The 144,179-nt window shown below is 40.3% G+C and overlaps 4 protein-coding genes and 2 pseudogenes across 4 annotated transcripts in view; 3 read left to right on the plus strand and 3 right to left on the minus strand.

The window, feature by feature from the left end:
- Positions 1-15,309: 15,309 nt before the first annotated feature.
- On the minus strand, positions 15,310-38,855 carry MS4A14 (membrane spanning 4-domains A14). Its single transcript, XM_028117997.2, has 6 exons — positions 38,718-38,855; positions 36,525-36,653; positions 33,898-33,948; positions 30,930-31,079; positions 27,924-28,022; positions 15,310-17,364 (listed from the first exon to the last, which is right to left on the minus strand). Exons 1-6 carry the CDS (start codon positions 38,853-38,855, stop codon positions 15,310-15,312), a joined length of 2,622 nt encoding a protein of 873 aa, XP_027973798.2.
- A 1,953-nt stretch (positions 38,856-40,808) lies between these two features.
- LOC114220163 (nucleolar and spindle-associated protein 1 pseudogene) lies at positions 40,809-42,142 on the plus strand (annotated as a pseudogene).
- A 3,259-nt stretch (positions 42,143-45,401) lies between these two features.
- MS4A7 (membrane spanning 4-domains A7) lies at positions 45,402-73,245 on the minus strand. Its single transcript, XM_088017697.1, has 7 exons — positions 73,152-73,245; positions 65,306-65,506; positions 60,409-60,543; positions 58,860-58,916; positions 56,892-57,098; positions 47,507-47,608; positions 45,402-46,484 (listed from the first exon to the last, which is right to left on the minus strand). Exons 2-7 carry the CDS (start codon positions 65,450-65,452, stop codon positions 46,359-46,361), a joined length of 774 nt encoding a protein of 257 aa, XP_087873823.1. The 5' UTR covers positions 65,453-65,506; positions 73,152-73,245; the 3' UTR covers positions 45,402-46,358.
- A 26,650-nt stretch (positions 73,246-99,895) lies between these two features.
- On the plus strand, positions 99,896-110,913 carry MS4A4A (membrane spanning 4-domains A4A). Its single transcript, XM_088017471.1, is given in 6 exon segments — positions 99,896-100,052; positions 101,043-101,171; positions 103,208-103,261; positions 104,416-104,574; positions 108,016-108,117; positions 110,794-110,913. Coding segments are annotated over 6 exon segments (705 nt in total). The 5' UTR covers positions 99,896-99,911.
- An 11,911-nt stretch (positions 110,914-122,824) lies between these two features.
- Positions 122,825-122,957, minus strand: LOC114220569 (U4 spliceosomal RNA; annotated as a pseudogene).
- A 15,616-nt stretch (positions 122,958-138,573) lies between these two features.
- Positions 138,574-144,179, plus strand: part of LOC114220276 (membrane-spanning 4-domains subfamily A member 6A-like) — an 8,950-nt gene continuing 3,344 nt past the window's right edge. The window contains 3 exon segments of the mRNA XM_088017472.1: positions 138,574-138,708; positions 140,685-140,819; positions 141,890-141,946. Of these exon segments, the coding sequence (XP_087873598.1) occupies positions 138,577-138,708; positions 140,685-140,819; positions 141,890-141,946 (324 nt within the window). The 5' untranslated portion in view covers positions 138,574-138,576.

Genomic DNA, 144,179 nt, shown 5'->3' on the forward strand with positions numbered 1-144,179 from the left:
TAACGGTGGACTAAAGGGGAAATAAAATCATCTCCCAGAATATCACATAGGTAAAAACATTGTTACAATATATCAGAACCTAAAAATAAATTAAAGCCCTTAATTAGAAAGATATGAAGGATACTGAAATGTAGGGTTTCTTAAATCAATGACATAGTAAGTTTATCTAACAGAGAAGCCCACAGATGGCAAACACTGTGTGCTCCAACCTTCCAATAAAATTTTCTTATATTTCCCTCTATCATGTGGACAACCAAAAATTATTAGAAATGTGAGGAAACATGAAATATAGAAACAGAAATTTAAAAAGTCAGCGACTATATAAGAGAAAAAAACTTGACCAAAAATCCACTAATACACTCAGAAGTGTAGGAAGAAATATTGCATCCATGAAATGAGAACACCCTAAAATGGAAACAGAGGACAAGTAGATCTCTTGAAAATGAAAATGATAGCCAAAAAGAAAATCTCAGTAGAAGTGTTGGGATGTTAAATAGAGAAAATTAACGAGAAGGTAGAAAAAAAGAGCAAGGTAATAGAAAATAGAAGAGAAAATATGAAGTAATAATAATGATTATAAAATGGCTAATTCAGGAGATTCAACAGCAGTTACAGAAAAAAGAGAAAGAACAGAGGGGGAGAAAATAATTTAAAAATTTATATTTAAATACTCAGAGGAATTGATGAAAATAGACCCACATGAATAAATTTTAGAGCAGTTGGTACAAACAAAACATCCTTTAGGATTCCAAGAGCAAAAAAATTGAGTCACACATAAAGGACTAGAAATCAGAATGGCTTTGGACTTTTCAACATCAATACTAGAATTGAGAAGACAGCCTTAAACATTCAGAAGAAAAAGTTCTAATCTAGAATTTTATAGCCAAGACAAACCATCAAACTTTTGAAGATATATGAATTAACATAGTTTCAGACATACACAATTTCCAAATTTTATCTTCTATGTGCTTTTTCTCAAAAGGCTACTGGAAACATAAAAGGATGTTCAAACTCATTAGTCATTAAGGAAAATGTAAATCAAAGCTGCAATTATATATCTCTACAAACTTATTAAAGCAGTTGAAATAAAAAAGTGATAACACCAAATGCTAGTGTGGGTGTGGAGAAATTGGATCTCTTTCATACATTGCTGATGGGAATGTAAAAATGGTAAAGTCCCTTTGGAAAATAGTCTGGCAGGCTCTTATAACTTAGCAGTTGCACTCTTAGACATTTATCCCAGAGTAATGAAATTTTACATTTACACAAAAACCTGTATGTGAATGTTTCTAACAGCTTTATTCATAATGGAAAAATACATGAAGCAACCATCTAATGTCCTTCAGTAGATGAATGCTTAAACAAAATCTGGTACAACCAACAATGGAATACTACTCAGCAATTTTAAAAAAATGGACAATTGATATACACAACAACATGAATGGGCCTCAATAGAATTATGCTTAGTGAAAAAAAAATCTCAAGAGCTTAAGTATAGTATGATTTTACTTATGGGACATTCTTGAAATTACAAAGCAGTGGAAAGGGAGAATAGTGATTGCCAGGAGACAGAGATAGGTTTGGTGGTGAGGTGTTAAAACAAGGAGGTACCAAGAAGGAGTTGTTTTGTGGATATAAAACAGTTCTGTATCTTAATTGTTGTGATAGTTACAGAAATATATACCCAGGATAAAATTGTATAGAACTAAACACAACTAAACACACAAGCACATACACACACAAATGTAGGACAAAAAATGTCAAAAACCAGATAAGGTTTGTAGTTTAATTGACTGTAAATGTATCAGTGTCAGTTTCCTCGTTTTGATATTGTGTTACAGCTGTATAAGATGTAGCCGTTGGGGGATGTTAGATGAAGGATAAATTAGACACTTAACCTTTGCAGCTTCAAAGAATTTTGAGTAAGTCTAAAAATACCTCAAAATGTAAAGTTAAAAAAAAAAACCTTATAGAGCTTGAAAAGTAAAAACACTGAAGTATGAAACAAAAAAAAAGTATATATGTGTATTCATTTTTTATTTTTATGTTAGAAAATTATCCAGAAAACAGTTGTTAGGAACATTAAAATCAATAAATGTGTTTCCATATTTTGGCTATTGTGAATAATGCTTCAGTAAACATAGGGGTGCATCTGTCTTTTCGAATTAATGTTTTTCTTTTCTTTGGGTAAATAACAGTTGAATTATTGGATCATATGGTATTTCTATTTTTATTTGTTTTGAGGGACATCCATTGTGTTTTCCACAGGGACTGCACCAATTTACATTCCCACCAAGAGTGCAAAGGGTTCCTTTTTCTCCACATCCTTGCCAAAACTTGTTGTTTCTCACTTTTTTTATTTTACCCATTCTGACAGGTGTAAGGTGATATCTAATTGTGGTTTTGATTTTCATTTTCCTGGTGATTAGTGATGTTGAGGATCTTCTAATGTGTCTGTTGGCCATATGTATGTCTTCTTGGGGAAATGTCTATTTGAGGTCCTTGGCCCATTTTTTAATCAGATTGTTTGGGGCTTTTTTGGTGTTGACTTGTATAAATTCTTTATTCCAGATATTAACACCTTATAGGGAATATCATTTGCAAATATCTTCTCCCATCCAGCCAGTTGCCTTTTTGCCTTTTTTGCTGTGCAAAAGCTTTTTATTTTGAGGTAGTCCCAATAGTCTATTTTTGTTTTTGTTTCCCTTGCCTTAGGAGACATATCTAGAAAAATGTTTCTATGGCCAATGTCAAAGAAATTACTGCCTGTGTTCTCTTCTAGAATTTTTATGGCTTCAGGTCTCAAACATTTAGGTGTTTAATCCGTTTTGAGTTTATTTTTGTGTATGGTGTTAGAGAAGGTCACCAGTGGTCTAGTTTCATTTTTTTACAGGTAGCTATCCAGTTTTCCCAGCATCATTTATTGAAGAGACTATATTTTCCCCATTTGTATATTCTTACATCCTTTGTCATGGAATAATTGACCATATAAGTATGGGTTTCTTTCTGGGCTCTCTATTCTGTTCTGTTGATCTATGTGTCTTATTTTTGTGTCAGTACCATACTGTCTTTTTTTTTAAATTTTTTATTGTTATGTTAATCACCATATATTACATCATTTGTTTTTGATGTAGTGTTCCATGATTCATTGTTTGTTCATAACACCCAGTGCTCCATGCAGAATGTGCCCTCGTTAATACCCATCACCAGGCTAACCCATCCCCCTACCCTCCTCCCCTCTAGAACCCTCAGTTTGTTTCTCAGAGTCCATCGTCTCTCATGGTTCGTCTCCCCTCTGACTTACTCCCCTTCATTCTTCCTCTCCTGCTACATTCTTCTTTTTCTTTTTTCTTAAAATATGTTGCATTATTTGTTTCAGAAGTACAGATCTGTGATTCAACAGTCTTGCACAATTCACAGCGCTCACCGTAGCACATACCCTCCCCAATGTCTATCACCCAGCCACCCCATCCCTCCCACCCCCAACCACTCCAGTAACACTCAGTTTGTTCCTGAGATTAAGAATTCCTCATATCAGTGAGGTCATATGATACATGTCTTTCTCTGATTGACTTATTTCACTCAGCATAACACCCTCCAGTTCCATCCACGTCGTTGCAAATGGCAAGATCTCATTCCTTTTGATGGCTGCATAATATTCCATTGTGTATGTATACCACTTCTTCTTTATCCATTCATCTGTCGATGGACATCTTGGCTCTTTCCACAGTTTGGCTATTGTGGACATTGCTGCTATAAACATTGGGGTGCACGTACCCCTTCGGGTCGCTACCTTTGTATCTTTGGGGTAAATACCCAGTAGTGCAATTGCTGGATCGAATGGTAGCTCTAATTTCAACTGTTTGAGGAACCTCCATACTGTTTTCCAGAGGGGTTGCACCAGCTTGCATTCCCACCAACAGTGTAGGAGGGTTCCCCTTTCTCCGCATCCCCGCCAACATCTGTCGTTTCCTGACTTGTTAATTTTAGCCATTCTGACTGGTGTGAGGTGGTATCTCATTGAGGTTTTGATTTGGATTTCCCTGATGCCGAGCGATGTTGAGCACTTTTTCATGTGCCTGTTGGCCATTTGGATGTCTTCTTTGGAAAAATGTCTGTTCATGTCTTCTGCCCATTTCTTGATTGGATTATTTGTTCTTTGGGTGTTGAGTTTGATAAGTTATTTATAGATTTTGGATACTAGCCCTTTATCTGATATGTCATTTGCAAATATTTTCTCCCATTCTGTCGGTTGTCTTTTGGTTTTGTGGACTGTTTCTTTTGCCGTGCAAAAGCTTTTTATCTTGATGAAATCCCAATAGTTCATTTTTGCCCTAGCTTCCCATGCCTTTGGCGATGTTTCTAGGAAGAAGTTGCTGCAGCTGAGGTCAAAGAGGTTGCTACCTGTGTTCTCCTTTAGGATTTGATGGACTCCTGTCTCACGTTTAGGTCTTTCAACCATTTGGAGTCTGTTTTTGTGTGTGGTGTAAGGAAATGGTCCAGTTTCATTCCTCTGCATGTGGCTGTCCAATTTTCCCAACACCATTTGTTGAAGAGACTGTCTTTTTTCCATTGGACATTCTTTCCTGCTTTGTCCAAGATAAGTTGACCATAGAGTTGAGGGTCCATTTCTGGGCTCTCGATTCTGTTCCATTGATCTCTGTGTCTGTTTTTGTGCCAGTACCATACTGTCTTGATGATGACAGCTTTGTAATAGAGCTGGAAGTCCGGAATTGTGATGCCGCCAGCTTTGCTTTTCTTTTTCAATATTCCTCTGGCTATTCGGGGTCTCTTCTGGTTCCATACAAATTTTAGGATTATTTGTTCCATTTCTTTGAAAAAAGTAGATGGTATTTTGATGGGGATTGCATTGAATGTGTAGATTGCTCTAGGTAGCATTGACATCTTCACAATGTTGGTTCTCCCAATCCATGAGCATGGAACGTTTTTCCATTTCTTTGTGTCTTCTTCAATTTCTTGCCTGAGTATTTTATAGTTTTCTGAGTACAGATCCTTTGACTCTTTGGTTAAATTTATTCCTAGGTATCTTATGGTTTTGGGTGCAATTGTGAATGGGATCGACTCCTTGATTTGTCTCTCTTCTGTCTTGTTGTTGGTGTATAGGAATGCCACTGATTTCTGTGCATTGATTTTATAGCCTGCTACTTGACTGAATTCCTGTATGAGTTCTAGCAGTTTTGGAGTGGAGTCTGTTGTGTTTTCCACATACAGTATCATATCATCTGCAAAGAGTGAGAGTTTGACTTCCTCTTTGCCGATTTGGATGCCTTTGATTTCTTTTTGTTGTCTGATTGCTGTGGCTAGGACTTCTAATACGATGTTGAATAGCAGTGGTGAGAGTGGACATCCCTGCCGCGTTCCTGACCTTAGGGGAAAATCTCTCAGCTTTTCCCCATTGAGAATGATATTCGCTGTAGGTTTTTCGTAGATGGCTTTTATGATATTGAGGTATGTACCCTCTATCCCTATACTCTGAAGAGTTTTGATCAAGAAAGGATGCTGTACGTTGTCAAATGCTTTTTCTGCATCTATTGAGAGGATCATACGATTCTTGTTCTTTCTTTTGTTAATGTATTGTATCATGTTGATTGATTTGCGGATGTTGAACCAGCCTTGCAGCCCAGGGATAAATCCCACTTGGTCGTGGTGAATAATCCTTTTAATGTACTGTTGGATCCTATTGGCTAGTATTTTGGTGAGAATTTTTGCATCCATGTTCATCAAGCATATTGGTCTGTAATTCTCCTTTTTGATGGGGTCTTTGACTGGTTTTGGGATTAAGGTAATGGTGGCCTCATAAAATGAATTTGGAAGTTTTCCTTCCATTTCTATTTTTTGGAACAGTTTCAGGAGAATAGGTATTAATTCTTCTTGAAATGTCTGATAGAATTCCCCTGGGAAGCCATCTGGCCCTGGGCTTTTGTTTCTTGGGAGATTTTTGATGACTGCTTCAATTTCCTTAGTGGTTATAGGTCCGTTCAGGTTTTCTATTTCTTCCTGGTTCAATTTCGGTAGTTGATACATCTCTAGGAATGCATCCATTTCTTCCAGGTTATCTAATTTGCTGGCATAGAGTTGCTCATAATATGTTCTTATAATTGTATTTCTTTGGTGTTGGTTGTGATCTCTCCTCTTTCATTCATGATTTTGTTGATTTGGGTCATTTCTCTTTTCTTTTTGATCAGTCTGGCCAGGGGTTTATCAATCTTGTTAATTCTTTCAAAGAACCAGCTCCTAGTTTCGTTGATCTGTTCTACTGTTCTTTTGCTTTCTATTTCATTGATTTCTGCTCTGATCTTTATTATTTCTCTTCTCCTGCTGGGTTTAGGCTTTATTTGCTGTGATTTCTCCAGCTCCTTTAGGTGTAGGGTTAGGTTGTGTATTTGAGACCTTTCTTGTTTCTTGAGAAAGGCTTTTATTGCTCTATACTTTCCTCTCACGACTGCCTTTGCTGTATCCCAAAGATTTTGGACAGTTGTGTTGTCATTTTCATTGGTTTCCATGAATTTTTTTAATTCTTCTTTAATTTCCTGGTTGACCCATTCATTCTTTAGTAGCATGCTCTTTAGCCTCCACGTATTTGAGTTCTTTCCAATTTTCCTCTTGTGATTGAGTTCTAGTTTCAAAGCATTGTGGTCTGAAAATATGCAGGGAATGATCCCAATCTTTTGGTACCGGTTGAGACCTGATTTGTGACCTAGGATGTGATCTATTCTGGAGAATGTTCCATGGGCACTAGAGAAGAATGTGTATTCCGTTGCTTTGGGATGGAATGTTCTGAATATGTCTGTGAAGTCCATTTGGTCCAGTGTGTCATTTAAAGTCTTTATTTCCTTGCTGATCTTTTGCTTAGATGATCTGTCCATTTCAGTGAGGGGGGTGTTAAAGTCCCCCACTATTATTGTATTGTCAATGTGTTTCTTTGCTTTTGTTATTAATTGCCTTATATAATTGGCTGCTCCCATGTTGGGGCATAGATATTTACAATTGTTAGATCATCTTGTTGGATAGAACCTTTAAGTAGGATATAGTGTCCTTCCTCATCTCTTATTACAGTCTGTGTTTTAAAATCTAGTTTGTCTGATATAAGGATTGCAACCCCAGCTTTCTTTTGGTGTCCATTAGCATGGTAAATGGTTTTCCACCCCCTCACTTTCAATCTGGGGGTGTCTTTGGGTCTAAAATGAGTCTCTTGCAGACAGCATATGGATGGGTCTTGTTTTTTAATCCAATCTGATAGCCTGTGTCTTTTGATTGGGGCATTGAGCCCATTTACATTCAGGGTAACTATTGAAAGGTATGAATTTAGTGCCATTGTATTGCCTGTAAGGTGACTGTTACTGTATATTGTCTGCGTTCCTTTCTGGTCTATGCTGCTTTTAGGCTCTCTCTTTGCTTAGAGGACCCCTTTCAATATTTCTTGGAGGGCTGGTTTCGTGTTTGCAAATTCCTTTAGTTTTTGTTTGTTCTGGAAGCTTTTTATCTCTCCTTCTATTTTCAATGACAGCCTAGCTGGATATAGTATTCTTGGCTGCATATTTTTCTCGTTTAGTGCTCTGGAGATATCTTGCCAGTCCTTTCTGGCCTGCCAGGTCTCTGTGGATAGGTCTGTTGCCAATCTAATATTTTTACCATTGTAGATTACATATCTCTTCTCCCGAGCTGCTTTCAGGATTTTCCCTTTGTCTCTGAGACTCGTAAGTTTTACTATTAGATGTCGGGGTGTTGACCTATTTTTATTGATTTTGAGAGGGGTTTTCTGTGCCTCCTGGATTTTGATGCCTGTTTCCTTCCTCACATTAGGGAAGTTCTCTGCTATTATTTGCTCCAATATACCTTCTGCCCCTCTCTCTCTTTCTTCTTCTTCTGGGATCCCAATTATTCTAATGTTGTTTCGTCTTATCGTATCACTTATCTCTTGAATTCTGCCCTCATGAGCCTGTAGTTGTTTCTCTGTCTTTTTCTCAGCCTCTTTATTTTCCATCATTTGGTCTTCTATATCACTGATTGTCTCTTCTGCCTCATTTATCCTAGGAGTTAGTACCCCCATTTTTGATTGCACCTCATCAATAGCCTTTTTGATTTCGACTTGGTTAGATTTTAGTTTTTTTATTTCTCCAGAAAGGGTTTCTCTAATAACTTCCATGCTTTTTTCAAGCCCAGCTAGTATCTTTAAAGTCATGATTCTGAACTCTAGGTCCGACATCGTACTAATGTCCGTATTGAGTAGGTCCCTGGCTGAGGGTACTACCTCTTTTTCTTTTTGCTGAGGTGATTTTTTTCATCTTGTCATTTTGTCCAGAGGAGAATAGATGAATGAGAGAACAAAATGCTAACAGGTTTACAACGTCCCAGCAAATATACGGTATACAAATCAGAAAAGACCTGAAACCAGGGGAAAAGAAAGGGAAAGAAAGAAAAAAGAAAGAGAAAAAAAAAAAGAAAAAAGATAAAAACAAAAACAGAACAATACAAAAACAGAATATGATCAAATATGATCAGGCTAGTGCATAGATCAGTGCCACACACTAGATTTTGGGCGTATTTTGGTCTGTTAGAAAAAAGTGCCTCCTAAAATTTTAAAGGAAGAAAGACATATATGTACAAAATAAGGGTTGATACAATGAAGGGATAGAAGATGACTGTAAATATGAAAATTATAAAAAATTTTATAAAAGGACTTGATAAGATAAGAAGTTGTTTGAAAAAAGAAAGAAGAAGATTTAAGAAAAAGAAGAAAAAAATAAAAAAGAAAAAAGGGAGAGAATGTGATCAGGCAGGAGACTAGAACAGAGCCATACACTAGTGATTTAGGGTATATTTTGATCTGTTAGAAGAAACTGTATCTCAAAATTTTAAAGAGAGAACAACTTATATATATATATATGCCAAAAATAAGGGTAACTACTATGAAGGGATAAAATATGACTCTAAAAATGAAAAATAAAAAATGTTTTTTTTTTTAAAAAAGAGATTGATAAGATGTTGGTTGAAAAAGGGAAAAAGAAAAATAAAAAAAACAGTTAACAAAAATTAACTTTGATGAACTAATGAATCATGGTAAAAAAAAAGCCATGAATTCTATGTGCAGTATTCCGCTAGCGCTGGAGTTCTCCCGTTCTCCTTGATCGGTAAACTTGGTCTTGGCTTGCCGACTGTTCGTGCTGATCTTCTGGGGGAGGGGCCTGTTGCTGTGGTTCCAAATGTCTTTGCCGGAGGCTGAATTGCCCCGCCCTTGTGAGTCGGGGCTAAGCAAGCTGCTCGGGTTTGATCTCAGGAGCTTTTGTTCCCTGCAAGCTCTCCGTACAGCCTTGGAGGACCAGGGCAAAAATGGTGGCCTCCCAATCTCCACCCGGAGGAGCTGAGAACTCGGGGCCTTGCTACTCAGTGCGCCCACAGAGAAAAGCGGTCACTCCCTTGTCCCCGGTCTCCGGCCGCTCTCCGCGCTCACCCGGCCCGTGACCGAGCGTTGCTATCTCTGGCACCCGACCCCGTGTGGAGTCTCCAAACCCAGCAGATCCCTGCGGTGCGCTCCCGCGCCGCTCCTCCCCGAGAAGGAAGGGGAGTCTCCCTGGATCTGCCGCCTCTTGGGTCCCTGCTGGAGAAGCAGTGGCCCGACTGTGCCGCGGATCACAGTTTATGGCAACCCCGAGCTGAGAGCCCACGCCTCGGCTCCGTCTCTGCAGCCGGCTTCCCCGCTCCGATACCTGGGAGCTCTGGCGCACTCAGGCACCCCCGGTCTTTCTGTGACCCCAAGGGTCCTGAGACCACACTGTCCCGGGAGGATTCCACCCCCTGCTTAGCCACTGCAGCGACGTCCCTCAGCGGAGCCGACTTCTAACAGTTCCGATTTTGTGCCCCGCGGCTCCATCCCTCACCAGAAGCGGCCGACAGAGGCCCCTCCCCCGCCGTCTATCCTCCCGAATATCGCCTCGGATTCACTTCTCCGCACGTCCTACCTTCCAGTAAGTGGTCGCTTCTCTGTTCAGAGAGTTGTTGCTACTCTCCTCTTCGATCTCCTGTTGAGTTCGTAGGTGTTCAGAATGGTTTGATCCCTATTCAGCTGAATTCCTGAGACCAGACGAAATCTAGGCTCCTACTCCTCCACCATCTTGCTCCCATTCCCATACTGTCTTGATTATTACAGCTTTGTAGTATATTTTGAAATCTGGAACTGTGATACCTCCAGCTTCGTTCTTCATTCTCAGGATTGCTTTGGCTATTCAGGGTCTTTTGTGGTTCCATATAAATTTTAGGGTTATTTGTTCTATTTCTGTGAAAAATGTTTTTGGTATTTTGATGGAGATTGCATTGAGCCAAGATATGGGAGCAGCCTAAAGGTCCATAGATAGATGGATAGATAAAGAAAATATGGTATGTATGTGTATACATACACACACACACACACAGGAATATAAAGCTGTAAAAAATGAGATGCAATCTTGCCATTTGCAACAACATGGATGGACCTAGAGGGTATTATACTAAGTGAAATAAGAATGAGAAAGAAAAATACCATATGATTTCACTCATATATAGAATCTAAAAAACAAGACAAATGAATAAACACAAAGCAGAATCAGACCTATAAATACAGAGAACAAAGTGATGGTTGCCAGAAGAAAGGGGGTGGAGGGTTGGGAAATGGGTGAAAGAGAGTGATAGATATAGGCTTACATTATGGAATGAATAAGTCATGGGAATATAAGCCACAGCACAGGGAATATAGTCAATGATATTTTAATAGTGTTGTATGATAGCTGATGGTAACTGCCCTTGTGGGGAGCATAGCATAATGTATAGAGAAGTTGAATCACTATGTTGTTTGCCTGAAACTAATGTAACATTGTGTATCAACTATATTCAAAAAGTCTTTAAAAATCAATAAATGTGTTATACCCCTGTATGGCAAAAGGGAAAAAGTCTGCAGAAGTATTTTGTTTTGTTTTTGTTTTGCTTTGCTTTGTTTTTCATAACAAGGGAGGATAGCAAGAGAGAGAAATAAAGGAGCTATGAAGTAAAGGAGAAGCTTTGGGGAAATACCAGGGAAGGATGATGGGAAAGAGATTTGGGGATGACAGCTGTGTACCAGCAATGGAGGGTGAGTAGGCTGGGTTTCTGGAGTAGAAACTCCTTCAAAATGATAAAATTGATATTATTTATAACATGAATCAGTGTGTTAAGAGATTTAGAAAACTGGGAGAGGTTTGGGGTTGAAAAGGAAGTGAAAAAGAAAGAGAAAAAGCAAGAAAGCAGGCAACCAAGAAAGAAAAGAACACCATGCCAGAGGGGGGAGAAAACACTGCAGGAGAAAGAATAATAATTTAAGTGGCTCAGTTCTGATGGCATATATGGTCATAAAGAGGTAAATAACACAAGTCTCTGCCCAAATTATGGGCTTTATAGAAAGGGTGGGGATGGGGAACATTTATGTGTGTCATCATGGTTGAAGAGAGGAAAGAGTTAAATTTTGATCTTCCACAATAAGAAGATCAGTGCTTCTCAACTTACATCACATAAAGGTATTCATAGAAAATGATATTTGTCTGGTGCATGTCTGAGTTAGAGGTATTTAGAGTTCCAAATGGAGCTACTTGTTACTCAAGATAATTTTCCATGACTAGTTTATTTTTAAAACCATGTGAATATGTAACTGTGATTATTGGAACCCCAGAAAATGACTACTTTGGTTGAATGTGTGACAAAGTAAGTTAATATGTCAAAAGGAAAAATAATACATCAAAATATACTGAATCCTTTTTTCTCTTCCTTTATTACACATCAGGGATGAGATTGAAGGAATTATGGCACCCAAGAAAATTTCATGCCCTAATTCCCAGGAGCATGAATATGATAAGATATCACACCCATGAATAGGTTACCTTGAGCTTTACTAAGTTTACCTCTAAGTAGGGAGATCATCCTGGATTATTTGAGTGGGCCCAGTGTAATCATGGGACCCCTTAGAACTAGAAGCAGGCGAAGTGTGAGAAGGGCAAATCATCATTGTGTTGGGAGATGAAAAGAAATGGAGCAGAGAGCAGCCCCAGCAAGGAAACAGGTTCCTCTAACCTCAACTGCAAGGAACTGGGTTCTTCCAACACTGAATGATCTTGGAAGAGGATGCCAAGCCACAGAAGCACTGACCTGGCTAGTACTCTGATTTTAGCTAAGTGAGGTTCTGAGCAACTAATCTAACCAAGCTATTTAGGCCTTCTGATGTACAGAAACTGAGAATAAATTCCTGCTGTTTTAAGAAGCTACATTTGTGGTAATTTGTTACACAACAGTAGCTAATACAAGGGGTTAAAGGTAAGGTTCTTACCATTTTGAACAAGATTTTTTTGCCTATTACTCAGAGTAGGCTAACTTCGGTGACAAAAAATTCCATGCTTTCCTTGGCCTAGTACCATAAAAGTTTTCTCTTTTAGGTCACAATCCAACTGAATGTTCAGCAATGGATTTAATCTATGCAGTTATTAATGGGTCAGGTACAATTCTCCACACATCTGAGCATCTTCTGGGTCCTGGCCAGTATAGAGGGAACAGAGATTATGAGAAAAATGCAGGGGATTTAAGGGGCCAAGCCTGGAAGTGTGGTAAGCATCACCTCACCAACATTCCATGGGTAGTCACCTCACCTACTCTGATCCCCCTCATCTACTATAATCCTTAAGTGGGAGATTTAATCTAGCAGATGAAGGTGTACTTGTGAGCAGTCAGCTCGTTTTTTCCCACAGGATCTTGGGAACTGTAGGTATAAGGTAGCATCTTGAAAAATCAACTCTTCCCAGTTTTACCAAAACAAACTTAACCTAAGTTAGGAGTAAGATAGTTTAAGAAAAAAAAAAAGGTTCTCCTTAAGTAAACCATAAATTCTCCGGCTCCCTATCGTGATTTCCACTTTGTTTTATAAACGGCTACTTCACACATTTACATTCCGTTATTGGCTCCTAAACACATTTGATTTTGTCAGCTCTAGACCCAAATTATATTGATGGGACAGTACAAGGTATCTCAAAAAGAAGAGGTAAGGGGAGGGGGACTGCCTTTGAAAAGCAGAGAAAGGTGGAATTCTTGCAGATTGGAAAGTTGCCTGTGGGTCCAGGAGGCATTAGGGGCTTCTGACTTGCTCCTTAGCGTTCTCAGTGGAATGGAAAAACCTCAGAGAGGATGGTTTTTAACTTTCTTACATTTTCACATTGTAAGTCCAGCTCCTAAGCACTGTATTTTTGCAATTTTGGAAAAAAATCCTGTATGCCAAGTGTGGTGCAGAAATGTCACAGGACACTTAGGGTCTAATAGGAACTGAGATAATGAGTTTCTCAGTGGTAAGTGGTGTGGACTAGCCACTAATGGCAGGAATCCCCTCTCCAATGACTTCCACTGTTTTAAGACAAGACCCTGTGCACGGGTGCATCTGTGTGTGTGTGTGTGTGTGTGTGTGTGTGTGTGTGTGTGTGTGTGTTGGTTTGTTGGATGGGTATGGAGAAAAATGGGCAGAACTGACTGCATGGGTTGGATTCTCAAAGAATATGATTAAGAGTTGCAAATCTCGATTTCCTGAACAGCTGCATTTGTGGACTGAAAGTTAAACATATAAGCACCACATGAATATGTGCTAATCTAGCTGAAGCAAAAGGGGAAATTATTAGTATTATTCAGAGTGAGTTGAATACAAAGTGGCAACCATGTAGGAACTGGAGGCCAGGTCAGGTAAGGACCCTACCAAGGTTGAATCACCTTGGGAAGTTCAGGCGGCTCATCCTCACTACAGAGGCAAAGGCAACAAGGAACAGGTTGCCAGTCTCTCCAGCTCCATGCCTCATTATTCTACCACACATAAGTTCACTCACCTCGAGGTGGAGAATTTATGTTTTTAAAAATGACTGAACGCCCACTCAAAGCAAGCCTTTGTGTGGAATTCTGCTGCAGAAACAGGTATGACACGGTCTGGGGTTATTCACGAGAACATGAGAGAACTATGAGAGTGTATGTGATTTCAAAAAAGGGGGAAGATGGAGAGAGATCCCTGCAAACACTTTAGACTTTTTGAAATGGGAAGAAAAATGCAGAATCCAACAAGAGTGATGAAGATTGCAGAGAGAAGGGATGGTTAACAACTCCAAATGTATTTAAGAAATTGAGGAGAAAGAGGATCGAAACAATGTTATTAGCCTTGGAGGATGCAGGGTAACTGATGGCTTTTGACCCCAAAACTGACTACCAAAGGTCAATTTCCTTTGACCATTGAGGTCTTAAGGTTTGATAAATTTGAAGTGAGTGCAGGCTTACGGAAGTGAGTAGAACTTCGATATATCAGTTTGTCGTACTTCGTTACATCTGCATCTCTGCCATTCCCTGCCTCCTACTTTCCTGTCCCTTAGGTATGTTTTACTCTCTCCCCATACACTGCAGTCTACCCATTGCCACTTTATATCTCATTAATAACAGAACAAACTTAGGGTATATATCCTCAACATAGATTTGTGGAGGAAGGAGTAAATTGGGTGATTGGAAACAGCAAAGCAGGGCATGGTGGGATTGATTTTTATTTCTCACTGACTCTTGGTTCTTGAGCCCTTTGAGAGCCTGCATAGACTTCTTCCTGGTTGACTTACTGAGCCCCTATAATACACAGAGGAGGAGGCAAGGAATTTTAGCACCATAGAAAAGCAGGTCCATTAAATATTATACTGTAAAACAGAAATTGACTCATAAATAGAGAACAAACTGGTTGGTTTGTGGGGGTGGGTGAAATGTGAAATAGGTGAAGGGGATTAAGAGGTACAAACTTCTAGTTTTAAAATAAATCATGGGGACAAAAAGTACAGCATTGGGAGTGTAGTCAATAATATTGTAATAACTTTGTATGGTGACAGATGGTAACTACACTTACTGCGGTGAGCATTTCATAATGTATATAATTGTCAGATATATTGTACTGTATACCTGCAACTAATATTGTATGTCAACTATACTTCAATAAAAAATGTATTCAGCTGTGAAGTGAATTGGTGATCATAAGTTGAAACACTCACACTGGTAACAGAGTTTAAATGTGAATTACTCCTTCAAACCCAGAAAATTCTGATATAGCATTAATATTTGTTGCCATTTTATTTTAATTAAGGACGGATTCTTTGAGTGTTATGCATGCCCTTTGTTTTCTGCTGAGTGAATAAGGTAGCAACTATACTTGAGAACATAGGTTGGAGGAGACTATATTGTTTTTCTTTATTTTGGTTCCATAATCAGGAGCAGTGTGGCATTTGGATAGGTTTTGTGTTAGTCAGAGTCTTCAGATTGCTGTTGGTCTTTTGGGGAACATGAGGTAGAAGTTAAAGTAGTATCTTCTTGGTATGAAGTTGAGCAAATTGAAATGTTTTTCTGCATATCTTGTTCTGAATTTATATCAGACGTAGAAGTGAAATGTGTGTCTTGTATTGAGCCTTCGCGGGAAGAACAATTAAAATCTGGCTTTTTGTCTTCCGACTGCAGGTTGTATAGGTCTTGGCTCTCAAGTTTCATGTTTTTTGGTTTGTTGTCTCTTGTTTGCATGGTGTCTATTTGCATATCTTCTTTTTGGATATCTGTGGATTTAAGGTCTTGTTGGTTCTTATCTTGATACTGACTGTCTTGAAATGGAATGCTTTGTAATTGCTGACGTCGAGTTATGGCATGCACAGTTTGGGCTTCTTGTTGTAGAGCTGTCTGCTTTAGGGATTCTTTCTCTAATAGATCTTGGGTTTGCAGGATTTGAGAGTCCCACTTTAGGGAATGTGGCATATCTACTTGCATTCCCTGCACTTTCCAATCTTTGCTTCTCCAGCTTTGAACTCTCCAATCTTGGGATTGTTGGCCTGAAAATTGCCAGCCTTGGTATTCCTGGATTTGGAATTGCCCATCTTGATGTAGCTGCTCTTGGACTTGCAGGTCTTCAGCTTGCTGGGTGTGTTTCATGAGGGATTGCCCCTTATAAACCTGCAGAGCTCTATCTTGCCTATCTTTGTGTTGTTTCTTTGAGGATTGCTTCTCTTTGTCCTGTTGATCTTCACCTTGTACATATGGGGTTTGTTCCCTTTTGGATTGTTCCCATTGAGCCAGCTGGCCTTCAGCTTGCTGATCTGGGTGTTGCTGTCTGTCTTGCTTAACTTGGATTTGCTTATCTATGGAGTGCCTCTTCGGGGATAGCCAGTCCTTGATGTGCTCGTCAAGGGATTTCCTTTTTGGAGATTGCTGGCCTTGAATTTGCAGATCTGGGGATTTCTGTTTTGGATATTGCAAGACTTTGTTTTGCTGCTCTAAATTATGTGACTTTAGAGATGGACAATTTTTGTTTTGCCAGTCTAGGGATTGCCACTTTGAGGATTTCCTGCTGTGGAATTCCTTCTTAGATTTCCATTCTTGGGTCAGTAACTTGACTTCTGATTGCATGTCTTGATATGCCACTTGCATAAATTGCTGGTTTTGTTGTTGAAGGGACTGCTGATCTAGGCGTTTTATATTAGAGGACTGTGCAGCATGGAATGTTGGAGCTTCAAATAGCACGACTTGTGCTGGCAGAGCTGGTACTTGAGAAAGCAGATCTTGGTTAGTTATGCCTTGGGATGGTGGATATGGGGATATCATGTCTTGGGATGTCATGTTTTTAGATGGCATGTCTTGGTATGGTGTATTCTGGTATGACATGTATTGGTATGGTATATTTTGAGATGGAATGTCTAGGGATTGTGTGTCTTGGGATGATACGTCTTGATATGGCATGTCTTCCGATGTCTGGCCACGAGGCTGTGTGACATAGGGTGTTGGGGCTTGTACTGGCAGAGCTTGGGACAGCAAGTGTTTGGTTGGTAACACTTGGAGTTTTTCTGTGGAATAGGATGGAAAAACTTGGAGTGGTGGAGCTAGGGACTGCACCATTTGGGTTTGCTTTCTTGGGGGTTGTGTGATAGCAGATTTTAGGTCTTCATCTTTCAGTTGTTCAGTGTATGGAGTGTTTTCTGTGGGCTTTTTCTCTGGTGTGGGAGACAAAGATTTCAGCTTAGTTTGTTCTTCATGATGTTGTGAAGGTGGAGGGATATTTTTATGTTCATCTAGCACAGATGCAGAAGATGTATAGTAAATATTGCTGCCTCTCTTCCTTGAATGTTGAAAGGCTAAAGGATTTCTTGAGATTCTTAACTTGAAGAAAGTATAGCCTCCAATGAAAACATGTTGCTTGTTTGTCGTTGAATCATCAGTGGAAGACTGTTCTTGAAGCTCAAATTGTATTGCAGCATTTTCTTCAGGGGCAGATAGTTCACTATCTTGAGTAACATTCGAAGGCAAGAAAAATACAATCTATAAAACCAAGGGGTAGGGAAAACATTAATGTAACAACCAACTTTTGATGTTCTTTTCTTGTATTCCCAAATGATTTTTCATCTCTGCCTTACACAAGGAGTCAGAAAACAGATACCATTATTAGCACTGCTTTTGCCATCAACTCTTTGGTTTTATTTTGGACAAGTCATCACCCACTATTATCTCAAATATTGAAAAGAAGCATTTGATTAAGATTATCTGAGATATTCTTTCCATACTTAATATTATAAAGCATCTCAGAAATTAAAAATAATCCACTCGGTATTCATATATTCAGTTTTTTTTGCTTTTTAAAAAAGATTTATTTATTTCAGTGAGAGAAAGAGAGAGCAGTAGGGAGGGGCAGAGGAAGAAGGAGAGAGAAACTCAAGCAGACTCCATGTGGAGCCCAACGTGGGGCCCAGTCTCACGACCCTGAGATCAGGCCCAAGCTGAAACCAAGAGTCCAACACCTAACTGAATGTGCCACCCAGGTGTCCCCATATATTCAGTTTTATAATGGTTTACTGTTCACCTACTGGATGAACTAGATACTGGAGATAAAAAATAATTTGATGTAGGTTTCATCTATAAGGTGTTCACAATGGTAAGTATACCAAGATATAAATAGATAGCAATACAATTTAGCAAATCCTATTATAGAAATAGATTCTAAGTGCTTTATGGGAATGTAAAAGATGACCGAATTTTGAGTGCCAGGAAATGCTTCATTGAGGAGTGCTATTTGATCCATGTCTTGATGGATGAGTAGGAATTCCTTAGGCAAAAAGATCAGATGAAGTAAGATAAGAGTTGAAATCCAGGTAGAAAAAAACAGTGGGTACCAAAACACCAGGTTATGTTGCAGCATTGTGTGATGGCAGATGGTAAGCAGTTAGATATTGTTAGGTATTATGCTAGGTGCTATAAATTGAATCTTTGTGTCCCTCCAGATTTATATGTTGAACCCTAATCTCCAATGTGATGGTATTTAGAGGTAGACTCTTTGGGAGGGAGATTAGATTATGGGGCTGTGGGGCCCTTGTAAATGGAATTAGTGCCCTTATAAAAGGACCCCAAAGAGCTCCCTTGCCCCTTACTCCATTCAAGGACACAGTGAAATTACCAGCTATGAACCAGGACTCTGAATATGCCAGGACCTTGATCTTGGACTTCCCAGTTTTCAGAACTATGAGTAATAAATATTTGTTGTTTAAGCCACTTTGTCTTTGGTATAGCAGCCCAAATGGACTAAGACATAAATAGATACCAAGAAGTGGGAGTGCTGCTGTAACAAATATCTAAAAATGTAGGAGCAGATTTGGAACTGGGTAATGTTTGGAGACTGGAGAAGGTTGGAGGTGCATACTAGATAAAGCTTATATTGCTGTGAATGGACTATTGAGGGCAGTTGTGGCGAGGGCCCAGGAAGAAAAAAGGAGAGCCATAGATAAAGCCTCAGTCTTCTTAGAGAATACCTAAGTAATTCTGAATGAAATGTTGGTGGAAATATGAAAGATAAAGGTCATTCTGATGAGGTCTCAAACAGAAATGAGGAATATGGTATTGGAAACTAGAAGAAAAGTGATCGTGGCTATAAAGTGGCAAAGAACTTGGCCAAATTGTATTTGTGTTCTAGTGTTTTATGGACGGTAGAACTTGCAATAGTGAATGAAATGATGAAATTTTGTGTAGTAAATATTATTATTAATAATTAATAATAAGTATTTTATGAAATAAATAATAAAATTTAGCTGAAGCTATTTCTAAACAGTGTTGAAAGTGAGGCTTGGCTCCTTCAGACAGCTAGTAGTAAAATGTGAGAAGAGAGAGATTATTTAAACATGGAATTGTGAAGCAAAAATGAAGCAGGACTTAATGGTTTGGAAGATTCCCAGTCTAACCATATTGCAAAAAATGAGAACACTGGGAGCATGACCAAGCGACTTGTTTGATGAAGAAATTGGTATAGGTCGGCCATCTCAACAATAGCCAGAACCTATTCTCCAAAACAGTGGAAGAATGACACCAAAGGTGATTCAGAGAGCATCAGGGCTGCCACTCCTATCATGGGCCCAGAGTAAAAGGCCCTGGGAGAAGAATGGTTTCAAAGGATAGGACCACCTCTCTGGTTTCAAGCTGAGCCAGAATGCCCCCTTTCAGTGTCTCAGAGGCGGGCCACTGCAGAGAGCTGCTGCATGGGCTGCGACCAGCTGAGCCATGGGATCATGACCACCTCCACTGAGATTTCAAAAGATAGTGCTGCCTGACAGAGACATGGGCTTGGGACCCCAACCCAGAAGAGCCATAGACATAGGACTCCAGCCCAGAAGAGCCAGAGGACCCAGGAAGAGAGCTGCTGCAGGGGCAGAACTCAGGTGATGAGTTACCATGGGGCCTTCCTGCTGAGCCATAGGGGTGATGTCACCCCCACAGTGAGCTTGGAAGTGAGAGCACTGAGCCAAAGAGGATTGTTTGTGAGCCTTAAGGTTTGTTTTGCCCTGTTAGGTTTCAGGCTTAATCGGGACTTAAGCTTTTTTTTTTTTTTTTCCCTATTTCTCCTTTTTGGAAGAATACACCATTGTATTTTGGAATTTTGGTATCATAACATGTTTGGTTTCATAGGTTCACAACTGGAGGGGAATTTGCCTCAGGATGGATCATATCAACGTTGAGTCTTACCCCTATCTGATTTAGATGATATTTAGATAAGACTTTGGACTTGACTTTAAAGTTAATGCTGAAACAAGATAAAACTTTTGGAGCTATTGGGATGGAAATGATATATTTTTCATATGAAAAGGACATGAATTTGGAGAGCGGGAAGGGATGGAATACTACAGAATGAATGTGTTCCCCCTAAATTCATAAGTTGAACTCAATCCCCACGTGATAGTATTTGGAGGTGGGGCTTTTGGGAGGTGATTAGATCATGAGGGTGAAGCCCTTATGAATGGAATTAGTACTTTTATAAAAAGAAACCCAGACAACGCCTTTTCCCTTCCCTCCTTGTGAAGGCACAATGAGAAGACAGCATCTATGAACCAAGAAGTGGGCACCCACCAGGCTCTGAATTGACTAGCACTCTGACCTTGGACTTCCAGCCTCCAGAACTCTGAGAAATTTTTGTTATTCAAGCCACCCAGTCCATGGTATTTTTGTTATAGCAGCATGAATGTACCAAGACACTAGGCCAGGAAATTTGAGCTTGAGCTTAAAAAGTTTTTTAAACAACTAAATGACAGCAACTGATACCACCTTTAGCCAATGCTTCCCATTCTTCACAATTTTTCTTTCTTTTTTTTTTTTTTTTTTTTGAGAGGGGTTGTCATTACAGACCAATCTACTGAGTCTTGTCAGCCTGTGTCCTTTCTAAGGTCATCCACAGAGTCAGAGTAGACTACTTGTTCTATTTGATGAAGTGATTGGAACTCTGAGTGATTAAATGACCTAATTATGTTTACCTATTTGATTGATGGCTGGCCTAAAATGAGTCTTCATGTTCTGTTATACTACACATTGTCATTCCCCACCTAATTGGTTTTCACATCTATATTTTATCGCCATTGGAAGGCTATCTATGTGAGGATTAATAGCACTTTAAGGGACATTTCTGCATTTTTACTCTCAAAATTTGTTTCATTTGAATAGTAATTATTAAATTACTGTTAAAAGATTTGGAACCATGAATTATAATTTCTTTAACTTTATTCAAGATTTTAAGTGTACTCATCAGTGATTACCAGGTGCTAGACAAGGTTCCAAAGTCATCTCAAGTAATAGTTATTGTATTCCTATGAGGTTATTTGAAAGAACTGAAGTTCCAGCCAATGTCACAGAGCTATTAACTTGTGAAGCTAGGAGTCATATACTGCAGTTGAATTCTAGGTCCTGTGCTTTTTTTCTCTCCATCTAATCTATGCTAATTTCTAATACATGCTTCTTTATAATAACCACTTAAGTTACACCTTACTCCGGGTGGCTATGACTGAAGACTATATAAAATAATGCTTTGGGCATGGTGATTGGCACAGAGAAGTTGATCTGTAAATATTAAGAGTTCCCTTTCCCTTTCTTCTTGAGATCAGGGTGCATATTACATAGTACCTTTGCATTCTCTGTTGTACTTTGCACATTGCTATGCCATTAAAAAGCCCTTTTGGTGGAATTAAATTGATTAGTTATTCAGTGTGAGTAATTTGTTTTAATATTGCTCCTAAAAAGTTTCATACTCTTCTGTGGTTGTATCAAGAAAAGAACAATACATCAAATACCTGGGCTCAGATAATATAATAAAAAAATGCAAGCTTGAAATAAAAAATTATAAAAGTTGATACTCATTCATGATAAAATGTTCTCTATAAATGAGGATAAGTTTAGTCTATGAAAACCCTATAGGTAACATCATACTTAAGGGTAAAATGTAGAACTTTTCAATCTGTGGTTTGAAACAAGAAAAGATTGGGTATACTCAGCATTAAAAAAAAAAAAAAAACAGCATATTCCTGGAGGCTCTACACAGTACAATAAGTCAAGAAAAATAAAGAATAAGATTTGCAGATAAAAATGTTTTCATTTACTGGTATAACCATTGTCTACTTAGAAAATTCTAGGAAATCTATACAGAAGCTACAAAATTAATAAGTTCATTTAAGTCTTAGTATACCAGTATATAAAAATAAATTACATTTCTATATGTAGGAATGGATGTTAGGAAAATAAAGTTTTAAAATATATGTATGATAGCAAGAAAAAACATGAAATAGGGATAAATTTAACAAAATATGCAAAAGACTTATACACTGAAAACTATAAAATATTGCTGAGACAAATGAAAGGAGATGTAAGAAAATGTAGATGTATTCTATGACGTGGGCAAGCAGACTAAATATTACTAATAAGTAAATTTTTCCTAAATCATTTATAAGTTTAGTGAAACTCCAATCAAAATCCTAGTAACATTTTTTAAGAATTGATAAACTAATTCTAAAACATATATGGAAATGTATAGGATGTAGGACAGCCAGAAATTATTTTGGAAACAACAAAGTTAGAAGATTTACACTATCCAATTTTAAGAATTATTCTAGGGGAACATCAGAGAAGGAAGCAGAATAAGAAGCTCCTGGAATCTCTGTTCATCTAGACAACAATTGTACTGGCAGAAACACTCTGAAATAAACTACTTTGCAATTCTGGAGTCTATGCGAACACTTGCAGCTTCCAGAGGAAAGGTTGGCTGGTAAATTCATGGGTTATGTCAGTCAATTTAAGCCTTCAGCATGGTAGTGACTACTTATCTCCCACTCCAAGCCCCTGACAGGCAGCTGGGAGATGGCAACCCATGTTGCTGGAGCCAGGGTGGGCAATTAGGATCATGTCTTCCAAGTATCAGGTTCCTTTTTTTTTTTTAAGATTTTTTATTTATTTATTTGACACAGAGAGACACAGAGAGAGAGAACACAAGCAGGGGGAGTGGGAGAGGGAGAAGCAGGCTTCCTGCGGAGCAGGGAGCCCAATGCGGGGCTCGATCCCAGGACCCTGGGATCATGACCTGAGCCGAAGGCAGACATTTAACGACTGAGCCACCCAGGCACCCCTCAAATATCAGGTTTCTGTATTCTTATTGCAGATTGCTGTTTCTGATCACTGATGTGTAGGCACAGAGGCTAGATGCCATTATTTCAACCCGTGCTGGCTGAAACCACTTCTAGAGAAAATTATTCAACTTCCAACTATTTTTGTTTTTTGGGTTTTTTGGTTTATTTTGTTTTCTTGATATTTAAAAACAATGGTATTTATGGGAGAATGTAGAAACCCACCATGCATGAAATGTTTCCCCCTGAGATCAAGAATCAGATAAGAATGCCGGCTTTCACCACTGCTACACAATATTGTAGTGGAAGCTCTAGACAGTACTGTTAAACAAGAAAAAAAGTAGAAGTCATCCAAATTGGAAATGATATTTCTTTTCACAGATGCCATAATCCTATATAGGGAACATGACAAGGAAACCCAGGAAAGTTATTAGCACTAATAAACAAATTCAGCAAAGTACAACATACAAGACCAACACACAACCATCAGTTGTGTTCCTGTATACCAGCCATAAGCATTCTGAAAAGAAAATTCAGAAAGCAATTCTATTTATAGTTCCATCTAAAATAATTAAATACTGAGGAATAAATATCATCAAGGAGATGAAAGATTTCTGTGCTAAAAGCTGCAAAATATTGCTGAAATTAATTAAAGTATGTCTAAATAAATGGAAGGGCATCCCGTGTTCATCATAGGAACAGTTGACATTGTTAAGATGCCAATACTATCCAAAGCTATCTGCAGCTTACATGCAATTCCTATCAAAATTCCAACAGCCTTTTTCTCAAAAAGGGCAAAATCATTTCTCAAATTCATATGGAATTCCAGGGGACCGAAATGGTCAAAAAACATCTTGAAAAAGAATATGTTGAAAGAATCACACTTCCCAACTTTGAACCTTAATACAAAACTACAGTAATTAAGACAGTATGGTACTGGCATAAAGGCAGACATACAGACTAATGGAGTCGAATACAGTCAAGAAATAAACCCTCACATGTATGGTAGATTGATTTTTTTTTAAGATTTGTTTATTTGAGAGCGAGAGTGCGTGGGAAGGGGCAGAGGGAGAGGGAGAGAGAATCCCAAGCAGACTCTGCCCTGACCATGGAGCCTGACACAGAGCTCAGTCCCACCACCCCGAGATCATGACCTGACTGAAACCAAGAGTCAGATGGTCAACCAGCTGCGCCACCTAAGCACCCTCATAGATTGATTTTTTTTTAAGACTTTATTTATTTGACAGAGAGATAGAGAGCACAAGTAGGCAGAGCAGCAGGCAGAGGGAGAGGGAGAAGCAGGCTCTCCGAGGAACAGGGAGCCCGACGTGGGGCTTGATCCCAGGACTCTGGGATCATGACCCAAGCTGAAGGCAGCCGCTCAACCGACTGAGCCACCCAGATGCCCCATCATAGATTGATTTTTGACAAGACTGCCAAGACCGTTCAGTGGGGGAAATGATAGTCTCAACAAATAGTGCTAGAAAACTGGATATCCACATGCAAAAAATGAATTTGGAGCCCTGCCTTACACCATATATGAAATTGAACTCAAAATGGATCAAAGGTCTTATGCTAAAAGTAGCCAAAGCTATAAAACTCAGAAAATATTGAGGGAATTCTTCATGACATTGGATCTGGCAGTGATTTCATGGATATGACACTAAAAGCACAGACAACAAAAGAAACAAGTAGTAATTGAACCTCATCAAAATTAAGAACTGTCATGCATTGAAAAATACTGCCAGAACATGAAAAGACCACCTACAAAATGACAGAAAATATTTGCAAATCATATATATACTAAGGGCTAATATCTAGAATGTATAAAGAACTCCTATAATTCAACAACAACAACGAAAACAACCCAATTAAAAATGGGCAAAGGACTATATAGATATTTCTCCAAAGAAGATATATAATCAATAGGTGCATGAACAGCTACTCAACATCACTAATTCTAGGAAATTCAAATCAAAATCACGATGAGATATCTACCACTGCATACCCATTAGGGTGGTTATTATAATGAAAGGAAAGGAAATAACAAATGTTGGCGAAGATGTGAAGAAATTGAAACCCTTGTGCACTGCTGATGGGAAGGTAAAATGATGCAGCCATTGTCAAAACATTTTTACAGTTTCTCAAAAGGTTAAATACAGAATTACCATATGACCCAAGGAATCACACTCTTAGATATATATATATATATATCCAAAAAGAATTGACTAGAACATATTTGTATACCAATGTGCCTAGCAGCATTATTCACAATAGCCAAATGGTGCAAAAAAACTGTGTCCATCAACAGATGAATGGCTAGATAAAATGTGGAATATACACAAAAATGGACTACTGTTCATCTATAAAAGGAATGAAATTTTTATAGGTGAATATGAATGAACCTGGAAAACATTATGTTTAGTCAAGTAAAGCAAATACAGAAGGATAAGTATTATATGATTTCACTTTTATGAATTATCTAGAATAATCAGTAGATAATGGAAAGTAGGTGTAGAGACATAAAATAGACTAGACTTTACCAGGGACTGGAAGGAGAAGGAAAGGGGAGTTATGTTTATGGTACAGAGTTTGTATTGGGATGATGAAAAAGTTTGGGGCATAGATAATGGTGATGGTTACACATCATTCTGAATATATTTAATGCCACTAGATTGTATACTTAACAAATGGCTAAAATGATAAATCGTATGTTATGTATATTTTCCCACAATAAAAAAGGTTACTATACTAAAGCTGCAGAAATTAAGACAGTGTGGAATATGTGGAAGGATAGACATACAGATCAATGGGACAAAATAGTGTCCAAAAGAGACCTATAAATAAGAGGTCAATTGATTTTCAACCAAGGTGCCAAGGGAGTGGGGGAAAACAATGCATCTTCAACAAATAGCATTGGCATAGCTGAATATCTCCATGGTGGAGGGTGTATGAACGTCTTACCTCACAGCTATATAATATGTAAAAGTTAGCTTGAAATCTGTTAACAGACCTAAACACAAAAGCTAAAACTATAAGACTTCTACAAGAAAATAGAGAAGAAAATCTTTACAATCTTGGTATAGGCTAAGCTTTGTTAGAACACGAAAAGGACTAACTATAAAAGAAAATATACCGTAAGTTGGACTTCAACAAGTTTGTTATTTGAAAGAAACTATTAAGAAAATGAAAAGGCAAGCCAAAGCTGGGAAGAATATTAGCAATACACATATCTCAGAAAGGGACTTGTATTAAGAATCATTTAAGTTTTTATAACTCAATAAGATAATGCAATAAAAGTTGGCTAACAATTTGAACAGACACATCTCCAAAAAAAAAAAAAAGATGTACAAATGGACAATAAACACACAAAAAAACTCATCATCATTTGTCATCAGGGAAATGTAAATTAAAACTACAATGAAATTCCACTTTTTCCCCACTAGAAGAGCAAAATTATTAATACAACTGGCAATTCCAAGTGTTGGTGATTATATAGAGCAACCTGGCAGGGAGAGAAGGAGCTATGTCTGAACAGAGACGACTGGATAGCAGAAAGGACAGGAAAAAGAAGTATAGTTATCTCAAAGGGTGGAGTGAACCGTCAATGTTATATACCTCTCATATATTGCTGATAAGAATGCAAAATGATATACCACTTTGGAGAACTGTTTGATATTTTCTTACAAAGTTAAACATCCACTTGCCATCTGACCTAGCAACCGAATCCTAGATACGATGCTCCAAGAGAAATGAAACCATATGTCTACACAAAGACATGAACTCAGATGTTCATGGCAACCAAATGCCCATCAGGAAGTACATGGGTAGACAAATTGTGGCGTACCCTCACATAAACCCTCACATAAAAAGAACATAGTATTGAGACATGCAACATCATGGATGAAGCTCATGAATATGTTGCTCGGTGGAAGAAGCCTAGACACAAAAGTACTATTTATGATCCATGTATATGAAGTTTGTAAAAGTAAAAACTATCAAGACAGAGATAGTGACTGTGAAGAGGTTCCAGAGAATCTTTTGGGATGATAGGAATTCACTATATATATTTTTTAAGATTTTATTTATTTATTTGAGGAGAGAGAGAGAGAGAGAGCACAAGCAAGGGGAACAACAGAGAGGGAGAGGGAGAAGCAGGCTCCCTGCTGAGCAGAGAGCCCGATGTCAGGCTAGATCCCAGGACCCTGGGTTCATGACCCAAGCTGAAGGCAGACCCTTAACCAACTGAGCCATCCAGGCGCCCCAGGAATTCACTATATCTTGATTATGATGGTAGCTAAACAGGGGTTTACAATTTGTCTAAACTCCTTGAATTAGGTACACTTAAAATGGGTGCATTTTACTGTTAGTAAATTATACTTCTATAAAATTGATGTAAAAAAGAAAAAACTCCACCTAACACAGGGCATGGAACTGTTTTTTGGGATTTAGAGAGCAGGTTCTAGAGCCTCATTATTTTAGTCAGAACTATGATGTTGTATGACACTGGAGAGGGTACTCTTTGTGCTTTAGTTCTTTCATAGGTAAAATAAGGGAGTGTTGATAGTTTTGATGAGTATCGCTGTTAAGTATTTTTCTTCCCTGCTTCCCCTCTGGTGAGGGGATTGTCTCACACATCCTTATGGCCGAGGTATAAGCTCCCCATGACATAGTAATATGGGTTCCCATTAAGTCTGCTTCTCCTCATATATTTTGTCAGGGAGATAAGGAGCTATGTCTGAACAGAGTCTACTGGATACCGTCGAGGGCAGGAAAAAGAAGCATAGTTATCTCAAAGTGTGGAGTGAGCCATCAATGTTAAGCTTATCTCTCCTTGACCCTCTTCACCTTAGAAGTTTTAGTTCAGCATCTGAGAATACTGCTCTGGCAACTAATAGACCAGAGGTCATCCTGCAGTGTCCCAGTGGGAACCCGTTCTTAAAACAACACTGAACGCACCTCATCGGAGTTTGTCCAGCACTTGCTTCTGAAGGAGGCGATAGTCACAGCAATGCTGAGCTCTGCTATGCTGATGATCAGTAAGACTGACAAAATTCCCTGCAGATGAGGATAAATATATGGCATTTGGAATGAAGGCTGTATCATATTAAAGATATAAGCCAAGAACTACTTAACACTGTATGACCAACTAGGGGAAAATCCACATTTTAGATGCTTCTATAGCCATCAGTGAATCAGTGAGTGAACAATTTTCATCTTACGTCTTTTTGATAAGCAGAGAAAACAAACTCCAATGCTTATAGGGGCTAGGCAACCATCCCAAATGAGTAGAACAGTTAGGAGGGGAGACAGTAGAGAATAAGGGTATTCCTAGAATGTGTCCATTAATCAGTTCTGAACAATAGTTACCACGTGGGAACATGGGCCCATGATGTTTTTTTTTTTTCTTTCCTAAGGAAGCTGGATATGCATGTTTTTTAAAAGATTTTATTTATTTATTTGACAGATAGCAAGAGAGGGAACACAACCAGGGGAAGTGGGAGAGGGAGAAGCAGGCTTCCCACTGAGCAGGGAGCCTGATGCAGGGCTCGATCCCAGGACTCCCAGGATCATGACCTGAGCCGAAGGCGGTCGCTTTATGACTGAGCCACCCAGGCGCTCCTGGATATGCATATTTTTGTGAAATTTTCCAGCTATTCATTCACTTGTGTGAACCAAATAGAACATATCTGCAGGCTGGATATAGCCCACAGATTGCTGTTTTGCACACTGCTTTAAGGTGATAGACCAAAAAAGCAGGGTAAGAAATAGCATGGTGTCCAGAAAGCTTGGGCTGGGGAGACTGGAAGAGCTGGGTGTGGTCAGGCCACACTTAACCTGGCCAAGCAACTGAGTCTGTCTGAACCTTGGTTTCCCTGCAACAAATTCAGAAGCTTGGGTATTCCCCCATTTATTGGTAAAACTGAAATGTATGAGGTGTCTACCGTAAATTTGCTGTTGGACAAGATAGACATGCTCCTGGTCATTGTGGAACTTATATCATAATAAGGGAGGCAAACAGTGGCATTAGACATAATTAGACAATTATTTACTTAACTAAGTTAGAATAAGTGCCATGAAAAAGTATTGGGAGCTATGTACTACTGTAATGGGAGATCCAAACAGGCTGGCACTGAGAAGGGTAGAGGTGCAATCAGGAAGGACTCCTCAATGAAGCTTAGTTTAAACTGAGGTTCAAGAACGAGGAGGAGTTTTAACTGGGGAGGTGGAAAAGGGTAGGCACCAGGCTGGGAAACATTGGAAGCAAGAGAAAGCTGGTCTTATGGTCCTGGGGCAGTGGGTATTTAACACATTAAGGAATTTGAGGAAGTCCCGGATGTGTGGAGTAAGAAGGATAAAGACCTGGAACGATGTTGGAAATGTAGGCAAGGTAGGTGTTGTAGAGTCTTGTAAGCCTTTTAAGATTTGTGTCTTAATTCTGTGTTCCACAAGAAGCCATTGTGTAATGTGCTCAGATTTGCATTTTTAAATGATGGCTCTGGCCATAGTGCAGACAGTGGATTGATTTTTTGAGACAGAGGTCCATTCAGCAGATGTCTAGAGCCCACTGTTCTGCTTTTTTTTTTTTAAACTTATTTATGACATTTAAATTACACCAAGGAATTGTGGAGTCAGACACGTGAGATCTTGGAACAGATTCTCCCTGATTCTGTATATAGAAACTAATCCTGCAGTTGCCATCCATGCACAGTCAAAAATCTTTCAGTATACAGTTTCTTCCTGATACATACTAACATAATGTACAGTAGTGGTCTCCAATCCACTAGAAAAAAGAGTAATGGATTATAATTGTATGTCTCGGCCCAATTAGGACAGGGTTGTATTCCTCATACAGTTTTCTGGCTTTCCTTAGTAACTTTTTTTTAGTCTAATTCTGGAGTTTATCTCAGAACATATGAGAGTGTTCTTAGGCTTGCTTTTATGGGTGATTGTGAGGATTAAATAAAATCTCATATCCAGGAACTGATAGCTCTTTTCTCTTTACTTCTTTATTGGGGGAGACATGATTCTTTTTCACTTCCATCCAAACAGGTCAAACCTCATTAACGTTCTAGGACCAAAGCCTTCAAGATGTGGCTGACAGAAATAAAATGAAAGCCCAGGATTTACTTGGGGAAGTAAAGGGCAAGGCTTTTTGGAGTCATTGACATGCATAAAAATGATGTCATTGAATGCTTATTAGATATATACTGAAAATTACACCTGCAGTTGTATTTCCTGGCAATGATACATCTCATCTGCTGTAATGAATAAAATTGCTACATTTGTGTATAATGACTTATGTTCTAAAATTGTTAAAATACTTTATTAAGTGGCTCAAACATCTGCTCCCACATTTTTTTTTAGTATTAATTGGGTAAACTTTATTTTTTTAAAGATTTTATTCATTTATTTATTTGAGAGAGATGGCGAGAGAAACCGCACAGGCTAGGGGAGGGGCAGAGGGAGAGGGAGAAGCTGATTTCCCACTGAGCAGAGAGACTGATGCAATGCCAGCCTTGATCCCAGTACACGGGGATCATGACCTGAGCCAAAGGCAGCCGTTTAACCAAATGAGCCACCCAGGTGCCGCGATTTAGGTCATTTTGTTCCTCACTAATTCTTTAAAGGTAAAATTTAATCCAATCCTTGTCAGTACCAATAGTAATAGCCAAAACCTGTTGACTGTTTACACTGTAGCGGGCAGTGTTCTAATTTAAGTGATGCTCATGACAACCCAATGGAGGATGTATTCTTATCATCTTCATTTTCCACACACAGAAAACTGGGGCTCAGAGAACTTACAAAACCAGGATTCAGATCCTGAATCACAATATACTTCTCAACAGTCAGCTCAAATGCTAACTCAACTTCCATTATTGGAATCAAAATTAATGAATTGATGCATCATTAACATAGTCCAAGTAAGATTGTAGATTCACCATACAGAGTAGGACCACTTACATTGAAAAGAATTCTACCTATAACACATATTCCTTCGAGGGAAGGCATCTGGCAGTACTTGTGCTGGTATCTGTAGCTGATAATGGTTAGAGTAATCCCAGCCACTGCAACGAAGGAGCTGATAACGTTCATGGCCGTGACACCTCGTCTCTGAAAAATAGTTTTTAAAATAATATTAAAATAAATAAAAACCAAACCGAACCAAAAATACCTTGTAAGACATTCTTAGTGCCTTTGTCTTTCCAGATACCCCCCAGGGATGAATTGCTCCGTCAGGTCAGTATGTCTGAAAGGCATAAGTTAAATCCTGATTCATTCAAGTCAAAAGACAAACTAAATTTTAGAATGAGCCAGGAAGCCAAGAAAGAGAACAGGTAGAGAAGAAGGAGTGCTCTATGGTTAATGCTAAAGAAAACATTCATTTTCTCCTAATGCATGGTCTTTCGTAATCTACAAGCAAAACGGTGTGTTAGGAAATATCTTCGCCTTGTAATTAGACCTGATTTTGAGTCCTGGAACTAGGACCTTGTGCAAGGTAACTTAATCTCTTGGAACTCTCAATTTTTACCTCCAAAAATGAGAATAACGTCATTTTAGGGCAGTATCCAATTATTCATTTATTTTAACAAGTGTTTAGTGTGCCCCAACTATGTGTCCAAGCACTGCATTAGGCCCATAAGACACAAAGATCGACACAGTAGATGAGGTCCTCCCTTTGTGAGGCTTACATTCATTCCCCCAGGGATTCAAACAGTAACCAACCAAATCACTAAAATATTTACTGATGGCAACAAATTTAGGCTGGGGTCTTAATGATTTCCATTCTTGACTTCAGTGTCTCAACATGGAAGTTATAAAAAGTCCAGATTGCCCCACCAAATTCCCTTCACTCACTCTTTAAGGAAAGGAAAACGCCAGGAAGGGGGAACTGTCTTATTCATACCTACTCCCAGCACTGCTATTGCTTTTTTAGATGAAAAACAAAGAAAAGCCTCATATCTCAATTCAGTAGATGCTTACTATATCTTGATTGTGTATGCCTGTTGTGATACGTAAAGCAGTGGTGCATTTACACAGCCTGTCCTATCCAGGAGCAGCTGTGGCTTAGTGTGGCAGGACTTGGAAGTATACCTATGACAAATGCTCACCCCAAGCACAGGTCTTTACTACAGACAGGCATTTTGGTAGAAAATGCACAGGGACATACAGATATTCTATCTCTGTCCTCAGTCCTTTGCTCTTTCTGGGCTCTGTTCTGGCTCCCGTAGGACATTTAATGGACTAAGATTTCTAAGTAAGCAATCCCCCATATGTATTGGGCTTCATGGTTTACAAAGAATATACCCAGGCTTTGTCTTATCTGATCCTCGTTACGGTTTTGTGATGTAGGCAGATCAGTTGTTATCCCCACATTACAGCTGAATAAGGTTCAGGGACTAAGTGATTGTGAGTAATCCTGCAGTTGGTGGAAGAGCTGGGATGGAAAGCCACACCTTCCGATGCCCAATTCAGTGTCCTGCCTCCGTGGTGTCTTGCCTGCCTTTGTCTGTGTAGAGCTCAGTGAGTCAGGGGTCAGTCTGCCTATCCTTAGTTTATTCCTCAGCTCTGAAGGGAATCGATATGGAGAGAAGAACAGCATTTAGGCTTTATCTGCATTGTCTGTATTTATTTCTACAGGTAGAGAAAGATGGTAGCTTTCATCCTCTCAGAGCTTTCCTATGGTCTATAGCTATCCCTAGAGGAAAACGGCAAAGGACCATAAAAACACAGTTAAAATGGCTTTAAGAGAACCCTTTTATCTCCAGAGCCTTAAAAAAAAAAAAATAAGTTGTTAGAAGGGAGTACAAACTTTTAAGTATCTTTTATACATAATATCTTTTTTTAAAAGATTTTATTTATTTATTTGAGAGAGAGAACAGAGCAAGAGAGAGCACAAGCAGGGGCGAGAGGCAGAGGGAGAGGGATAAGCAGACTCCCCGCTGAGCAGGGAGCCCGATGTGGGGTTTGATCCCAGGACCCTGGGATCATGACCTGAGCCGCCCAACTGAGCCACCCAGGCGCCCCTATACCTAATATCTTACTAAATTCTCGGAATAACCCTTTGAAGTAGGTACTTTTCCCTTCAGGTTGACACAGCAATGAGTGATAGCCTTGGCCTCATCCCAGAATGTTCTGGCATCAGTATCAGACTCTTCCCTTTAGACTTTGAGCAGGTCCCAAAGAAAAGCTTCTGTTGGCAGCGGTGAGGGGCAGGGAGATTACAGGGATTTGGTTTTGGTTAGAGCAGGGTTCCTCAAACTTTGCACTACAGACATTTTGGGCTAGATCATTTATTTTTTGTTATGGTAGACTTTTCCGTGCATTTTAGGATGTTTAGACACATTCCTGACTTCTACCTGTAGGTAACAATAGTACCCTGCAACCCAGTTGTGACAACTAAAAATGTCTTCAGATACTGTCAGATATTTTGGGGGGAGGAGGCAAAATTATTCCCAGTTAAGAACCACTGAGTTAGAAGAATGTAGAATGGTTTCCAACAAGTAACTCTTTCAGATTACTTCACCAGGGAAATGGAAACTAGTAGAAGGGTGAAGGCTAATGGTGACATTGGCAAATAGGAATGCTTTAAACTGCAAATTTGATGTCTAAAGATTTTCTTGGGAGATCCTTTATTTTATTTTATTTTATTTTATTTTATTTTTTTAAAGATTTTATTTATTTTACAGGGAGAGACATAGCGAGAGAGGGAAGTGGGAGAGGGAGAAGCAGGCTCCCCACTGAGCAGGGAGCCCGATGTGGGGCTTGATCCCAGGACCATGGGATCATGACCTGAGCCGAAGGCAGATGCTTAATGACTCAGCCACCCAGGCACCCTGGGAGATCCTTTATTACTAAAGGCTTTACATACAAGATGATGTAAAACAAGTAGAAGGTCATAAATTACATAGAAGTCACAAAAGCAACTTACCAGACGTTTTTCCTTGTCATTGATTCCTGTGAGGTATCCTGTAATAACATACTGTTAAGAAGAAAAGAAATAAAAGTTAACAGGAGATGTGTTTGATTCCCTTGTAATATAATCTCCAAAGTAAATTATATTGCAATATTATATATTATAATTTCCTTTGGAGATTATATTGTAGTCGATATGTCTGTGACTATCCTTGACCATATAGTCTTTCCATCTAAGCATCAAGAAGGAAGAGTAGGCACTGATGTAAGATGAAATATTGTGTTGGGCATACTTAGCACTGAACAACACCCCTTTGGCCAGGGTCATCTGGAAGAGGCAGGCCCCTCCTTAAGGTCCCAAACATACCACCCAGATGTTTTGCCCAGCTGGGCTCTAAATAGAAAGATAATTCTGGGCTCTGGGCCTGCTGGAGGGAAGGGACAGGTGAGCTGTGTCTGCTGTAGCTGATGGAAGGAGACTTTCTCATGGCAGAACTCTCTAAAGGCTGATATGGGGGCTTGAATCTAGTATAGTTATCTCAGCTACTTCTTTATCTGGAACATAAAGAGTCTACCTACCTATCTATGGACCCTTAGGTTGCTCCCATGTCTTGGCTCAATGTAATCCCTATCAAAAGACCAATGGCATTTTTCACAGAACTAGAACAAATAATACAAAAGTACTAAATTTGTATGGAACCACAAAATTCCCTGAATAGCCAAAGCAATCTTGAGAAAGAAAAACAAACTGGAGGTATCACAGTTCCAGATTTCAAGATATATTACAAACTTGCAGTAATCAAAACAGTATGGTACTGGCACAAAAATAGTTTTATAGATTAATAGAAGAGAATAAAGAGCCCAGAAAGAAACCCATGATTATATGTTCGATTAACTGTGACAAAGGAGGTAAGAATAAACAATGGGGAAAAGACAGTTTCTTCAATGAATGATGCTGGGAAAACTAGACAGCTACATGTAAAAAAAAAAAACAAACAAACTAGACAGCTACATGAAACTGGACCACTTTCTCTAACACCGTACACAAAAATAAACTCAAAATGGATTAAACACCTAAACCTGAAACTATAAAAGTCCTAGAAGGGAACATAGGCAGTAATTCCTCTGACATTGGCCATAGAAACATTTTTCTGGACATGTCTCCTAAGGCAGAGGTTTCACAAAAGCAAAAATAAAATTATTGGGACTACCTCAAAATAAAAGCTTTTGCACAGTGAAGGAAACAATCAATAAAATTTTAAACGATAACCTACCGGATAGGAGAAGATTTTTGCAAATGATATATCCAATAACAGGTTACTATCCAAAATATATAAAGAACTTATACAGCTCAACACCAAAAAAAGCAAACAGTCTGATTAAAAACTGGGCAGAGGACCTGAATAGACATTTTTCCCAAAGAAGACATACACCTGGCCAACAGACACATGAAAAGATGCTCAATGTTATTAATCAATGCAAATCAAAACCATAATTGAGATATCACCTTACACCTGTTAAAATGACTAAAATCAAAAAGACAAGAAATAACAAGTGTGTTGATGATGATGTGGAGAAAAAGGAACTCTCACGCAATGTTAATGGGAATGTAAATTAGTATAACCACTGTGGAAAATAGTATGGAGGTTCTTCAAAAAATTAAAAATAGAAATGCCATATGAACTAGTAATTCCGCTACTGATTATTTATCCAAAGAAAACAAAAACCCCACTAATTCAAAAAGATACATGCACCCCTCTGTTTATTGCAGTATTATTTACAATAACCAAGATATGGAAGCAACCTAAGTGTCCCTTGATAGACAAATAGATAAGGAAGATGTGATATATACAGTGGAATATTACACAGGTATAAAAAAGGATGAGATTGTGCCATTTGAGACAACATGGATGGAACTAGAAGGTATTATGCTCAGTGAAATAAGTCAAACTGAAAAAGACAGATACCATGTGATTTCACTCATATGCGAATCTAAAAAGAATGAATGAACAAACAAAAAGCAGATTCAGACCTATAAATACAGAGAACAAACTAACAGTTGCCAGAAGGGAGGGGGGAGGGGGATGGAGAAAATGGGTGAAGGGGAGAGGGACAAACAGGCTTCCAGTTATGGAATAAGGAAGCCATGGGAATAAATGGCGTGGCATAATGCATACCGTCAGCAATACTGTAGTAGAGATGCATGGTGACAGATGGTAGCTACAATTGTGGTGAACTAGCATAATGTATGAACTTGTCAAATAACTATATTGTACACCTGAAACTAAGGTAACATTGTGAGTCAACTACACTCAAAAATTATCTACTCTCAAACTCCATTTCTGTATTTGCAAAGGAGAAGGTAGGGTATTTGCCCATCTGATCTCCCATTGGTAGTAAGGAGCAAATGACTTGTTCTACACACAGGGCTTTGGAAACTTTTAAACACTGTACACCTAAGAGCATTATTGCTGCGATGATGGTGATACAATGACCAAACGGGGTTACTTCTCTTGCCACAGAAGGGACTGGTTATCTGGTCTCCTTGGGGACCATATTCATGGGATTCATTATTCTAGAACCTGAGGCAGTTCAAACCAGTTGACTGTAATTTGTCAAAAGCTCCTAACTGACAGTACTCACAATAAGTGCTCCCCAGAATGGATATCCTGTGAAGAAAACGAGGGGAAATTTCTGGGAGAAATTGATGTAATTAAATGCAAATATAGTTCCGACACCCCCGGTGATCAGTGCCAGCAGGATCTGGATAGCCTGTGAGGGAAGAAATGGGTCCATGAGATCACAAGTGCCCCAGCCTCTTTGGACTCTTCCAGATCCCCGGGGCATCCCGCTATGCTTGTGTCACACCTCCCTCCACGTGAATGCCTTCCTCTTCCGTGTGCCAACTGCCTTTAGATTTGCAGAAAGTCCACTGTCTCTTTCCTCATCACACTTACATGGGTCCTTCAAGTTCACATTCGTCACTGTCATCTTTCACTACCTATTATATCCCCTGTATTACCAATTTACCTTGCACCAGACAGATTTAACTATAGACTTGCAAGCTTCTTGAGGACAGAGACTGCAAACTATTCACCCTTACCTTTTTTTCCTTCTGTAGCTGCAGCATCCTACTTTTATCTCCACCCCCAGCGCACACATTTGCCACATCCAATATATGCTTCTGGAGTTACGGCTCAGCCCACTTCTCTAAAAGTGTGAAGTTTGCTGATCTAGAGTGGAGAAGCTGGGGTGAGTTCTATGTCTCATCTGCTCTTCAGGCAAGGGCCTGCCTAGAGCTGAGAGTAATCCAGTGGCTTCATCAGCCTGTTAGGAGTCTGCACCATGGTGGTCTTGGGGTTGGCAGCTCTTCTCAGGACAGAGCTTCTCCTCAAGCATTCCGGGTTTTTCCCCAGGCCACAACTCTATAGCTCTGCACCACAAGTGGTGATTTTCCTCTTGTACCAGGGATGAAAACTGTGTGTATAGCCCTCCTTTAGGTACATTTATGATTGAAAAATTTTTTGTCTACCTTGTGGCTCACTATGGAGCTTTGAATATAATTTTCAAAGAAGTCTCAATGCCTATAACAGCACAAAAGGGAAGTTTAACCTCTCCGTGAATGGCTTTTAGCTCCAAGGGAGGTGCCACCACACCCTGAAGTCACCTCCTCAATAAAATATTTGGAAAAATTACACCAGTTTCAGGCATCCTCTCTGTTAGGATTCAGAGAGCAGTACTAACTCCTCATGAAGTAGCCTGAGGATTTCCTTATTGTTAGAAAGTTATAGCCAAACTGTGGAAAGAGCCTCGATGTCTATCAACAAATGAATGGGTAAAGAAGATGTGATCTATATCTACAATAGAATATTACTCAGCCATCAAAAAGGATGAAATCTTACCATTTACACTGACGTGGGTGGAACTGGAGGGGATTATGCTAAGTGAAATATGTCAAACAGAGGAAGACAGTTAGCATACGGTTTCACTCATGTGGAATTTAAGAAACAGCGTGGAGGATCATAGGGGAAGGGAGGGAAAAGTGAATGGGAAGAAATCAGAGAGGGAGACAAACCATGAGAGACTCTTAACAATAGGAAATAAAGTGAGGGTTCCTGGAGGGGAGGTGGGTGGGGGGTTGGGGTAACTGGGTGATGGGCATTAAGGAGGGCAGGTGATGTGATGTGCAACTGATGAACTGAACTCTACATATGAAACTAGTGATGTACTATATGTTGGCTAATTGAATTTAAATAAAAAAAGAAAGATGCTTTCTAAATAAATACATAGGGGCACCTGGGTGGCTCAGATGGTTAAGCGTCTGCCTTCAGCTCAGGTCATGATCTCCAGGTCCTGGGATCGAGCCCCATGCCGGGCTCCCAGCTCAGCGAGGAGTCTGATTCTCCCTCTCCCCCTGCCTCTCCCCCTGCTTATACTCTCCCTCTAAATAAATACATAAACAAACAAACAAACACTCTATTTCCCAGAGTTAAATAATCCCCCAGAAGCATTTCTAAGACATGCTTATAAATAAGACATTTCTAAGGCACACTGTGTGCATTTCTAAGCAGAACTTTTATTTCTCTTGTTTATCAAAATCTAAGGAAATGGTATTATTGGCTACATATTGGCTCTTCTACTGATGATCAAATTATTTGTACAAGCAAGTGACTTAGAGGTTTTTATGATTAATCAAGATGGAAACACTATAGACAAAAGGTAAGAGAAAAGAAGGGGAATCAAATCCCTTCCTGAAAAAGTACCCACGCAGACACACCTGGAAAAATATCTTCTTTTCTCCCTTCCAGGAAAACCCATGGATGGGAGAGGACTTACCCCTAAGACTTTTGGTTCTCCCTTCAGGAAATCCAACAGAGAGGTATGAGGTTCATAGGGAAATGCAGTCAGTACTGTATCATTTGGTTGTATAGTGATGACTTGGGTCGATCTTTTGACCTCGGATGATGACTCCATGATTCAATGGTAGAACTCTGTTAGAAGAGTGAGTGCTTGAACATTGCAGCTAAAATCATGGTCTTCCATCAGTTTCACATGGAGTCCTTAGCAATGAGTCTTAGTGATTGCTCTCCTCACTCCTAGAACCACAGAATCACAGTCATTGAGTCATAGAGTCTTAGAATTCTAGGGCATATCCAGGCCCTGGATCCTGGTAAAGGATCAGTCTGGTTTTCCAGAAGACCTACTTTCTTGTCAATTTGATTAGAAGCAGTTGGTAAACACAAAATAAATAGATGATGTACTTGAAAACAAATCCCAGTACCTATGTTCATGAGATATAAAGGAACTGAAACTTATGGAATATCCATTATGTTCTAGGTACTGTAGAGAGTGTTTTGTTTTGATATCTATTAACCCTGTTAACAATTCTGTAGTGTCAAAACTGAGGTACGGAAAGACTACGTTGCCCACGGTAACATACTAAGGGATTGGGAAAGGAAGCAAACTCCACCTGTCTCTAAAATCTGTGTTTCTTCCACCCTCTTTCGAAAGGAGTTTCCCACTTGTTGATGAATTGTCTCACTTGCTGTTTAATCCTATTCCCTTGTAGTGTCAAAATCCATATTTAAGGAGGTATAGGACCAGATGTAGTTGCCACTTTAACAGAGAATATTTTAGCTTTCAGAAAGACAGGTAAAGCTAATGCTGCTGAAAGCCCTCCTGATTTAAACTACGCAAGTACAATGAAAAGAACAGAAAGTGCCTTTTGGAATTTTGCTTCCCACATTTAATCCTTTATGATCCTGTATTTGTTATGATTTTAACTCTCAAACCACAAAGGTAAATGGTTTCACAAATCCAAAAAAATTATATGTACACATGTTATCTTGAGTATTTCCTAGTTTGTGGCAACCATGGCTAGCAGCGTTTCTCAACCTCAGCCCTGCTGGCATTTGGGGTCTGCTAATTCTTTGCTGTCAGGAGTTGTTTTGTGCATTGTAGGATATTTGGCAGTGTCTCTGGCCTCTACTCATTAGATGCTACTACCACATCCCCAGTTGTGACAGCCAAAATTGTCTCCAAACATTGCCAAATGTCCCTTGGGGGTGGGGAGCAAAATCATTTCAGGTTGAGAACCCCTGATGTAGAGAAATAATTGCAGACAGTGTTCTCGTTAATTTTTTTTTTCTGATAGAATGACTCTTTGTTTTCACATCCAGACTTCAGAGAGGGTACATATTTCTCAATACAACATTTTTCTACCAACATTTATTCAAGTAAATTTTAATTTAGGTACCCAAAGTGTAAGGCAGCATTTTATTTTTTTAATTTTTTTTAAAGATTTTATTTATTTATTCATGAGAGACACAGAGAGAGAGAGAGGCAGAGGGAGAAGCAGGTTCCCAAGGAGCAGGGAGCCCGATGCGGGACTCGATCCCAGGACCCTGGGATCATGACCTGAGCCGAAGGCAGACGCTTAACCATCTGAGCCACCCAGGCACCCTGAAGGCAGCATTTTAAACAAAACAAAGTGTGGGACAAGTCTGTATTTAAATTGTAAGCAGAATTGATAGATCATCAGAATCATGTGGAGAAGTTTTGAAAAGCATGCTGTGTCAATAAAGGGGTAGTGTCCCCAGGATGGTACTGACTCAAACTGCAGCCATGCACTGCAAAAAAAAAAGCATCAGTTTGTTACCAACCATTGTGATTATTTGGTGATCAAGGAATTATAGTACTTTAAGCATTTTTATAACCTGATGTGTTAATTTACTATTAAATATTACTATTTAATATTTATTATGACTAGATATTTTACTGCCTCTTACTTACACTTTGGGACATTGGATGGGAGTTTGGGTTGACTAATAGCATATGGTTTTTCCTTTAAAATGGTGGGAAAGAGGCACCAGAGTTTTGAACTGCACTGCCGAGGCTGGAGTAGGCGTCCTCTGCGTGGTCGCCTGGATGCAGCTCGCCGTGGCCGGACCCTCCCTTGAGGAGCTGGACTCCTTCAAGTACAGCCACCTGCAGAACTTGGCCAAGAATCTGGGCCTCTGGGCTAACCTGAGGGCACACAAGTTGTTAAAAGCCTTGAAAGCCCGCCTTAAACACGAGGTAAAAAAAGAAAATGATAATCGGGATGGAAGTCAAACTTCCGCATCGTCTTGTGACCAGGCTGAGATGCAGAGCGGCAGCCAGGAACAAGCTGAGAGGGAGCCGGTTGGCCATGGCACCAAAACCAGGAGAAGGTGCAGGACGGTCCACAGGAACCCGGACTCCCAGCAGCATGATTCAGAGATCAAAATAAGTGATCACGCTGAATTGCAGAATCAAGAGAAGCAGGAAAACCAGAATCTCAGAACAGTTGCAGAAGTTCCTCCACCACCAAGGAGAGCCAAGGAGAGGAGAATGCTGTTTCCTCAGGAAAAAGAAGAATAAATGGTAATGAAGATTCAAAGGTACCTTCAGAAAGAAAGAAGCCTCTCTACACAGATGGGTTTTCGAAACCTGGAAAAAGCAAAAGAAATATAAGCACTACTCCAAACTTTAAGAAGCTTCATGAGGGTCGTTTTAAGGAAATGGAGTCCATTGATCAATACATTGAGAGAAAAAAGAAACATTTTGAAGAACACAGTTCATTTAATGAACTGAAGAAGCAGCCGGTCACCGAGGGGGCAGTGGTGACTCCAGTTCCTCCCTGGGGAAGGCTCCCCGCGGCTTGTACCAGGGCCGGCCCCTAGCCGCTGCAGGTTGGAGCACCTTGTGTGGGAAGGGCTCCGCCAAGCAATCCCTTCTCTCAGCGACTAAAATGAACGTCAGGTTTTCAGCTGCTACCAAAGATAATGAGCATAAGTGTTCACTGACCAAGACTCCAGCCAGAAAGTCTCCACATGTGACCATACCTTTGGGAGTACTCCAAAAGGCCAGGCTGCGCTCGGGACGTACAAATTAAAGACCACAAATGGAAATTTTGCTTCTGTTGTTAGCCCATTAAAATTGACAACTCAGGCAGCACAGACTCCGGTCTCCAGCAAGAAGCCAGTGTTTGATCTCAAAGCAAGTCTGTCTCGCCCCCTCAACTATGAGCCACACAAAGGCAAGCTGAAACCATGGGGTCAGTCTAAAGAAAATAATTCTCTGAGGGCGCATGTAAACAGAGTTACCTTCCACAAGAAAACTTAAGAACAGCCTCCTCTACAGACTAGGGAGGAACAACGAAACAATATGAGCAAAGACAAAAGGAGAAGAAAGCAAAGGTTTTAGGAGCTCAGAGAGGCCTCATTATGGCTGAAGATTAATTTTTTAACATCCTGTAAAAAGTATTTTATTCTGAACCCATTCTTTATTGTAAATATTTTTCTACCGTCTTCCCCATTTTAGTCAAAAGACTTTTTTCTGCTCTTTGTTCACTATCTACGTAGCGTTGGTGGTTCTTTTCACATACTACATCCCTGAAAAGATGTTATTGACCTTAAAGCTCACGAATTCTTTGAAATGGTGTTTACCTAAGTCTCTGTACATTTCAGTTTTCTAATGAGACTCATCCTATAGATTCTTGACCTAGATTTTTAATGTCAAGTTCCCTCTGCTGACAGAACTGGAATCCTCTTCTAGACAGAAGCATTTACCTGAGGGTAGGTAGTTCTACCACAAGCTTTAGTAGAACCTAAACCACTAACAAGCTGAGAAAGTCACCTCATCCTCCTCCAGAGAATCGAGTTGTCTTAATGAAACAGGGAACCAAATGGGTTGGTAATGGCATAAATATTCTACCTATGTGAAGTGTTTTGTTACCTATGCACATTTGTTCCAATCACTTGATGGAATTGCCCTCTGTCACTCAATATATTCTTAAAAACTCTATTGCTCATTCTAGCCTTAAAAATACACAGGGCCATACTGAAATCTGAGGATTGCTGCTTCAAGGATCAATGTACTCTGTCAGAGTTACATCTTACTCACTATGGAAAAGACTAGAGTTGCTTAGTCTCATAGCCATGTTTGTTGCACCTAAGTGGAGCTTCAGAGCTTTGTGCTGTTTAAGATTTTCATAAATGTTTTCTCATGGTGGTAGATTCTTTGTAAATAAATTTATTTCATGATTGAGTTGAAAAAAAAATAAAAATAAAATGGTGGGAAAGAACTGTCTTCGTGCAGAATACCTGATTTTTAGGAAAGAATAAGTGATATTAAGCAGGAGACACTTAAGATTTCATCTGCCTTGGTTATTTCAAAAATGCATCTCATTTTATTATTTCAACTAGGTTATAGTTGTCAGCCTCAGCCCTTTGCCCCTGCTTCTGACTTTCAAGCTTCTTAAAGATGGGTCCGCTAATATCAGTCCACAGACTCAAACCAGAAGGCAGGAACTAGGCTATTCCATGGAGAGGTGAAATGACAGGATCTCTGTGGGACAGCTGCAAGCTGGGTGATACTCTTTGGGTGGAAATGGCATTCCCTCTTGCTTTCCACCGGCAGAAGACCACACTTAGCATTTGACAGGTAACACCTAGCATGTGCCGATGCTGCTTTAAATAAAATGAGGTATTTACTCCCTCACTAAACTCCTTCTGCATATACTGTCACATCCATTTTAAAGAAGAGGAAACTGAGGTCCACCGTTACTGCTGGTAAGGGTTGAAGCCAAAACTGAGCGTGGCCTACCCCCTTTCATTTTCCATGCAACAATCTAGTGTGTGTTAGTTTTTGTTCGTTTGTTTGCTATTAATTACCACAAATTTAGTGGCTCAAAACAACATGTATTTATTATCTTATGATTTTCATGGATCAGGAGTTGAGGCATGGCCTAGCTGGGTCCCTCTGTTCAGGGTCTCACAGGGATGTCTAAAATCAATGTGTCAGACAGCCTGTATCTTCATTTAGAGGCTCAAGTGGGGAAGATCCACCTCCAAGCACAGTGAGGTTATTGACAGAATTCATTTCCTTGTCCTTGTATGACTCAGGGCCCTGGGTTTTGCCAGTTGAATGCCCTGTTCCTTGCTTTCTCAACATGACTGCTTATATCAGGCCAGCAGGGAGAATCTTTCACCCCCTATTCATTAAGATGGGAGGAAGGACAGAGAGTTTGTGATAAGGATTTGGGTATGTGCGGCTCAGCCACTAATTTTGAGTTGCCTTTTGGGGAACCTGCAATTTTTTTCTAAAACATTGAGAGTACACAGAATTCTAGTATGTATGTTCAGTATCTGCAGTGTCTGCTTGGACTTGGGTGAAACTCTTCATTCCTTTTCTTGCCATGAATTTATTCACCTTTCTTGTCAGTGGTTGTTGCCTAATTGGGTCCCCAAAGGGAATATGGTAGTGAGGCAAAAGGCGGAGTCAAAAATGGCTCCCAAATTTCTGACTTTAGAAATTGAGTCGATGGACATACCATTTATGAAAGACAGCCAGGCTGGGGGAGTGTAGGGATGTTGCAAATGAAATATTCGTTGTCCTTACTGCACCTACTATCAGTTTGGAATATTATTCCAGATAATTCTGAATATATTCCAGATAGTATTACTTGAAGTATTATTCCAGATAATTCTAAATATAATTCTTCAGATATTCTGAAGAGCCTTCCTATTAACAGAGAAACAAACAAGAAATAGGTCCTGGATTAAATATTTTATTGCATTGCTTGGCTTACAGAATGAGGAGGAATCTCCAAGGCCCTCCACCCCCAGTGTAAGATACTAATACACACACACACACACACACACACACACACACACACACACACATTTGAAAACACATAAACAGGAGCTGAAAACCTCAGTGGAGAGTAGTAAGTGAGTGTCCTAGCTTACAGACTAGTGGGGGTAGGCATACGATTAACAAACAAAGAAAATACATAGTATGTCAGATGGTAGTGAGTGCTTTGGGGAAAAAATAAGCAAGTGACTGGGAGAGAGGCCCATAATTTTATGTAGGTGGGTGGGGGAAATTTTACTGCAATTAAGAGATTTGAAGAAAGACTTGAAAGAAGTGAGAAATAAAGCAATAGAAGTAATTGCAGGAAAAGTACTCCAGGTAGAGAGCCCGCCAGGGTAAAATTTCTAAAGAAATGTGTCAAGTGACAGCAAAAGGCCCATGTGACTGGGACTGGAGTAGAGGGAGCAAGGGGGAGTAGTCAGAAGGTCAGAGCAGATACGAGAGTTCAGATCCTGTAAGGACATTTAGGGACTCTAGCTTTTATTTGGAATGGAATGGAATGGGTTTGAGCAGAGGAATGACATTGTCTGATTTTAGATGGGGAAAAAAAAAATCTGCTGTCTGCTATACAGAGAACAAACCGAGTGGTGTGGGTGCCCAGCTGGTCGCCTGTTGCAATAATGCCAATGGGAGACAAATGAGCCAGAGTACTCGTGAGATGGTGAGAAGTAATCAGACTCAGTATTTTTTGATGTTTTAATGATAGACTGGATAATGGTGTGTGAAAAATATAGAAGAGCCAAAGATGACTCCAAGGTTTTTGGAAGATGATGTTTCAAAGGAAATTGACTATGGAGAAGTGAGGGATGGCTTAATAACTAGATAGACCAAGGGGGTCAAAAGTAACTTTTACAAAAACATTTTTATTCAGTTATAACATAGAAGCAAGTGAACACAAGTCATATATGTATGACACCAGCATCCAGATCAAGGAAAAGAACATTTCTGCAAGCCCATAGACCCTCTGGGTTCCCTTCCAGTAACTACCTACCCCCCCAAGGGTAACCACTATCCTGCTTCTAACACTATCTACTAGTTTAGCTTGTGTTTAAACCTTATACACATAGAATCACATACAGGATATACTCTTTTATACATGACCTTTTCTCCCCTGAACATCATGTTTGTGGGATTTATCTATATGGCTGCTGCACCCTCCCCTTGGGATAAGGACTCAAGGCCTAGACCCAGGGGACAATATTGGGACCCTTTTTATTGGGTAGGTCATGTTGTTTATTCCAATACAGTAATAAAGTAGATATTATTTCTATATGGCTAATTACTTATTTGGTCTAGAACTTAGGTGGGGAAGAGCATTATGATAAATAATAATCTTTGAAGCCAGATTAAAGTCATTAAATGAGACAGAATATTGAGCCACATTCAGTTGACAGAAATTCACTTCATTCAATTGGCAGAAATGGAGCCATGTATGTTTAAAGTACTTTTAAAAGTTTTTGCAATCTCTAATATCCAATGTTTAAGCAATATAAGTGTGAAAATACTACAGGAGTGGGGCGTGCATAGCCACGAGACTCAGCCAGTTCACACTAGCACAAGAGTGCACATTTTCTTTTCTTATTCATGGGTAGATGAATTGCTTTCTGTTCAGTTTACCCACCTGGGCTTTTGAGAGATTGTTTTCAAGAGCGATGAAATTACTAAGAGTGAGCTAGTGCAAAACAAAGGCTGTTTTCTGAAAGTTTCTTTCAGTGTGTAAAGTAGCTGAAATTTCAGGAAAGTCTAATCACACTTTGCCAGGAGCACTGCATTTCTCCTTTTTCTTCTGAGGCGTTACTTCTATCCATGACCTTGAAGAGCTTTTTGACGTGTTGGATATGACCTTGAAGAGCTTTTTGACGTGTTGGATATGACCTTGAAGAGCTTTTTGACGTGTTGGATATAACCTTGGCAAGGAAATTCACTCTAGAAAAGAGAAAGTGTATTAGCAGATATTAAAAGTCTGATTTTGGAGGCTTTCTTTGATCCATATTTAGAATGCATTCCCCCCACATGTTGTACAGTAGTGGCCTTTCCAACTTTACCAAAATATATGATTGCATCAATATTAGTTTCAAACAAATTTCATTCTTCGATCTGTTAATCATGTTACCATTTACTAATAAGACCATAATTGAATCATTAGTCTGTCCCTTTAAATAATTTCTTTTTTTAAAAACATTATGGCTTTTAGAGGAAAGGCAAGGATTTTTAAATTGTGATGACATGCCCTAAGAGGGTTTACGAAAGAACACAGAAAAGCATAAACAGAACAGAGATGCCCTAGTAAGATCTCATCACATTAACAAAGGAATGGGGCCATGGAGACTCTAGGGAGGCAGGTGGCTGTGTCCATGACAAGAAGGAGGAGATGCAAGCTTTCATTCTCAGCCTGTTGGTCTGTATCACTCAATCTCCAAGTGATTTTATCCAAGCCTCAGTTCTTTCTTTCATAAGAGATTGGGGCAGGTGATTTCTTTTTTTTTTTAAGATTTTATTTATTCATTTGAGAGAGAGAAAGAGAGCACAAGTGGGGGCAGGCACAGGAGGGGCAGAGGGAGTGGGAGAAGCAGACTTCCTGCTGAGCAGGAAACCCGAATCAGGGGTTGATCCCAGGACCCCGAGATCATGACCTGAACCAAAGGCAAATACTTAACCAACTGAACCACACACCCATCTGGGGCAGGCAATTTCTAAAGCCATTCCAGCTTCATATTAAGCAGTTCTCTAACTGGCTTGCTGGCCAGAAGGCACCCACTAATAATCTCAGATACCAGGGTCATCATGAAGGAACCCATTCATAGAACTCTCTCCTCACTATGAAAGTCACCTACATGAACCACATGATCAATAACTGACTCCTCTTTCTGACACTTTTTCTCAACCTGGATCATCACAGCTCACATATTGGGACCCAATAGGTGTCATGTGACATGTCGAATACTCACCCCAGGATTGTTGGAGTACACTTGTTTCCACCAAAGGATGGAAGCATATGCAGCCAATAAGAGCTCCAGCACAGTGAAGACCAGCATCACCACCAGCACCCCCTGTGAATCAAACCAGGGATGGTTGGTGTCTGACTAGAGCAAGGAGACTTGGGGGGTGAGAGCTCTAGCAGTGGACAGAAGCAGGGAAATACGCAGCAACAGATAAAAGAAGTAAACCCTGTTGTTTTTATTGTTATGATGTTTCTAGTGTGGATTTGTTTTTATTTATCCAGGAACAGTCTCCGTTCATACCTTCCATCTGAAATCTCATGTCTTTAATTATGAAAATTTGCTGGTTATTTCTCTTTGCGTATTTCCTCTCTCCCTGGCCATCCTCCTGGAGTTCATGTTAGATGTGTATTGACCTTTTTTGCTTCACTCTGTCCTCCCTCTCTGTTAACCAGTCACTCATATTTGTCAGATTTCTACTATAATGTGTTGTGCTCTTGTGTTATTTAATCAGACCTAAATTTCATCTCACTGTTTTTTTAATTTTATTGTATTATGTTAGTCACCATACAATATAACATTAATTTTTGATGTAGTGATCCATGATTCGTTGTTTTCATATAACACCCAGTGCTCCATGCAGTACGTGCCCTCCTTAATACCCATCACCGGGCTAACCCATCCCCCCACCCCCCCTCCCCTCTAAAACCCTCAGATTGTTTCCTGGAGTCCATAGTCTCTCATGGTTCATCTCTCCCTCCAGTTCCCCCCTCCCATTTTTCCCTTCCTTCTCCTAGCGTCCTCCCTGCTATTCCTTATGTTCCACAAACAAGTGAAACCATATGATAATTGACTTTCTCTGCTTGACTTATTTCACTTAGCATAAGCTCCTCCAGTCCCATCCATGTTGATGTAGAAGTTGGGTATTCATCCTTTCTGATGGCTGAGTAATATTCCATTGTCTATATGGACCACATCTTTATCCATTCATCTGTTGAAGGGCATCTCGGCTCTTTCCACAGTTTGGCTATTGCGGACATTGCTGCTATGAACATTGGGGTGCATGTGGCCCTTCTTGTCACTACATCTGTGTCTTTGAGTGCAATTGTTGGGTCATAAGGTAGCTCTATTTTTAATTTTTTGAGGCACCTCCACACTGTTTTCCAAAGTGGCTGTACCAACTTGCATTCCCACCAACAGTGTAAGAGGGTTCCCCTTTCTCCACAACCTCTCCAACATTTGTTGTTTCTTGCCTTGTCCATTTTTGCCATTCTAACTGGTGTAAGGTGTATCTCAATGTGGTTTTGATTTGATTTTCCCTGATGGCTAATGATGATGAACATTTTTTCATGTGTCTGTTAGCCATTTGTATGTCTTCTTCAGAGAAGTGTCTTTTCATGTCTTCTGCCCATTTTTTTTTGACTTGATTATTTGTTTTTTGGGTGTTGAGTTTGAGAATTTCCTTATGGATCTTGGATAACAGCCCTTTATCTGTAGTGTCATTTGCAAATATCTTCTCCCATCCTGTGGGTTGCCTCTTTGTTTTGTTGACTCTTTCCTTTGCTGTGCAGAAGCTTTTTATCTTGTCGAAGTCCCAAAAGTTCATTTTTGCTTTTGTTTCACTAGCCTTTGGAGATGTATCTTGAAAGAAGTTGCTCTGGCTGATGTCAAAGAGGTTACTGCCTATGTTCTCCTCTAGGATTTTGATGGATTCCTGTCTCACATTGAGGTCTTTCATCCATTTTGAGTTTATCTTTGTGTATGGTGTTACAGAATGGTCGAGTTTCATTCTTTTGCATGTGGCTGTCCCAATTTTCCCAGCACCATTTATTGAAGAGACTGTCTTTTCCATTGCATATTTTTTCCTGCTTTGTCAAAGATTATTTGACCACAGAGTTGAGGGTCCATACCTGGGCTCTTTATTCTGTTCCATTGGTCTATATGTCTGTTTTTGTGCCAGTACCATGCTATCTTGGTGATCACTGCTTTGTAATATAGCTTGAAATTGGGCAACGTGATGACCCCAGCTTTGTTTTTCTTTTTCAATGTTTCCTTGGCGATTCGGGGTCTTTTCTGATTCCATACAAATTTTAGGATTGTTTGTTCCAGCACTTTGAAAAAATGTCATTGGAATTTTGATCGGGATGGCACTGAAGGTATAGATTGCTCTGGGTAGCATAGACATTTTAACAATGTTTATTCTTCCAATCCATGAGCATGGAATATTTTTCCATCTTTTTGTGTCTTTTTCAATTTCTTTCATGAGTGTTCTGTAGTTCCTAGAGTATAGATCCTTTAGCTCTTTGGTTAGGTTTATTCTCGAGGTATCTTATGGTTTTTGGTGCTATTGTAAATGGAATTGTTTCTCTAATTTCTCTTTCTATAGTTGCATTGTTAGTGTATAAGAAAGCAACTGATTTCTGTGCATTGATTTTGTATCCTGGCACATTACTGAATTGCTGTATGAGTTCTAGTAATTTAGGGGTGGAGTCTTTTGGGTTTTCCACATAAAGTATCATGTCATCTGGGAAAAGAGAAAGTTTGACTTCTTCTTTGCCAATTTGAATACATTTTATTTCTTTTTGTTGTCTGATTGCTGTTGTTAGGACTTCTAGTACTATGTTGAACAATAGTGGTGAGAGTGGGCATCCTTGATGTGTTCCTGGTCTTAAGGGAAAGGCTCTCAGCTTTTCCCTGTTGAGGATGATATTCGTTGTGGGTTTTTCATAGATGGATTTTATGAACTTGAGGAATGTTCCCTTTATCCCTATACTCTGAAGAGTTTTAATCAGGAAAGGATGTTGTATTTTGTCAAATGCTTTTTCTGCATCAATTGAGAGGACCATATGGTTTTTCTCTCTCTTCTTATTAATGTGTTCTATCACATTGATTGATTTGCGAATGTTGAACCACGCTTGCATCCTGGGGACAAATCCCACTTGGTCGTGGTGGACGATCCTTTTAATGTATTGTTGGATCCTATTAGGATTTTGTTGAGAATTTTGGAATCCATATTCATCAGGGATATCGGTCTGAAATTCTCCTTTTTGATGGGGTCTTTGCCTGGTTTAGGGATTAAGGTAATGCTGGCCTAATAGAATGAGTCTGGAAGCTTTCCTTCTGTTTCTATTTTTTGAAACAGCTTCAGTAGAATAGGTATTCTTTCTTCTTTGAATGTTTGGTAGAATTCCCCAGGGAATCCATCAGGCCCTGGACTCTTTTTTTGGGGAGGTTTTTGATCACTGCTTCAATTTCGTTACTGGTTATTGGTCTGTTCAGGTTGTCAATTTCTGCCTGTTTCAGTCTTGGGAGTTTATAGGTTTCCAGGAAGGCATCCATTTCATCCAGATTGCTCAGTTTATTGGCATAAAGTTGTTGATAATAATTTCTAATAATTGTTTCTATTTCCTTGGTGTTAGTCGTGATCTCTTCCCTTTCATTCATAATTTTATTAATTTGGGTCCTTTCTCTTTTCTTTTGGATATAACTGGGCAGTGGTTTATCGATCTTATTAATTCTTCCAAAGAACCAGCTTCTAGTTTCATTGATCTGATCTACTGTATTTCTGGTTTCTAATTCATTGATCTCTGCTCTAATCCTAATTATTTCACTTCTAATGCATGGCTTAGGCATCGTTTGTTGCTTTTTCTCTAGTTCTTTAAGGTGTAGAGTTAGTTGGTGAATTCGGGATTTTTTTGTTTTTTTGAGTGAGGCTTGGATGGCTATGTATTTCCCCCTTAGGATCGCCTTTGCAGTATCCCATAGGTTTTGGACTGATGTGTTTTCGTTCCCATTGATTTCCATGAATTGTTTAAGTTCTTCTTTGATTTCCTGGTTGACCCAAACATTCTTGAGCAGAGTGGTCTTTAGCTTCCAAGTGTTTGAATTTCTGCCAAATTTTTTCTTGTGATTGAGTTCCAGTTTTAAAGCATTAGGGTCTGAGAATAGGCAGGGAATAATCTCAATCTTTTGGTATCAGTTAAGACCTGATTTGTGACCCAGTATGTGGTCTATTCTGGAGAAAGTTCCATGTGTGCTCGAGAAGAATGAGTATTCTGTTGTTTTAGGGTGGAATGTTCTGTATATATCTATGAGGTCCATCTGGTTCAGTGTGTCATTCAAAGCTCTTGTTTCTTTGTTGATTTTCTGCTTAGATGATCTGTCTATTGCTGCAAGTGGAGTACTGAGGTCTCCTACAATTAACGTATTGTTATCAATATGACTCTTTATTTTGGTTAACAGTTGGCTTATGTAGATGGCTGCTCCCATGTTGGGGGCGTAGATATTTACAATTGTTAGATCTTCTTGTTGGATAGACCCTTTAAGAATGATACAGTGTCCTTCTGTGTCTCTAACTACAGTCTTTAGTTTAAAATCTAATTTGTCTGATATAAGAATTGCTACCCCAGTTTCGTTTGAGGTCTGCTGGCATGGAAGATGGATCTCCATCCCTTCACTTTTAGTCTGGATGTATCTTTAGGTTCAAAATGAGTCTCTTGTAGACAGCATATGGATGAGTCCTGTCTTTTTATCCAATCTGCAACCATGTGCCGTTTTATGGGAGCATTTAGGCCATTCACATTGAGAGTGATTATTGAAAGATATGAATTTATTGTCATCATGTTGCCTGTGAAGACCTTGTTTTTATTGATTGTCCCTGTAAATTTCTTTTCTATATCACTCTTGGAGTCTTTCTCCTTTTATAGAACCCCCCTTAATATTTCTTGCAGGGCTGGCTTAGTGGTCACGTATTCTTTCAGTTTCTGCCCGTCTTGGGAGCTCTGCATCTCTCCATCCATTCTAAATGACAGCCTTGCCAGATAAAGTATTCTTGGCTGCATGTTCTTCTCGTTTAGTACCCTGAATATGTCTTGCCAGGACTTTCTGGCTTACCAGGTCTCTGTGGATAGGTCTGACGTTATTCTGATGTTCCTTCCTCTGTACTAAGGAATCCCGTCCCCCTAACTGCCCTTAGGATGGTTTCCTTGGTTCTAAGATTTGCGAGTTTTACTATTACATGCCAGGGTGTTGGCCTATTTTCCTTGATCTTGGAAGGGGTCCTCTCTGCCTCTAGGACATGAATATTTCTTTCATTCCCCAGATTAGGGAAGTTCTCAGCTACAATTTGCTCAAGTATATCTTCTAGTCCTCTCTCTCTCTCCACCCCCTCAGGGATTCCAGTAATTCTGACATTGGAACGTTTCATGGTGTCACTTATTTCTCTCATTCTATTTTCATGGATTCTGAATTGTTTTTCCCTGGCCTCCTCTTTTCCCTTTTTATCTATTAAATGGTCTTCCAGGTCACTAATTCGTTCTTCTCCCTTGCTTACCCCAGCTGTTAGATTATCTAGATTAGATTGGATTTCATTGATAGCATTTTTAAGTTCTGCCAATTCAGCTTTCATTTCTGCCCTTAGAGACTCTATGTTGCCATTAATTGATTTCTCCATTCTAGCTATTGTCTTCACAATTGCTAACCTGAATTCCATCTCCAACATCTTGGTTATATCTGAATCCATTTGTTTTTTTTTTTTTTTTTAAGATTTTATTTATTTATTTGAGAGAGAGAGAATGAGGGATAGAGAGCACGAGAGGGAAGAGGGTCAGAGGGAGAAGCAGACTCCCCACTGAGCAGGGAGCCCCATGCGGGACTCGATCCCAGGACTCCAGGATCATGACCTGAGCCGAAGGCAGTCGCTTAACCAACTGAGCCACCCAGGCACCCTATCTGAATCCATTTGTAAATCTATGACATAAGTCATAATCTCTGAGTCTTTCCTATTTTGGGGGTTCCTCCTCCGAGTCATTTTGTTGAGGGGTGTTTGAGGGAATGTATAGAGTCCAAATTATTGACCACAACCCAAGCAAGATGCACCTGTTTTTTAAGGACCTTAAGGTTGCTGGCCTCTTGTTTTCCCAGCCTGTCTTCTGGGGGAGAGGCCTGCTATGCTGTTACTCAGGCAACCCTGTTTGGGCAAAGTTGCCCTGCCCCCTGTGGTGGGGGATGGGCTCAGTGAAAACTGGTTTTGGGGGGCTTTTGTTCTCCGGCAGCTTTCCCTGGTGGCTTTCCACATCTATTCCGAGAGTCAGAGCAGAAGAGACTGTTTCCAACCCTCTGCCTCAGAGCAGAGAGATCGCAGTCTGTTCTTCAGGGAATTCTCCAGGCCACACTATCTCCATTTCTGTCTGTGCTTCTATAAACTGCAGTGTCCTGGGTTGTGTGCCCCTCAGCAGGGCTCCCAATCCTCACCTCCAGGTCGGGGCATGTCTCTGCCCTTTGTGTTTCTAAAACCACCAGCCGCCCCCAGTTCACACCCATGACCCTGCCAATCCGGTTTCCATCAGAGGGGCTGCCCTAATGTCCTTTCCTCACCACTACCAGTCTGCGAGTCTGTGCCCGGTCACCAGCACGGGAGGCTATTGCTCACTGGTGGTGCAGGATCCCCACGGCCAGGCTCCCTCCCATTGCCGTTTACCCTCTGATATCTGCCCGTGGAATCACGTCTTCCTGCTTCAAACCTCAAAACCAACTGCCTGTGATATTCAGTTTGTAGAGATCCAGATCTATCTTCTTACATCTCAGGCTGATTTCGGGGTTGTTCAGAGTGGTCTGGTAGATATCCAGCTCAATTCTGGGGACCGTTTGGAATAGGGTCCCCTACTCCTTTGGCATATTTTCCCCCTCCCCTCACTATTTATTTCTTTGTATATGTTGAATCTACTGTTTAACTGATATGCTAAATTTTTAGTTTCAAAGAGTATAATTTGCATTTCTGATCATACTGTTTAGTTTTTTTTCAAATCTACTTGTTTTTTTCTTACTGTCATGTTCTTTCATTTTGGTTTTTATTCCTTTTTTATGCCTTTAATCATTTAAAATATATTTTCATTATAATCTTCCAAATTAGTATATAACCTCTAATTCTTGAACAACTAACTTTAATATTTGTTCCATTTTGGGCTGTTCCCCATTTTTTCTCATGTTTTTAAGAATTTTTTACTCTTAGATGATGTCAGTATATAGGTGGATGGGGAAATTTTTTAATATATAGGAGACCCATCGGTTGGGTTTATGGATGCCTCCCTAGTGGAAGTTATAGATTTGATTCTGCTGGAAGCTCAGGAGTTCCACGACCCAGGAAGTTTTTACATTAATCCTTGTATTTGAGGTTCCTTTATTTTATATGTAATCTTGGATTTGGATACCGTCCATTCCTGCCCATGGCTTGGTGAGATGAATTCATCCTAGAAACCTTTATGGCAGAGTTTTTAAAGTTTCGTGGGATGTTGGGCAGAGTTTTCCTTGTTCTGTTTTCTACATAGGGTAAATATTCAGTCTCTGCTTCTAACGTTTTTGCAGGTCACTCAGTGTGGGCCTGAAGAACTTCAGATTTGTCATGGGCATTAAAATACTATTATCCCAGCTGGTAGCACCTGTGTTCCCGCCCAGACCTCTCTGTTTTCTGGTCCCAGGTCTTGTTTGGTTACCTGGCTGTAGGATCCTTCTTAGCTCCTGGAATATAAGATACCTTTCTTCCTTGATTTTTTTCCTTCTTTCCACCCTCCCTTACTTTCTTCTTCCAACCTCAGATATATATTTCAAATGTCTTGATGCATTACTTTGCTCAGGTTATGTTTGTGTTAATAAAGAGTGGGTGTTTGGGGTCAGTCCTGGTGCAACTTCTCTGATTTTGTAGGATGTTCTCTGGTTGTCTGGGAGTAGGAGACAGTTTGGTGTATTGAGAGTAGTTTTCATTGAGTTAAACCGTCAAAGTCTGGGCAGGAAGGATGTCTCCCTCACCCTCACGGCTTTGCCTGATGTCTGCCTGCACCAGGGTTATGCTGTCTCCTGGACTTCCTTGCACTGATTTCTAATCAGATGCATTTCTGTGCCTTTTCACTTCCTCAAGCTCCAGGATCAAAGGGGTTGCTTTTGACAACCTCTAGGTTGAATGGGCAGAAACTTGCACACATTTTCTGGGATTTGTGAGACAGATCCAAGGGAATAAGAGATACTACATTTGTCTCCCTGGCTCCTGCTAGTGGAGTCACAAAGGAAGAAATTTTTCTCCTTAAAAGGCCAAAGTTTATCGTTTTAAAACTATGAGCCTGAATATAGAGGATTGACTAAGCCAGGATTTTTACCGTCAACAGGTGATGACCATCCAGCTTGGGAAGAATTTTGGCAAGAAAATGCTGCCCAGAGATGTTGGCATTTCTGCAAGGAGTGGAATCCATGGGTGGGTCATCTCCCATCCCCTTCTCCCTCTGCCAGCCCTGCTGGGCCAAAGTATAATAACTAAAGTCCAAATTCTACAGCTAATTTAATGTGGCTACATTAATCCCAAATCAAATAAAATTCAAATAAAGAGGGATATTTCTGCCTGTGTCAAGGGGGAAAAAATGCCTGCCCAACAAAGGGGGCACCCTGAGAACTAAACCTATTGAGAATGGAATATTTTTTTATGTAGGAAAGACTGCTGACCACCTCTTCTTTATCCATTCGTCTGTGGATGGACTCTTAGATTGCTTCCATATCTTGGCTATTGTAAATAATGCTGCAGTAAACACAAGGGTCCATATATCTTTTCAAACTAGCATTTTTGTTTTCTTTGAGTCAATACCCAGTAGTGGAATTACTGGATTGTAGGTATTTCTATTTTTAATTTTTTGAGGAACCTTCATCCTGTTTTTCAGAGTGGCTGCACCAATTCACATTTCTACCAACAGTGCATATTGTTCCCTTTTCTCCACATCCTGACCAACACTTGTTTCTTGTCTTTTTGATACTAGCCTTTCTGACACATGTGAGTTGGTATCTCATTGTGGTTTTGAATTGCATTTCCCTGGTGATTAGTGATGTTGAACGTCTTTTCATGTGTTTGTCGGCCATCTGTATTTCTTCTTTGGGAAAATATCTATTCATGTCTTCTGCCCATTTTTTAAATTGGATTATTTGTTTTTCCAGTGTTGAGTTGTGTGAGTTTCTATATATTTTGGATAGTAACCCCTTACAGAATATGTCATTTGCAAATATCTTCTCCCATTTAGTAGGTTGCCTTTTCTTTTTGTTAATGTTTTCCTTTGCTGTGCAGAAGCTTTTTTATTTTGGGTGTAGTCTCAATAGTTTATTTTTGCTTATTTCTCTTGCCAGAAGAGACATATCTTGAACCCACAGCCCTTCTTGATTTCCTATTTTGACTTCGCACAATGTCAAAGTCAAACTTATATTTTGCAGTCTGCTGACAGGACTCTTTCAACCACATTTTTTTTTTCTGTCTACTTCCAGGCATTCAGATCAACAAGATACAGACTGCTGAAAAAGCAGAAATTATGCAAAGGAGAGAAGCTGAGATTTCACATGGCAGGATATTGAGTCTGAGGCTACTTACTGTTAGACTGACACTAGCCAGGAGACAGTCCTTGAATTCATATATCGAATAATAGTACATCGAATAAGGCAGTGTGGATAGATATTCCCTTTCTGAGTCGCACCGTCGAGAGGCAATCTCCAGGGATGCCAGGCCATCAGCAAGGAGGAAGAGGCCTGCTCCAGCAGCGAGAAAACTTACTGCACTTGAGGTCAGGCTGCTCATGGCCTGAAAAAGAAATTCTGCATTGGGATTTCATGGCAGAAGCAGCATGTGATACAGTTATTTCTCCATCCACTACACTACAGTGATGCTTCCCTGAATCTCTTTCCCCTCTAAGCTGCGTACTCCTGGGGGCACAGATTGTGTTCTGTATGTCCCTCTTCACTATCTGTTTATCACCTGATATAGTTAGCAAATGTTTGTTGAGTGCAAGAATGCATGAATAATTCCTCCTTCAGAATAGGGGTTCTGGCCCCTTGGCTCTCTGCAGACAGAGGTGACACTGCTCAAACCACTACCAGTATATTCCTTGACTTCCTCAACAGCCTTAGAATCATTCTTTTGCTTTAAGATCTTCTAGAATATGGCCTTTGGTCCCTCCTAGACCAACCTATGGCTTTTCTTTCCGTAAAAGAGAAAACTGGAGAAGCTAGAATACCTACCTATAGGTGGATGAAGCCTGAGAACCACATGCACCACACTCTCTCCTGGGTCATAGTCTACATTTCAGGGTAAAATGTTCTCACAGAATCTGGTTCCTCTGCAAATACACTGATGTGCTGGATTCTGTGCCAGGTTCCCAGCATATGCTCTTTTCTATTTGAACATCATTGTAGGATACTGTGGGTTGGGAGGATGGTTGCTCTGCCCCCTACTCCCTGGACCTGGTAGCTATGTGGCTTCAAGTGCTGAGTTACCAAAGGAAGAGCAGACGGAATGAGCAGTGCATTTGCCCAGAGCTGCCACATGGGCAATGGAGCCCACATATTGTCTTGCGTCCTATATGTGGAGCCCATATCATACCGGGTCATCCCGAGTATTGTTTTCCCTTTTAGGGTGTTCAGGACACTTGGGAAGCCACCCGTGAAATTCACATGTCCATCTTCCACATTTTATAAATGAGGAAAGTGAAGCCCAGAGAAGGAAGGAACTTCTTTGAGCATACAGATGGGTCAGTGACAGAGCTGGGACGAGAGTATAGGTTTCCTGGTTCCAAGTCCAGAACTCTGACTCCGTCCAATGAGGTGAACATTTCAAAATTCTGTCCACTAGTTCTGGGGTTTAGATTCTAGCTTCAAGTATCAGGAACATATACCAGCCTCATACAGCATCTTAGGTGCCTTCATCCATAGCTAACTACACCCTGGATCTTCCTGAGTCAGGATGTGGCTTTTCCCTAAGTCATCTTTGTGAGTGTGTGGCAGGGGAAAAAGGGAAAGATTGTTATGGAGAACATCAAAGACCCCACCCACACATTCCTGACTTTTGTCAGGAAAGTGGCTACAGTCTGATAATTCCTTGTTTCTGAGGGGGTGGAGGAGCTAACCACAGGCTCTAAGCCCACACACCTGTGCCTCTGATCTTGCCATTTAGGGAAATTGACTCATTATGAGACCGGTTTTTCCAGAAAAAGGATCTCTAGGATCTAGCTGGGATGGTCATCTACCCTATTCAGGGCCAAGATAATAAACTATAAAGACTCCATGGTATATTTAAAAATTTCTACTGTTTAAGCCACTGAGGTAAATCTCCAGGCTGGGAATATGATCCGGGCCTACACTGTGTAGCAGAAGAACACTGGTCTAGAAGGCAGGGAACTGGGGCTTTACACCCAGTTCACCAGTGGACCAGCAGTGAGAACTCGGGTTCTCTCCCTGCTCAGAGCCCTATTTTCCTAAGTTGTGAATGGAAACTTTAAACTAGAGTAATTAATCCTCAAGTTCCCTTTATTCCAATGAGCTGAGATTTGATAGTTCTCATACTTACAAAGGGCTTAGTTGACTTTTTCCCAGAAATAATAGAGAGGAATCCAGTAATGGCAAACTGCTCAGAAAAGAGAGAAATAATCAGTTCAGTTGTCTTGTGGAAATGAGGCCACCATGTTACTATTAATCAATCAATAAGTAATGTAAAACTTTTAGGGGAGATAACACTGTAGGAATGGTGTGGGTCCATATTGATAAAGTCCTGATTTCCACTCTCAGGATGCTTACATTGACTTTGAAAAATAGGCAGATGCACATAGGATCTGGGTTTCTGTTAGCAAAAATCACTGTGAGCTGAGGTGGCCCGGAGAGAAGGTATACAGGGAGGGAAGAGAGTAGTGCTGAATTACAAGGTGGGAAGAGAGGAGGTTGAGAAAGACCAATGACTTGAAGCGATAGGAAGGTCAGAGCAGCCAACAGAAACACTTAGGGAAGGGGCTCTGACGGCACAAGGTACAGAAACATGTGGGCTTCAAGTATTGGTGTAGGGGGCCTGAGTTAGACTGGGAGCTGAGGAAGGTGGGAAGTACGAGGATAGGTGTGAGGAGTCTTTCAGACTGAAGCCCCAGAAGCCAGTATTTGAGCCCAGTGGTGGTCAGGATCCAGCTGGTGGAGGGAGAATAGTCTGAAAAGCTGAAACACTGGGTAAGCTTGTGGCTTTTAGGAATTGGTAGTCACAGACAAAGAGGGTCCAGCATGACCTATTTATACCTTTCATAAGGGAATGTGGGAGCCACAACTACTGATCAGATAGAGATATACGGGCAAATTATGCTCTGGGGACAAGAGAAGGGCTGCATAGTTTGTGTTTACACAAAGGCTCTATCCATACAGTGGTGGTGCCTTCATAGAAATCAGCTGCCCAGAATGTGTGCTTTTTTTTTCCCCCCCCTTTGTACAAGATACTACGTGGAAAATAAGTGGCCCTTTGTGGGAGGCATGACTAGGCCCTGGCTATCTCCAAAGAAAAGGATTGACTAGGCCCTTCTCCATGAGTAATTAGATGGAAGCCAGCAAAAAAGTTTTCCAAATTCTCAGGATTACTTCTGAACACATAACAAGTGTCCTTGCCTCCCATGAATTTCATTACCAGTTTAATTCTCTGCAACCTGTGACATCTACCAGTGGTGCTCATTCTATCTTAAAAATGATCTTTTCACTCGTTACCTGGCAGGTGGATGATTCTTAAACTGAAGGAAATCCAATGACCTGATCAAAGGCCCAAAAAAGAATGTGAAACATTTTCCATTTTTCCAGAGATAGGCTGGGAGGCCAGGTACGAAATACTGTGCTGGTATGCCCACTGTATTACCCTCTCGCCTCCTGCCCCAACCAGCCACTCCCTGGGATGCTGACACAGGAGGAGGGATTAAGCCCCTCTGCTGCTCTTCCTGAATTAGAGAAACGTGACATGGGACAATGACAGAGGGAAAGTCAGAGGCCTTGGCTGCCTTCTCCTCTATCCCTACCTCTTGGGAGTCATGGAGTGACTTAGCACCTACTTAGCATTTAGAAAGCATATCCTCTCTTGGAGACCCCACTCTACTCACACATAGAGCTCCTACAAATGGGTACCCAGACATCAAAATGGTGGAAATTGTTGGCTTGAAGTGGGAAGAGTGGGGAGCAGAAACCAAAATGGCGCCCAAACTTGAAATCAACAGGCAACACAGGATCTGGATAATCTACAAGAGACAAGAAGGAAAATTCTAGGAACACACTTTGAACAGATGAAAGTGATTGTTTGAATATAAGTTGTGTTTGTAAAGAGTATAAAATATGCTATAATTGGCCATGTTAAAAAGGAGAAAAAGGGGCATCTGGGTGGCTCAGTCAGTTAAGCCTGCTTAAGATTCTCTCTCTCTCCCTTTCTCTCTGTTCCCCCTGCTCCACTCATGTGTGCTCAATCTCTCTCTCTCACACACAAATTAATAAAAAGGAAAAAAAGGTGTTACAAGGAGCCAGTAGGCATTCTCTAAGAGAAAGAAAGTCATGTATAACTAACCTCTTCTCTTCTGATAGGATTATTAAACTAGCAAGTCAGGAAGTGATCATATGTACATTTTAACTTTATTTTGAAAAAGATAGTTGATAATTTGTTCTTGTTCTAGGAAAAGCAAATGGAGAAAATTTTTCTGGACACTAGTTCAGTTAGATGAATGTAGAAAGCAAACTTATCAAAGAAGAGTGAATAAAGGACTCAATTTCGTTTGAAATAAAATAGAGCAGAAAGTCTCTAGTGCATAATCCATCTTATGCATCATTGGATTTTAATAATAATTACTATTTTCACGACACCAATGATAATAATAATAATCTATATTTGTTGAACACTTTCTATACTCTGATTATTCATCTCATCTTTTTTATGGATGAGAAAAATGAGGCACCCGGATAAAAATAGTTTGTACAAGCCCACACAAATGGCCGAGTGGAAGATCTAGGATTTACCCCTGTTACTTTGATCTAGAACCCACACTCTAACCCACTGTTTAATGCACATGCAATTGAAAGATGATGCAAACATAGGAGAAATAACCTGAAGTCAAGAGAATTCCACCATTCATATAATTAATATGTATTAAATATCTGTTGTGGGCCAGCACCAGGGAAATGAAGCAAATGAAAATCACTGCCACTGGCCATGTATTATGTACTTTACAGATACGTTCCTTGGAAAGTATAGAATGAGTTCAGAGCAAAGTCGTAGGAAATGAGGTCCGAGAAGTACTGGGGGCAGGGTGCAAACCATATAGGGCTTTGTAGGCTATTTTACCTTTCATTGCCTTTCATTCTGAGTAAAAAAGGAAGTGAAGTGGATAATTTTGAATGAAGAGATTACATGATCCAATTTATATTTTCAAAGGATCATTCTACCTGCTGTGTTGAGAACAGATTATAAGGAAACAGAGCAGGGAGATCAATAAGGAGGGCGTTGCAGTAATTCACATGTGAGATGATGTTGACTTGAAAGAAGATGTTGACAGTGGAGATAGTAAGATGTAGTTGGATTCTAGATGCATGATGAAGATTAAACCTGTAGGATTTGCTGAGAGTTTGTGGATTATAAAACATAGGAATGAAAGTTGCCTCCAAGGGTTTTGGCTTGAGCATCTGAAATGATGGAATTGACATTGATCTGAGCTGGGGAATGTTGTATGAGGGGTGGGTTTGGGGACAAAGATGAGGATTTCAGTCTGGGACAGGTTAGGGGAGAGATGTCTAGTAGATATCCAAGTGGAAATGTATATAGGCTGTTAGACATATGAGTCTTAAGTTTAGAGGAGAGAACCAGGTAAGGGATATATAGTCTTTTTCCCCCAAGTCATAAGTGAAGATAATATTTAAAACTATATTACTGGATGGGATCACCATTGCAACAGATACAGAAACAAAATGGAATCAAGGACTGAGCTATCAAATACTCCAAATGTAGGATCCAAGAAATAAATAGAAATAGTAAAGGAGTATAATAAAAGGAGCAGCAAAGAGGGAAAGAGGAAAACCAGAAGAATGTGGTTGTCCAAGAAGCCAAGTGAGTAAAATGTTTCAAATAGGAGAGAGTAGTCAGCTGCATTAAACACTTCTACTAGTTCAAGAACATTAATAACTAAGACTTGGAAATTAGGTTACTAATGTGGAGCAATGGGACAAGTCCCATGGGGTATGATTCAAGAGAGAATATCATTTCAGAGGACTTGGAAACATTGACTTTCTCTACCCCTTAGAGGAGTGTTGCTGGGAAGGCAAGTGCAGCGGGCAGTAGCTGAAGGGGGTGTGAAGTTATAGGTATTTGTTTCTGCTTTTTTGTTCTCAAGATGGGAGAAATTACAGTAAGATTCTGTGCTCATGGAAATGATAAAAAGATTTGCAGAGAGAATAGGAAGAATTACTGGAACAAGTGATAAGGGATGGGATCTACTGCACAAAGGGAGGGTTATCATCAGTTAGAAGATGGACATCATATTGGTAATGGGGAGAGGAGAGAGAAGAATATATGGCACAGATATGAATAATTTCAGATGTGTAGCAGCTTGTGGACATTCTCTCCCGATTGCCTCAATTTTTGTAGTATTTTAGGAAGCAAGGTAATCAGTGGAGAGGGACGAAACCTCAGAGGTTTCAGGGGATAGAATGTATGAAATAGTTTTCTGGGGTAGTAGGAGAGTGAATGGAGGAAGGAAAGGTCATGTTCTTTTTAGACAGCTTTTACAGTCCATTTGAGGTTATGGTCACATATCAGAAGTGGAGTCCATGTGTGTGTTTTCAGCCAAGGTTAGTTGCATGGGTTCAGGTGTAGAATAAGCAAATGGGCAGAGCTAGAATTAAACCACTGTCGCAGTTTTTCCTGAAGATTATGCCTTAAGTTGAGGAGCACAAGGCTGTTGAGGGTGTTCACAAGAGTGAACTATGGGATCTTGGCTAGGTGAGAAAGGCTCTGTGAAATAGGAATATTCTCAATAAGTCTCAGTGAGGTTAAAGAAAGAGTCAACATAGAGTCAGAGGGAGTGATCTGGAAAGATCAGAGTCGGTGGAGTATGGGATGCTTGAAATGTAAGTAATGGTGGCTTTATTGCTTTCAGTACTGATAAGGCCCAGGGTATGACTCGCAGAATGTTTGTCTAAGGAAGGATGGGCAAGATGCCCGCGGAGAAGAGGTCAAGGAACAGAGAGGACGTGATACTGGAGGGATCGTAAACGCGAAGATTGAAACGGTCAAGGCTTATGATAAGACCTCTCCTGCAAGGAGTGACGGTGATTGAGGACAGTATCTCGAAAAGAAAAGGCAAATTACCCAGGAGAGTAGAAAAAGTGGCAATGACCTGGAGTCCTCCTGTATAGCAAGAGGACTCTGCGAATGGGGCTCTGGTTCTTTTTTCTTTTAACTGTATATTTCGCCTATTATCCTAAGTGTGTAAAATAGTGGCCGGGACATTTTAGGCGCTCAAAAATGGCAGCTGAATGTATGAATGAATAAACACAGTAAAACGTGTTTGCGATTCTAGGCCCATGTAGGCTAGATTGTAGGGAACAGGGTAAGCCTGCAAGGAAACTGTTGTTTGGAAGAAGTAAATTGAGGAGTGAGTACTAGTAAATGATAGCAGGAGGACAAACATTAATTGGTTTTATTTTCAAGCAACATGTTCATCAAACAATTTTTCTAAGGATGATCACTTTTCAAATTTGCCAGTACATCATTTAATTTTATTTTCTAAAACACTGATTATTTTTACGTTTTTAAACTAAACTCAGTCTTCTGAAATTTTAATTCTCCTATCAATTCTCGATTATTCCTAATACTAGAATTACCTAATAGAATGTTTTGAAGTTCATAAGTGTTTAAATTGCTGGAGATAATTATTCTTTCCCTTGCTCAAAATATAGATGACTTTTTAAAAATATCTTTTTTAGGGGTAGAAGACTCAATTAGGATTTTTTAAAATAATACATAAAAAGAGTTATTATGTTTGCTTGTTTTTTTAAAGTGGGAATGAGGGGCGCCTGGGTGATTCAGTCAGTTACACGTCTGCCTTCGGCTCAGGTCATGATCTCAGGGTCCTGGGATTGAGCCCCACATTGGGGCTACCTGCTCAGGGGGGAGCCTGCTTCTCCCTCTCCTCCTCCTCTCGGCTCATGCTCTCTTTCTCTGTCAAATAAATAAATAAAATCTTCTAAAAAAAAGTAGGAGTGAATTACTTATTTGGATGACATGAGATTCTAAAGTAGGAGCTTTTAGAGAATGAGAGAAGATTGATATTGAAGTGTCCTTGAGAAGCAAAGAGACTGCCTTCACTTCCAGGTCCAGAAATGGCGGGTCGCAGGGGAAACAGTGCCTTTGGGATCTAGGTTTCTGTTTGTACAATAGATGAGGAAGCCTTTGAGAAACAAATTGGGGAATGAAGAGGATTATGTGGTTAACTGATCCTGAATTCCAGAGGCCCCAACTAGGCAGGTTTCCAAAGTTGGAAATGAATAGGAGTCAGGTCTTAAAAGAGGATATTCAGAGCCAGGTGGGAATTAAAGTCCTGGATATGAAGGTTGATGACCCGGAACACATGGTTATAGTTAGGCAAACAGGGAGAAAATGTACAGTGAGGTTAGTCCAGACTGTCTCATCTCAAAATGGTTAAGAAATGAGCTCAAAACAGACTAATTTAATCCTATTGAGTAAAATCATGTGGTTAAATCCAAAATCTACTCTGTTAAAGACAAATTGCAAGAGACTTTCTTGTACAGATTTCAAGTAGACACCTAGTGGTTTTAGTTTACAGAGAGGCCTGAGTTGGATAGCGTCTTCCCATAAAGCTCCATTTCATGTCCCAGTTAGCCTGGAGTCAGACAGGAAAAAAAAAAATGAAAGACTCTCCCAGATCCACTGTAGATCTGTAGTCTGAAGACATTCACCACATTTTCCCCAGTGTTCCCCTTACAATGACATCAACTTACTCCAAGGACTGTAGCTTCTTTCTGCAGACTGTTCTGTGGGTTATCTTCTTTTTGGTAGCTGTGTTTCGGTTTTTCTCTTTTGAGGATGATAATGCCATTTGGAGTAAAGGAGTCAAAGGCTCCCTTGGTCTTGGGCTGTGATAGCATGATGCTGATGACGCTGGAAGAGGCAGTGAACTCAGTTCGGACCCGAGGTTCAACCTGAAGATGTGAAACCATTTAAGATTTTTCTCCGTTGTCCAAGGGGTGACCTGTCCTTTGGGAACAAAACTGAATGTGGGGAGTAGTGGAAGCACCGGAAGACCAGACTGCTTGGCAGAGTCCATCCATTGTGGACAGAAAGCATATCACTGGGACAAAATTAAACATTTTGAGGAGTCCCACATTCGAGAGGTAAACAATTCAGATAGAACTTGCCTTGCAGCCTTGAGGTTTTCCACGTCGCTGTCCTTCCAACAAGCCCTGCTTCCAGCCTCCCTCTCGCACCCGTGTACCTCTGCTTCACCTGTGCCGCATTCCCATGCCACATGTCCTGATACTGTACTTTTGGCTGCACCTGTACTGCTCAGTCTCCCATCATAGTCTTGTTTTCTTTCCCTCAGATGTTGGTTAATCCTAGTACACATCTCTTTCTTGTGTAGGTCCTGTCCCACACGGAATGACCCCCTTGTCTATACTAGCTCAATGATTGTTAATATAAACACTTATTTAACTCCTGCTACATTCCAGGCACTAGGCCGTAGTAGCTCTAATCTTTATAACAACATAGGTGTTATTAACTCCACTTTATGCATTAGAAACTCAGGACTGGTAAGTTCAAGTGATTTTCATTATCTGAAATACACAAAGTGCTTAGCCTGGCACATTGAGAGTATTTAATACATGGTGTAGCAAATGTAATTATTATTATCCTGTATTTGCGTCACGGTCTGAACCAAATCGATCTGGCTCAGAAGCTTGTGATAGTTTTCTCAATACCACATTAATTCTCCTCATCTTCCCTTCTTTCTTAACATTGACAGTTCCAATGTAGACTCAAGGGTATATCGTCTGCTGCTCACCAGCTCAGCAGTGTTGCTGAGCCTCTGTGGTATGAGCAGCAGAGTCCAGCCACTGGGCTGCTCCTTAGATCTGTTCTCAGCACAACATTCTCCCCCTTGACGGCCACAGTTTGGATAAAGGCTTGTGATAATACAATGGTGCCACAGTTCTGTTCCCCAGTCCTTCTCCTCAATGTCAAGGTTCTCTTGGAGGGAGTGCATAACATATAAAGATGGGAACTGGCATCTACAATCTCATTACTAGTGAGGGAGATGGGAAAGGACATTGAGCTGGAAGTAGAATGCCTTAGCATCAATTTGCACATTTGAGCATGTGTCTTAGAGTCCAGTCCTATGCTTATATTCTATACACAACAGTTGTTACTAAGCTTACCATAAGCAAGTTGTTTTAGCCACTTCATAGGTTCATGGTGAGGGAGAGGAGATGATGCATGTGATGGGTTCAACATAGAACAGGGGCACATGATATACTCTCAATACATATTAGTTATATCTAAACTCACTGGAATTCCAGCTCAGATATTTATCAGTTGGCCACAGGCAGGTTATTTCCCCTCATTTATCCTGTTTCATTATGTATAAAATAGGGATAATAATAATGCTCTCATGAAGCACTCTTGTGAGGATTTGAATGACATGATTTAGATGAGTGCCCTGTTGTGTCCCTGTGATCTTTATCAGGTGCTCCATATCACTCAATAGAAGATTGGTGACTCCACCCCATTTCCACTCATAGATCCATGCCCTGGTCATTTCTTATGCTCTCTGGGCATCAGATACCTTTGAAAAGTTATTAAAAATACAGTTCTCCTTGTTTAAGGAGTTTTCTTTTTTGGGGATTTTGGAATCTGAACAGAAGTATGGTCGCGGTAACATGAATAAGGAGGGGAATAGTGTTGACGCTGAATCCTTTGTGGTAGAACTGGGGCAGAGAGGCCATGGGTGAGCATTCTAGCACATCTTTAAAACCAGAAAGGTAGAAAAAGTATCAGGTTAGGAGAGATTCTGGGTTTCAAAATCAAACAGTAGTTCCTGATAAAATGATAATAATTGCTAACATTTACTCGGCACCCACTGTGAATCTGGCATTCTGGTAAGAGCTTTGTGTAGAGTCTTCATTTAGCCTACACAACGACTCTCAGAGATAGATGCTATTGTTACCTGAATTCTACAGATAAGAAAATGAGGCTTATATTTTCCTCTGTGGTCAGGAACAAGACAGGGATGTCCACTCTCACCGCTCTTATTTAACGTAGTACCAGAAGTCCCTGCCACAGCAATCAGACAACGAAAAGAAATAAAAGGTATCCAAATCCAAATCAGCAAGGAAGAAATCTAACTTTTACTATTTGCATATGACTGATACTCCATATAAAAAACCTGAAAGACTCCATCAAAAAATTGCTAGAACTGATACATGAATTCAGTAAAGTTGAGGATAAAAAATCAACGTACAGAAATTTGTTGCATTTCTATATACCAATAATGAGGCAGCAGAAAGAGAAATCAAAGAATCGATCCCATTTTTAATTGCACCAAAAACCATAAGATACGTAGGAATAAACCTAACCAGAGAGGTAAAAGATCTGTACTCTGAAAACTATAAAACACTGATGGAAGAAATTGAAGATGACACAAAAAAAATGGAAACACATCCCATGCTCATGGATTGGACGAACAAATGTTAAAATGTCTATATTACCCAAAGCAATTTACACATTGAATGCAATCCCTATCAAAATACCAACAGCATTTTTCACAGAGCTAGAACAAACAATCTTAAAATTTATATGGAACCACAAAAGACCCTAAATAGCCAAAACAATCTTGAAAAAGAAAAGCATGGCTAAATTAACAACAGGAAACAACAGATGTTGGTGAGGAGGAAGAGAAAGAACCCTCTTACACTGTTGGTGGGAATGCAAACTGGCACAGCCACTCTGGAAAACAGTGTGGAGGTTCCTCAAAAAGTTAAAAAAATAGAGCTACCGTATGATGCAGCAATTGCACCATTAAGTATATAGCCAAAGGATACAAAAATACTAATTCAAAGGGATACATGCACCCCAATGTTTATGGCAGTATTATCTACAATAGCCAAATTATGGAAAGATCCCAAATATTCATCAAGTGATGAATGGATAAAGAAGGTGTGTATACACATACACACACACACACACACACACACACACAAATACATGCACGCAATGGAATATTACTCAGCCATCAAAAAGATTGAAATCTTGCCGTTCGCAACAATTGGATGGAGCTAGAGAGTATTATGCTAAGCGAAATAAATCAGTAAGAGAAAGACAAATACCATATAATTTCACTTATCTGTGGAATTGAAGAAACAAAACAAATGAACATGGCCGGGGGGAAAAGAGAGCAAAACCAAGAAACAGACTCCTGACCTTAGAGAACAAATTGATGGTTACCAGAAGGGAGGTGGGGGAGGTGGGTTTAATAGGTGATGGGGATTAAGGAGGGCATTTGTGATGAGCTTCCAGTGTTGTATGGAAGTGTTGAATCACTAAATTGTACCCTGAAACTAATATTACACAGTATGTTAATTAAGAAGAATTTAAATTAGGGGTGCCTGGGTGGCTCAGTTATTAAGTGTCTGGCTTCAGCTCAGACCATGGTCCCAGGGTCCTGGGATCGAGCCCCTCATCGGGGTCCCTGCTCGGCGGGAAGCCTGCTTGTCCCTCTCCCACTCCCCCTGCTTGTGTTCCCTCTCTCGCTGTGTCTCTCTCTGTCAAATAAATAAAATCTTTAAAAAAAAAAATTTAAATTTAAAAAAAAAGAAAAGAAAATGAGGGTCAGAGAGGGTAAATGGTTTTCTTAAGATTGTATATCTAGCATATAATGGAGCAAGATTTGAAAACGGGCAATGTAATGCCTAGGCTCTTCTATATCCCCAGTAGGTATGGGCCTGCCCACCTTGCCACACATAATGCTCAGCCCCTCTATCCTCTCTCCCTCATAGCCGAAGTCCATTGGCTACCACTCTCTGGCCATTCTGACTGGAGTGAGGCGATATCTCATCATAGTTTTGATTTGTATTTCCCTGATCATGAGTGATGTTGAGCATTTTTTCATGTGTCTGTCGGCCATCTGTATGTATTTTTTGGAAAAATATCTGTTCATGTCTTCTCCCCATTTTTAACTGGATTGTTTTTTGGGTGTTGCATTTTATAAGTTCTTTACATATTTTGGATACCAACCCTTTATCTGATATGTCATTTGCAAATATCTTCTCCCATTCCATAGGTTTCCTTTTAGTTTAGTTGATGGTTTCCTTTACTGTGCAGAAGCCTTTTATTTTGATGAAGTCCTAATAGTTTATTTTTGCTTTTGTTTTCCCTACCTCAGGTGATGTATCTAGTAAGAAGTTGTTGTGGCCAATGTCAAAGAGGTTACTGCCTGTGTTCTCCTCTAGGATTTTAATGGTTTCCTGTCTCATATTTAGGTCTGTCATCCATTTTGAATTTATTTTTGTGTATGATGTAAGAAAGTGGTCCAGTTTCATTCTTCTGCATGTGACTGTTCAGTTTTCCCAACACCATTTGTTGAAGCTGTCTTTTTTCCATTGGATATTCTTCCCTGCTTTGTCAAAGATTAGTCGACCATAGAGTTGTGGGTTCATTTCTGGGTTTTCTATTCTGTTCTTTTGATCTATGTGTCTCTTTTTGTGCCCAGTATCATACCGTCTTGATCATTATAGCTTTGTAATATAACTTGACGTCCGGAATTGTGATGCCTCCAGCTTTGCATTTCTGACCTTGGACATTTGTTCCCATATTCTGGTAAATTGGTTTCTGCTGTATTCCTGTGGTTTACTAGCCCAAATGTGCTAAGTAGACCCCTTCCTCTTTCTAGTCTTAATCCCCAGTCTCTCGGGGTTCATTTGCATTGTCACAAATTGCAGGATTTCTTCCTTTGTAAGGCCGACCATGAGGACGCTGTGCTAAGTGAGTAAGCTGGCCACAGAGGACAGAACACTGAGTGACTGAACTTACATAAGCTATCGAAAATAGGCTCACTGAGGCAAAGACTAGAGTGGTGGTTGCCAGGCTCTTGGGGAGGAAGAAATGGGGAGTTGTTGTACAACGTGCATAAAATTTCAGTTGTGCAAGATAAGTTCTAGAGATCTCCACAGCGTTGGGTTTATAGGTAGACTGACGGTATTGTGCATTTAAGTCTGTTAGAGAGGAGGTGTCATGTTAAGTGTTCTTACCACAATAAAAAACTAAAAAAATAAAATCCCAACTTAGGGATTTAAAAACAAAAGTCTCTAGTTCTGGATCCTTTCCTATAGGATTTCTATAGGATTCCTTCCTATATTTTTCAGTCCTCATACCTAAGGACTACAGGATATACTTGATTCTAGTCCTGACGCTAGGACCTGGAAGCCTTGTTGGTACACTTATGATACTCTGGATACCATGTACCTTTATTTTCTTTTATTATTTTTTAATTGTTTTGTTTAAAAGAGTGTATAACAACAATGGAATATTATGCAGTCATCAAAAGGAATGAGATCTTGCCATTTGCAACGACGTGGATGGAACTGGAGGGGGTTATGCTGAGTGAAATAAGTCAATCAGAGAAAGACATGTACCATATGACCTCACTGATATGAGGAATTCTTAATCTCAGGAAACAAACTGAGGGTTGCTGGAGTGGTGGGGGGTGGGAGGGATGGGGTGGCTGGGTGATAGACATTGGGTAGGTATGTGCTATGGTGAGCGCTGTGAATTGTGCAAGACTGTTGAATCACGGATCTGTACTTCTGAAACAAATAATGCAACATATGTTCAGAAAAAAGAAAAAGAAGAAGATAGCAGGAGGGGAAGAATGAAGGGGATTAAGTCGGAGGGGGAGACGAACCAGGAGAGACGATGGACTCTGAAAAACAAACTGAGGGTTCTAGAGGGGAGGGGGTGTGGGGGGATGGGTTAGCCTGGTGATGGGTGTTAAGGAGGGCACATTCTGCGTAGAGCACTGGGTGTTGTGCACAGACAGTGAATCATGGAACACTACATCAAGAACTAATGATGTAATGTATGGTGATTAACATAACAATAAAAAATTATTTAAAAAAAGAGTGTGTAACATAGCAAATACAATGAAAAAGGAAATACATTTTGAAGAAGAAAATGAAGTTCCTTAAATCTCAATTTCTACACAATAACAGGTGTTTCATACATATCCTTTCATTCTCGCATTTTCTCCCCCCCCTTTCTTTATATGTGTTTACACGCATTCATCGTTCTACATAAACAGAATCATTCTCTCCATGCCAGTTAGAAATCTTTTTGCACTCAACATTATTCTGTGAACATCTCTGACACTAATGAATGTAAGCAATAAAAATCCTAAATTTAAAAGCCAAATGGTACATTCTGACACATGATACCGTGTGGATGAAACTTGAAGACAATATGCTAAGTGAAATAAGCCAGTCACAGAAGGACAGATATTATACGATGGCACTTCTGGGAGGCAGCTGGAGTGCTCAAGTTCATCAAGACAGAAAGTAGAATGATGGATACCATGGGTGGGAGGAGAGGGAAATGTGGAGTTAGTGCTTAATGGGCATGGAGTTTCAGTCTGGGAAGATGAAAAAGTTCTGGAGTTCAGTTGTGGGGATGTTGCACAAGAATAAGGATGTACTAAATACCACTGAACGATACACTTAAAAATGGTTAAAATGCTAAATCTTGTGTTTTATATATATATATATATTACCACAATAAAAAAGCCAATGTATCCAAATGAATAGATGTTTCAAGGTTCATTTAACCAGTGAAGGTTATTTAGGTTGTTTCTCTCTCTCTCTCCCTCTCTCTCTTCACCATTATGAACAATGCTATAGTGAACATCTTTGCACTTCTCTGGTGCCTCACCTATTCAATTATTTCCTTAGAGTAACATTTAGAAGTGGATTTATGAAGTTTAAGGCTATGATACATGTATTGGCTACTTTTTAGGGGGAATTCTATAGAGCCAGCATTCTTTATGGTTCACTGGAAGTCTCCAGACTGATGCCATCATACCCAGACTCCACAGTCTAAGGTGAGAGGGAGTGCTTGGTCCCCCCACATTCATCAAGTGGAGTCAAACTTGCGGTGGCCCACAACTTTTCCAGACAGTTCTAAAACCCCCACTTTGGAGACAAATCATAACTTAGAAGACAACTGCTCTGCATGCAACAATTTTCTCTATGACAGAAATAGAATGGAACCTTAGGGTCCTAACGCAGGATTCAGTCTAACTACACAGTATTTTCTTTTTTTTTTTTTAAAGATTTTATTTATTTATTTGAGGGAGAGAGAGAATGAGAGATAGAAAGCACGAGAGGGAAGAGGGTCAGAGGGAGAAGCAGACTCCCTGCTGAGCAGGAAGCCCGATGCGGGACTCGATCCCGGGACTCCAGGATCATGACCTGAGCCGAAGGCAGTCGCTTAACCAACTGAGCCACCCAGGCGCCCTACACAGTATTTTCTGAGAGCATATTCTGTTTAAGACTGAGTGACATATGAAGAAATGCAGAGAATTGTAGAAAATCATCACCCCAAGTCTTGAAGGAAACCTAAGGATTGTTTCACCCAATTCTTTTGTTTGGAAAGTGGGTAAACTATTGATCAGAACAGGGAATTAACTCATCAGTCATGCAGTTACTCAGAAGAAAGAATAAAAATCTGATTCCTGTCTGGCTATTCCAAGGACAGTCATCTCCCCCTCCCCCCCAAATTCAGGATTCAAACCAAGGTGCCCACCTGTTCTTGTAGCCCAGTCCTGTAAGTGGTGGCTGGTGGGCCAGCTCTCTGCTGGGGAGTCCTCAGGCAGAACCTCCTACGGGCTCTTCCTGCCAGAATGATCTTGCTCCTCTGCTCTCCAGCCTCTGAGACTTCCTGCCCCTTTCTCAGAGCACTAGTTATGATTACACAAGATAGGAGCTTTGCTGTACTTTTGGCCAATGCTGTGAAAAGTACCTCTGCTTCCTTTTTCTAAATTTCAAGGACTGGAAACTGACACAAAACACAGTAACACATAAGAATAAATAGCTTGTGAAGACTAGTGACTTGCATGATCCCGGTTAGAATTCATTTCCCCCATTCCTGTAGTTAAGTCAACTAGTTTATCTTAGCCTGAGTTTTCTGTCTGCTTAAGTAGGGGTGGATAATAATGATTCCACCATTGGCTGTTGGGAGGACTGAAGAGAAAGGATGCAAAGAGCTTACAAAAAGTAGGTACTCAGTAACTAGGGATAACAATGATGTTCATTTTGGATTTGGGAGAATTTCTTTATTTTCCCATTTCCCAGGCTCTTGGCAAACTGAAAGCAACCTATGGGGACTTGCTGCCCAACTGTCACTTCTTTGGGTGCCTCTTTCTTCTCTGCCTTTGGCTTCATGTCTTCCTAAATAACTTCATGCTCAGGCAAGTCCAGGCACACCTTGGGAACAGCCATCAAGGCTGCAGACAAGCTCACATGCCGGGAAGTACTGGGTATTGAGGGGACACTGTTGCCCCTTTAGCATTCCTTTCAAGATTGCTGAGAGAACAGCTTCTGCTCAGAAGGGCAGGGATTAAGATGGCTCTGGGAAGTGTGGCCTGCAGCAATAGCTGGCTGCATGATGTGCTCCATATTTTCTCAATTTCCTGAAGGTCGCAAGGCTGTCCCCTGAGAGAGGAGCAAATCTAAGCCAGGGGTATTTAAGAAACTCATAAAATCCTTGGAGAGAATTTTAGTCCAACTTTTTGTTCTCCAAATGAGGTGATACTACTGAAGGAGCCTACCACAGATCACTCGTCATGTCAGCAGAAGAAGTAGGACTAGAATCCAAGTCTCTTGGCATCTGGGTCAGGTGTGCATCAGGGCCATCGTCTGTCACTTTGTCATCATCTCCATCCCCACGGCCAACGTCATCATCACTGAGGAAAACCCTCATGGTCCAGACCTTCCTCTGGGTCTGTGACCTGCTTTGAACAAACTGTCAAAGAAGGATGTTGGTCAGTGGAATTCTCTCACACCTCTTCTGAGTCTGAGAAGGAATTTGTGGGAAAATCAGTTAAAATAACCAGTTTTTCATATATAAAATGATAACAAAGAGTTTTTCAGAATTTCTGTGAGGATTTAGTCATATATTAAGTCATGTATATAAGTCTATATGATGTGCCCAGCATAAAGTCTCTCATATATTAGAATTCATGAAAATCTGTGTTCTTTGCCCAACATCTTCTCCCACCCCCTTTATAGGAAAATGTATTTCATGTCTAGGTTCATCTCTGGGCTCTATGTGTAGTTTTTCTACATGTATTCTAAATCCATGCTCCTGTGTATTGACTGGAATATCCTCAGCCCTTTTCAGAGTCCTAGTGCTCTAGACGGCAAATGACTCTTGGTACTAAGCTTGCTTCAAGGGTGAAGTCCAGGAATTTCCCAATTTCTCACCCTCCCCAGCCCAGGCTGACCCTGAAGTTAGTAAACAGGGAAGTGCATCTCAGATCTATGATCTGGAACAGAGATGACTGAGATTTCTTTTCTCCCGAAACAGGGGATGCAGACTATCCAGGAGAGGTTCCCCAGATCATGGTTCATTGTCCTCTTTGACATTTGAGCTCCTCCTTTCCATCTTTCTGCTCAGCCATCCATAACTACCTAGGATTTCATCCTCATGGGAGCTGTATGGTAGTAGCAAGTTGGGGCTCCACCATCAGGAGGCAGAAGAAAGATAACAAAGAGGAAGGTAGAAATTGACACATTCCCAAGAATCTCTTAAGTCTCATTGGCCAGAACCATGTCACATTGCCATTTCCATCCATAAGAAAAGCTAGAAAATATCATTTTTTTCAGTTGTGCACTACACCATTCCTGAATAAAGTCACCATGATTTTGTAAGAAAGATAGGGAGACCCTACAATGAAGAAGCAAATTATCTTGCTACAATTAGTGTTGAATTTGCAAGGTAATTTCTGTTGAGGTGTGTGTATTCATCTTGATGAGCTGGATTCTTTGCATAGTTCACATAAGCTGGTTATGAACTCATTGGAAGATATAGCTGAAAACATTTGAAAAATTATGAAATGACACATTTAAGGCTTGAGAAGATTTCTTCCTATTTTCTTAAACCAGATAGTAGCAGTGTAAGGATATGAAACCATTTTACCATTTATTTGCAGATTTTATTAAAATGCATTTGGAAGAATTTTACATTTCATTTTTAGACGCTTACACACACACACCTCTCCATTATATCAAATTTTAATGGCATTTTGAAGACCAAAATTTCTTCATCAGTTTTTTCCTATAATTTTGGCTAGCAAATAATTTTAAGTGTGAAAGGCAAATATTTCTAGGAAATAAATTAAACTGAATATTGTGTCTCATAACAACTGATTCAACCAACTGAGGCTAATAAATGATTATAAACTTTGAACAGCAGGACTTGTTCTAAGCAACTCGTTTTCCCCATCCAGAGTGCTAGGTTTCAGTCTTCAGTTTACATAACCACCATGAAATGTCCTTCTTACTAGGTGGAAAAATCCTTACTTTCCCCACTCAGTGATTTCTTAATGAATTTCCTCTCTTGGGTACTTCCTTACCAGGCACATGTACAAACACATAAACTCAGCTTCCCTCCCTCCCTCCCTCCCTCCCTCCCTCCCTCTCTCCCTCCCTCCTTCCTTCTTTCTTCCTTCCTTTCTTTCCTATGTTTGGTAACTCTGATGATTTTTTTTTTTACTCTGACACATGTCAAATCTTATCAGATAAAATCCTATTTTATCTTTGTGACTTGAGATTCTTAATATCGCTTAAATTTTGAAAAAGCTACCTTATTGATATGAAATGTTGCCTTCATTTTAAGTAAGTGGTACTCAGACAAAATCCCTTCACCACTTAACCAGTTATAATCATACTGATTCTTGCCATTAAATAGTCAACTAGATTTATTGCTACAGATATTTCTTATTTATTTAATATGCAATGACTTTCATATAAAATTACATTTACTTGTGGTTATTTTTATTGTAACAAATAATACTGCACAAAAATGTACAGTGATGACATTTATTTTTTAATGCATTTATTTAAGTAGAAAAAGGGAGTTAGTTAAAATAGCTAAATAAAAACTGGTTTACAGCCATGGTTCTTTAATTAGAATTTGGGGATAGAACACTTTTCTAAGATGGGCACTTAGAAAAATCCCGGTTCTTCTCCAAGCATCCCATGGTGTTAAGGAATTTAATGGCTCAATTTCTCAAGCATGAGTGTATGCAACATGGAGAGCACAAAAATAATACAGCACTGGGGAGCCTGGGTGACTCAGTTGATTAAGCGTCTGCCTTCGGCTCAGGTCATGATCCCGGGGCCCTGGGATTGAGCCCCACAACCAGCTCCCTGCTCAGCGGGGAGCCTGCTTCTCCCTCTCCCTCTGCAGCTCCCCCTGCTTGTGCTCTCTCATGCTCTCTCTCTCTCTCTCTCATAACTAAAGAAAATCTTTATTAAAAAAATAATATAGCACTTTCTCTTTTTGGGTTTTCAAAATCTTTGCTACTTGTACTTAAATAAGCAGGACTCATAGAATTCAAAGAAAACAACCTCATTCTCTCCTCACAACTGTCCTATCCAGACAGACATCCTCAGTAGGACTAGATGTCCCCAGCTTCTGATTTAAAATTTCAAGTAAGTTGCTTTCAGGGAGTAGAGAATTCTAGCCGCTTGAATATTTAAAATGTACTGTTTTACATAAGAATAAAATTTCAGCTGTCATTTATTGTGAAAGCTTCTCTGTCAGTGTCAGTCTGCTCTAGACAGGATGTCTATTGTGGGAAGGAGGAAAGAGGACTCTCTTTTTCTCTCTGACCATCCTCCCCAGCTTGCTGACAGGGATTTCTGTTCCTTGCAGTCAGGGGCAGAAATGAAGAGTGCTGAGAGGCAGAGAACATCAATTGGTACTTTCCCACCCTGATGTCAGGCTGCAAGGGGCTGAGTGCCCCAGGGCTCCATCACTGGGATTCCTTGGCTTGGCCCCCTTCAGTACTCTAATGCATTTACTCAGCCAGTGGCTCATGATTCCTCCTGCGTCCCACCCTTGGGTGTCCATCGAAAATCTCCAGCCTCATTCTCTTCAAGGTCTCCTTGCTTCTCCTGGTATCCTTTTGGAGCAAGGTCTAAGACCACTCAGGTTGGGTTTCTTTCACATGGCTGACTTGTGGAAGGACAGGCCATCCCAATACAACCCTCTCCTGCTTTGCTGTGACAGACAGACTCTAGGGTGCTCTAATACTTCCTGCCTCCTGGCGTTCATGCCCTTTGTGATTGCTTCCCCTTGAGTAGAGGTGAGACCTATGACTTGCTTTAAATAAATAGAATATACAAGGTGACGGAATGTACGTGACTATGTGCACGTGATTGCATGATCACATTGCAGGAGATTGTGGCATGTCTTACTGGTGTCTCGTTCTCTTTCTTGCTAGCTTTGAGGAAGCAGGCAGCCATGTTGTGGAGTTCCACATGGCCAGGGACTATGGGCAGCTGTTAGAAACTTAGAGTAGGCTCTAACCAACAACCTACAAAGACTTCCAGGCAACACCCAGCCAAAAAAAAAAAAATGGAGCCTTTGGTCCTACAGCTGCAAGGAACTGGATTCTGTCATCACTGTGGAAGCTTGAAAGTGGATCCTTCCCCAGACAAGCCTCAGCTGAGACCAAAGCCCTGCCAACACCTTGACTGCAGCCTTGTGAGACCCTGAAGTGAAGAGCCCAGTTAAGCCATGCCCAGCCCTGACTTGTAGAAGCTGTGAGATAATAAAGGTGTGTTGTACTAAACCTGTAAGGTTGTGGTCATTTGGTATACAGTGATAGATAATACACCAGCCATCAGAGTTAAAAGCCCAAACCTTAGTCTCTTTTGGTTCCTCGGAGTGTGTTAGACTCAAGTCTACCGTCTTCCCCAAGTTGTGAGTCTCCACATTAAGTTCCCCACATGGTCCCATTGCAACATCCGTTTCTGAGACTAGAGGTGAGGAAGAAGTCCTCCTTCCTTCTCCTACGGTGGGAAGAGGGGGGGGAAACCCCATAGAACCTCAACAAGTTTCTTCCAATGAAATTCTCTGTAAAGTTTTCAAGTGATATCCTGTGGCTAATGAAATTCTCTGAGTTCCAACTCAGTATTTAAATTTCTTTTATAGGCCGGTTGAGAAACTCTTTTTGGCTATTTCTTTTGCAATTTCTGCTTGGGTGAATGGCATTTCATTCTGTAGGTTGGGGGCAATTATCAACTCCATTGGGATGGGGGTGGGTGATGGGCATAGTCCCTCCAAGGGCAGGCAATAGGGGGAAGAATTGTCTGTAGAAAATTTTAAAATAATTACAAAATTGCCAACTGCCTTATGTCATCCACATGCAAGCATTCTAAATAATATTGATAATAAAATGCTCTCTGAGAAAAAATCTTTCATTGATAAAAATTCTAATATAAAAGTGGCGTATTCCTGGGGCAGATCTCTCCCACTGCTCTGCCCTTGGCACAACACTGTGTTATCTATTGTCTTTGGGCCTCAGATGAGACGGAGAACAATCTCCGGCTATGTGAGTCCTGTTAACATCCAGATGGGCAGCTTAGTTTCTAGCCTTCACGGTGCCTTCTGCCCTTCCTTGGGCCACTTTGCTGCCATGTGCTGGTGGTACAGGATCATAGGGTTCTTGTCTCACGGAAGGGAAGAATGAATCTTGCGGACAAAGGAGAGTGATCAAAGTGATAGAGTTTTATTAAGCAAGGATACAGAAAAAGGTCTCTAGAGTGAGAGGGGTCCCAAATGGGTTGCCACTGAGGGTTTTTAGTGGCCCATGCTGAACCGATCACTGCGGTGGGAGGGACCAAAGGCGCTGACTGACAGCCCGGAACCAGAGCACTCTGGAGAGAGCGGTGGTCAGTGCCTCAAAACCGCAGGGGTCTCCAAGCACAAGTCATCGGCTCTTGGGAAGCCCAAAGTGGAAAATGGATCTGAGGACACAGTATGCAGCCCCATTTTCATCCTGCCGCATTTTCTGATCTCACCAACTCTCACCCAGAGATGCTTCCCTCAGAGTCCGTATGGAGTTGGAGATCTTTTAGCAGCATTTCAACTTTCCTCAGCTCCACATTCACAAAATTTAGAAAGCAAGCACGAAACAAGTCTTTTGAACAGTTATCCCATGAAAAGCTGTGTTTCTAGAGCCCCATAGTTAACTTAGACCTACGACACTGTTTCCCAGCACCAAAGTAGTAGCTCAGAAGTACCGGAAGGAAGGAGGGTGGATGGAGGAAAAGAAACCTCGACTTTCGCCCTCAAGGATGCCAATCAATTCCAGTTTTCCCTCTTTGAATTTCTTTTAGTTAGTGAAAGCAGGTACTAATGGAGGTCTTTCATAAAGCAAAGTGGCCTAATGCAAACTTTTGAAACATGGGAGATACCCGTATTCCATTGGATCTAGAATAGTTTAATTAAATATCCTGCCTTATATGTGTGTATGAACCTTTTTTTATTTTTTATTTTTTTTTAGGGCTCACGTGGCTATGGAGGCGGGGATGTCCCGCAGTCCGGCCTGCAAGCTGGAGAACAGGAAACCTGGTAGTGTAATTTCCTCTGAATCCAAAGGCCTGAGAATATTAAGAAACAGATTTCGTCTCAAAAACCTGAAAATAGTTGAAAGACAAGTCTCATAAAAACATACCAAGTTTCCAATCATTCTAATCGGAGCGATTCTCAGTAGTCTAGTTTTGAAGCTTCAGGCCAGAACAAATGTTTAAAAATAAGAACCCTTGGTATAAAATCCGAATGTCTAAGGTGTGATCAGTCAGGAATACAGACTATCATTTTTTGCTTCCTTCAGTCCTTGGTGTGTGGCACAAGGGAAACGGACTGAGAGGTCCTCCTAGAGCCACTAAAACAAAAACCTCACAAGGCTAAGAGCCACAGAGCCCTCTGCAAAAGCAAAAACCCTCTTTGAATTTCTGTTAGTTAGTGAAAACAGGTACTAATGGAGGTCTTTCATAAAAGCAAAGTGGCCTAATGCAAACTTCTGAAACATGGGAGATACCCGTATTCCATTGGATCTAGAATAGTTTAATTAAATATTCTGCCTTATATGTGTGTTTGAAGCTTTTTTTATATGATAACTAGTGTAGTTTCTCTGCTTTGCTTTTAGAAACACAAAAATGATTTGTTTGCTGTCACAAAAACCACTGTCTCTCCAATTCAGATTTTATTTCAGGTAGATAAATTATCTAAATCCTTTACTCTAGACCCTAGAAATGAAGGATAGAAAATGAGGAGAGGAAACCAAGCTGTTCTTGGGGAAAGACATGGGAAGAGGAGCTGGAGAGAAACAGTCAAGGTTTTCTTCTCCAGTACAACCAAGGAAAAAACTGGCGCCCCTCCCACCAGGAGTTTTGGCTTCCCCTCCAGGGACTTCAGCTGGTAAGCTTTTTTCTAGGCTGTAGAAAATTGATATTAAGCTGAGGAATCCATTAAAGGCTGTGACGTTTACTTGTTATTTATTAATTTCCCCTAGATTGTGCAGAAGAACTATGTTAAGAGGATGCCTAGTACTGATACCAAGTAAGTACTCCGCCTACGGTTGCTACCTGGTCTTATTTTGTTCTTGCTCCAAATTCAGATCATCTTCCCTGTCACTTCACTACTCTCTTAATATGATGGGATTTTGTTCCATGAGTGAAGACGTGCCTGGAGACAGGTTTGTCAAAGCTCCTCTTCCCTGCTTCACACAGGCTACATATTTGGCGTTTGACAGGTGGTCACGCCATTGTCCATCCATTCAACATTCATCCAGCAAATATTAGTTGAGGGAGTCCTCAGTGCCAGTGGCTGTCTGTGTGAGCAGAATCCTACAGGTTTGCCCTACCACGCTACAACTACTCTAGGTTAGTGTCCTACAGGAGCTGCCTTTTACAGGTAATTACCTTATCCAGCCAGTATTTATGAGGTGCCAGCCACGTGCCAGCTATGCTGGAGACCAGCGACACATGATGCATAAGATATTGTCCTGGCGCTTAAGCACTGTGTGCAGAGCACTGTGGGAGCACACAGGTGAGAGGAGCCAGTTTAACAAGGGGAAGAACAGGCTTTTCCAGGTGACGTGTAGATGGTACTTTCAAAGAAGAGCCAGGTGCTCAGAGCCAGGTGCTCGTGGCCATATGGATTCCAGGTGGGCAGATCAGTGTAGGCAAGCGTCAGGACCAAGAAGCAACGTGTTATGATTCTGTCACAGAGTGAGAAGTGGGAGACCCGACTGGGAGGGAGGCAAGGTCCTGGAATGCCTCCTGGAGGCACCGAGCTTTGCCCTAAAGGTAATAAGCAGCCATAGGAAGATTTAAGCAGTGTGGTGACAAAATCACATTTGTGTTTCCAGAGGTCTTTAGCACAGTAGTGTTTGCAAAGGTGAGGAGAGGCAAAGATAGGTCAGAAAGTGCAAAATAAAAAGGTCAAAGGATGCCGCGTTAACATTAGACAACAAAAAGTCCTTATGACCACATCACATAATAAAAAAAATAATAAAAAATAATTTAAAGATTTGCCTAGAGGTATGAGGAACTAACAAAAACACAATAGTCACGAGAGTTTTTAACATGCAGGTTTTGAGAAATATAAGCAAAAAACATAGAGTTATAAAATGCTTGAATAAACCAGTATAAAAGAAACATGCTTTTTTTTTTAAGATTTTATTTATTTACAGAGACAGAGACAGCGAGAGAGGGAACACAAGCAGGGGCAGAGGGAGAGGGAGAAGCAGGCCTCCCACGGAGCAGGGAGCCTGATGCAGGGCTCGATCCCAGGACCCTGGGACCATGACCTGATCTGAAGGCAGATCATCTTCCCTGAGCCACCCAGGCACCCCAAAAGAAACATGCTTTTTAAGCTCACTCGGTACATTGATGACAATCCACCATAAATTCATCCCAAAGAAAACCTCATTAAATTAAAAAAAAAAAATCCAGGTCACATTCACTAATCACGCTGCAATAAAGGGGGAAATAGATAACAAACATTTGTTACCACTATAAAACGTTTCAAGCCCAATGAAAATGTATAGCTTCTCAAACCTTCAATAACCAGATTTAAAGTATGAAGTGAATATATTTTGTCCATATTGCAACAAAAGTGTAAAATAATCAGGAATTCACTGAAGCACGAAGGACTTATATGAGGGAAGATACACGTTTTTGATTACGGAACATAAACAAGCCTTGACTACATTAACATATTTCTGGAGGTCAGTTATTCCAAAATTTATTTCAAATGTAAATATCCTTCCGAAACAAAGTTTCTTGTAGAACTTGACAATGATTTGAAGTTCATATGGAATGAGTTTATCTAGCCAGAAGCATTTTAAAAAGAGAAATGCTGCAGGAAGGACCATATTATCAGAAATTAAAATACAGTATGTGTTAAAAGATACCAATTGTGTGTTGCTGAAATAAACTGAATGGTAAGACAGAGTAGAAATCCCAGACAGCAGCCCTGTCTCTCTATATGAAAATAGTATTTGAAAAATGTTAGTAAATGTCTATTGAATGTACTCAATAAATTACTTGCAAACCATGGAGAAAAAAATACAGCTAGGCCTCAAGAAAACTGGTCCAGTTCTCAGAATCCAGCCCAGCTCCCCTTTTATAAAGAAAGCCCTATAGAGTTTATCTGATAGAGGACAGTATCCAGGCTTAAAATTATAGACCTTCCTGGGGCTGGTTGTTTCAGGAGCATAAGCCAGGATGCACGTTTCACTCTTCCTCCAACAAAAGGAAAAGGGTGTCATGGTTTGGGGGGTGAATTAGGATGGAGGAGCAAGAGAAACCTCAAACACTGGCATCTCAGACAGAGCTGCTCCCTATTGACTACAAACACGTGTGGAAAACAGTGCACCATCTTAAGGTGTCCAGAAATACAAAGGCACAGAGTTCTGGTGCCTGCCTTGTGATGGTGACTGTTGTCATCTCCCTGCCTCTCCTCATCACTCTCTGTCCCCGAATATCCCCTCACAAAACTTCTGCTATTGGCTTAGCCTATTACTATACCCGAGGGCTGCTTCACCCAGTTCTCTTCTCCTGAATTCTGGTTTTTGTGTGTTTTTTTTTTCTTCCTACGCGTGGGACTTCCTAGTCAGTTTCCTTTGGGTAGCTTTTCTCTAAGCTTAGAAAAACACTCATCTTTATTGCCACTTGCCAAGCACCTTCTTATGCCATGCATCAACCCTTAAACGATTCTGCAATTCAGTGATTAAGTCAACTTTGCATATGTGATGGAACAGTGCACATGACTCACCTCCAGGGAATGTTTAACGCATTGGATGACACCAAGACAGGATTCACGTAAATGCTCTTCCTGTCTGCGGCCTCCTTCATTACTAAGTTTATTCAGTCTGGTACAGGTATGTGTGGAAGGGGTAAACTTGAGCTTGGAGCCAGAAAACCTAGGTTCCAATGCTGGATCTTGCACTTACCAGCCGTTTTGACCAAGTTCCCTGAGGTTAGGCAGTGCCCTGAAAGGCTCTGGGTTGCCCCCTTGTGAACGCGTGATAAACTGGGTGAATTCAGAGCCCTGCACACACCAGTTCCTTTTTTTGTGCTAGAACAGTGCTAATGTCATGGAGACCCTCGCTGAGGAGTCGCTTAAATAAAACACACACACACACACACACACACACACACGCACACACATATAATGTGAAGGTGCCAGAGTGGGCTCTACCTGGGAAAACAATAGGCATCTTAGAAATACAGAAATCAGAGCTAGAAGGGACTTGGAGAGCTCCCTACACTGAAATAGGAGAAAACTGTGACCCCGAGAAAGAAAGTGGCTTGTATCATGAAGGTAATGGATTTACAACCAGTTTCCCCAACTCTCTCCTCAGTAACCTGCCTCTTTTCCTTAACATTGAGTTGGCATACTTAATGAAGCCACAAGAGGGAGACAGTGAGCAGGGAAATGTGCTTGGCATTCCCAGTGTCTTGGGGAGGCTCCGGGAGGCTCTCCGGGAAGGCAGACCTACAGCTGTGGTGCGTGTACTAGATCTGGTTGGATCCTATTTCTATCCCATATTACCTGAAGGTTTAGTGGATAAATTAATTCATCTGAGCCTCTGTTTTCTCATCTGCTCAAAGGAGATACTATTCTATAGAAAGATGTTTGTAAGGATAATGGAGATTGCAGATAAAAAGCTTAGCACGAAGTTGAATCTCAAGATGGGTGTTAGTGATGCCGACAGGTATAGCGATAATGCTTTCATTTCAAAGAGCGCTTTTTGTGCCCTCCAGCCCATCTCATCCCTATACTGTGGGTGAGGTGAAAGCAATCACTCGGACTTGGTCTAATTGTTACGTACTCCGGTCTCCTCTTTACTCCATCTTCATACTCTGGAAAGTCTGAGCACCTGCCAGGGGAAGGAGAGCATGGATTAAGGTAGAGGGAGAGACTGAGACAAAAATCTCACCTGATCCCCTACTCTGTATGATTTGGGTTGTGGGTGGGGCACCAGAGACATTGCCATGTCCTATTTTCCATTTTGTGGAAAGTGGACCTTGCCGTAGGAGGTGAGGGTTGGGGAAGGCTCCAGGATGCCTGGCCAGGTGGCACCACCGCCTGGCTTCCTTCCCTCTCAGTGGAGGCCACTGGCCTCTGATGCAGAAAACAGCCTGACCCTGACCCCGAGGCTCCTGCATACCAGGACTTGGGCATCTGGAACACATATCATGGAAATATGTCAAGGAGAGACCTTGGAATAACTCATGATCTCTGGGGCTGGGAATGTCTTTGGAGGGGATTGAGCCAACCTGTTCATTTCCACTGAAGCCGACAGATGAGAGCAGATGCTCGATGCCATAGAGTGGTTCAGCAGAAGAGCCAGGAGGAGATTTTCCCAGAGGCACAGTTGGTAAGTGGCCAGATTAGGTCTAGAGCTCACATCTGCTGCCCTGGGATTTTTCCACTGTGCCACACGGGCCCCCATCCTGGGAGAAACTTGGCTTTGGCTCACAGGGATAATAAACGTGGAAACTAGAAGTACAGGTGGGTGAGAAGACACAGTATCTGCTCACTCCCTTCACTCTCCTCCAGAGAGAAAAAAAGAGGTGACAGTGAGTCTAAACCCCAGTTTTGGATTGAGCAGCTTTCTGGGTCTGCTGGTATCTCCATGGCTCTCCCTGATGTTTTATGTAGCTTTTGTATCTAGAGTCGCCTTCTAATAGAGGATAAAGGCTGCAGCTCACCTAGAGTGGGGAAGGGGGTGCAATTTTGTGACCTTTACGTCTAGGAGTCCCACCAGGTTCTCAGGGTAAAGACCAGAGAAAAATGCCCTTGTGTTTCTGGCTTATCTCAGGCACCATCTGCTCTTTGTTACAGGACACACTGTGACTGGGTAAGATGCTGACCTGGCAGCGTGGAGTCCTGCCTGTGTGTGCTGCTGTGTTGCACACAGCTCAGATGAAGAGTGAAGAGCCTGTTCTGTGGGCCCTAGTGTGTGTCAAGGCCTGGGCTTTATGGATCAAGGTGCTCAGGTTTGCAGAAAGAGCAGGCACGAGCTACACGTGGAAGGTGGCATTGCTGGCAGGGGAGGAGGTGTTCAGATTAGCCGGTCCATACTAACAAGGAGACAGTCAGATAGGAAGAGCGAGAAGCTATGGGGGCAGCTAACCAGATGTGGAATCACTGGGGCTCAGGTCGGCTGGTCATTAGAATATGTCTCTTTCAGTTCCGGTCTTGGACGATGAAGAAAAAAACCTCACTGGTGTCACTTTGAGTTTAGCAGCTGAGCAGAAAGGAAAATTTGGACCATCTCACTGGGAAGTCCTGTAGCTGCTCATCTTTGGCCCCTTTGCTCCTCAGTCTTCACAGCAACAAGCTCTGGGAGAGAGTCCAGGAGGTGCTCTGTGTTCTGGTTTTCCCTTGCTACCACTGACCATCTCTGCTCCCTATTAGCTCCTGCTCGTACGGTTTTCATACCCTTTTCCTAAAACTCATAGCAAGAGCTCAAATCTTATTGAATCAGGCTTCATTGGCCTATCAAAATGTTTCTATATAGAGTGGATCTTAAAAGTTCCTATCATAAGAAAAAAAAAATGTTTGTAACTATGTGTGGTGACAGATGTTAACCAGACGTTGTGGTGATCATTTTGCAGTGTGTACAAATGTCAAATCATTCTGCTGTACACCTGAAACTGATAGAATGTGATATGTCAGCTATGTCTCAAAAAAAGAAGTATTAAATGCAGAAATCCAACCTCATAACTCACTGGGAGAGCTTTTGTGCTGGGGGTGGTGGGGTGGCAGGGGAACAAGTTGCAATCAGCTTGCATTTGCATAGTGCTTAACAGTCTTCAAAACACTTTCACACCCTTTGTCTCTCTTTATCACAGACACCAGAGCCCAGGAGGGCAGATAGATTCCTTGGCTGGGGCTCTGAAGAACTCTTGGGGCTCCCCCGTGAGCTTGGCGTGGAGGCACAGGTCCTTACCGATGAAGAGTGGGGGCTCTTCAAAGACCCGTATCTCTAGTTTCAAATCTGGACTTAGCCCTCATGTGCTTTGTGATCCTAGCTTTGTGTCCCAACTTCTCTGAGCCTCAGCCATGACATGGTGCTAATGATACCTTCCTTGTACAGTTGTTGTGAGACTTAAAGGAGATATGTAGAAAGCATCTGGTCTAGCACCCTGCTCAGAATAGACCCTTGATACCCTGAGTCAGCTTCTCTGTTACTGCGATGGCACATTCAGCCCACAGCCCCAGTCCCCTTGGCTTAAAGAAAAGAAAAAAAAAAGTTTATATATAGTTTTAAGTCATCTACTATTTTATTTATTAAAACAAGTTATAATGAATGGCTGCTGGAGAATAACATTTGTTTGGATTAATGAATATACTAGACGAAACTTGAGATAACTGATCATTCCAGGTTCAGAATTTAGAGGAAATGACACCGGGAGAAATATTGTTATCAAGCCACTGAAGTTGGATTTGGAGAAATGCTAAGATCTTTTATTTAGCTTTTTGTGGAATTTATTTTTTCCTGCTCCAAGGTTACAAGATAAAATCCAGCATACCAAAAATATGTCTTTATAACTCTTGATAAAACGGAAGTGTTGGGGGGAATTACTTGCCATAGATTGTTGGTGTTTATTGTTTGCTGTGAAACTCGTTCAAAAAAAGTGAGATTAGATTTCCCTGAAATTGTAGGCCTTTAGAATTCACCTTTTGAAAAAAATAAGAAGCAGTGCTACTGTTTCCTTTTAAAACACACACAGACACACACACACACATATGTTCAATTTGAGTGGTTTGATTGATCTAAAAGACATTCTCTAAGAAGTTCAGGTAAAAACCTAATTTACAAAATGATTGCAGAGCAGTAAATGAGCAGAGTCGAGTGAGCTGACAGTAGTAAAGAAGAGAAGAGAAGACTGTAATGTGTGTATATTGCTTTGATGTTGGCGTGGTTAGTTGGGCTACTGTCACTAAACAGACTCTGTCCATACGGGTCTCTAACAGGTATGTATTAGTCATGTATAGGCACAAGTGTCTGAGGTTATATAGTAAGCATTTTCAGAGTGATTTCTTAGGAATAATACTTTTCTTTCCTGCATATTTGCTATCTGCAGAACCATTTTGTTCATAATCATAGAGGAAGCCTACACAGAAAAATATGCTACGTTTGTGCTTTTAATTTGGAATTATACAAACACCAGAAAAAAAATCTTTTATTAAGAGAAAGCAAAGCAATATCCTTCCTAGATTCAACACAGTGAAGAGCAGTTAATAAATATATCACCTCAACTTTACATGACCCTCAGTTTCTAATATATTTGTCCTCACATTTTCCCTCTGCTCTGATCTTTAATACCAGATGTCTGAGGCTTTTCCTTTGTCTCTTGCTGAGGTTGGAATTTAATTTCCTCTGATGATATATCTCAACTCCCTCCTAATGCATCACCTACAGCCACTCCCTCCTTTGACCCAATAGCATTCAATAGAAATGTCCCCCTGTGGTACCGGATACCATTAAGTGAAATCAGAAAAATAAATAAGATACATTCCCATCTTCAGAGGTATAATAGACTGGTAAGAAAACATATAATTTTTAAATGATGGCTAATCTTGGCAGATTAAACACATCTAATTCTGTTGCCTCATGAAACCTAACAAAAATGACAGTAAGAGGTAGGAAGAAAGTTATAAATCTACAAATCCAAAAAATATGAGAGAAAATGGTGTCACATTTTTTCAAATGTTAGTAAGCAAACGGGTAAGTAGTAAAAAACTTAGCAGCCCACAGAAAGTGTAAATCTTACTGATAGAGCTAGAAGCCTGGGAAAAGGCTGATCCTCATTGGTAGAAGTCAGTAAGTCTCAAGAATTGGAAGTGCCTCCAGCTGGATGTATCACTGGACACGGTGAAGCACTGGTTCTAAGAAGTTAGTGAATTAGTAAATTAAGTAAATTCACTAGGAAGAGTGAATTCAGATCTCAGAAGGCCTAGAGGGTAATCATTTCTAACTGGAACAACAATACAGGGTTCCAGAAAGAATGTCTCCAGAAAAAAATAAATGAAACTGATGTATTATCCTATGAGTCTGCAGACATTGAGAGATTTGCATTCATGGTGGGGTATTTGGGAATTAATTCCTTTTAGGTATACGACTCCAGGAAAAGAAATGGTTGAAAGAAGATACAATTATAACAGGCATAGTAATTTAGCTATTAATGTCTAAAACACCATCTATCGATCCAACTAAAAATTACGATAAAACTCTATTGGGAGGATGAGGGAAAAGAAAGTGTTATTGTGGGGAGGGGTATCCAGAGTAAGGGAGGAGGACGTAGGGGTTAGTCCGTTGTCTTCAATAATGGGGCTTTAGTTATAAAAGCCCCAAATTAAAAATAGTATTAAATACATTGTCTTAGGGGCACCTGGGTGGCTCAGTCCGTTAAGCATCTGACTTTGGCTCAGGTCACGATCTCAGGGTCCTGGGATCCAGCCTCCTGTTGGGCTCCACGCTCAGCAGGGAGTCTGCTTCTCTCTTTCTCTCTGCCTCCCCCAGCCCGCCTGTGCTCTCCCTTCCTCTCTCTCTCAAATAAATAAAATCTTTTAAAAATAAATAAATACATTGGCTTAGAGCTATGGAAGTAAACACAAAATGAAACAACTAAAAATTTAAATGCTTGCTTCTAGAGAAAGGAAATTAGTTGAGACCAGGGTTAGGGAAGACTAATGACCTTCTGGCTAAATCCAATGAACATTTTGTTGTTATTGTCTTTCTTCTCTGAATTCTTTAGTATTAATGGGAATATTTCTTCCTGTTGAAATATTTCTATATTAACAGTGTTAAACAGTTTATGTATATTATTTAAGATAATCCTCTCAATAATCATATGACATATTATCTACATTTTGCAGGTGAATAAACTGAAGCTCGGGGAGCTTACTGGTCCCAGCTCACACAAGGAATGGGACTCAACCCTACCTCTGCCTGAGTCTGGAGTCTCTACTCAAGATTACTAGTACTGTGGCCCTTTCTCTTCCTTTAAAGATAATTTGATCCTCAAAATTGCCATGTACTATATGTTGGCTAACTTGAACATAATAAAAAAAATCAGAAAAAAATTGTCATGTGAATTTATTTCAATTATTATTTTTTAAATAATGCTAATGCAGCTACCTCCTATAGCAGCCTCTTGGTCCATATGAATGCCATGCATCCAAATGTAGCTTGCCCTACTCTTTAGGTTCCTCTGCCATAGACAACAGTTTGTCAATGTCCTACCTTCAGACTTCTTTGGGGCCAAGTTAGGAAAGAATTTCTAAGCCATTGCAAACTCAAAGTGTCATGTGCCAGTTAACATATGACCTTGCTTAGGCTCTGCTCTGGTGGCAGCTTGGGGCTGGCTTATGGTTTTCTGAAGCTCAACAAGTAAAATTCCAGACTTGCCTTCTGAAAACCCCTTCCCCAAAAACCTCCAAAGAGTTCCCTTGCTGGCAATGTCCACAATAGCCAAACTATGGAAAGAGCCAAGATGTCCATCGACAGATGAATGGATAAAGAAGATGTGTATACACACACACACACACACACACACACACACACACACACACACACACACACAACGGAATATTATGCAGCCATCAAAAGGAATGAGATCTTGCCATTTGCAATGACGTGGATGGACCTAGAGGGTATTATGCTAAGCGAAATAAGTCAATCAGAGAAAGACATGTACCATATGACCTCACTGATATGAGGAATTCTTAATCTCAGGAAACAAACTGAGGGTTGCTGGAGTGGTGGGGGGTGGGAGGGATGGGGTGGCTGGGTGATAGACATTGGGGAGGGTATGTGCTATGGTGAGCGCTGTGAATTGTGTAAGACTGATGAATCACAGACCTGTACCTCTGAAACAAATAATACATTATATGTTAAAAAAAAAAAGAAGAAGATAGTAGGAAGGGAAAAATGAAGGGGGGGAAATCAGAGGGGGAGATGAAACATGAGAGACTATGGACTCTGAGAAACAAACTGAAGGTTCTAGAGGGGAGGGGGGTCGGAGGATGGGTTAGCTTGGTGATGGGTATTAAAGAGGGCATGTATTGAATGGAGCACTGGGTGTTATATGCCAGCAATGAATCATGGAACACTACATCAAAAACTAATGATGTAATGTATGGTGATTAACATAACAATAAAATAAAATTTAAAAAAAAAGGGTTCCCTTGCTGACCATGCACTTGTTTTTTTGTGAGGACTAATGTGGGAAATGCCAAAAAATTCTGTGGTCCTATAAATTCCCTTCAAATATCCTCTTTATTTTAATAAACAATTCTTTTATTTTATTTACTTTTCTTTCTTTCTTTCTTTCTTTCTTTCTTTCTTTCTTTCTTTCTTTCTTTCTTTCTTTCTTTCTTTTTCTTTCTTTCTTTCTTTCTTTCTTTCTTTCTTTCTTTCTTTCTTTCTTTCTTTTTTCTTTTTCTTTCTTTTTCTTTCTTTCTTATTTATTTCTTCCTTTCTTTCTTTTTCTTTCTTTCTTTCTTTTTTATTTATTTTATTATGTTATGTTAGTCACCATACAGTACATCATTAGTTTTTGATGTTGTGTTCCATGATTCATTGTTTGCATATAACACCTAGTGTTCCATGCAATACGTGCCCTCCTTAGTACCCATCACCAGGCTAACCCATCCCCCCATCCCCCTCCCCTCTAAAACCCTCAGTTTGTTTCTTGGAGTACATAGTTCTCATGGTTTGTCTCCCCCTCCGATTTCCACCCCCCTTAATTTTTCCCTTAATGTTTCCTAAAAACAAAAATATTATCTTCTTTTTGTTTTTATTAACATATAATGTATTATTTATTTCAGGAGTACAGGTCTGTGAATCATCAGTCTTAAACAATTCACAGCACTCACCATAGCACATACCCTCCCCAGTGTCCATCACCCAGACACCCCATCCCTCCCAACCCCCTCCACTCCAGCAACCCTGTTTGTTTCCTAAGATTAAGAGTCTTTTATTTTTTGTCTCCCTCTCTGGTTTCATCTTGTTTCATTTTTCCCTCCCTTCCTCTAGGATCCTCTGGCTTGTTCCTCAAATTCCTCATATCAGTGAGATCATATGATAATTGACTTTCTCTGATTGACTTATTTCGCTTAGCATAACACCCTCTAGTTCCATCCATGTCATTGCTGATGGTAAGACTGCATTTTTTGATGGCTGCATAATATTCCTTTGTATATATATATACCACCTCTTCTTTATCCATTCATCTGTCGATGGACATCTTGGCTCTTCCCATAGTTTGGCTATTGTGGACATTGTTGCTATAAACATTGGGGTGCACATGCCCCTTCGGATCACTACATTTGTATCTTCGGGGTAAATACCCAGTAGTGCAATTACTGGATCGTATGGTAGCTCTACTTTCAACTTTTTGAGGAAACTCCATACTGTTTTCCAGAGTGGCTGCACCAGTCTGCGTTCCCACCAAGAGTGCAAGAGTGTTCCCCTTTCTCCGCATCCCAGCTAACATCTGTTGTTTCCTGACTTGTTAATTTTAGCCATTCTGACTGGTGTGAGGTAGTATCTCACTGAGGTTTTGATTTGGATTTCCCTGATGCCGAGCGATGTTGAGCACTTTTTCATGTGTCTGTTGGCCATTTGGATGTCTTCTTTGGAGAAATGTCTGTTCATGTCTTCTGCCCATTTCTTGATTGGATCATTTGTTCTTTGGGTGTTGAGTTGGATAAGTTCATAAAGAACTTATCCAAAAAACATAGATTTTGGGTACTAGCCCTTTATCTGATATGTCATTTGCAAATATCTTCTCCCATTCTGTCGGTTGTCTTTTGGTTTTGTTGACTGTTTCCTTTGCTGTGCAAAAGCTTTTTGTCTTGATGAAGTCCCAATAGTTCATTTTGCCCTTGCTTCCCTTGCCTTTGACGATGTTTCTAGGAAGAAGTTGTTGCGGCTGAGGTCGAGGTTGCTGCCTGTGTTCTCCTTTAGGATTTTGATGGATTCCTGTCTCACATTTAGGTCTTTCATCCATTTTGAGTCTATTTTCATGTGTAGTGTAAGGAAATGGTCCAGTTTCATTGTTCTGGAGTGGCTGTCCAATTTTCCCAACACCATTTGTTGAAGAGACTGTCTTTTTTCCATTGGACATTCTTTCTTGCTTTGTCAAAGATTAGTTGACCATAGAGTTGAGGGTCCATTTCTGGGCTCTCTATTCTGTTCCACTGATCTATGTGTCTGTTATTGTGCCAGTACCATACTGTCTTGATGATGACAGCTTTGTAATAGAGCTTGAAGTCCGGAATTGTGATGCCACCAGCTTTGCTTTTCTTTTTCAACATTCCTCTGGCTATTTGGGGTCTCTTCTGGTTCCATACAAATTTTAGGATTATTTATTCCATTTCTTTGAGAAAAGTGGATGGTATTTTGATAGGGATTGCATTGAATGTGTAGATTGCTCTAGGTAGCATAGACATTTTCACAATATTTGCTCTTCCAATCCATGAGCATGGAACATTTTTCCATTTCTTTGTGTCTTCCTCAATTTCTTTCATGAGTATTCTATAGTTTTCTGAGTACAGATACTTTGCCTCTTTGGTTAGATTTATTTCTAGGTATCTTATGGTTTGGGGTGCAATTGTAAATGGGATAGACTCCTTAATTTCTCTTTCTTCTGTCTTGTTGTTGGTGTATAGGAATGCCACTGATTTCTGTGCATTGATTTTATATCCTGCCACTTTACTGAATTCCTGTATGAGTTCTAGCAGTTTTGGGGTGGAGTCTTTTGGGTTTTCCAGATAAAGTATCATATCATCTGCAAAGAGTGAAAGTTTGACTTCTTCTTTGCCGATTTGGATGCTTTTGATTTCTTTTTGTTATCTGATTGCCAAGGCTAGGACTTTAGTACTATGTTGAATAGCAGTGGTGATAGTGGACATCCCTGCCATGTTCCTGACCTTAGGAGAAAAGCTCTCAGTTTTTCCCCATTGGGAGTGATATTCGCTGTGGGTTTTTCATAGATAGCTTTTATGATACTGAGGTATGTACCCTCTATCCCTCCACTGTGAAGAGTTTTAATCAAGAAAGAATGCTGTACTTTGTCAAATACCTTTTCTGCCTCTATTAAGAGTATCATATGGTTCTTGTTCTTTCTTTTATTAATGTATTATATCACATTGATTGATATGCAGACGTTGAACTAACCTCGCATCCCAGGAAAAAATCCGACTTGGTCGTGGTGAATAATCCTTTTAATGTACTGTGGATTCTATTGGCTAGTATTTTTGTGAGAATTTTTGCATTCATGTTCATCAGGCATATTGGTTTGTAATTCTCCTTTTTGATGGGGTCTTTGTTTGGTTTTGGGATCTCAAAGTAATTTTTCTTTAAGAAAATGTTTACTGAATGAGAACTGAACACCACTTGCATTCTCCTCCATATAAAGTATTGATTTCATACTACAAATGAGGAATCTTATGTTCAGAGAAATAATAAGGCTATGGATAAATGGTTGGAATTGGCTTTGTCTTTGTCAAGTAACAGGCTCTTTCTATGATACCAGATGACTCTTTGAACTAGAAAATGTCTTATTAATTATTGCCACTTTAAAGGCATTCATCCCTAATGTTGGATTTTCATGTAAATAATATATTTAAATTTTGTATAGAATGGTAACATGCAGTTCTCTAGGGAGATGAGGAGAGCAGGTGAAAATGTGTGAAGTTGTGAAGAGGAGCTTTTCAAATGAGTTTTAAATGCCATTAAATTAGTTTGTGTATATAAAGAACTTTGAGCAGAGTCTGACCCACAGTAAATACTCAACCACTGATTTCCACTGATATACACAGTAATGACACAGTATATACTGTATATACAGTAATATACATGCTATTATTTTCCTATAAAAGACTGTATGAGGCAGTCACTGCTTGTTCAGCATATTTCAGAACAGACACCCACACCCATATTAGGGACACTAAATCAGTTAGCACTTCCGACATAAAAAAGGAACAAGCTGTGCATCTAAGAAATACTCCGCACTGTCTTTGGGGTTCAGAAAAACTGCAGGAAAGGAATGCAGATTTGACCTGAGTGAGGTGTGGGGTGGGGGCAAGTGTATCTGGACTGAAGGCACTTGCCCAGAGTCTCCGGAGACATTGCGGTGTGCCCAGAGACACACTGCACACATTGCAGGCCTGAAGAAAGGTAGGGACATGCCTTCCTAGGCTCTGGGGCTGATGGTTTTCTCATCCACTGGTTCCACTCCTGGGAGTGGAATGAGAGAGGATTAGGTTACTTCTCACAGCACAAACTGGTATTCTGGGTTGGGGTGAGTCTAGTGCACCTTTAAGTGTATGTTTGGGGGGTGGGTTGGAGAACATTCTTTGCTGCAGAGGATGGGGGTAAGGACAGGCTCCTAGATGCTGATGCTGGATGAGGTGGTTTCAGTTACATTTGATCCCTACATCCCTAGGCTCTTAGGAAACCAAAAGCAATATTTTATGCTTTTCACTAGGTCTTTCATGTACTCTTGAGGCTCCTTCTTCTGTGGTCTTTATTCTCTGTCTCCGACATCGTTTTTATAATTCAGCAGTCAGAAAAGTCCTGCCACGTGCAGAATTTGGTGGAGATACTGTCAGGTGAAGGTGGGGTCCTCAGTCTTATGCAGGCCTGGGGTACACTGTGGTCTGACCTAGTTCTCCAACCATTTTGGAGCAGCATTTGTGAGACACCAAGCCATAGACTGAAGATACCTGTGAGGAAGTCCACTAAGGAAAGAGATTTTGTAGATTCTTGGCATCTTTGAGATCAGAAAGCTTGAGGCAACTGTGCCTGATGTACCTTTCCTCAGATGAGGTCAGTGAAACCCAGAGAAGGGAAATAACTTACCCAGAGTCACACTGGTTAATAAGAGAACCGGGACTAGAAACCAGATGTCTCAATTCCTAGTCCAGACCTTTTCCCTGCCCAGGTCCTGATTTCTACTTTCCCATCATCATCCCCTACCAACCGTCCAAGTTCAGGCCTCCTTTTGGGCCTCTATTCTATTTTATAAGTTTGACAAAGAAGGAGACACGGCCCCTCAGACCACCCTTGTCGTGCTCCCTTGTTGGCAGTTGGGACCCGGTAGGGAACTGGTGATGAAATATTAGGAAACAAGAGATGGGTGGTGGTGCTCACCCACAAGGAGATTTGGCATCAGTAGAAGAAAAGTGGGGTGTTTTCTAGGTTTCTCCACATCTGTAGCAGGAGCAACAATGACAAAAAGACACGCTAGTTGTCAATAGCCCAACACATATCACAAATAATCTAGCTAAAAGTTTGTCCATTTTGTTGATCTTTTCGAAGAACAAACTCTTGGTTCCATCAATTCTCCCTATTGTTGTTTTAACTTGTCCTATCCCTATTACCCTCTCCCAAATCTGTGGTAGCCCTGACAACTAGAAGCCTTAGAACCATGGCCGCTACAGAAACCAGCCTCCTAATAGCCTGTGAAGGGGTTAGAATGAAATTGGAAATCCTTAAAAAGCCCCATCCCCAGAGAATTGTCACTGTTTGACCTGTTTGGAAAACATCTGGAAAAGCTCTACTCATAGATCTTGTCTTTCCTTGATATGACTCAAGGCTCGTTCGGTGACAGAAGCCCAAACCCCAAGGTGTTTGTCAAAAGCAATTATCAGAAATTGTTTAATTCACAGCTTCCTGAGGCAGTGATACAGTTGGAGTAAAGAAAAAGCTGGATTAAAAAATCATTAAAAGAAAAAAACAGGAATGAGATTTTTGCAAGGATCTTGAAAAATTCCTGATAGATCCCTGGGAATCTAGAAAGCCATACATGTGTAGGTTGTCTGTGCGCCCAAGAAAGACCCGAGGAGTCCCTAATTCCTCAACTATGGCTTATCTTGGGGCTCTGTGCAAGCAAGAAGGAAAGGCTATAGAGAAAGGAAACACAAAGTTATAAAGTACCAGAGTATTAAAGTTGCCCAACACACGCACCCATACATGACCTAAGACAAAAGGGTAGGAGATTTACTGGGGCGGGGGGGGGGGCCTTAAAGATATCTGTTAAATCATTAGCTGACCCTTAAACTAATCAAACAAATTCTAATGTGCACAGATTACAAAGAATATAGACTTCCACAGAAGAGATCTGGCAGTCACTACGCAACAACAACAGCAACAACGCAGCAGTGACACGTATTCACAACAACAGTGAATACTTGGAATGGGGTAGTCTTGGGAAAGATCAGCAAAACTAGAAAACCATTCACTAGACTGAACAAGAATGGTAAGAAGGAATCACTAAAACCAGGAATGAAAAAGGCAACATCACCAGCCTCCATTTGTTGTCTTCTCTTTTTATGGTACTCTATACACATCTCAAACTTCTAATTCTGTACCGCTAATCTTTTCACATCTCTTCTCCTATGTCCATTTCCTTGTCAGTGTGGCTTCTAGGTCATTTTTCCAGATTTATCTTCCAGTTCACAGATTCTCTTTTCAGTGTTCATTGCTGTATAACACATTAACTAAGTATTTTTTTAGTGTTGACATTGTTTTCTTAACATTTGAAATTTGTCACGTCACTTTGGCACTTACCTGTGCTTTCTCATTTTTGTGATTCTGTTTTTATTTGAACGCTTCATCCGTATTTATTACATATTCTGTATTTGATTATCATAACACCTGAAGCACTTGATGTTTCTCTAACTAAATCTCTTGGGTTTTGTGCATTTGGTGATCTTTGATTATGATGATATACTCAGATGATTCTAAACTGTAGGATTTCTTGGAGATTTATGGCAAGAGTACTTGCTTCCTTCTTTGTAGACTCCAGTGTAAGAATTATTCAGAGATAGATGGCTTCCTACAAAAGCAGCTTTTTGATATGTTTTCTCTGTTATTCCCACCTTTTATGTCTCAGAACTACGCTTGTCCAGGGAAGCTGCAGCTGTCAAATGGTGTGTTCATTCTCTGGATTATAAACAAGAGCATGTGTTTTATACCTCAGCGAGCCTCTTGCCTTTGATAAGTGTAGTCTGAAATCCGTGGCGTAGTGTCTTGCTTCTTTGACACTTTTTCTGCATTTCCCCAAAATTCATCCTCATGCAATCTTCATTGTTTTTGACAATTACTTCATCTGAATTATGGTAATTTCAGTTGTGTCCCAGTTTCAAAATAGCATTCTAATTTTCTTTCTCTGTATTGCTTTTGGAAATATTCTAGAACAGAAGGAACATTGACTTTTTGGTTATATCCTCTTATTTACTTCCTGATCTTAACTGTTCTATTCTCCTTCATCCTTCATTATGTATTCTTTATGAATTACTAATTATATTTTTCTGTCATCTTATTTTGAAAGGTTTTGCTTTACTTATTATTTTGTGATTTACTCTTTTGTACTTTTCCTTTTACTGCTTTCCAGAACTTTGAATATATTTGTTACTAAAATTAAATTAATGTTTTAAATGATTAATCTTTATGTTTAATATGGATTGTTTTCCCCCATCTGTCTCTGAGATGGATTCATTTTTTTCTTATTTTGGCCAGTTTTTTTTTTTTTTTTGCTAGATAACTAATAATGTGGTTCCCTTAGCCTACTGAGTATAAATATAGGTTAATAATCCTTTCCTGAGAAAATGAATTATTTCCCAGTACATAGAAAATGGGTGTTACTAGAACATTTTTGATCTTGTGCTACTAATGAAAGAGCACACATTTCCAAACCTGAGACTTTGATGGAGCCTCAGTGAAGCATGAGTGGTACCAGAATTGACTGTGGCTTTGCAAAGTTTCAGTTTCACTTCCCTTAGAATTTATGGATGTGAGCCATGCAACATCTGCATATGGATTCAAATGAGTAGATAAAGTGTTCCAGTGCTTTAAACTTACTTCCACATAACCTGACTGGCATTACTATATTGACGAGTATTATGTTTGGGCTCTGAGTCTTAGAAAAATAATTTTATGTGTTTTTGCCATGCATTGGCAAGTCAGAATTTCAAACATTTAAATGGGGCAAGAGATTTAAGTTCTCAGTGCCAGGGTTATGACTTGGGATCATAAATTCCATCCACAAAGTCCAGAGTTTATAGGGTAAAATCCAAGATTAAATAAATTGTATTTATTAAGATGAACCTGGAGGAGGTTTCCAGCTCTGAGAATATAACTGTGCTCCAACTAGAAAAGGGAGACCATAAAACACTTTACAATCAATGGGAGCACAGATGATTCTGTGTAGTTACTCCTATTATAAAAGTTATCTTTCAAAGGGGAAATGGCGGGACGCCTGGGTGGCTCAGTCAGTAAAGCGTAAGCTCAGGTCATGATTCCAGGGTCTTGGGATCCAGTCCTGCAGGGGGCTCCTTGCTCAGCAGGGCACCTGCTTCTCCCTCTGCTTCTCTCCCTGCTTGTGCTCTTTCTCTCTCTCTGACAAATAAATAAAATCTTAAAAAAAAAAAAACCCAAAGGGAGAATGGCTATAGTCAGAGAGAGAAAATCTGAGTACAGACTTCATATATTTAGAGGGGCCCAGCATATTCTCCTTAATTCTATCTAGATTCCCCTCTCTTCAGTACTTTCTAGCATCTTGATGACACATGGCATTTCTCTCTCTGTGTTTCTCTCCTTAAGGTGTTTCTTGTTCCCCTTTCCTGGCTGGCCTTTGCAATAACTACATTTTGCAAAGATACTCTAATAGCTGTTATAATAAAGCAAGGGAATGTAGACCACAGTTTGTCTTGTCATTAACAGGACCTCATCCTAAATTACAATTTTTAAAAAAGATTTTATTTATTTATTCATAAGAGACAGAGAGAGCGAGAGGCAGAGGGAGAAGCAGGTGCCCCACAGAGCAGGGAGCCCGATGCGGGACTCGATCCCAGTACCCTGGGATCATGACCTGAGCCGAAAGCAAACACTTAACCATCTGAGCCACCCAGGCACCCCTAAATTACAATTCTTATTGTAGCTCCTTTTCTGCTGCCATGGCAACCACGCAAGGACTAGAAGGGACCACAGGGGCTGGCCCTGGTGTGTACCAGCCAGAGAAGTCTGCTGTTCTACACCCAAATCTGTGGAAAGGGATTCCAGAGAAGTTCTTGAAGGGGGATCCTAAAGTCCTCGGGGTAAGTCAGTTGCAGATCTGGAAGCAGACCAATCATGTTGTAAACTCACAGCTGATCAGTTTCAATGACAAATACTCTGTCCCATTGACCTCATAATATATCAGCCAGCCCTCGGGATGTTGGTATTTGATGTTCAGGCCTTATCAGTCAAAAATGGTACAATGTTCTATTACATCATGCTTCTAATCTCATTGTATTTAAAATATAGTGACTTCAGATCTATTCTAGGTTTGTGGGTCATCAATGATAACTTTAACTTCAGCTAGGAAGAGCAGCAAAAGAAAGGCTGCATGCACACTAGCTGGTGTCTACCCAACAGATCTTTCTGATAGCTGATTGCCCCACATTGTTACTGTCTCTGGGAAATTTTCTTAGCCTGCTCCTCAGAGGATAGAAATTCTCTTATTCTCAGTGCATTTCTGTCTGGAGTCTCAGGTGGGTGTCCCTAAAAGAAATGGACAGTTTAAAGAAAGACAGATTAGTGCAGGTGGAAGGAGAGTGAATACAGATGTTGATCTCTAGCCCAAGCTTTAAATCAATGGGACAAGATCATTATGACACTTTGTATCCTTTTTATGCCATGGGATAATTGTACTCCAAGGCCTCTAGTTTTAGACCCCTGTACTCACTCATGTCCTCAAGCCCTAGACACCAAGAAAAGATCATATTGCTCCTATACACATGGCCCTTCCTTCACATTATTTTTCCTTGCTTCCTAATTCCTGAGTCACTCCTATCTGAGCATGTGCAAAGGAGAGCAAGAGCTACGGTAAGAGTAACGTCACAGGGGTCAGTGAAGCACCTCTGGGTAGGTCCTGGTACCTACCATTCTTTTTACCTTGAAAATGGGACAATTGGGATAGATATCCCAAGAGACAATTTTAGTAAGTTAATATACCCATATTTCTTTATATGAAATAAAAATGATAGGACAAGTGGTTGGAAAGGGGGCGGTAGATAATCAGTGTTTACTTTCTTCATCATTTCTAGGTTGTGCAGATCCTAATTGCCCTGATGAAACTCAGCCTGGGAATAATAAACATTAATGTCACATTTCCACTTAATGAAGTTCATTATTTGTCAGAGCATGAGTTGTACAAAATTGTGGGGTCACTGATGGTGAGTAGAACACCTTCTGATATAGTTGGAGACAACATAACATAGTTGCTAATATCCTGAGCTTTAGAATCATATCCTAACCCTATTTTGTAGTTCCATAACTTTGAGAAAGATATCTAATCTCCTTTTGACTCCACTTTCTCACATTTAATGTAAGGATAATACTATAAGACTCATACAAAGCTGGGAAGATTAAATACTTAGTATGTATCACGATATATTACAGCAGCATGTAGCAAAAGACCCAAATCATAATGGATTAAACAATGAAAGCATTGATTGTTTTACAACAAGAAACCCAGTGTCTAGTCATCTCCAGGTTCGGTTAGTTCAGGAGTGCAAGCACCTCATGGAGGATGGCTGGCATATCACCTCAGACTCGATACATCTCATTGTTCATAAACGTTTTGTATGCATAAATCCTTTATATTCCCAAACCAACTCTGGGCAAAAGTAATGGATTTGTCATTGTTGGCTTGGACTAATTGAGATTCACTTCTCAGGCTGGGAAGGGTTCACTGAAGCTCATGAACAAAATGAGGATTTCGTTAACAAGGAAGAAGAGGAGACATGGCTGGTGTGCAGGCAATTTATAATCAGCTATCAAATCTTAGCAAGTGGAGCTGGTATTAGATAAATTTTGTTTCATAAATTTAACAAGAATAACTATAAGATTAAGTGAAAATTTAAGAAAGTTGAAATTTTTCTCTTAACATAAAATGCAAGAGAGTTTCTCTGCAAATGAAGAGTGTAAAGAGAACATAAAGTATCAAGTGACAAATGGAAAATAAGTTTATAAACTGGTTTTATGTTAGAACCAGAAAACCCTATTCAAGTATTGTAGGGTTTCCATTCATCTACAAAGTTGAAAATGAGAGAGTTCAGAGTTTTATTATAGAGTTGGCTTTTTGTTCCCCCTTGCCTGTTTATAGAAGAAGTGCAAGATTTGAAGAGCAGCTATGCTGTGTTACTCCTGGGCATTTGTACCATGATTTACATGTCTGATGACACTAATGTCAATAATAGCTTTTATTTAATACTTACCATAATCTGGGCACTCTTTTACATGCTTTGTATATTCAATTCTCAGACTTCTGAGAAAGGATTTACCATGGCCCTCATTTTGTGGATGAAGAAACTGGGACTTGGAGAAATTAAGTGATTTGTCCAAGATCATGCTATTATTTGGTATAGGAGTCAGGACTCAAACAGGGTCGTTCTGATTTCAGTCTTGCAGACATCAGCCACTCGCATTTTCTGCTTCCCATTTAATTTCCTTTTCAAGACCACTTTGGAAACCAGTTCTCATAATTTATGTCCTCTACACATGTTCCGTAGATTTCCAGGAACTGCAGGAGCTAGGTTTGTCAATTGAGCTATCACTCAAACCATCGTAGGAATCCCACTAGATGATTCTTTGCTTAATTGGTAGAACATTTCCAATTGGAAAGCAAACCCAGACATTCAAACAGTCAAATAGTTTAAGGCAGGGGGGGTCCAATCAACTTGATATCAGTTGTTTTAGCTAAATGGAAAATAATTACCCAATGATGGAGCCAAATGGAATAGTATATTATTAAAAATTTTTTAAAATAATCAGCATCTAATATGGAATTTAAAAACTTTCTTTGCTACTATTCTGTTTATAACATTTAATAGTCATTTTAAATAAAAACAATTGTTAGTTTCTTTTCTTTCCTAAAATCTTATTAAATTTTGGTACCGTATTAGGGTTCCTTCATATCAGGAATTTAGAAGCTTTCTTTATATTTCAAGGCCCTCAGATGTTTAAATACCATTGCAGTTAGACATTTTTTTGAAAGGCTTGAAAAATTCTCCTGTGAATCCATCTGGCAGAATTTCTCTGTTGTTTCTGGGAAAAGAGGAGGATTATTTACAATCTATTGTGTTTCTTCCAATATAATTGGGCTGTTTAACAAATTTATCACAGTTAGGGGTAAGTTTTAGTAAGTTTTGACTTCAAATATTTGTTTAAAGTTTTTTTACCTGCATTTTTTCACTCTTGTTACTAATTTATTGTTTCAGGGTCCTTGTCAATTGTAGCAGGGGCTAAAACTACAAAAGGTCTGGTGAGTAATGTTTCCTTTTTTTTTTTAATCTGTTTGCTTATTTTTGTCCCAAAAGAAGAAAGACTAACCAAGTATTTATTCTTCCAGAGTACAAGATGGGTTTTGTTTGTTTTTTAAAAATCAGGAGAGATTGTTTTACATAGTTGCATTGGTCTTTCAGAAATTATAATAAAAAATTGGTTGGTCATAAAATTACTGATATGACAATGAATAGTTTGGGAAGGCAGTTGTTGAGAGAATCTTTATAAAAATACGGAGAATTCCTGAAAAGTAATGTCAAATGGGACTGGCCAAACAGACCTTGCAGCTTGAGATCCAGTCCATAACAGTGACACCAAGTGTTGGTGTGGCATAATATTTGTTGACTTACTGATTAAAATGTGTATTCCAACTGTTTATGGAAAGGATTTTCATTTGGCTTGCAATGGAAGAAATTCACAATAAGGCTATTAAATAAGGTAAAGCAAATTTAAAACACAACTCTCATGCCAATATCTTTCACAAAGCCAATAAAAAGCAAAAGCCCAGATCTCAACATATGTTTTTGCTCGCTAAAGACCATACTTGAGTTTTCTTTGCTCAAAAGATAAAGATCAGACTATGGAGTGTGATCTCTATGGCTTTTCCAAGTCTGACCTCAGTATGTCTCCCTAGCTTCTGGTCCAGCTATAACCATTAAAATCCCCCTCATGCTACAGCCACACTAAACCTCTCATGCTTTCTTGGAGAATTTTAGTTCTCAGAATAAGCCTCCAAGGGAAGAAAATGCAGGAAAGGAATACAGAGCAGAGGGAGGTCATACACAAAAAGCATGGAAGCCACATTTAGAAAATAATGCGCAGCCAGGCACCCGATGCCGAGCATGGCAGGTGATGGGCACGGACAGAACTGTCTAGCTAACATGGAAAAAAAGAGTTTATCTCATGTGCGTGAGGGTTGTGTGAAGGATTCAAGCTTGGAAACAACAGGATCATGTTTGTGTTTGGGCAGGAGATGAGCTGGAAGTGCTGTGAGGGGAGTGCACAGTGAGGAGACAGCACGGTGGCCAAGATAGAGCAGCTGGACTGTGGGAACAAGAAGCGAGGGGTGTAGAGTGCTTGTTGGTGACACCCCTGAGGATACCACTGGATTGCTGAATTGACTTTCCTTCCTAGATCAGAAGTAGCCTAGGATTAAACATCTCCAGTTCTGTCTTGGCTGCATTAGGGATCTTGTTCACTGCAGGCCACTTGAATAGTTTTTGATTCGATCTCTTTTACTGTGGCAGTTTTGAGAAGATGGAGAACTGCTTGATGTCCCTATCTATTTTAATGGTGAGTGCTTCCTTTTTTCCTGGGATACTGTGATGGAAGCAAGTCACAGGAGCTCTGGCTCTGGCAAAAGTAACACTCGGTAGTCCGTAGCTGATGGATGAATCAGCCATTTGGGAAATTGAAAATGATTGAAGAAGAAGGAAATCTTTTATTGAGGAGCCAGGCCCACATCTCCTCTTTCTCTTTGTTCCTCCATACATGATGAGGGAAAGGAAGCTCATGGTTATAGAGTACCTACTCTCCCTAGTTAGTGCACTAAGCATATTGCATATTTTTTTCTGTTTAATTTCAAAACACCAATTCTGTTATCCACTGTAAAAAGGGAGCCCAGATGTCAACCCCTCTGTGTCCCCAGGGCTCCCTGATGGAGTTTCCTGGTTCTCTAATAATAAAATAAAATTGTCTTGAACATTATCCAACAAGTGGCAAATCACCATTACCTCTCCCCACATCTCTGGATGTTCTTGCAAGATTAAGCACTTTGGGCCTCAACACCCAGCTCCTGGCAAATTCTCAATTTCCATTCTGTATTTCACTACTTCTCTGTACCACTTGCCCTCATTTAAATGTTATCCTAATGGCTTTAATTCTCCAAATTGCCACTTATACAAGCTATTGTAGGTTGTGAAGCTGTGGGCCTCTGGGTAAGTGCAGGGAGGCGCACTCTTGAGGCGCAGCCCTGGCCAAAATGCAACTGAGTCTTTATTACTAAAAAGTCTAAAAAAAAAAAAAAGTCTATTAGCCATTTTCAGCACCGCTGAGTTTTCTGTTGTTTCCCCTCTGTGTGAGCTCCCTTCTGACCTTTCTCCGTGCTTAGTTAGTTCTCTGTCTCACTGTCTCTTGTGTTCACCCAAATGTGGAAATTGAGCATTCTTCCATACTCATTATGCCTCTTCTTCATTCCAGGCTAATCCTCGAAAAGTCCTGAGTGCTGTATAGTCATGCCAAAATAACCCCTTGACTGTCTCTGCTAAACTAACTCATACTCCCCTTGAGGTTTCTAACAGGGCTTTTAGTAGGCAAGTTTATTTCTTGCCACTTACCCAAAATAAGAGAGTTTCTTCAGCGAACTTAGATTTTCCCCCAAGATCATGCAGTTAGGAATTGGCAGAAGCAAGATGAGATTCTGTGCTTTCCTGCCTCTAATGCCCCATTCATATTTATATTTAATATTGTTCTATGTTGTTATCCTGAAGAAGAAGCCTACTTTCAGTTTCTGCCATTCTGCCCATTTGTAGTTTGTCAGGTTACAGTGCTAAGGACCAAACTTGGAATGGGCCAGTTTCATGCAGCTGGCTGCCTGGGCATGGGACCTGCGCAGGCACATGGGGCTTACAGTTAGAAGAACCCTACACCTTCTTTACTGCTCTGCTGTTGCTGTCTTGAAGTTCTTAATGATTTTTTAACAAGAGGCTTTCGAAATAAGGTAGCTGGTTCCATCTTGATCTCAATCACCTTCTCCCAGAGGCCGTCACAAATTCCTATTGTGTGAACATTTTTTCTGCCTGTCCTTATAGCAGAGCAAATCCATAAGGGCTTCTTGGGATCTGAAGTATCAGGTCTCTTGCTGCCTGGGCACCTGCATGGTCAGTCCGCAGGTCTGTGAGCCCATACTTTACTCCTGGTCCTAGCGTTGGCACTCTAGGAGACATAAGAAGGAGACCAGGCCCCTACCTTTAGGAGCTCCTTGGAGGAAAGTATAGAAATATTGGAAAACAGCTAGAGGCTGATCAAGGCCTAAGAGCTTACTTTTGAATATGATTATAAGAAGAGGTTAGAAAAGATGAGCTCTTTGCAGGAAAGAGGACAGCGCATACTACCTGGAATCAGGAGGCAGAACAGTATGAGACTGCCAGTGATCAACTCTTGCTTGATCTAGAAAGACAGTGGTTTATATGGCTCAAACTCATATATTACATATATATTTGCTACTTTTTGTTGGAAATCTAGCCTGACCACTGTTTTTTGTAAATAAAGTTTTATTGGAACATAGCCACACCCATTTGTTTCCATATCGTCTATGTCTGCTTTGGTGCTCTAATAGCAGAATTGAGTATTTGTGACAGAGACCTTGTGGCCTGTAAAACCTAAAATATGTGCGAGCTGGCCTCTTACAGAAAGTTTGTCAATTCCTGGTCTACCCCGTCAGATGGTAGGATCCTTGAGGGTTGGGAAATTGTCTGTTCTATTTGCTGCTCTGTCTTCTATGCCTACAACAATTCCTGAAACATAGAGGCTACAATATGTTGAAGAGATGAGTAAATAGATTTTAAAAAATGATGAATGCTAACATCCTCAAGGCCCAGTTGAGTCCATGTCACTCAAGTCCCGGGCTCTTAATCTATTGGCTCTTCCACAAGGAAAGAGAGAATATTTAGACCAAAGGATCCCAGGCATCCAATTCAGGTTTTTAGGAGTAAGAGTACTGCCCAGTGTTTCTCAAATCTGACCATATATTTTGGTTAAAGATTAAACCTAAAGCCAAAAAAAACACACAAAAAAACCTAAAGCCAGTTCTCTGGGGAGATGGATTACAGACTGATTAACTTGGTTTTTATTGTTATGTTAGTTTCTTATTGCTGCTATAACAAAATTATTGCCAACTTAGTGACTCGAGACAACATAAATTTATTATCTTACAGTTCTGGAGGTCACAAGTTTGAAATGGTGAGTTTCATCGGGTTAAAATCAAAGTGTTGGCAGAGCTACATTCCTTTCTGGAGGCTGTAAGGGAGAATCCGTTTCCTTGCCTTTGCTGGCTTCTAGAGGCTGCCTGCAGTTCTGAGCTTGTGGGCCCATCCTCTGTCTTCAAAGCAAGCAGTGCAACATCTTCAAATCTCTCTTGGACTTTGACTCTTCTGCCTCCCACTTCCACTTAGAAGGATTCTGTAATTATTTTGGGCCCACCCAGATAATCCAGAATAATCCTTTCATCTCAGCGGTCAGTTAATAAACAGCCTTAATTTAATCTGCAAATTTAATTCTCCTTTGCTATGTAACTCGACATATCTGTAGGTCCCAGAGGTTAGGATGTGGACCTCTTTGGTCTGTTAATATTCTGCCCACAATTAGCACTCTGCCTGCAACTACCAAGATAGGAGATCATACTATTTTGTCAACTATATGGAATTTTTGGTGTTTGAAAAACCTAAGTTATCTTTATGATCCCTTACCCCCCTTTAAAGAGTTTTCACATTCTGTATCTACAATAGCACTGGAAGGTAGAGGGTGGGGAAAAGTGATTATTTTACTGATGAAAAAAATGAGAGGATAAGTGGCATTCAACAGGCCAAGACGGGCCAAGGGTATATGGCTGCAGTGAGGAGCCAGTTTTATTGACAGCAGGCCAGTGCTTCTCTTTTTGCCTTGTAATCAGATGGTCAGTGTTTTCATCTTGTCATCTCTATTTCTCACATTTCCTGCTTATAAATTTGTTCCTAGAGTATAGACGTTCTGGTGATCCTGTTAAGTGTGCTAGAGTTCTGCATTGCTGTGTCCCTCTCTGCCTTTGGATGCAATGTAACCTGTTGCCATCCTGAGGGGGTGAGTATTGGGCTTGCCTCGAAGACATCATATTAGTTTTCTATGGCCGTGTAATACATTCCAGAAACTTAGAGGTTTAAACAACACACATTTATCACTTCTCAGTTTCCATGGGTGAAGAGTCTGGGCACACCTCAGCTGGTTCCTCTGCTCAGGGTCTGACAAGGCTGTGATCAAGAAGCCAGCCGGGGCTTCAGTCTCAGCTGAGGCCTCCGATCCTCTTCCATGCTCACGTTGCGGAATGGACTTCCTTTCAGCTGTGCAACTCATGACAACTAACTTCTACTTTTGAGGCCAGCAAGAGAGTGAAAACCTCTGATGCTCTAATTTTTCTTTTAAACAGCTCATATAATTAGGTCAAGTCTACCCAGAATAATGTCCTTTTTTAAATTGATGTATACAGCTTCGTTATTTGACAGTTCTATTCAGTACCCAGTGCTCACCGCAATGTGTCACCTGTCACCATGTAAGGTTATTACAATATAATGGATATATTCCCCATGCTATGCTTTTCATCTTCATGACTGATTTATTTTATAACTGGAAGTTTCTACCACTTAAGCCCCTTCATCTATTTTGCCCATACCCCCACCCACCTCCCCTCTGGCAACCACCAGTTAGTTCTCTGCATTTAAGAATCTGTTTTGTTTGTTTTGTTTCTTTAGATTCCACATGTAGGGGAAATCATATGGTATTTGTCTGTCTCTGCCTTACTTCACTTAGCATAATACCCTCTAAGTCCATCCAAATTACAGGATCTCATTCTTTTTTATGGCTGAGTAGTATATATCCATCTTGATCATCCATTAATTTATCGATGGATACTACAGTTACTTCCATATCTTGGCTATTGCAAATAGTGCTGCAACAAACATAGGGGCACGTGTATCTTTTCAAATTAGTGTTTTCATTTTCTTTGGGTAAATACTCAGTAGTGGAATTACTGGATCATATGGTATTTCTGTTTTTAATTTTTTGAGGAACCTCCGTACTGTTTTCTATGGCGACTGCACCAATCTGCATTCCCACCAATGGTGCAGGAGGCTCCACATCCTCGCTAACACTTATTTCCTGTCTTTTTGATACTAGCCATTCTGACGGGTTTGTGAGGTGATACCTCATTGTGGTTTTGATTTGCATTTCCCTGATGATTAGTGATGTTAAGCACCTTTCCCTATTGGCCATCTGTATGTCTTCTTTGGAAAAATGTTTACAGAGTAATGTCCTTTTTGATAAACTGAAAGTCAACTGCTAAGTGACCTACTCACAGGAGTGATATCCCATTCTATACACAGGCCCCACCCACACTCAAGCAGGGGGAATCACACAGGGGCATGGGTCACTGGGTGTCATCCTAGCATCTTGCCTACTACAATTAAAAAGACAAACTAATTTTCTCCATCCTTACTCCCTCCAAGGCCTCCTCTCTTAGTCCAGATCAGAGGATACTTCAAAATGGCGAGGTCCCCCCAGAGTGCCAGATTTTGCTCCGTTATCCTGTCATAGCAACCTTCCCTGAGCTACTGAACAAAGTCAGCGTTTCAAACTTCTTTAACCAAGGTGTGCATACTTGCCCGTCTCTTACCCCGAGACAGGCAGCAGATCCTCCTGGCCCCTGAAAGAACATCATATATAGAGAGAGGATTGGTACATGGGAAAAGAGAAGAGACCAAGGGGCACTAGGAAGAATATGACAAGGCTATCTTCCAAGAATTGAATTAAAACACCCAGAGTTGCTCATAGTTTTATTATCCAAAGGCAAATCATAAAATAGTAAAAGTTTGATGAAATTATTTTTTCTCTTGCTCTTCTCCACCATTTTGTGCCTCTTTCTTTTCTTTTGAGGCTTCCGTGCTACACAACATATCCTGCCCCACAGAAGAGAGGTGGACTAACTCTATTTGTGGACTTCTGCATTGAAAGACCCTAGAAGTTAGAGTTTTCAACAATTCCTAATGACTTTGTAATTTTGTTAAGTGAAGAAGGTTATTTTCATTGACCAAAGCATCTGCACAAGAGAGCAAATTCTTTAGTAACCTTCCTATCATAATGTCTAAGCCTGTGTTCCCTTCTGCTCCTGGAGTTACAGAGCTGGGAAAAGCTGCTCTTGGTGTGAATCCAGAAGAGCGTGTCTTGGAGGCATTAATGCTGAAGTTTCATCTCTTCTTGTCTCTATTCTCCCCTCCCCACCCCCACCCCCCCACACACACATACACACTCCATTCACACTGAGTTTGTGGAAGAAAGACCAGCATTTTCCTTAGTTTGCTGATGGTTCCTGCCTTTCTGGATCACTGTGGTTTTTGAAATGATTGAGTCATGGTCAGCAAATCATGATTTGGGTATGTTGTTGCCATCAGCATAAAGAACCAGATTTGGAAGAAGAGCTCTAAATTTTCCATAACACCTTGGTTTCCAACTTGTTGTGTACCATCATCCATATGTAAGATCAGTCCACTTACAGGATCACAGCAACAGCCAATAGCTATCACTGCATGTTTTTCCAAGGTCCAGTCTGAGCTCCAGAATGCTGGAGAAACCCCACCAAGTTGATCTGGAGACCGAATTCAGAGAAGAAAGAGTAGACTCTGATAGTGATGTCATTGTAAGGACAGGAAGCGCAAGCCCTGTGGTTTTTTGGTTGACTCACCTATGGCATTCTGATAGACTTCACAGGTTGTTTTTGTTATGCCATCAAATCCTCACATGGCAGAAACTGCATCTTCTGCACCATTTGCAGGAGGTTTGATGCCACCGACAGACCAACAACAAAATGTTCCAGAAAATCCATCCTGACAGTTGTGCAAGAACCCCATTTGGGAAAGTACCAGAATCCAACTCTGATATCTATCTATATCTATATCATCTATCTATATATCTATAAATCTCTATCTCTATCTATCTATCATCTATTATCTACCTATCTATCTGTCTATCTATCTATCTATCTATCTATCATCTATCTATTTCAAAACCACGTTCTCATTTTCCCCCAAGAACTCGACAACTCATTTTACTGGCTTTTTATCAACAATAGCAGAAATTAAATAAATAAACCATGCATTTAATGAGCCAGTGGTGCTTGAAAGTTTTTAATCCATTGGGGTGCCTGGGTGGTTCAGTCGATTAAATGTCCAACTCTTGATTTCTGTTCAGGTCATGATCTCAATGCCATGAGATTGAGTCCCACGTGGGGCTCCATGCCAAACATGGAGCCTGCTTGATATTCTCTCTTTCCTTCTCTCTCTGCCCCTCCCCACCTGTGTTCTTTCTCTCTAAAACAAAGGGGGGGGCACCTGGGTGACTCAGTCGTTGGGCATCTGCCTTCGGCCCAGGTCGTGGTCCCAGGCTCCTGGGATTGAGCCCTGCATCGGGCTCCCTGCTTCGTGGGAAGCTTGCTTCTCCCTCTCCCACTCCCCTTGCTTATGTTCCCTCTTTCGCTGTGTCTCTCTCTGTCAAATAAATAAATAAAATCTTAAAAAAGAAAGAAAGAACAAAAGAAAAAAGTTTTTATCCGTCTTCAGAACTTTATATAAGGACATTAAGTTGGTAAATTAGATTCAGCAGAAGAAGGTCAAAAAGACATTGCTGAAATGAGGGCTCCTTAAAGACTACATTTTTCTTCTTCCCTGGGCAATACTCCTACTTGTTTGACTGTCTTCTCCTGCCTTTGGGAATGCAAGATGTTTTTACCTTCAGAACATTGAGATGCAAAACTTTCCCCTCTCCTTCCTTTTCCTGTTTTTCTTCTTCCATAGAAAAATACCTTCTAATAGCACATTCAGTCCTTGTATGCACATAAACCATTATTTGAACGTAAGTACACATACAGTAAAAATCATTTCATGGATCAGATTTAATTTATATTTTCTCTCTCTCTTCATCTTTCTCTTCCTCCCTTCTTCTCTATCTTCTCTCTGTTCCTTTTTTTTCTCCCTCTCTTCCCCCCTCCATTCCCTCTCTCCTATAGGGCAGGATTAGATCTTAATCAAATATGTATCCAGTGCCATATGTGTTATTGTGCAATGCGTAGTATTTCCTGAATGCTCATTAAATACATTTGCTTTATTACAGAGCAAAATTAAATTAAATTAAATTAAATTAGAAACAATAAGTTCATGAACTGCCTACTTCCTAGTCAATGTGATATGATGGACACTAAGTGATGATATCAGGAAATATAGTGTGGTAAAACAATGGGGGCTTGTAAATCAGACAACTCTGGATTTTCATCTCGAAAACTCCATCTCTCCCAGTTGCCATGGGCATACCACAAAATGTCTGTGTGCTTCCTATTTCTCTTCAGTAAAATAGTAATAATAGCACGTGGCTTGTAGACTTGTGATGATATAGGTAGAGCAACTACTGCTCCGGCTGGCACAGACTGAGCCATAAAAGTTTTAATGTACGCATACATGAATACATATGTGCATGTGTATGTATGTGCGTATGTATCCATTCTTTGTCGTTTTATTAAACACACATTTATAAAGTGCCTGTGATGGGCAGGCATCCAGAGAGTGATGTGCTTCCTCTCACGTAGGTCAAACTTACAGGACAGGACCTAGTTGAACATGTAAATAATCAATCAAAATATTTTCATGTGTTGTTAGAAGCTATGATGATGAAGCAAGTTAGCAGGCTAACAATGGCTGGGGAGGGGGTGGACATTAGAAAAAGTAACCAGGAAAGTTCTTTCTGAGGAAGTAACACTTTCATGATAGAAATACTATCATTGCATTTTTTAAAAATTATGTTCAATTAGCCAACATAAGGTAATCATAAGTTTTTGATGTAGTGTTCAACGATTCATTAGTTGCATGTATCACCCAGTGCTCATCACCACACATGCCCTCCTTAACACCCATCACCTGGTTACCCCATCTCCCTACCCCCCTTCCCTCTGTAACCCCCAGTTTGGTTCCTGGAGTCCAGAGTCTCTCATGGTTTGTCTCCCTCTCTGATTTCTTCCCATTCAGTCTTCCCTCCCTTACCCTGTGGTCCCTCTGCGCTCTTCCTTATGTTCGTGGACATTTTCTTTCTCCCTTAACTTTTAATTTTTAAACTTTTCCCAGCTTTATTGAGGTATAATGGACAATAATAATTACATACATTTAAGGTGTAAAATGTGATGTTTTAATAAACATATATAGTGTGAAATGATTATCACATACCCAGCACCTCACAAAGTTATCTTTTCTTTTTTTTGTGACTAGAGAACTTCAGATCAACTCTCTTAGCTAATTTCAAGTATACATTTTATTTTATATAATGCTGTACATTAGATCACCAGGACTTAACTCATCCTGCTTAACTGAAACTTTGTACCCTGTGACCAACATCTTCCCATTTCCCCCACTCCCCAGCTTCTGACAACTCTCATTTTACTCTCTGCTTTTATGGGTTTGAATTTTTAAAATTCCCCATATAAGTGAGACATACAACCTTTGTCTTTCTGTGTCTGGCTTACTTCACTTAACATAACATCCTCCAGGTTCAAACTGTTGTCATGAATGGCTGGATTTCCTTCTAAGTCTGAAATTACACACACTTACACACACACACACACACACACACACACACTTCTTAATCCATTCATCCACTGGTAGACACTCAGCCTGTTTCCATATCTTGGTTATTTTGAATAATGTTGCAGTGGACATGGAAGTATAGATACCTCTTTGAGATTGTGATTTCATTTTCTTTACTATATACCCGAAAGCATGATTGTTGGATCATGCAGTAGTTAATTTTTAATTTTTTGAGGAACTAATGTACTCTTCCATAGTGGTGTACCTATTTACATTCCCAACAACAGTGCATGAGGTTCCCTTTTCTTCACATCCTCATCAACATTTGTTTTGTCTTTTTGATAGTAGCCATTCTAACACATGTAAGTGATATTGCATTGTGGTTTTGATGTGCATATCTCTGATGATTAGTGATATTGAGCACTTTTCTCATTCCTGTTGGCCATTTGCATGTCTTCTTTGGAAAAATGTCTATTCAAGTCCCTTGCCCCTTTTCTAATCAGGTTATTTGGGTTTGGGTTGTTGTCATTTTGTTTTGTTTTCTGTTTGGGGGTATTTTTGCTATTGAGTTGTTTGAGTTCCTTATATGTTTTGGAAATTAATTATCCAATGTATATATCAGATGTATTGTTTGCAGATATTTCTCCCATTTCATAGGTTGTCTTATCATTTTGTTATCTCCTTTGCTGTGTAGAAGCTTTTTAGTTTAGGTGGAAAAAAGAATTTGATAAAATTCAACTTTAGTTCATGATAAAAGTTGTCAACAAATTAGGTTTAGAAGAGGGGCATCTGGCTGGCTCAGTCAGTAGAACATGTGACTCTTGATCTGAGGGTTGTGAGTTTGAGCCCCACGTTGGTTACAGAGATTACTTAAATAAATAAGAAATAAACAAGTAAACTTAAAAAAAAAAAAATTAGGTTTAAAAGAAATGTACCTCAGCATAATAAAGGCCATATATAACAAGCCCACAGCTAATAGTGAAAAGCACAAAATTTTCCTTTTCAGATCAGAAACAAGACAAGCATGCTACTCTTGCCTTTTCTATTCAAAATAGTACTAGAAATCCTAGCCAGAGCAATTAGGCAAGAAATAGAAATAAAAGACATATAAAATGGAAAAGAAGAAGTAAATGGTCTGTTTTTAGATGCTATGATCTTATATACAGAAAACTCTACATACTCCACCAAAAAATTTCTAGAACTAATAAACAAATTTTTAGAAGTTACAGAATACAAAATCAACAAACAAAAATCAGCTGTATTTCTATACACTAACAATAACAATGCAAAAGAAATTAAGAAAGCAATCACATTTACAATAGCATCAAAAAGAATAATATACTTAGGAATAAATTTAACCAAGGTGTTGAAAGATTTGTACACTGAAGTTATACCTGGGTGGTTCAATTGGTTAAGCATCCATCTCTTGATTTCAGTTCAGGTCGTGATCTCAGGGTCAAGAGATCGAGGCTTGTGTTGCATTCTCTCTTTCCCCCTCTCCCTCTGTCCCTCCCCTTCACTATTCACACACACACACACACACACACACACACTCTCTCTCTCAAAAAAAAATATTTGTAGACTGAAAACTATAAGATATTGATGAAAGAAATTGAAGAAGACACAAATAAATGGAAAGATACCCTGTGTTTGTGGTTTGGGAGAATTAATATTGTCGGGGCATCTGGGTGGCTCAGTTGTTAAGTGTCTGCCTTCTGCTCGGGTCATGATCCTAGGGTCCTGGGATCAAGCCCCACATTGGGCTCCCTCCTCAGGGGGAAGCCTGCTTCTCCCTCTCCCAGCCCCCTGCTTGTGTTCCCTCTCTCACTGTCTCTCTCTCTGTCAAATAAATAAATAAAAATCTTAAAGAAAAAAAGAATTAATATTGTCAAAATATCTATACTGCTCAAAATGATCTACAGAATCAGTGAAATCCCACCAAAATTTCAATGACATTTTTCATGGATATAGAAAAGACATAAAAATTGGAATCAGAAAAGAACCCAAATAGTCAAAGCAATACTGAGCAAGAAGAACAAAGCTGGAGGCATTGTATCTTCTGATTTCAGATAAAATTCAATAAGGAAAAATAGCAAGACATGGAAATAAGATGGGTCTTTGATTCCATAATTGAGAAGCTGTCTCCTAAAGTTTGTTTTAACTATGATTTTTAATAAATAATTTCTATGGTTTAAGCCATTTCAGTTGAGTTCCTTGTTAATTGTAACTTGGGTTTTTGTCATTCTTCTTCTATGAGTTATTTGTTCATGTTCTTTGCCTATTTCCTTTTTATTTATTATGTATATGTATTTTGATATTAGTGATACTAATCCATCATCTATATTAATTCTATGAAGCAATTATGTTTTGTTAACTATTTTTTCTTACCTTTCTTTTTGTTGTCTCTTGCCCTAAAGTTATTTTTGAAGTTAATGTAGAGTTTTTAAAAATCATTTTATTTATAAATTCTCACATTCTTTTTATTAGGTTATGTTAATCACCATACATTACATCATTAGTTTTTGATGTAGTGTTCCATGATTCATTGTTTGCGTATAACACCCAGTGCTCCATTCAGTATAAATTCTCACATTTTACATTTCTCATTTCAACTTTACAATATATTCATTAGTATTTTCTTTTCTTGCTTTATAGACTTGTCTCTAGCATTTATTTTTATTAGTATTGTTGAATATTATAAAACACTGACATTAAATGTTAGTATTTTACCATGCAATAGAAACATAGTTGTCTCTCCTTTGTACAGCCACAATCTTGTATTTATTTTATATGTGTTGATATTTTAAATGACAGCTTCCTCCCTCACTTATTATTTTTCTCCAATATTTCATTTACATTTTACATTTTTGATACACAGTATTTATTCCCATTTGTTCTGATAATCGTAACCTGAATTTCCTCTAAGGAACCACCATGCCCTTACTCCCAATTTATCCACAAAGGTGGAGCTGACTCTACCCTCAATTTCTCCTAGATCTGGGCAATGGCAGAATTACATCAACCCAACTAAAGTGGCTGGTTCTGTGGTAGCTTAGTGACTTAAGAAAAACCAATTATATGAACCCTCTTACACTGTTGGTGGGAATGCAAGTTGGTACAACCACTTTGGAAAACAGTGTGGAGGTTCCTCAAAAAGTTAAAAATAGAGCTACCCTATGACCCAGCAATTGCACTCCATGGTATTTATCCCAAAGACACAGATGTAGTGAAAAGAAGGGCGATATGCACCCCAATGTTCATAGCAGCAATGTCTGCAACAGCCAAACTGTGGAAAGAGCCAAGATTCCCTTCAACAGATGAATGGATAAAGAAGATGTGGTCCATATATACAATGGAATATTACTCAGCCATCAGAAAGGATGAATACCCAACTTTTACATCAACTTGGATGGGACTGGAGGAGATTATGCTAAGTGAAATAAGTCAGGCAGAGAAAGTCAATTATCATATGGTTTCACTTATTTGTGGAACATAGGAATAGCATGAGGGACATTAGGAGAAGGAAGGGAAAAATGAAGTGGGGGGGGGAATCGGAGGGAGAGATGAACCATGAGAGACTATGGACTCTGAGAAACAGACAGGGTTTTAGAGGGGAGGGGGTAGGGGGGATGGGTTAGCCTGGTGATGGGTATTAAGGAGGGCACGTACTGCATGGAGCACTGGGTGTTATACGAAAACAATGGATCGTGGATCACCACATCAAAAACTAATGATGTATTGTATGGTGATTAATGTAACCTAATAAAATTTTTTAAAAAAGATAAATGATACATTTCCAAGCAAAGCTAATCCCAGTATTTTTGCTTCACTGGCCAGGAAAGAGAATCTTCCTCTTTTCTCTTTCCTGTTGTGCTCAGAGCTGTGCAGATGTAAATCTAATGTTATTAGCTGTCATCATGCTACTGTATGAATCCTATCGGAGACAAATGCTTACAGAAGAGAGCAAAACTGAGAGATTCCAAGTGAAAGATGAGTACCTAACAATGTCATTTGAATCTCTTGAGTCAAAGTGTCCCTGGAACTGGGCCAACATCTGGAGTCAAGCCAATCCCTGAAGTTTTAGACATATAAAGGAATTAAAATAGATCTATTCAAGTAGTGCAGTAACTGGACAAAATCCTACTATGCTTTCCTCTTTAATTCACAATAAACGCCAAAGCTCTTACTAGGTCCCACAAGACCCTACATCACTTGATTCTTTGCTGTTTCTTGGATTTTAGAAAATACCTATACTCGTATTTGCTGAGATGTTGCTTTGGGTTTCTATTAAATGGCCAGAGCATGTCTTCCTTTGGCAAGAATTTTTGCATCCATAAACCTTTCTATGTTCATATTTATATAAGCAATCTAAGTGTATTTTTACTTGTAAAAAGTTCATACAAATATTCCAGGCTATTAGAACAAGATATTATGATTCTAACTTTTAGAGAAGACTGCCTGCATTTCATATCATATCATTTTAAATTTTTCAGTAATGTATAGGTCTGTTTTTATTGATTGATTTTTCTCCTGGTTATTGGTTATTGTCTTTTTTCTGCTTCTTGGCATATATAATGATTTTTGATTGGATGCTAGATGTAGTCATTTTTATGTGGTTGATTGCTCAAATTTTCTCTTTTCATAATACTACACTTTATTTCTGACAGGCAGTTAGACTTGTAGACCAGTTTGATTCTTTTGAGGCTTTTTTTCCTAATCTGGACTTTTATTGTAACAAAACATTGTAATTTGGTAAAGTTCTAAAACTTATAAGGGAAAAGAAGTATGATTTGTGGTATTTTCCCTTTACCTTTCTTCTAATTAAAATACTAATACACTGCAAAAAACTAGAAAATCTAGGAATATGTGAGACAAAACCCACCAATAATCTTACCATTAAAGGTAAGCATTGTTAACTTGCTAATGTATTTACATATATACATATATGTACATAAATATTTAGAAATAGATTTGGGTTATGTGGCATTTCTAGGTCTACATTTTAATGTTTTTAAAAGCCTTTATAAGGAGGCTTTAGAGTCATTATTATGCTGGACTAGTTTAGATTTATCATTAAGGCTTAACTCTTCTGGAGGTCCTTATATCCTAAGTGTTCATGGAGACTCTGCACACCCACTTATAGGAACTTGAATGCTCCCAGCTCTGTGTGACTTCTGGTAATCATTTAGCTTGCAACTATCTGTTTAGTATTTGATTGGACATTTGGAATTTCAACTTATAAATGTCAGCTTAGTATTTAACAACAAATTCAAGGAGACTTTCTTGCAGACTTCAGGAACTCTTCTCTCTGCACAGCTACTTCCTTTCTGGTTCTACACACACTAATTCAATTTTAGCTGCTTCAGCTCCCTGAACCTCTGATTTCTATTTTTCAGTGTAGCAAGATCAGTAGGGATCCATCTCCCTGACCACGATCTAGAAAGTTTCTTCATGCAGAACCAGACCAGTTGTTATATTCACATTTGTTTCTGTTTTCTCCATGTTGTAAGCCCTGCAGTGACTACTGTCCAATGTCTGAAAGTAGTTGTTTAGAATTGCTTCTAGTTTTGTAATTGTACAGATTGGTCTACAGAGTAAGTCTGGTTCCATGATGACATGAAGAATTGATTTTTTCCTTCAACTTTAAAAGGATCCCAATAAACATATATGATTGTATTTTTTTTCCTTTTCCAATATTTAAAATTCATTTAAGGATATCTAAAGAGGTCATTTAATTAAGTTAATACTTGCCCAATCATTTAAAATCTTCAACCATAAATTTCAAGTATAACAATTTTCATATGCTCATTTTCTTAAGTCACCCTATTTAGACTCCATGAGAACCATCTCATAAAAGACCCTTGCACATTTCAATTATTTTATATGTAAGTTCTGATATTTTCCAATGCCTTTATACAGTAATACCTGGACAGTTTTGATCCATGTTCAAAGATTTTTGTTTTCACACAATACAAATAATGGTAACACAATGAGACAAAGCTATACAAATTTCAGGGAAGGTATTTAAATTTTTGAATTAATCAAAATATGTTCCTTGGTTTGATTTTTTAAATAGCTGTATGATAAGCACAGAAAAGACATATGAAATTCCTTTCTTCTGATTTCTTGGTGGATAGGGGAAAATATGACTTCTAAATTTGAGATATGGTTTAAACTAAGCTGACAATGTGTTTGGCTTCCTTTTGGAAACTCTTCAATGTCAACAGTTTGTTTTTTACCGATTGACATTTGTTGGGGTTGCTGCAGCCCATGTGATTCCCAGGAACTTAGCTAATTCTGATTAACTTGGAGGGCTAAAACTTAGACCTTTTTTTTTTTTTTTTCATGTCCAGTAAGTACAGACATCAGGAAGAGGAAGTTCTGAAAGTCCCTATGTTTGCTCCCTGGATGTTCCCATTTTTATTGTTAATTTTAGCAAATTGTGGTATTTTCCCCCAATGAAAAGATCAGACAGCTTTTTCCGATTCTTCTCTATTAACACATACAGCTTCACCAGAATCACCCACCTCTTGAGTAGACTCCTTCAGCTCGGCCAAGTGGGGCTAACTGTCAGGAGGAGGAGAGTCATGGGCTAGCTGGGGGTCAGGCACCTCATGGTGCTTTGCAGCCCAGCTGTCATCCAGACTGTTTTCGTTTGCCTGGCTACCATACCAGAGTGCCTTGGGCCATATTGATTACCTTTGAAAACTGATTTTTTTTCCTTCAGTTGTTTTTTCTACTTAGTATTCCTTCCCTCCCAAATTTGATTAAAGATGACAGAGAGCAATGAAAAATTTTCCACTTTACCTCTAGCTCTGAAGCCATAGAATCTGTGTCCATAACAAGGTCCCCAAATGACCTAAGTTGCATATTACATATATACATACATACATATGTATGTGTATAATATATATGTAATGTATACATATATATAAATTTTAAGGATACAGTGTGTGTGTGTGTGTGTGTGTGTGTGTGTGTGTATTTTTTTTCTTAAGTTATGAAGCCCTGGCAAGGTCTGGGTGTAAGATCAAAGTCCTTCCTTTTTTGTTGATAAAGACTGTCTTTACCAAATGAAAATTATATCTGGACTACAAAATTTAGTTATTTAGTACTTGGTTAAATTATCTCAATATCATTCTAATCAAATTTATTTTGTAACTAGGGATGAGCTTGATACAAATTTCCATATAAATCCATCATGTATATACAATCCAAATATTCACCTTTCAATTGGATACTATAGAAGTTTTATATGAAACTTGTTTTAGGGGCACCTGGCTGCCTCAGTTGGAAGAGCATGCAACTCTTGATCTTGGAATTGTGAGTTCGAGCCCCACGTGGGTTGTAGCAATCACTTAAATAAATTTAAAAACTGAAAAAGAATTGTTTTAGTTGACCTAGTTGACCTTGTGAATGCAGGTTTCATATTTCAAGCATTTTTTATTTCTCTATCTGGCAGACATCTGGTCCAAAAAGAAAATCGATTCAAATATTACCTGCAAATATTATTTCTTGTCTGCAAATATTATTTCTCCTTTATTCTTAATTAGATTGCCTAAATCAGTCTTGTTTAACCAGTTTGGATATTTGAAAGGACTCATCAGACTCCATAGGGTATTCTCACATAAGGCTTTTCTCTAAAGACAAAAGGTACGATGCAGCAAGAGAAAGTACCGGCAAGCACTGGAGGCATTCCACGGTACAGGCTCCTCATTGACCCAACCAAATGCATGAACCATGCTAGCCTTGGCTTGAACTGCCCAGATTTGTGCAAAAATCTCTCAATGTCTCATTAAGTAGTCAAGTCAGGCTTATGAAGCCAGTGAAGTTAGTTGCAAACTATTAGTAAAGAAGCTGATATAGGTAGTCACCAAGGCAGTTTGGGATTCTAAACAGCACTCATAAATTCCAATGTTCTTGTCTCAACCAGGAGTCAAAATCCAGATATTCAGGCATCCCCAGGGATAAAGATAGAGCTTTTCCAGTACAGTTGCAAATTAACTCCATCTCTACAATATCTTTATTCAACAAATAATTATTGAGTATCCTATCTGCCAAGCATGTAGCAATGAACTAACCAGGCTGTCTGTGACCTCACAGAGCTGACGTCCTAGTTATTTCCAGAGTTACTCTTCAAAAGGCAGTTCTAACGTATTCAGTGCAGAATTTTCAGTTAAAAGTGACAATAAAAACCTGGCATCATCTCTAAACTTCATTTTCCCCTTATAATTAGCTTTGCTTTGCCATACTAAAAGCCCTCCAACACACAAACTCAAGAGAGATAATACATATTTAACTTAATTCCTGTTTTGGAGTGATATGACAGAGCAGCAATATGACACAATAATAGGAAGAGAAGGCTGTTAAACAGCAAAACACAACTGAGTAATTTAAAAGATCAAATTGGCTTTATTGAACAAGTCATGAGTTGGACAGCACACATTCCAGCAAACAGAAAGGAGCTCCATCAAGCTGCAGGAAAAGAAAGGATTTTGAAGACAAAGAGGGGGCAGAAAAAGGAAATTATTAGCAAAGAATGCATTGTTTTAGACAAGGTCATCCTTCTAAGGGCGATGGAAGGGGTCTATCAGTAAATTTCCTAGTGCTGACTAGGAAATTCCGTGTTCATAGAGTTGCTGCTATTCTTTTCTTCGATCTCCTGTTGAGTTCATAGGTGTTCTGGATGTTTTGATCCCTATCTAGCTGAATTCCTGGGACCAGACGAAATTTTGGTCTCCTACTCCTCCACAATTTTGTTCCTTCCCCCTAGGAATGAAAATTTAAATGCTGGTATAATTTTTTGTTCCTGCATAGACAGCCTGGAGAAAATGATTAATGCATAGACCAATTTATGTGTACATTACATATAGGTAAACCTCTTCATATGTAATCTATCTGCATGAGGTTGAGGAACACCTATTTTGAAAATTAACTTTCAATGGTCTTAACTCAAGTTAAGTGTTAGAGGTTCCATTCCTGGGGCGAGGGGGGCAGCGTTGAAACTGCAGTTAGTTTTGTTGTTTTTTTTTTAAAGATTTTATTTATTTATTTATTTGACAGAGAGAGACACAGTGAGAGAAGGAACACAAGCAGGGGGAGTGGGAGAGGGAGAAGCAGGCTTCCTGAGGAGCAGGGAGCCCGATGCGGGGCTCGATCCCAGGACTCCGGGATCATGACCTGAGCCAAAGGCAGACGCTTAACGACTGAGCCACCCAGGCGCCCCTGAAACTGCAGTTAGTTCTCAATTAGCAATAATCACGCCTTGGATAAACCTCATTGGCTATGATACTGCCACTGCGCAAAGCTGAAACTGCAGTTAGGTTTGTTAAGTCTTGGTTTGCTGACGTGGGGCCTTAACATAAGTGACTCTATTCAGGGCCTGTGGTTTCCTTTTTTTTTAAAGATTTTACTTATTTATTTGAGAGGGAGAGAGAGTATGAGTGGGAGGAGGGGCAGAGGGACAAGCAAACTCCCTGCCAAGCATGGGGCCCGCCGTGGGGCTCCATGCGGATCTCGAAGTGGGGCTCGATCCCAGGACCCTGAGATCATTACCTGAGCCCAAGGTAGATGTTTAACCTAGTGAGCCACCCACGTGCCCCTGTGGTTTTCTTCTTTAACAGGGTAAACACAAAAGAGTACATGCTGTATGATTCTATTTATTGAGACACCAAAACCAAGACAAATGAATCACTGGTATTAGAAGTCAGTAGGGTGGTTACCCTTGGGGGGGAAATGGCTGGAAGGGAGCTCAAGGGCTGTGTGCCTCTGGGTGCTGGCACTTTTCAAACTTTTGATCTAGGAGGGGGTAACAAGCTGTGTTCCCTTTGTGTTTCCCATTAAACTTTATATTAAGACTTACACACTTTTGATGTTCTTCCAAATAAACTATCAACATTAAATCCTTGTCACCAGCTCTGTTTTCTGGAAACTTGGGTTAAGACCATTGAAAGTTAATTTTCAAAATAGGTGTTCCTTATCCTCATGCAGATTACATATGAAGAGGTTTACCTATATGTAACGTACACATAAATTGGTCTATGCATTAATCATTTTCTCCAGGCTGTCTATGCAGGAACAAAAAATTACACCAGCATTTAAATTTTCATTCCTAGGGGGAAGAAACAAGATGGTGGAGGGGTAGGAGACCTAAATTTTGTCTGGTCCCAGGAATTCACCTGGATAGGGATCAAACCATTCAGAACACCTATGAACTCAACAGGAGATCGAAGAAAAGAATAGCAGCAACTCTCTGAACAGAAAAGCGACCACTTTCTGGAAGGTAGGACGTGCGGAGAAGTGAATCCAAGACGATATTCGGGAAAGGACGGCAGGGGAGGGGGCCTCCGTTGGCCGCTTCTGGCAAGTGATAGAGCTGCGGAGCACAAAATCGGAACTTTTAGAAGTCTGTCCACTGAGGGACATTGCTCCAGTGGCTAAGCGGGGGGTGGAACCCTCAGGGTCACAGAAAGACCGGGGGTGCCTGAGTGCAGCAGAGCTCCCAGGTATCGGAGCGGGGAAGCCGGCTGCAGAGACGGAGCCGAGGCGCGGGCACTCGGCTCGGGGTTGCCATAAACTGTGATTGGTGACACAGTCAGGCCACTGCTCCTCCAGCAGGGACCCAACAAGCGGCAGATCTGGGGAGACTCCCCTTCCTCCCCCGGGAGGAGCAGCACCACAGGGATCTGCTGGGTTTGGAGACTCCACACCGAGTCGGGTGCCAGAGATAGAAACGCTCGGTCACAGGCCGGGTGAGCACGGAGTGCGGCCGGAGACCGGGGAGACGGGAGTGACTGACTGCTTTTCTCTGGGGGCGCACTGAGGAGCAGGCCCCGAGTTCTTGCCTCCTCTGGGGCGGAGATTGGGAGGCCGCCATTTTCACTGTCCTCCTCCAAAGCCGTACGGAAAGCTTGCAGGGAACAAAAGCTCCTGAGAGCAAACCCGAGCAGCTTGCTTAGCCCGGACTCACAAGGGCGGGGCAATTCCGCCTCCAGCAAAGACATTTGGGAACCACGGCAACAGGCCCCGCCCCCAGATCAGCACGAACAGCCAGCCAAGACCAAGTTTACCGATCAATGAGAATGGCAGAACGCCAGCGCGAGGGGACGCCTGGGTGGCTCAGTCTGTTAAGTGGCTGCCTTCAGCTTGGGTCATGATCCCAGGGCCCTGGAATCGAGTCCCACATAGGGCTCCTTGCTCAGCGGGAAGCCTGCTTCTCCCTCTGCCTGCCTCTCCCTCTGCTTGTGCTCTCTCTCTCTCACTGTTTCAAAAAAAAAAAAAAAAAAAGAACTCCAGGGGTGCCTGGGTGGCTGTCATTAAGCGTCTGCCTTCGGCTCAGGTCATGATCCCAGGGTCCTGGGATCAAGCCCCACATCCGGTTCCCTGCTCCACAGGGAGCCTGCTTCTCCCTCTCCCTTTGCCTCTCCCACTGCTTGTGGTCTTTCTCGCTATCTCTGTCACTATCTGTCTCTCTCTATCAAATAAATAACTAAAATCTTTAAAAAAAATAAAAAGAACTCCAGCACTAGGGGAATACAGCACATAGAATTCATGGCGTTTTTCCCATGATGCTTTAGTCTTTCAAAGTTAATTTTTAAAAATTTTATTTTTTCTTTTTCTATTTTTTTAGTTGAATTTTTCTTCTTTCCTTTTCAACCATCTTAATTCCTTTTTTAAAATCCTTTTTAATTTTTCATTTTTACAGTCATATTCTATCTCTTCATTGTATTTAGCCTTATTTTTTATATATATGTAAGTTTTTCTTTCTTTAAAATTTTGGGATACAGTTTCTTCTAACAGACCAAAATGTATCCTAAATCTAGTGTATGACATTGTCATACTCTCCCACCTGATCACATTCTTTTTTTTTAAATTTTTTTCATTCTTTTTTCAACCAACTTCTTGGTTGGTCAATTGGAAATTGAAATAGGTCAATTCCTTTTTAAAAAATCTTTTTAAATTTTCATCTTCACAGTTATATTCCATCCCTTTGTCGTATTTACCCTTAGTTTTGTATATATATGTAAGTTTTTCTTTCTTTAAAATTTTGGGAGGCAATTTCTTCTAACAGACCAAAATACACCCAAAATCTAGTGTGTGGCTCTGTTCTATTCACCAGCCTGATCATATTCTTTTTTTTTTTTCCTTTCTTTTCCCCCCAGTTTCGGGTCTCTTCTGATTTGTTTAGCGTATATCTTTCTGGGATCGTTTTTAACCTGTTAGCATTTTGTGCTCTCATTCATCTATTCTCCTCTGGACAAAATGAAAAGACAGAAAAACTCACCTCAAAAAAAGATCAAGAGGCAGTACTGATGGCCAGGGACCTAATCAATACAGATATTAGTAAAATGTCGGAACTAGAGTTCAGAATGACAATTATAAAGAAACTAGCTGGGCTTGGAAAAAAGCATAGGAGATACTAGAGAATCACTTTCTGGAGAAATAAAAGAACTAAAATCTAACCAAGTCAAAATCAAAAGGCTATTAATGAAGTGCAATAAAAAATGGAGGCTCTAACTGCTAGGATAAATGAGACAGAAGAGAGAATTAGTGATATAGATCAAATGATGGAGAATAAAGAAGCTGAGAAAAAGAGATAAACAACTACTAGATCACATGGGGAGAATTCAAGAGATGAGTGATACCATAAAGCGAAACATTAGACTAATTGGGATCCCAGAAGAAGAAGAAAGAGAGAGAGGGGCAGAAGGTATATTGGAGCAAATTATAGCAGAGAACTTCCCTAATTTGGGGAAGCAAACAGGCATCAAAATCCAGGAGGCACAGGGAATCCCCTCAAGATCAGTAAAAATAGGTCAAAACCCTGACATCTAATAGTAAACCTCACAAATCTCAGAGACAAAGAGAAAATCCTGAAAGCATCTCGGGACAAGAGGTCTGTAACCTACAACAGTAGAAACATTAGATTGGCAGCAGACCTACCCACAGAGACCTGGCAGGCCAAAAAGGACTGGCATGATATATTCAGAGCACAAAATGAGAAAGATATGCAGCCAAGAATACTATATCCAGCTAAGCTGTCATTGAAAATAGAGATAAAAAGTTTCCAGGACAAACAAAAACTAAACAAACTTGCGAATACCAAACCAGCCCTACAAGAAATATTGAAAGGGGTCCTCTAAGCAAAGAGAGAGCCTAAAAGTAACATAGACCAGAAAGGAACAGAGACAATATACAGTAACAGTCACCTTACGGGCAATACAATGGCACTAAATTCATACCTTTCAATAGTTACCCCGAATGTAAATGGGCTAAATGCCCCAATCAAAAGACACAGGGTATGAGATTAGAGAAAAAAACAAGACCCATCAATATGCTGTCTGCAAGAGACTCATTTTAGACCCAAAGACACCTCCAGGTTTAAAGTGAGAGGATGGAAAACTATTTACCATGCACATGGACATCAAAAGAAAGCTGGAGTGGCAATCCTTATATCCGACAAATTAGATTTTAAACCAAAGACTATAATAAGAGATAAGGAAGGACACTACGTCCTACTTAAAGGGTCTATCCAACAAGAAGATCTAACAATTGTAAATGTCTATGCCCCTAACATGGGAGCAGCCAATTATATACAAAATCAAAGAAACACATCAACAATAATTCAATAACAGTAGGGGACTTTAACATCCCCCTCACTAAAATGGACAGAGCATCTAAGCAAAATATCAACAGGGAAATAAAGGCTTTAAGTGACACACTGGACCAGATGAACTTCACAGATATATTCAGAACATTCCATCCCAAAGCAACAGAATACACATTCTTCTCGAGTGAACAGACATTTCTCCAAAGAAGACATCCAAATGGCCAACAGACAAATGAAAAAGTGTTCAACATCACTCGGCATGCAAATCAAAACCTCAATGAGTTACCACCTCACACCAGTCAGAATGGCTAAAATTAACAAGTCAGGAAATGACAGACGTTGGCGAGGATGTGGAGAAAGGGGAAACTTCCTACACTGTTGGTGGGAATGCAAGCTGGTGCAGCCACTCTGGAAAACAGTATGGAGGTTCCTCAAAAAGTTGAAAACAGAGCTACCCTACAACCCAGCAATTGCACTACTGGGTATTTACCCCAAAGATACAAATGTAGTGATCCAAATGGGTATGTACACCCCAATGTTTATAGCAGCAATGTCCACAATAGCCAAACTATGGAAAAAGCCTACATGTGCATCAACAGATGAATGGATAAAGAAGATGTGGTGTATATATATATATAATGGAATATTATGCAGCCATCAAAAAATTAAATCTTGCCATTTGCAACAATGTGGATGGAACTGGAGGGTATTATGCTAAGTGAAATAAGTCAATCAGAGAAAGACAAGTATTATATGAGGAATTTGAGAAACAAGCCAGAGGATCATAGGGGGAGGGAGGGAAAAATGAAACAAGATGAAACCAGAGAAGGAAACAAACCATAAAAGACTGTTAATCTCAAGAAACAAACTGAGGGTTGTTGGAGTGGAGGGGGATGTCTGGGTGATGGGCATTGGGGAGGTTAAGTACTATGGTGAGGGCTGTGAATTGTGTAAGACTGAGGAATCACAGACCTGTACCCCTGAAAGAAATAATACATTCTATGTTAATTTAAAAAATTTAAAAAAAAATAATTTTTCATTCCTTGTTTAAAAGGAAAGGGAAAAAACAAAGAAATCCAAAAATCACCAGTGCAGAGCTTCACATAAGGACTTTGGGGATGCAACACTGCACGTTTTTTTCTTAACTTTCTGGTTTCCAAGGAAATGGGACTCTGAATCTACTTCTAGCCCAGGTTTAGTGGTAACCCCTTTATACCCAGCTCTGCTTTGCTTTAAGCCAATCAAAACGCCACATCTAAAGTTTACCTAAATTCCACTTTTCCCCAAATCCTGAAATAATCCCATTTCTTCCTATGATTAGGTGTTTCCTAGTTCTTATGGTGTGTGTTATCACTGTGGCAACGAGTCAATAAACCCACTCTGTTGGACAACATATTTGTTGTTATTAGATGGGCATTGTCTGTCTACATCTATAGATAATATTTTTTATTATTGACTATGCAGGAACACGCTGACTGTAATTTATAGAAATGTGTATTTGGTCACTCAGATAACCAAAATATATTTCTCATATATATTCAGTCTTCATTCACAGTTCCTGATTCGCTTTTCCCAAAACCTTGGAACTTCCTGAGTGATAAGATCAATGGGAGCATATTTTGTTATAATGTTTGTTATTTTGTCCTCAGTTCCTAAAACCCCTTCATAGAGGTAAAGGTGAAATGGGTGTCTTGTGATTTATAACAAGCCACTTTCCACTGACTGGGTTTATATTACTGAGGTGACTTGGAAATTACCTAAGGAAGGGAGTTGATCACCAGAGGAAACAACCACATGATTAGAAGGTTGGAACTTTTAGTCTGCCCCCCTGACCTCCAGGAAGAGGAGAGGAGCTAGAGGTTGAATCAGTTGCTAATGGCCAATCAATCATGTCTGAGTAATAAAGACTCCACAAAAATTAAAAAAAAGAAAGGGTTAGGATAGCTTCCTGGTTGGTGAACATGTGGAGGTTTGGGAAAAGTGGCTCAGAGAGGACGTGGAAGCCCTGTGTCATTTCCCTTCACCTTGCCCTATGCCTGTTTTTTTCCATCTGTCTGTTTCTGAGTCATGTCCTTTTGTGATAAACCAGTAATCTAGTAAGAACAGTTGCCCCCTGAGCAATGCAGGCTTGAATTGTGTGGGTCCACTTATACATGGAGTTTAAAATTTTATTTATTTATTTATTTGAGAGAGGGAGAGAGTGCAAGCAGGGGGCAGGGGCAGAGAGAGGGACAAGCAGACTCTATGCTGAGCATGGAGCCCCGTGTGGGGCTCAATCCCACAATCCTGAGATCATGACCTAAGCCAAAACCAAGAGTTGGATGCTCAACCAACTGAGCCACCAGGTGCCCCATACATGGATTTTTTTTTTACAATACATACTATAAATGTATTTTCTCTTTCTTATGGTTTTCTTAATAACATTTTCTTTTCTATATTTATTTATTGTAAGAATACAGTATGTAATACACATACAAAGTATGTGTTAATCCACCATTTTCATTATTGGTAAGGCTTCTGGTCAACAGTAGGCAATTATTAGTTAAGTTTTTGCAGAGGCAAAAGATATACATCAATTTTCAACTGTGTAGGAGTCAGTGCCCCAACCCCCACATTATCAAGAGTCACCTTGTAAAAGGCTTCTGAGTTTAATTAATCAAATCCAAGGGGTTTGATCGAATTTCCAAATCTGTAGGTAGTGGGTTAGAAGCACAAGTAACAACCTGGAATTGTGACTGGCATCTGAATTTGTATGTTGTGGGGGGATTGGTTTTGTGGGACTGAGCCCTTAACCTGTGGAATCTGATGCTGTATCCAAGTAGATAGCGCCAGAATTGAGTTGAATTGGACACCTGCTGGTGTGCAATAATTGGTTGGTGGTGTGGGAACCCCCTCCACACACACACACACACGTTGGAATGGGGTCAGAACCACTTTACAGATACACACATACATGGATATAGTGCTGAATCTTAAAACAATTGCTTGACATCATGATACTTGGTCCCTAAATACCCAGGACCTACCTCCTAAGAATAACATTCTCCTATATAACTTACTAGCATAATTATATCCCCAAATTTGTTAATATAATAATCCAGTATGTAGTTCCACAGAAACTCTGAGATAAAGCTATAAATGTTATATCTTTCTTGGGAAGACATAACTGTAGCAAGCTCTCTTAAATAAATTGATCTTAATTATGTGTCAATGTTTATTATTTCATGAGAAAATTATCCTAGATGTTGTATTAGTTTGACATAGCACAGCTTAAACCATCTGTATATTTCAGGTTAAGCAATGTTTCCCCCACACTGGGAAGTTAAATGCAGATGTTGACTTAGTCAGAGAGCCATGAACCTTGGCATGACCATAAAACTATTTCTTTATCATTTGGCTCACATTAATAACTTGAAGAGAGATATTTCTAAACATTTTCAGATATAAGCCATAAAACAAAATATCAATAATAAATGTGGGACACAAATACCTCATTCTTTTTTATGGCTGAGTAATATTCCATTATATATATATATACATATACATATACATATACATACATATATATATATATACACACTATTTTTAAGATTTTATTTATTTATTTGATAGAGAGAGTCACAGCGAGAGAGGGAACACAAGCAGGGGGAGTGCGAGAGGGAGAAGCAGGCTTTCTGCTGGGCAGGGAGCCCAATGCAGGGCTCGATCCCAGGACCCTAGGATCATGACCTGAGCCGAAGGCAGATGCTTAACTGACTGAGCCACCCAGGCGCCCCTATGCCATGCCTTCTTTATCCATTCATCTTTCAATGGACACTTGGGCTGCTTCCATATTTTGGCTATTGTGAATAATGCTGCAAAAAACATTTGGGTGCATATATCTTTTCAAATTAGTGCTTTTGTTTTCTTCGGTAAATACCCAGTAGTGGAATTACTGGGTCATATGGTAGTTCTATTTTTAATATTTTGAGGAACCTCTATCCTGTTTTCCACAGAGACTGCACCAGTTTGCATTCCCACCAACAGTGCACGAGGGTTCCCTTTGCTCCACATCCTCGCCAACACTTGTTTCTTGTGTTTTTTACTTTAGCCATTCTGACAGGTGTGAGGTGATAGATCATTGTGGTTTTGAATTACATTTCCCTGATGATTAGTGATGTTGAGCATCTTTTCATGCGTCTTTTGGGCATCTGTATTTCTTCTTTAGAGAAATGACTATTCATGTCTTCTGCCTAGTTTTTAATTGGATTATTTGGGGTTTTTTGTTGTTGTTGAGTTGTAGAAGTTCTTTATATATGTATGATACTAACCCTTTATTGGATATATCATTTGCAAATATCTTCTCCCTCTCAGTAGATTGTCTTTTTGTTTTGTTGATGATTTCCTTTGCTGTGCAGGAGTTTTTTTATTTTGATGTGGTTCCAATAGTTTATTTTTGCTTTTGCTTCCCTTGCCTCTTGGGACCTATCTAGAAAAATATTGTTATAGTTGATGTCAGAGAAATTACTTCTGATGCTCTCTTCTAGGATTTTTATAGCTTTAGGTCTCACAATTAGGCCTTTAATCCATTTTGAGTTTAGTTTTGTGTATGGTGTAAGAAAGTGGTCCAGTTTCACTCTTCTGCATGTTGCTGTCCAGTTTTCTCAACACCATTTGTTGAAGAAGATTTTCCCATTGCATATTCCTGCCTCTGTTGAAGATTAATTGACCATATAAGCACAGATTTATTTCTGGGCTATGTATCCTGTTCTGTTGATCAGTGTGTCTGTTTTTGTGCCCATACCATACTATTTTGATTAATACTTTATAATATATATTGAAATCTGGAATTGTGATACCTCCAGCTTTGTTCTTCTTCAAGATTGCTTTGGCTGTTCAGGGTCTTTTGTGGTTCCATACACATTTTAGAATTATTTGTTCTAGTTCTGTGAAACATGCTGTTGGTATTTTGATAGGGATTGCATTAAATCTGTATATTGCTTTGGGTCATATGGACATTTTAACAATATTTGTTCTCTCAACCCATGAGCATGGAATATCTTTCCATTAGTTTGTGTCATCTTCAATGCTTTCGCTAGTATTTTATAGTTTTCAGAGCACAGGTTTTTCACCTCCCTGGTTAAGTTTATTCCTAGGTATTTTATTATTTTTTGGTGCAATTGTAAAACAATGGGACTGTTTTCTTAATTTCTCTTTCTGCTACTTCATTATTAGTATACAGAAATGCGATAGATGTCTGTACATATGGGACACAAATAGAAAGCAATTGACCTGAGGCTGTTCCTCACCTATAACAAACAAGGCTTTAGCCCTTTAGAAACAACCTAATGCCCACAGAGATCAGAGTCAGGGGTCTGTTTATTCAAATCAAAAAGATCTTACACACTTGAGTCCACTTAATTCTCAGTTGGGAGATGGTTTTCCCTTTTCTTCCTGCCCACTGCAGGCTTCTTCTCCATTATAGGAAGAAACTCCTCACTTATGTAGAAGCATCTCAGTCTCTGCCATGAACTAGCTTGTGCTGGGCTCTGGCCCTTCCTTCTCCAAAGCTCTTGAAGGGTGGAGCAGGTGGTCAGGCTGTGTGTTCAGCTGCAGACTTCCTGTTGCCCAACAGCAATTTATCCACAGACTGTGAGCAAGACTAAAATTCTTGCAAGATAATATTTGTTTTTTTTTTTCTCAGTCCAAGCATTTTAGGACTTTCTTAGCTTTTTCCTTAAGATAACCTATTAATGGGGAGGGGGGTGAGGAAATGGTAGGGGAAGTACAGGAATATATAAATGGAGGAAGGAAAAGGAGATTTTGCCTACTAGTTTATAGCTTTTGTTTTCCAAAAGTCCAAAGAATCAGATCCCACTAAAGAAGTTATGATAAATGTTTCAGAAAGAGCAGAGTTCCTACTATTTAGGAACAAGAGGGGATAGGGAATGGAAGGAGTAATCATGATAATTAAGAGAATAACCGATGTGTTTGGTGACTTGAAGAAGATTCCTGTGGTCCTGAGAAGAGAGGGGGGCAGGGGGGTTAGTGACGAAAGCTGAGATGCAGATGGGACCTGGCTAAAATAACGAAGACCCAGATGGTTGTTTGGGGTCCAAAGAGTTTGGACCTTCTTACTTTCCAAGTGGATCCTTGGAACAATGACCTGCTTTGGTAAATGAACACCAAAATTACTCCGCAGTCCAACTCTCCATCACTATATAAACACCTGTTTTGTAGGTTCTGCCACAGGTAGAGGGGAGACTTTCCACCTCTCAGCAGACAGAATAAGATCTTATAACAAGAAATTAACTTGAGTGACATCAGCAAGATGGTAGAATAGGAAGCCCCAAGTCCCCATTCTCCCATGGAGACACCATATTAACAATATATGGACCAAATTGCCTTGTGAGCCCTCTGGAAACCAGTTAAGAAGTCACAGCCTCCTAAGCAAGCACAAAGCCAAGAAGAGATGCATCTAAGTGCATTACCCACCCTGACACAGTGTGATATGATTGGGAGAAAACTCCCAACTCCAGCTTTTTCCTCAGGAGGGAAAGATGAGCGGAGGCACAGAGCATGTGTCCAGCATTCTGGATTTTTGAAGGGGCTACTGGAGGGATCGGTTTCTGTCTCACAGATTTGGAGTGCTGAGGGAAACTGGCACGGTTTGGAAGTGAGATTGGGAGTCGCTAAGAACAAAGCAAGCACTGTGGCTTGTCATAGCTCCAGAGTGACTGTGGTACCTCAGAAGGATGCAGGGGAAGATAGAGTGTGGGCTTCAGAGAAGAAGCAGGCAGACCTCTTTAACTGGAAGGTTTACACACACATGCCCAGAGCGGACGCATCCCCAGAAAAGGCTGGAAAGGTCCCCAGAATCTCTAGCCATGTTGATTGGCAAAGGTCTTCCCTTTTATGAAACCAGTTTGAAAGACTGCAGGAGGTGGCTTTTTTTTTTTTTTTCAAATGGCCAGATCTCAACAAAAGATCCCAAGACATAGAGAGACAGGAAAGCATGGCCCAACCAAACCAAATGAAATCTTTAGAAACTGACCCTAAGGAAAAGGAGAGCTATGAATTAGCTTATCTCGAAAAGATTCCACACTCACATTTATGGCAGCATTATTCACAACAGCCAAGGAAACAACCAAAATACCCATTGGCAGATGAATGAATAAGCCAAAAGTGGTATATGCATACAATGGAATATTATTCCGCCTTCAACAACAAGGAGATCCTACCACAAGCTACAATGTGGATGAAACTTGAGAACATTATGCTATGTGAAATAGGCCAGTCAGAAAAAGACAAACAAGATATGAGTCTATGCTTGTGAGGCATCTAAAGTAGTCACATTCCTAGAAACAGAGCCAGAATGATGGTTGCCAGGGGCTGAGGGTGGAGGAAATGGGGAATTGTCATTCAGTGGCTATAGAGCTTCAGCTTTACAAAAAACTGAAAAAGTTCTAGAGACCCGTTGCACAGTAATGTGAACATACGTAACACTACTGAACTATATACTTAAAAATGGCTAAGGTGATAAATTTTATGTCTTTTTTTTAGTTATAATTAAAAATAAAAACTAAAGAAATTAATAGTTAAAGAACAATAATGATTTGTTTCTTGCATGCTTGCCTTTACACAGAAGTCACAGAAAAACTTTTTGCTTCTAGATCAGTGGTTCTCAATTTTGTCCCCTCTCAATCAGGGGACATTTGGCAATATCTGGTGACATCACATCTGGGGTGAACAGTGTTTCTAGCATCTAGGGAGTAGGGGCAAGAGATCCTGTTAAACATCTTGTAGTGCACAGGACAGGAACCCCCTGCCCTGCAACAAAAAAAAAATTATCCAAATCAAAATGTCATTAGTGCTTCTTCAGACAAGCACTGTCTTAAATTATTAACCGCAAGTGTTAACTGCTGTGTCCTTCCTTTCCCTTTCCCTCCAGGTTGGGTTGGCAGAGTTCAGACTCTGGAAACAACAGATGGTCAAGGTGGGATGGGTCTAAGTTGAGAGAACAGAGAGAGGAGCCTCCTGTTCAGATATTACTGAAGCCCAAAAGAAAAGAAAAAGAAGGTGGAGGATGCAGAGTGGGAAAGAGAAGCAGGGAGGGAGATTGGAATTGGGAAACTGGGTGGGGTGAGTGTTGAGGGAAGACCGTTAATAGACCCCTTTGGGGCCACTAGTCTGTACGGTTCTGTACCAAGCACCTTACGGTGTCGTCTCAGGCAATCCTTATAAATCCTCTGAGATCATTTAAAGTTATAATAGTATAGAGAGGAAGACAGACTGTAGAGGGAATCTTCGCTTGGTCGATAGATTTAATTGGTTATTAGCACATTCCACTGACGGGAAAGAGGTTGTGGTTGTCCCTTATGGGGCTGGGCTCCTTCTTTGTCAAAGCCCAGGAGGGAGCTGTACCCCACTATTTTACTGGCTGCTGGGATGGTGAAAAGGGCACAGGGCATGATGGGAAAATGCCAGGAGGCACCTTGGGAAAGGATAAGGGGTACCAGAAGCCCAGGAGTGAGAGGGTAGAGATTCTTCTGTAGCTCCCCCACTGCTTCTGGGCAAGTCTGTTCCCTCTCTCAGACTCATCTCTAGAATTTAAGAAAAAAAAAATTGCATTTAGTAATCTGTGCCATCTGTCCCGGGAACTATGCCAAACTTAATGTTGTTTCTTAATTCTTTTCTTTTTTTTCGTAGGCTCCATGCCCAGAGTGGAGGCCAATTCGGGGCCTGGCGAAGGGCCCGAACCCATGACCCTGAGATCAAGACCTGAGCCGAGATCAAGAGTCAGATGCTCAACCAACTGAGCCACCGAGGCGCCCCAATTCTTTTCTTTGAAGTATGGAGTTAAGTGCAGAACCCACGGCCCCCTGAGGTGACAGTGATTGTCCAGCTGTGTTCCCAGGGTCTTTCTGGCACTCTCCCAAGGGAAGGAAGAAGCTTGTGGGATGGGGCTGTTCAGCTTCTGTGACTGGCTCTGAGCTGGCACCCTTGTCTGGTGTATCAAAGTCGGCTTCCAAAAAACAACCACCTGAGGGCTTGAGGGTGCACAGGACCCATCTTTTTCTCAAAACTGTCCCAAGCGTGAGTTTGTGAAGTTTGTGCAGGTCCTTCCCCAACTACACCCCCATCTGGTTTCACCACTTCCTAGAGGTGTCCAACCTGTCCAGGGGACAGGGATCTATTTCTAGAGAGAGGTCAGAGATGGAAGACAATTCTGTAGCAGGCAGCATCTAGATAGCGGGTGCTGAGAGGCTGGTTCAGCCTGTCCAGAGCCTGGGGATCTGGAAAAAAAAATATACATAACTAACAAAAAAAATTTCTTTCTATATTCCATTATTACTATTATTAGCTACATATTATTGAACGCTCCTTGAAAGAAGTATAGTCAGACTATGGTTAGCTATATATTATTGAATATTATTATTTATCAATATCATTATTACAGTCAATGTTACTATTATTAGTTACATATTATCGAATGCTCCTTGGAAGCAGTAAAGGCCTTCTATAAACATTTTCTCTAAACTTTATAACAAATCTCCAGTGTTGATATTGTTTCCCTACTAAAGAGATTTGAACACTGAGTCACAGAGAAGAACATAGACTTGTTTAATAACAGAGCTAGTAAGTATTGGGGTGACAATGCACATATAGAGCTCCAGGAATCCCACGTTCTCCCAGCCATGAGGTGGTTCTACTTGTGACTTTTCTGAAGATGCTAGGAGTTTGGAAAAAAAGGAAGTGCAAGCTCATTTCACAAATCTACAATCTCTAAGTATCACATCCTGTGTGTAGCTGTAAACTCTGGACTAAGGAAGGGCTGGTGACCTTCAAAAGATGAAGCCAAGTAGAAAAATCTACAGGAATGTGTGAGAACCCAGAGTTACAGTCTCCTGGGAGTTTGTGAGCACTCAGCTGGAACCAACAGGCTGATCCACAAGCACAAGTAGGCAGTGCTGAGAGATTGTTTTCACCTTCCCACGCCCCTGTTGTGCCTCCCTGAGAGGGGATATTTGGTTGGAAGCTCATGGAAAGAACTTAAGAGACACCAGAGTATTCTGGAAATAGAGTGAGCAGAGAGAAGGAGTATCTGGTTTAACTCTTTCTGCTGTTTTCTGTGTCATCTTGATGAGTCCTTTACCTGAGGTCATGTGATTAACGGGAGCCCAGTTCTTACCCCTTTAGATGTTCGTGGGCCCTGTGCAAACTGGACAGTCCCTGGGCTGAGAATGGTGCCCCGAACAGATATCCAAGCTGAGCTCGCCGCTAATACAGCTAATACAGCTAATAAACATCACAGGTATTGATCCTTGAGGCAAGCAGAGAGCCGGGCCTTGAACCTTGGTTTCATGACTCCAGGTCCTATTCCCATACTTCTGCGCGCTGCTGCTTCTCCAAACTGAATTCGCGCAGGCGCAGGCTGCTGCTGCTGGGGGGGGGGGGGGGCGAGGGGGGGGCGGACGAGAAGGTCGCATGCTCTAGTGAATTGTGCGAAGGCTCCAGACTCAGAGAGAGCTGGGGTCCAGCCCCGGTTCTACAGCTCCCCAATTGTGTGAGCGTGCCTGAGTAATCATTATAACTGCAAATATTTCTTCAGCATTAACTCTTTGCCATGCATATATGCAAAGTGAGCATTATTTCCATTCATAATAAACTTTTTGATTCTGAGTTTCCCTAAATATGACATGGTTTTGCTAACTAAAGAACTAACATACAGGGTTGTTGTAAGATTAAAGGTGCTATAGGATGGGGTCGCCTGGCTGGCTCAGTCAGTAGAACATGTGACTCTTGATCTCAGGGTTGTGAGTTCAAGTCCCATATTGGATGTAGAGCTTACTTTAAAAAAAGAAAAAAAGGCATTACAGGATAATGTCCAGTAAAATACGATAAAAAATACCTAGGGTTAGTCCCGGTAAGTATTATGATTGGACTAAAAAATGAACAGAGTTAGTGTGAGATATGCAGAACCTGAGTAGGCAATTCAGTTGTTGTGGGTAGAACTAGAGGAAAGAGATTTCTACATTTTGCAAGTTTTTGTGGCCATTTGCCTCTGGACATTGAGACCTCTCACGATTGGTGTTGCTGCTTCCCTGTGATGTGTCTCTTATCTATAATGAATGAACTGTGCCAAAAAATATTCATGATACCAAATCTTTGTGGTTTTCACAGCTCCATGCTATCAGTTTCCTTCCTGAAAGGATAGGTTAAGTCAGAACTAGTGGGAAAATACTGGCTCCCAGTTTGGGGAGACTCAAGAGCTCTATACTTTTTAAGAGCTGAATTTATTTTCTCTTCCAGTGTTGATGGTACCATCATATCACAGCCATGGCCAATCAGACCATCATAGTTCTGACACCAAACGGCATCAATTTCCCCCAAACAGAGGAACCCAAACCCACCAACCAGAGGTAAGACAGCCTAGAGAAACATCTAAAGGCAGATGTCAAAGTTCTTGGGGTAAGTCCAATTCAGAACTAGCTGGACTGGGATGGGGAGGGGGCGCAGGAAAGGAACTGAAGTCTTGGAACTACATCATGAGTATGGAGGCTCTCAAGTTTTGCCAGAGGAACTCCAGGTTGATGGGCAGACCAGTGGAAGCCCCCTAGAGGGCCGTCTGAATCTTCTCCAGACATAAGATGATATGAAAAGTGTATTTCTCCTATTCTGAATCTTTTTCAGATTTTTTTTCCTCTTTAAATTTTTTTTGTTATGTTAATTACCCTATATTACATCATTAGTTTGTGATGTAGTGTTCCATGATTCATTGTTTGTGCATAACACCCAGTGCTCCATGCAGTACGTGCCCTCTTTAATCACCATCACCAGGCTAACCCATCCCCCCACCCCCTCCCCTCTAGAACCCTCAGTTTGTTTCTCAGAGTCCATCGTCTCTCATGGTTCATCTCCCCCTCCGATTTCCCCCCTTCATATTTCCCTTCTTACTATCTTCTTTTTTTTGTTTTAACATATAATGTATTGTTTCAGAGGTACAGGTCTGTGATTCAACAGTCTTGCACACTTCACAGCACTCACCATAGCACACACCCTCCCCAGTGTCTGTCACCCAGCCACCCCCTCCCTCCCACCCCCCACCACTCCAGCAACCCTCAGAATTGACCTTTTGTTGATGTTTCTGTATTTTTGCAACAGCACGCTTCTCAACATTTTCTTTTTTAAAAAACCACCTTATTGAGGAATAATTCACATACAAAAAGCTGTACATCTTTTTTTTTACAAAAGTAATGGCAAATAATTACATATTTTAGGTACTTTTTTTTCTGTGTTCACCAACTGCATGCTTGATACTCCGAATGATTTTTTTTTTTTTGAAGGGAATTTTTCCCTCACCACAAATTATAGGAAAAATAAACCTCCTTCCCCCTTTTTCTCCTTCCGTTTTGAGAACAGAGATATTTGTCTTTTGCCAGCTTCTCTCCTCTTGTGCATGATTTATTAAAGAAGCTCTGTGGAGCAAAGTGGGGAGGGAGGGGGGGATATGCCCAGGACTGGGAGGGAACTACAGAGCTCCGCCTTCTGGAATTGTTTCTGACTTATATGATCTAAGTTCGCAGAAGTCAGTGGGAATGGGGCGACGGGGTGGCTCAGTCCTTAAGCATCTGCCTTCGGCTCAGGTCACGATCCCAGGGTCCTGGGATCAAGCCCCGCATCGGGCTCCCTGCTCCGCAGGAAGCCTGCTTCTCCCTCTCCCACTCCCCCTGCTTGTGTTCCTGCTCTCGCTGTCTCTCTCTCTGACAAATAAATAAAGTCTTTAAAAAAAAAAAAGGATTCAGTGGGAACGATTGCCTTGTCTCCAATATACGATCCTGTGGATTTCTATGAGGCTCGTGGACATAATGTTTGGAAAACGTTGGCTTGGTAAATGTTAACAGAGCCAAAAATATCTGAGGTGGATGTCAAGGAGGAAAACTTGTCCACTTGGAAGCCAAGATCCTCAGCTATAGGGACATGGCCTGGAGGGGTCAAGGAGCTGGCCAGGGGCCAGGCTCTCTGTGGTGTCCAGCAGGGCCTGTGGGATGTAAGGAGGCACGTCCACACCACCAGGGCTAAGACAGTGTGAGGGCTTTCAGATGTCCCCTGTTCCATAAGAGGTAGAAGGAGAATTAGTAGCAATGGAATCAGAGAGCCGGGGGAAAGAGTCTCTCAGGGAGCCGGCAGCCAGACAAGGGCGGAGAGGCAGAGATGCCTGAAGACTTGCTGAGCACTTGCCAGGTGCCCCGAGACGGTAGTTGTGTGCGGCACAGCAGCATCTCCTCCAAATATCTTTGCAGGGTTCTCACTCTAGAGCTTTTCAGTGTCTGTATCCTTGCCGGGGTCCTGCAGAGAGTGATAATGTGCGGTCACCCTGGGAGAGATAAAGATGCCTTGCCTTTCCAAATGCTGATTTTAATCCTCCATCTCCCTTCTCCCAACAGACCATCCAGATCCTGTGTGGGGTGATGGTGTTGAGTTTGGGAATTATTTTGGTATCTGTTCCTTCCTCTCCACAATTTACCCCGATGCTTTCCACCCTGTTGAAGGCTACTCACCCATTCGTAGGAGCCTTGTGTGTGAGGTGAGAGCCTTAGAAGGACAGAGGGTTAGGCGGAGATTGGGTGAGGAGAGGTGGGAAGAAATCCTTGAGGATTTCACAAGTTTGTCCTGTTTTCTATTCCAAGATCCCATCAAAGATACTACATTACATTAATCATTGTGTCTCCTTCGACTCCTCTATACTTTCTCACACTTGTCCCTGAGGATGTTGAGTAGCACTGGCCAGGAGTTTTTGAATTCTAACATGTTGCTAAATTTGGGTTCACCTGATATTTTTTTTCTCATGTTCAGTCTAATTGTGATGGATTTTCATGTGGAAGGGAGAGAGGTGAGGTGTTCTACAAGGGCATATGCTATCAACGTGATTTGTCACTGATGACGTTAACCTTGACCCTGAGGCTGAGGTAGAGTCGGGAGGTTCCTCTTCTCCCTCTTTCCATACTCTGCTCTTTGAGAGCAAGTCATGAAGCACAGCCCACATTGGTAGAGGCACCTCGTCCGATTTTGAAGACAGGCTTTATTTAGGCAGACCTAAAGTACTTAGTGTTGGGGCTGTAGGATCTACAACTTTTCTCTTCTCTCTGTTTTGTCCCATTTTTTCCCCATTGTTAAAGGATTTTCTGTTACTTCACTGTCCCAAATCTATTAGGTTATGAATATTGTAAAGTGGTATCTTTGACTTTCGGAACACAGCATTAATGACTCACTGCATCCAGGCTTGTCTTCTGTCTGATCTCAGCCACCACTCCACCCTAAGCTGGGGAACCACCAACTTAAAATATATTTCTCTGTCCTCCCGTATCTGTTAACTGCCCCCCTCTTTTCTTTTTCCATACCATTGCTTTCATATTTTTCTCTACATAGTGTCTAACTCCAAAACTACTTATATTTGCTTTTGTTCATGCTTTTCTGAATACTCTGTGGGAAAAAGAGTAATATCTATGTAATTAATTGGGTCTTACATTGTTGGTCAAAGGTTTCCCGGGACTGTTTCCATAGGGGTTTTCCATAAACACCACAATAATAACATTGTAGCCTCACCTGTACATAGAAACTGACTTCACCATTGTCTCTCCTTTCTGAGTAGTTTGTCATTTCTGGAATTCTACCAGTCATCATGGAGAAAAAGTCAACTAAACCTTTGGTGAGTATGAGGACCAAAACCCCCAACTCATGGATTGAAATGAAACTGAATAACTCTTTAAGGTCAATCTCTCTACCTTGCAGAGTTGGAAATTAAGTTTCAGAGCAGATATTTGGCAGAGTCAGGAACTGAGCCTGGCTCATAGATATTCCTGCCCAGTGCACATTCCTCCAACCATGTACCCTAAATCACACTCTTCATCAGGGTGTTGTACTATGCCCTAGATCAGTGCCCAGGAATCTATTTTAGAAAATGTCTGCCTCCTTATAATGTCCTTTTAATGGTAACTGGCCTTCAATTTTAGATCTTCAATGACAAAGAAGGTGACAATGTTATAAAGAGATCTATTTGTTGCGGATTCACTGTGTAAGCCCATCTGTCCAAACCCTTGAGAAAACCCAGTCAAAATGTTATTTATGTGCGGACTTATCTCTCATTCTTTTATCTATCTGATCTAAAAATTAATACTTTTCTTAGATTTGAATATGAACTCTCAGGTCCTAAAAGATGTCATTAGTCATTGGTATTGGTTAAGAAAACAACTTCACCTGCATTTAACTCTTCTAGGAAAACCAGAATTGGGAGTGGCAGGGAGAGGAAAGCTGCATTATAGGGAGATTTCTAATCTGTAAATATTCACTAAGTCTTCACTCAATCCTAGATCCCTCAAGTAGTTTGATATTGAGGGTCATAGGTGAGAATGCCATATAACACAGTAGCACAGAAATGCAATTTGGAAGCTCTGCTTACAAACATTTCCTGAAGATGGCAGGAAATTAGAGAGAGTGCTCAAGGATAATGTCAATCTATCTCTTTTTTTTTATCAGAATTTAGAGACTGATCATTTGGAACCTTCATCTAGCCTCTAAACTTCTAGATCAGCGTTGTCCAGTAGAACTTCCTGTGACAATAGAGAATCAGTTAGTCATGCTGCCCAGGCTGGTGGTCACATGTTGCAACTGATAGCTTGAAATGTGGTTAGTGAAATTGAGAAACTGAATTTTAAATTTTACTTGAGTTTGCTTTAAATACGAGTAGCCCATGGGGCTAGTGACAACCACATTGGGTAGCACAATACAAGAATAATATTTCTAGATTTTTGGGGGGAAGCTTATGTTGTTCTTACCCCAGAGAAGAGCAATACCAGAGTGAATAGGGCAGCAAACTCAAGGATATATGGGGTGTGGGTTTGGGATATGCTCAGGCTCATCAGAGTCATCTATCCTTTAGTGAATTCTACTGTGGTCACACATTATACCAGCCCTTTCGGGCTGGGGAAGAATGCTGTCCCAGAACAAACCTAAATCATTCTAAGAAATATATCCTCTGGAAATCCTGACTGTTGCTGGCTATCAGGAGGCCCGGGAGCATACACTTTAGTCATTATTTTAGGAAACTGGGGTTAGGAGGAGAAAAACACCCTGCCTATTCTCTACCGTGCCCCCAAAGCTCCAACTGCTGAGCCCCTAAAGGAGGAGCAACCTGGGTGGGATTATGTAATATTCTAATTTATGGCTATTGGGTGTGCCCTGAACTACACTTGCCCATAAATAGAGCTTTTGGGATAATCCTAGATCAATTCCCCCTTGTGTGAATTGGGGTAGAAGGGAACACATTTCTGAGATCATTTTATTTATTCCCCTCACTCACCCTATAAATGTAGAAATGAAAACCAGAGAAGGAAGTGAAATTAGAGAACTGAGCACTCCAGAAAATGGAGAGGGCCTCAGGCAAAGCTACCACTGGGATCTGAGTTTCCTGACATCCAGTCTGATCTTTTACCTCCCACTGCTGCAAGCCTGTTACACCATCCTTGGGCCTGGGGCTAGAACTCTGGCTACATTCATTCGTATGGGGACCTGTGACCACCAGAGCCTGACCACTCCAGTGCTCACCTAAGCCTGAGGACTATGTTCCCACACTCCCCTTTGGGAGTGTGTGTGTATTTAAGAGGGTCGTGTGCAAGGAGGAGTAGCTTCTTTCATCTGCCTCTTCTGTGTGGCCGATGGCTTCCTCAAGGGGTTTCTGAATGAGTCGGGGGAGAGAGAAATCATAACTGCCTTTGGTCATACTCTTTTGGGGATTCGCAGGCACGGCCTCATGGAGCCCTGCTCTCAGTCCCAAGTAGAGAATTTAGAAGAGCAATATTCTCTGCCACCTACTGAAGTCCTGCCTAGGAAGAAACATTTCATATATTCATTCACTTAGCCAAGATTTATCTTCTAGGTTCAGA

The sequence above is a fragment of the Eumetopias jubatus genome, unplaced genomic scaffold (genome assembly GCF_037043125.1).
Source record: "Eumetopias jubatus isolate StellerSeaLion01/CBP00866 unplaced genomic scaffold, mEumJub1_p1.0 scaffold_13, whole genome shotgun sequence".
NCBI lineage: Eukaryota > Metazoa > Chordata > Mammalia > Carnivora > Otariidae > Eumetopias > Eumetopias jubatus.

Excerpts from the sequence above, each read along its gene's own strand:
- MS4A7 (XM_088017697.1), bottom strand. The coding sequence starts at position 65,452 with ATGCTATCACAGCCCAAGACCAAGGGAGCCTTTGACTCCTTTACTCCA. Across the intron at positions 60,544-65,305 it reads AAGAAGCTACAGTCCTTGGA|ATTATCCAGATCCTGTGTTG; the intron begins GTAAGTTGATGT and ends TGTCTCTTGTAG. Across the intron at positions 47,609-56,891 it reads TGGCTAGTGTCAGTCTAACA|GGGGTGCTGGTGGTGATGCT; the intron begins GTAAGTAGCCTC and ends TTTGATTCACAG.
- MS4A14 (XM_028117997.2), bottom strand. The coding sequence starts at position 38,855 with ATGGAGTCATCATCCGAGGTCAAAAGATCGACCCAAGTCATCACTATA. Across the intron at positions 31,080-33,897 it reads ATGACAAGGAAAAACGTCTG|AGACGAGGTGTCACGGCCAT; the intron begins GTAAGTTGCTTT and ends ACTATTTTTCAG. Across the intron at positions 28,023-30,929 it reads TAGGTAGAATTCTTTTCAAT|GGAATTTTGTCAGTCTTACT; the intron begins GTAAGTGGTCCT and ends CCTCATCTGCAG.